The sequence below is a fragment of the Elephas maximus genome, chromosome X (assembly GCF_024166365.1).
Source record: "Elephas maximus indicus isolate mEleMax1 chromosome X, mEleMax1 primary haplotype, whole genome shotgun sequence".
Classification (NCBI taxonomy): Eukaryota; Metazoa; Chordata; class Mammalia; order Proboscidea; family Elephantidae; genus Elephas; species Elephas maximus.
In genome coordinates, this window is record NC_064846.1 from 19,706,301 (window position 1) to 19,849,537 (window position 143,237).

The 143,237-nt window shown below is 44.3% G+C and overlaps 3 protein-coding genes across 12 annotated transcripts in view; 2 read left to right on the forward strand and 1 right to left on the reverse strand.

Annotated features, from left to right (window-relative positions):
* Positions 1-1,202: 1,202 nt before the first annotated feature.
* LOC126069489 (MAP7 domain-containing protein 3-like) lies at positions 1,203-35,828 on the forward strand. The gene is made up of 12 exons (XM_049872934.1): positions 1,203-1,552; positions 5,816-5,920; positions 7,806-7,907; positions 15,721-16,058; positions 16,674-16,768; positions 17,034-17,245; positions 18,513-18,648; positions 19,902-20,049; positions 24,146-24,251; positions 25,432-25,621; positions 34,859-35,139; positions 35,748-35,828. The coding sequence occupies exons 1-12, from the start codon at positions 1,222-1,224 to the stop codon at positions 35,753-35,755; spliced, it is 2,052 nt and encodes a 683-aa protein (XP_049728891.1). The 5' UTR covers positions 1,203-1,221; the 3' UTR covers positions 35,756-35,828.
* Positions 35,793-85,652, forward strand: LOC126069484 (MAP7 domain-containing protein 3-like). 7 transcript variants are annotated; one of them, XM_049872920.1, is made up of 17 exons: positions 35,793-35,876; positions 35,961-36,000; positions 37,095-37,158; positions 57,885-57,983; positions 58,083-58,160; positions 59,204-59,367; positions 62,641-62,746; positions 63,344-63,448; positions 63,803-63,904; positions 72,431-72,768; positions 73,385-73,479; positions 73,745-73,956; positions 75,226-75,364; positions 76,616-76,763; positions 80,881-80,986; positions 82,167-82,356; positions 83,398-83,800. In XM_049872920.1, the coding sequence occupies exons 4-17, from the start codon at positions 57,920-57,922 to the stop codon at positions 83,708-83,710; spliced, it is 2,160 nt and encodes a 719-aa protein (XP_049728877.1). In that variant the 5' UTR covers positions 35,793-35,876; positions 35,961-36,000; positions 37,095-37,158; positions 57,885-57,919; the 3' UTR covers positions 83,711-83,800. The 7 variants fall into 7 exon arrangements, 6 of the variants coding, with proteins under 6 accessions (XP_049728877.1, XP_049728876.1, XP_049728875.1 ...); XR_007515928.1 differs by lacking the exons at positions 35,793-35,876; positions 35,961-36,000; positions 37,095-37,158 and adding exons at positions 50,310-50,659; positions 84,287-84,539; positions 85,616-85,652 and having other exon boundaries at positions 83,398-83,678; XM_049872919.1 differs by lacking the exon at positions 35,793-35,876 and having other exon boundaries at positions 35,939-36,000; positions 37,088-37,158.
* An 11,971-nt stretch (positions 85,653-97,623) lies between these two features.
* The window catches only part of FHL1 (four and a half LIM domains 1), an 83,560-nt gene continuing 37,946 nt past the window's right edge, over positions 97,624-143,237 (reverse strand). The window contains exons 3-9 of one of the 4 annotated variants that reach the window (XM_049872943.1): positions 111,307-111,421; positions 102,296-102,477; positions 101,879-102,053; positions 101,045-101,214; positions 100,345-100,531; positions 99,588-99,787; positions 99,007-99,181 (exon numbers count right to left, since the gene is read on the reverse strand). In XM_049872943.1, the coding sequence (XP_049728900.1) occupies positions 99,098-99,181; positions 99,588-99,787; positions 100,345-100,531; positions 101,045-101,214; positions 101,879-102,053; positions 102,296-102,477; positions 111,307-111,340 (1,032 nt within the window). In that variant the 5' untranslated portion in view covers positions 111,341-111,421 and the 3' untranslated portion in view covers positions 99,007-99,097. Of the gene's footprint in view, positions 99,182-99,587; positions 99,788-100,344; positions 100,532-101,044; positions 101,215-101,878; positions 102,054-102,295; positions 102,478-109,859; positions 109,963-111,306; positions 111,422-143,237 lie in introns of those variants that run through there. The other 3 variants (XM_049872944.1, XM_049872946.1, XM_049872945.1) reach the window with 3 other exon arrangements.

Genomic DNA, 143,237 nt, shown 5'->3' on the forward strand with positions numbered 1-143,237 from the left:
AATGCCAAACTGGTTTTCCCCACCAGAACTGATCTCCATCCTCACCAACACTTATTGGCCACTCTTTAAGTTTTGTCAAATCGGCAGGTGCAATATAATATCTTGTTGTGGTTTTTGTTTGAATTATCTTGACTACTTAAGAGTTTGAGCATTTTTGTTATGTTTATTGGGCATTTGTCTTTCCTCTTCTGTGAAAGGCCTGTTTGTGCTTTTCGCCCACTTCTTGGGAGGTTGTCTTTTTCTCAGGTATGATAAATTATATATTTTTCAGCATTATCATGAAACAGTATCCCATATGACCCTGTGCATGCATAGTGGGGTCAGACATTTTGGGTTCAAATTCCAGGTTTGTCAATTATTGTGTGAGACTCTGGACAAATTGTTTAACCTCTCTCTGCCTTAGTTTTCTTATCAGTAAAATGGGGATGACAATGGTATATACCTCATAGGATGGTAGGGGGTAAAATTAGTTAGTGTGTGTAATGTGTTAGAACTATACCTGACTTGGAGAAAATAAGTGCTATTATTAGCTTCTTCCATGATAGCTCCCATGTAATTTAGAGACACAGTGGGGTTATCAAAGTGCCATAGTGGTGTCCTGCATGCACCTACCACCCCCCCCATAAACTGTGCCCCTACAACCGTGTGTCACTCCACACTAATAACGTGGCAACTACACTTTGTGCAGGCAACAGGTCCATTAAGGTTTTCCTTGGGAATGGGGAAAAACAGTTTGCAACCTCGAGGGGCCTCACCCAAAATCTGAATAGATTAATGCCAGTAAGTCCTCTCCTTCACTTTAAAGACCCACAAGCCCCTATAGATATTTCCTTCAACCTTGAGACCTAACAGTGTCATGATTTAGATTTATTCGGCAACAATTTAAGGAATTCTTGATGGGTTGGCCCCTACACCCCTCACTGGGCCTCTTTCCCTCACTTGGGCCTTTCTTTCCGTCGTGTTTCAAAGACTAGGAAACTCATGGCACAAGTGCACAGGAGAGGCAGTCAGCGCCCCTGAACTGAGCGAACAATGGAAGGCTGGAATGTTACTGCGTTGCAGGTAGAGGTGATGAGCAGAATAAAGGAACAGAAGGCCAAGTCAGTGATGATTGGCTGGTCCTGAGGCTAGGCGAAGGGAGAGCTTGCCACTCAGGCTAGAGTCTCTCAGGAGGTGGTAGAGGCTGCTCCGCACCTGAGGAAGTGGTGCGTGGCAGGCACCATGGAGAGCCCACAAGAACCTAAGTGGGCGCGGCGGCGGCGACGGCGGGGAAGGCCACCGCTTCCGCAGCCAGAGCCAGAGCCTGAGCCTGAGTCGGAGTCCGAGTGGGAGTCGGAGACACCGCCCAGGCCCTCCCCGCCCCCGGCCCCCGTGCGGCCCCGGGCCGGGATTCACCCCCGGGCGCCTGGCGTGTGGCCTGACCGGGAGAAGCCCCGGTGCGCGAACCCTATAGTCTGGGAGCCGCCGGAGATCATCCGCTGGGATTTGAAGAAGTGGGAGGAGACCGACGCCTACTACCGCACATCCCTGAAGGGGCTAAGGCAACAGACGGGTGAGCGGGTCGGCGGCTCCGGGGAGCTCAGGCCTGCGCGGTGGTGGGCTGCCCGCGGCCGGGGGTCTTTGCAGCGGTGTAGCGGGCTCCAGCAAACTTCCCTCGGAGTTGCCCCGCGCCATCTGGTCCCCCTCACCCCTCCTGTCCTTCAGGGTTCCCGGGGCGGGACGCGGGCGGTGGGCGGGTGGTTGGTGGAACGCTTGGCCAGGGTCACCAAGGGCAGAACTCAGGCGCCAAGGGCTGCAGTCCGGCGGGTGGGCGGGGAGGGGGGTGGCGTCGAGGCTAACAGGCGTCGCTGGCCCGGGGGGGGGCGACCCCAGACCCGCAACGGCAGGAGCCTGGCTAGTGGTTGGGCGGCGACCGCCCGCGCGACCTAAGGCAACTGCCCCTCAACCGGCCGGGAGTGCGGGGACCACGCGGACCCGCGCGTGGAACTGCCGTGCGCCCGGGGAAGCCCTTCCAGGCGGGGGAGACTTGGAGTCCCCTGAGTCTGGGCTCGTCCCCTTTTGCTTTTGAAATCGTTGCCTCTTCCAGAGCTCCTCTGCACCCTCTTGCTCAAGGGCCGGTCAGGAAGGAGCTGTCGGGCTGTTTGTTTCTCCCAAAGTTGGGATGAAACTTGGCTCTCTGCTCTTCCTGATTTGCATGCTAACACGTGACTTCGACAAGATGTCACCTTCCGTGGGACATCTTGCAGTCCCTAGGCTGAACTGAAGGAGAATGAGCACTTCAAAGTGCTGTCTTCTAAACTGGTTCCATCACCCAAAAGTTTTTTCCTCCGCGAAAACCGTGAATTTTCTGAGACTTGGCACCATGTGTCCAGGAGATAGCGCCACTCGCTACCTGAGCGCGATCGAGTTTCTTGCTTTGCAGAGGGTCCTTTTTCGCCTGCTTTCAGACTACTTACCTCGAGTATGAGTCTGAGTACAACAATTTTGTTGACTTTACTGAAATCCTTAGGAATTTTTCATTGCAGTTAAAAAATTGAGATCTGACAAAAAAGATTAGAAGGCAATGGGGTAGTAAACGCCTTGAACCAAATCCCCGAAGAACGTGCCAGTAACAAATACACTTTCATCGTTCAGTAAGAATTTTCCATTCTCTAGTTCATGGGTCTGGTCCATCTAGAGAGTTTGCAATAAATTAAGATGATTTTATTGCTTTCTGACACCTAAGGCTCGCTGACATTGCTTTACATTAATGATTTCTATTAACTAGTACTAATTCCAGTGTGCTAAAGGAACTGTGAGGAGCCCTGGTCGGCAGTGTGAACCCCCCAGCTAGCTGCTCCACCTCGGGGCTGGTGGGGTTTGTGGCAGTCTGCTTCCTTAAGGATTAACAGCCTTGAAAACCCTACGGGCAGTTCTACTCTGTCCTATAAGGTCGCTGTGAGTCAGAATCCACTCCACGGTTCACAACACCAACAACCAAGGACCTGTGGTCTGTATATCCCCTAAAAAACCAAAAAGCCCTTTGCCATCGAGTTGATTCCGACTCATAGCAACACTATAGGACAGAGTAGAACTGCCCCACGGGGTTTCTGGTGGATTCGAACTGCCGACCCCTTGGCAAACAGCCATAGCTCTTAAGGACTATGCCACCAGGTTTGCCATCCCCTAAAAACATTTGGATATTGAATTTTGGAAAGTGTTTTAATATTATGTATGGGACAGTTGCTGGAATTCACAATACTTCAAACCAAAAAATTAAAGCAATGCAAAAAAAAAAAAGCCTTAACCCAGAACCCTAGTTTACATCCTTGCTTCCCACTTCATGCCAGGAATTGAAACATGACATGTTAGACTTTCACAGAGCACCAGCTTGACTAGAACTGCCCCTTGGGCTCAGCGTTTTCTTGAAGGGAACAAGGACAATGAAATGTCTTTGCTCACAAGCCCGTTTCTTCTCCTGTTGGACTCCTGGCTCCAAGAGTTAAAACACTGTCCTGAGCAGATAACTTACTTGGCACAGTAGAGAAGAGCATCTATAAAAACTGTCGACATACGTACATTATACACAGTACACATACATGTTTATCGAGTTATGTTTACAAAACACACATGTACGTTTTTTTACAGAAGTGTTTTAAAATAATATTTTTAAATAATATTTCAACCAAGTAAGCATAGGAAACATTGCCACGGACTCATCACCTTTCTCTTCTGATTTTCTGAATTGACAAATGACTTCTCAGTTTAGAATAAATTATTCCAAAGAATATTTTCTGCAGATGCGGAAGCATCTACTGAGACTGAGAGCCAGATTGCAGATTTTTAGGGCCACAGAAACCTGAAGGTCATCTAGCCCAAGTGTCTCATCTATAAATCCCATGCAGCTTCACCAACTCGAATGCACACTCTAATGGGGAGCTTAATATTTTTCCAAGTAGCCATTCCATTGTATTCTGCTTTAAATGGTAGAAAGTTATCTCTAATTTTCACTATCTTCCAGACATGCTGTCTTGTGGATTGCACTTGATGTCTTCTGGAAGTCAGCCCTGTGACTTTGACTGTTGTTTTAGGCAACAGTTTGCAAGTCGGCCTTATTTTTGTGGTTCCCTGGCTGCAGAATTCTTACTTTGGTTTCTTACGAACTTTTTCCTAATAGTTTCCCACCCTCTTCCTGGCCTAAGGATGTGTAACCTGTCATAATGTTATGAAGAGAGGCCCTTGGCATCAGTGGAATGGATCCCAACTGCTTTGAATTTGGGTGGATCAAGGGGCAGGGCCAGCAGCTGTGGGGAGAGTCAGCTCTTCCTGCTCCTAGCTGCTGCTTGACTCCCCAGCGGGAGCTCAAGATATGGGAGTTTGTGGCAATTGCTCATTTTTATTGTTATCCAAATAGCAGTGAGTAGGAACCCACTCAGCAGCTCCTCCAAAGAAAGGCCTGGAGACCTGCTTCAAAAAGATTACAGCCAAGAAAATCCTGTGGAGCAGTTCTACTCTGTAACACGTGAGGTTGCCATGAGTCAGGGGCAAACTCAATGGCAGTGAGCAGCAACAAGTACTCAATCTATTCATCTGCGAAAATGAGTTTCATGGTATGGTATTCTCTGCCAAAACCGTAGTCCTTTTTGTGGTAAGAAAACTTGTGATGTACTTTTGTGATCTATACCCTTTGCTGCCTAATAAAAATACTAGCTTATGTGATCTAATATTTCTAGTTAGCGCACCAGGAAGCATCTTGGGGGAAAAGGTCCTGGAGAGATGGGGCTAGAAATTTTATGTTGAGCTCTGAGAGGGATTTCAAGAGCAACAGCTGTAGCAGACAATTTAGAATTGCTGAATTAGTATTACATGAGTGTTTGTCATTGTCATCATGTGGTATTAAGCACTTTGAGGTAACTGTCCTTGAGCACAGCCTTAGGAAGATTATTGCCATGCTGAACAAGTTGTCTTGAAGAAGTATCCTCCTTCCTTCCTTCACTTCTGCCCTTCCTTCCTCCCTTTCTTCTCTTCCTTCCTTCCTTCCAGCTTGCCCTACTAGAGCCAGATGGTGTGTGTCTTTTGGGGTGGGGGCTGGAGAGAAGCAGAAACTTTCCACTACACTGAAGTCAGTAATGAGCTTTCTATTCAATAGAGAACCTCAACATTTGAATGACATCTTTTTTAAAATCTATTACATGCATTTCTTTTTCTCCAGTGTCTAAAAGGTATTCTTTAATTTTGGCTCCTAGCTTCATCCTAGTGGTTCTTAACTGATTTGGGTTTGTTTCATTCTGACACTTACTAGGTAGATAGGATGATTGGATAGGTAAGAATCTCCACCCTAAAGGGTTTGTCCACGTTTCCCCTGAGAGGAGAATGGTTTTCTTTTGAATGTCTTTTACAAATTTTCTCTAAACTTGGACTGTTCTTAGCCACAGCACAATAGTACTCTCTTTAAGAAGAAGAAGAAGAAATTAGGTGGTTATAAATGATGAATGTTGTATTTTTAAAATCTTTCCATTGCTGTATTTCAAAGTAAATTTTAAACCCAAATGTACATTTTTCATTTATTTATAGTTGAATCAACACTATACCTTTGGATCTTACTTCTTTCTGCCTGATTTTTTAAACAGAAATATGCATGGAAGTGGTGGTGGGAATAACGAACTAATTCATAGAAAAGTTAATGTGATTTTTATACAATCTAGCCCTTGAGAAGTAGGTTATATTTTATAATAAAGTTCCTTTTTACAATTAAACCAAGTTCTGATTTCCCCACTTACTACCTGTGTGACCTGGGAAAGTTATGATTACAGTAAATTTTATATCTTCTTCTCAGTCAATAGACATCCTATTTCTCCTGAAAAACCTGAACAAGAAAATGCTCGCTTCGACAAATATGGGTTTACATCATCTGCAGGTTTTCCAAATCCCTTTAGTAACGGTAAGTAGTTATTTCGTGTATTCTACTAAGTTACCATCACATGAAAACAATTCCTTATATGTATTTATACACTACCACTTCTTCTTTAGACTGCAGAACATTTAGATTTATTTCAGAAGAGCACCACACGATTCTCCAGTCAACAGAGAGAGGGATGGCATGACTATTTTATATTTTCACTTTCTTTCATAATTTATACTGTTAAGACTCACACACTTTCCAAGGATGAGTCTGAGAGGTCTTTTGTTTTATCATTTGTCAGTCTAGGTGGATCACATTTTCTCTTGTAATGGTCTAAGAACAGTCGATTTCATTAACCGACCCCCCCCCCCGAATAAGCTTTCCCAAAGCACTTTTATGTATAGCCGGGGTTCATTCACAGATTAATATGGGAAGATTATTCTCTAGCATCTTGCTTGTCATATGATAAAATTAGTTTTCCACCAACTAGATCTTCTAGAAAAATTTTTAAAAAATTAGATAACATAAATTGCAACGGCATGTTTAGATGGAAAGCCTGGTGGTGTAGTGGTTAAGTGCTACGGCTGCTAACTAGAGGGTCAGCAGTTCGAATCTGCCAGGCACTCCTTGCAAACTCTATGGGGCAGTTTTACTCTGTCTTATACGGTCGCTATGAGTCGGAATCAACTCGACGGCACTGGGATTGGTTTTTGGTTTTATGTTTAGATACTTTCAATTCAAGATATTGTAATTCTTTCATAAGCATTGACTACGTTTTACTATCTAGTTGCTTTAAGGAAATAGCAAAGATTTATCCCACAGACATTCATTACATTTTAATTTGATTAGCAACCACTCATATGCTTTGATTAATATGTCTCCTTGCTTCAGTAATGAGACATGGAAAGAGAAGAGGCAGAGGGTGAATTTCAAGGTAATGTGTGGTTAGATTGCACTGTGGGAGCAATTCCAAGTAACTTTTTAAATGATTTCTTTACTAGTTTATAATACGAGAAGATACATGCGGAAGATATTTTGTGAAATAACTTGCTTAAAGGTATACTATGTTGCACACTGTGAAATAATGAATGCTGTAAATACTCATTCCAGAGACAATAAAATAAAGCCTCTTCAATCCAGGGAGATCAACATTTCAAACTCAAATGAAGTGCAAAATCTAAAGAAACCTGTTTTAAATCTTGGTTGATTCAAATTGTCTATTTTCCGTTCACTCAGAGCTGACTCATGATAACTCATCATTTCTTACAGTATGCTAATGAAGGATTTGTTATTTAATCACGATTGAGTTGATCAGTCTTTTGTGGTTCATGAGACTAAATCACATTGTTAATTCAAGGAATTTTTAAATGACACTATATTGTCAATATGTACCTTAATTTACACGTCCCCAAAAGAGAAATTATTCTATAAGCCAGCATTCCCCAGTATTCTGAGCCAAAACCTTTCAAATGAAATGGAACAGTATCTACACAGAACAACTTACCCTAATGAATGACTTGGGTTGCTTAAACTGTGACATCTGTAACAAATGGTCATGCTCACTTGTGTTTCTAAGAAACACCGGTTATGACTAAATTATTACTGTTGTAGTAGACGTCTTGGATTGGGTCCCAAAATAGTCCTAATTTGGGAACTTTGACGTTGTTCTTCAGTATCTGACATCTTCCCTCTTAATTTTTACCATGTTCTAACTAATTTTATATCATTTCAGATAACTTACTAAAAGAGTAAGCTACTGTGCAGTTTGGGGATGTAGAATCTCTGCATAATATCTGAAATTAAATAAATTCTCATAAGCAAGGGTAAGAAGATAAAGGTTTGAAGAAAGGAGTGGTTCACTCCTGAAATAATATATTTAATTCTTTTGTGAAAAATATAATGTTCCTTTGTGCTTCATCTCTAGTACCAGACGAAAGAAGCAGAATCTCCTCTTTAGCTACAAAAGATATGAAGCCGCACGCATGTCCTGAACCGGAAAAACCACCAAGGGAAGAAAAACCACATGGTTAGTCATTTCTAAGAAACATCTAAAGTTTTTTTTTTATCTAAAGTAGTGCTTTAAAGGAGGTCAATGTATGTCAAGACTGACATGCTTGTGAAGTCAGGCCTAAAATTGGCAGCCAAAACACTCTTTTTTTTCTCTCTAAAAAAAAGTACCTTCCGTGCCATGCTTATTTGGCTGAGGCCAGATGAGTCTGTCTCTAAATGAAATATATAAATCCTACCATCATCTGAGCAAGGAGTCTCTACTGAAGCTGAGGAAATAAACCATAGGAAGTCGCAATAGATAAGAGAAATTTGTGCTGGAGGATTTGATTCACTTCCGACATTTCTTGTTTCTCTGTCAGCAGTTTGCGTTTAGAGGTCCTGAATTACTGGCCACATTTGGAACCCTGTTGCTTCACAGCATTCCTCACATATTCTTTGTGCACGTTTTCACGGCTGATGGTTGTGCCCAAGATGTCATAATTATTACTAAAAAAAAAAAAATTATTACTAAAGGACTTCTTTATTTAGAGTCATTTCCCTTTTAACATTTCCCTTTCTGACAGGCTTGTTGCTTTTGTGTTTTACCCGACCATCCACTGACAGAAAACTCTCTACTAAGTTTACTCTGATCAAATCCTGTTGGTGCAGGTCAAATGCCACTGTCACAGGAATCTTTATGAACATCAAGATTTAATGGGGCAAAATTTTTATGACAAAAGCCACTCTTAACAAAAGAACTCAGTCAATCCCTTAGAGCTTTAGGCAATGGCTTTGACCCCTGTGGTTGTCAGTGACATATATCTGTAGGAATTCATGTGAAATCATACAGAACTTTAGAAATTCAAAATAATTATTAACATTCTTATGTCGTATACAACTTTTTCTTTATATGTGGGTTCTTCCATAGAGACTCCATACAGTGGGGTATAGTTCTGCTAAATAGATTACTGAGATGCCTTCATTGGGGTTATTGCGGTGTGGTGTGGTGTGGCCTTTTCCCCTTTATTGCAGGAAAAAATCACTTACATAAAGGATAGGGCAGTCCAGTCAGATGGCAGTGTCCGGTCCCGTTGTGTTAAGCGTTGCTCTCACCGCCTCTACTTTGAGGCTGGGGAAGTTATCACTTGCAGCAGTTCACGTTGCTGTCTTGGCTTTGTGTGTATTTGTGAGACCCCACATTGAATCCACTTTGATTTGTTCTCATTTAGTTCGTTACTTGTATGGCAGCCCTCAGGAGAATGCTTTTGTCAGTCGTCTGCTTGTCCCAACAGAAGTGCCATTGTTGTCGTTGTTGTTAGGTGCCGTCGAGTTGGTTCCAACTCATAGCGAGCCTATGCACAACAGAACGAAACACTGCCTAGTCCCGAGCCATCCTTACAGTTGTTGTTATGCTTGAGTTCATCATTGCAGCCACTATGTCAATCCACCTTGTTGAGGGTCATCCTCTTTTCTGCTGACCCTATACTCTGCCAAGCATGATGTCCTTCTCCAGGGACTGATCCCTCCTGACAACATGTCCAAAGTATGTAAGACGCAGTCTCTCCATCCTTGCTTCTAAGGAGCATTCTGGTTGTACTTCTTCTAAGACAGATTAGTTCATTCTTTTGGCAGTCTGTGTTCTAGTCAATATTCTTTGCCAACACCACAACTCAGAGGCGTCAATTCTTCTTCAGTCTTCCTTATTCATTGTCCAGCTTTCACATGCATATGACGCGATTGAAAATACCGTGGCTTGGGTCAGGGGCACCTTAGTCTTCAAGGTGACATCTTTGCTCTTCAACACTTTAAAGAGGTCCTTTGCAGCAGATTTACCCAATGCAATTCGTCTTTTGATTTCTTGACTGCTGCTTCCATGGATGTTGATTGTGGATCCAAGTAAAATGAAATCTGTGACAACTTCAATCTTTTCTCCGTTTATCATGATGTTGCTCACTAGTCCAGTTGTGAGGATTTTTGTTTTCTTTATGTTGAGGTGCAATCCATACTGAAGGCTGTGGTCTTTGATCTTCATTAGTAAGTGCTTCAAGTCCTCTTCACTTTCAGCATGCAAAGTTGTGTCATCTGCATAACGCAGGTTGTTGGTGAGTCTTCCTCCAATCCCGATGCCCCATTCTTCATATAGTCCAGCTTCTCGGGTTATTTGCTCAGCATACAGATTGAACAGGTATGGTGAAAGAATACAACGCTGACGCACACCTTTCCTGACTTTAAAAAATCAATATCCCCTTCTTCAGTACGAAAAACTGCCTCTTGATGTATGTAAACGTTCCTCATGAGCACAATTAAGTGTTCTGGAGTTCCCACTCTTTGCAATGTTATCCATAATTTGTTATGATCAGCACAGTCAAATGCCTTTGCATAGTCAATAAAACACAGGTAAACATCCTTCTGGTATTCTCTGCTTTCAGCCAGGATCCATCTGACATCAGCAATGATATCCCTGGTCCCACGTCCTCTTCTAAATCCAGCTTGAATTTCTGCCAGTTCCCTGTCGATATACTGCTGCAGCCGTTTTTGAATGATCTTCAGCAAAATTTTGGCTTGCGTGTGACATTAATGATATTGTTCTATAATTTCCACATTTGGTTGGATCACCTGTCTTGGGTATAGGCATAAATATGGATCTCTCCCAGTCAGTTGGCCAGGAAGCTGTCTTCCATATTTTTTGGCATAGACGAGTGAGCACCTCCAGTGCTGCATCTAGTTGTTGAAATATCTCAATTGATATTCCATCAATTCCTGGAGCCTTGTTTTTTGCCAATGCCTTCAGAGCAGCTTGGAATTCTTCCTTTGGTACCATCAGTTCCTGATCATAGGCCACCTCTTGAAATGGTTGAACATCGACTAATTCTTTTTGGTATAATGACTCTGTGTATTCCTTCCATCTTCCTTTGATGCTTCCTGCGTCGTTTAATATTTTCACCATAGAATCCTTCACTATTGCAACTCGAGGCTTGAATTTTTTCTTCAGTTCTTTCAGCTTGAGAAATGCCGAGCATATTCTTCCCTTTTGGTTTTCCATCTTCAGCTCTTTGCACATGTCATTATAATACTTTACTTTGTCTTCTGGAGCCGCCCTTTGGAATCTTCCGTTCAGTTCTTTTACTTCACCAATTCTTCCTTTTGCTTTAGCTGCTCGACGTTCGAAAGCAAATTTCAGAGTCTCCTCTGACATCCGTCTTGGTCTTTTCTTTCTTTCCTGTCTTTTCAATGACCTCTTGCTTTCTTCGTGTACCATGTCCTTGATGTCATTCCACAACTTGTCTGGTCTTCTGTCACTAGTGTTCAATGTGTCAAATCTATTCTTCAGATGGTCTCTAAATTCAGGTGGGATATTCTCAAGGTCACATTTTGGCTCTCGTGGACTTGCTTTGATTTTCTTCAGTTTCAGCTTGAAGTTGCATATGAGCAATTGATGGTCTGTTCCACAGTCAGCCCCTGGCCTTCTTCTGACTGATGATATTGAGCTTTTCCATTGTCTCTTTCCACAGATGTAGCCAATTTGATTTCTGTATATTCCATCTGGTGAGGTCCATGTGTATAGTCGCCATTTATGTTGGTGAAAGAAGATATTTGCAATGCAGAAGTCATTGGTCTTGCAAAATTGTATCATATGATCTCAGGCATTGTTTCTATCACTAAGGCCATATTTTCCAACTACTGATCCTTCTTCTTTGTTTCCAACTTTCACGTTCCAATCGCCAGTAATTATCAATGCATCTTGATTGCATGCTCGATCAATTTCAGACTGCAGCAGCTGATAAAGATCTTCTATTTCTTCATCGTTGGCCCTAATGGTTGGTGCGTAAATTTGAATAATAGTTGCATTAACTGGTCTTCCTTGTAGGCGTATGAATATTATCCTATCACTGACAGCGTTGTACTTCAGGATAATCTTGAAACGTTCTTTTTGATGGTGAATGCAACACCATTCCTCTTCAAGTTGTCATTTCCAGCATAGTAGACTATATGATTGTCCAGTTCAAAATGGCCAATACCAGTCCATTTCAGCTCACTAATTCCTAAGATATCGATGTTTATGCGTTCGATTTCATTTTTGATGATTTCCAATTTTCCTAGATTCATGCTTCATACATTCCAGGTTCCAATTATTAATGGATCTTTGCATCTGTTTCTTCTCATTTTGAGTCATGCCACATCAGCAAATGAAGGTCCTGAAAGCTTAACTCCATCCATGTCATTAAGGTCTACTGTACTTTGAGGAGGCAGCTCTTCCCCAGTCATCTCTTGAGTGCCTTCCAACCTAGGGGGCTCATCTTCCAGCACTATATCAGACAGCGTTCTGCTGCTTTTCATAAGGTTTTCACTGGCTAATGCTTTGCAGAAATAGACTGCCGGGTCCTTCTTCCTAGTCTGTCTTAGTCTGGAAGCTCAGCTGAAACCTGTCCTCCATGGTTATCCTCCTGGTATCTGAATACCGGTGGTGTAGCTTCCAGCATCACAGCAACACACAAGCCCCCACAATATGACAGTCTGACAGACACGTGGGGGAGAAGTGCCGTTAGCTAGAAGCAAAACTGTTGCTTCTTTTTATCCACCCCTGGAAAAGATCTTTCAGGTAATAGCCATTTGGGAGAAAGCTTAGGTGTTAGACTTTGCACTGAAAAATAGGCTGCACCACTTAATTTGTTACATTTAGGGAGAAAACTAATTTAAATCAATAGTTAGCAAATCAGTAATTTTACTTAATGCTTTATGTTGCATATTTCTTTTTTGACTTCTAGCATGATAGTTACTTGGTTATAGGTCATCTGTAGGATGAGAAAGCTAACTTTGGTGGTGGTTTCAAAGCTCTGTGGGTTGCTTGACGTGCACTTAAGTGAGGTCACTGCCTTCCAAAAAATACTGGATTTAAAAAGGATGGAAAAACTTAGTATCAAAGGAGAATGTTTCCAACTCCACCCTCTTTTTTTTTTCCCTAAATTATGGAAGAATAGCAATGAGCTCCTTTTCCACTTTTAAATAGGGAAATAAAGATTGTTGAAGTAAAAGAAAACAAATCTTCAGGATTATGTGGACTTTCTGATTTATAGGCCACTCAAACATGCCTGTGGGACCCAAAAAAAAAAAAAAACCCAACCCCGTTGTTGCTGAGTCAATTCTGACTCACAACAACCCTGTAGGACAGAGTAGAGCTGCCCCATAGTGTTTCGAGGACCGGCTGGTGGATTCCAACTGCCAACCTTTTGGTTAGCAGCCAAACTCTTTAACCACTGTGCCACCAGGGTTTCCACCTGTGGGTAGCAAGACCCAAAAAACCGACTGTGTTCCATAAGGTTTTCAATGGCTGATTTCTTGGAAGTGCCCTCTGGGTAGACTCAAACCTCCAACCTTTCTGTTAGTGGCCAAGCTTGTGAAATGTTTGCCCCAGCAGGGATTGCCAAAAGAAGCCATTAATAATGGAAAACTTGAATGCATTGTTCTTTCATTTTTTTTTCCTCTTTCTCATCCAGTCCACTTTTTCCTTTCTAGAATATATCCCACCTCCTTTGCTTTTTTCTGTCAATATTCTTTACGATTACTAAATGAATCAAAAATGGTACCACAGACTTTCTTGTAGTGCAGCCTTGCTTCCTTAAGTTCTAATTCCTGCCTTTGTTTCTGCCCTGTTGTATTTATGACAGATTATTTTCTGCCAGTCTGCCCCAGTCTACTGTAGGATATTTCTAATTACCTTCATTTTAATTTATCACACCCCCATCAAAAACTCACTATTTTGTCTTCAATTTGTATCAAAACGCACTGCCGTTGAGTCGATTCCGACTCATAGCCACCTTATAGGACGGAGTGGAACTGCCCCATATGGTTTCCAAGGAGCAGCTGGTGGATTCGCTCCAGCTGCCGACCTTTTGCTTAGCAGCCATAGCTCTTAACCACTATGCCACCAGGGTTTCCTAAGCTAATGAAAACTAGTTATCCTACTTAGGGTTCTGTAAGTTTTTCTGTAGCACAGAAACTATTGGTGTTCAATAGTGTGACTGTTTAGGGACATGCTGATAGGTAAATAAAATACTTTCTCCACCAAAAACGAGAAACTAATAATAGCATTTAATTTTGTCAAAACTTTTATTTGTAAGTAGCCAGTCTTTGGTAATTTGTTCTATTTGATGAACTCATGTTGCCAAGCCTTAGGAAAGCCACCACCAAATAAGTGTTTGAAAATGTTTGCTTTCATTATTTACACAAGCAATAAATATTTAGTATAGAAAAAAAATTTTTGATGTAATCAGCTATTATCCCAACCCACATCGATAACTTAAAATTTTTCTTTGCATTTATCTATATTTTTCACAAAATGGGATCATAACCCACTTGTACTTAAACTCAATATCTACCATTTTCCCTGTCCAAAAATTACATTTTATTACTCGTAGTGATTGTTTTAGTATAGTCCATATCTCCTGTTGACTATTGGGACTATATTTTCAGTTGTTTTAATATTATAAACAATGGTATAGTAAGCAACCTTGTACGTACACTTTTAGGTACTTATCCGATTTTCTCCTGAGGATAAATATCTAGAAGTGGTATTGTTAGGCCCCCCAGGGAGGCTGTACATAAATCTGTACTTCCACCAGCAGTGTGTGAGGTGGCATGGTTCCCAACATTGCTATTATTGTTTCCCCCATCTTAGCTGACAACTGATTATTTTGCCTTTTTTTTTTTTTCGGTCTTTGTCCATTTCAGGAAACCCTGGTGGTGTAGTGGTTAAGTGCTACAGCTGCTAACCAAAGGGTTGGCAGTTCAAATCTGCCGGGCGCTCCTTGGAAACTGTATGGGGCAGTTCTACTCAGTCCTATAGGGTCGCTATGAGTCGGAATCGACTCAATGGCACTGGGTTTGGTTTTGGTTTTTTGTCCATTTCGTACATAAAAAATATTTAGCTTTTCAAAGCTGGAAGAAACCTTGGAGATCCAACCCACTGCGGTGACTGTTCTAGTACATGCTTCAGTATTGGTGAGAAAATGCTCACCCTTACATTATATCCTAAAACAATCAAATATGGAAACCCTCGTGGTGTAGTGGTTAAACGCTACAGCTGCTAACCAAAGGGTCGGCAATTCGAATCCACCAGGCGCTCCTTGGAAACTCTATGGGGCGGTTCTACTCTGTCCTATATGTTCGCTATGAGTCAGAATCGACTCGGCAATGGGCTTTTTGGGTTTTATAACGGTGTACTCTCTGACCCTAATGAAGATATTTAGGTTACTTTTAAGGGGTGTTCAAGATCTTGTAATTTTCTGTGAAAATGATTCTGGAATACAGTGTGATTTAAACAGAAATGGCTTCTTGCGAACACTGACTTAGGAGAAGCATCTTATTTTCATCTGTAATAGAGTACTACTTTCACAACTGTTGATTTTCCTTCTGAATTATTAACCTCATGACGGTCCCATCCTGAGTCTGTGATCCATTTCACTAAAGATTCCTGTGTTGTGTGTAATCTCTGTGGTTTCCTAATAAACACAGTCTCTCTGTTCTGTGTTCCTACTCTTACACTGTAAGAGCTGTGGTGGTGCAATAGCTAAGCGCTCAGCTGCTAGCCGAGACGTCAGCAGTTTGAACCCACCAGCTGCTCCACAGGAGAAATGCCTGACGATCTGCTCCCGTAATGATTACAGCCTAGAAAACCCTATAGGGCAGCTCCTTTCTGCCTAGTTCCTTTCTGCCCTATAGGGTTGCTATGAGTTGGAATCGACTCGATGGCACACAACAACAACATTCTTATAATGTGTACTTTTTGCATTTTTGTCTTGTCAATTTTCTAACTTCTTGGAATTTCACCCTCTGTCCTCATTCACCTATAGGCATCGATATACTGCAACATATAAGGACGTCCTTACGTAACCAGAGTAATAACGAATTGAAGCCTACTGTCATGGCTCCTCAATTTAGAGTAATAATGCCTCACCAGGCAAAAATAGAAATCTCTCCCAAGGTAAAAGTAGAAGTGTCCCCCAAGGTCATGGTGGAAGTGTCACCTGAGGTCGTTGTGGAAACTACTCCTAAGGCCAAGGTAGAAGCCTTCCGGAACACCGGTGCGAAAGCCTGCAACAAAGCCAACATAGAAACTTCCCCTGTGGAAACGCTTCCCAAGGCTGGAGTCGCAGCATGTCCCAAGGCAAAAGTGAAAGGCTCAATAAAGGTTTGTTATTAATCACCATTTATCAACTCGACTGCATCAGGTTTTTTTTATTGACAATTTTTCTATTAAAATGTGTATACTTAGTTGTACAGATCATGATAGGTCAGATTTCACAATATACCTGACTTCTTATTTATAGTATTCTGCAATAAAATTTCTCCAGCAGGATAACTTGTTTAAACTAATCCCTTAAAATTCTCTGATATTCATTGTACCAGAGGTTTCCCCACAAAAACTGGAATATTAGCTAACTTTTAGTGCAAGAGAGAAAATGTAACAGCTTATATGAACTATGTTTCTAAACTCTGAAGAAAACTTTTTGAGAAGGGTTCCAAACCCTTAAATAGGATTTGGAAATGAAATTAGGTTTTGAAGAAAAAAAAAAACTTTAAAGTTTGTTGTTTCTGTAACCTGCTTGAATTGTATAATATGATTCGCTAGTCTGGAAGACTGTATCTCTATACCTAATGCTAAGAGGCACTAAGGGAAATTGTCAAGCATTAAGGAAAGCTGGAACTGTAATTGTATTTTATTCAGAATATTTTTCCCTTGAAAAGCCAGCTGCAGTAAAATAAATGTTAGTAATTTCTTATCTTACCGTACTGATCTGTTCAGAAATCAGAAATTGTCAAGAAGCCAGCATCTTCGAACATATCACGTTACAGACGGCCATCTTCTGCAAGCAGGCAGCATCCGCCCTCTCCCGGCAGGTAAGTAGCTTGCTCATCTGCAGCTGCGCTGGATAAGTGTTTACCAGGACAGATTTCACCAAAATGAAATAGTGAGGTATGCCTGGTAATGTAAATGTAAAGAAAAACTTTTTTTTAACCTTTAGATTTACTTTTGTCTGTTATAAAAATTTCCAGATTATGATATTGTTATCTCATGATACCAAGACATTATATTTTATGAAATTAGCACTCCTTCATTACAAAACCACATCATACTTGCTCATTAACTATTACTTTTTCCCAGCAGGCAAATCCAACAGAATAACCCTCCGTCGCCTTTACCTATCATATCGAGACAGTCAGCTACATCTTCTAATGCTTATAAAGTAACACCTGTTCGAGACACCCTGTGTGCACCAGACACATTAATAAGTATTACCAAAAAGAGAAAAGATGCCGTTTCTAAAGCCATTAACAAACGTCAGGCTCCGAGCCACAAAAATAGGATCAAGGAAGGTAAGTTCTTTCACCAAGAACTTTACTTTGACCACACCGAAACTCTTAAGGTAACTAGCATGGTTTGGGAATGGCCAACTTCATTTTATTCCCCAGTTTAGAGAAGTTTACAGCGTGATCTTTCTTTTAGATCAAGAGAATTTCACAAAATACTGGGACACTGGAATGCATCTTCTCTGCCTGTTTGTTCTTTATAAAACTTCTTACTCCCACCCCCTTGTTGTTTTGGAAAATTCATTTTTGGAACCAATGTTAGAAGTTCTGGTTGGACAAGAGGGTTGGCCTAGGTGATCCCTACTGTCCCTTCCAGCTCTGATTCTGGATGGTTCTTTGAATGGCCCTAAAGTATTTTCATCATCAGAGAGAACACATCTAGCCATTTGCACATGGGCAGGTTTCCATCCAGAGATGTAGGTAAGTTGCCACAGACAGACCATAGCATGTGACACATCTTGGTTTGCACAGTATGTGTGTTCCTCGAAGTGCTGTGTTGGTATTTTGCCTGTCACATATATTCTTAATACCTGAGGACATTACTTAATTTTAAACACATGAAGGCATTTTACTTTTGGAAGGAATTCCACAGTGAATCCTTTTGTGATAGAAGTCATCTTTCCAAGTGTTCATTCCTGATATCTAAAAAAATTTTCCTTTTCCTATGTGGTTTGTTTAAAATGAGGGAATTAGGCATGTAGACTAAGTTACTAGGCTAACAGGCCTCCAGGTGGTCACCTATTTTCCTAATAGCTGTGGTTTCTTTAGTTTCTATAGTTAACCACTTTATAATCAACCAAATACAGTAATATACTGCTCTCAGCGTTTAGCTGAACAGTAATTATTTAGTAAAAACCATGTACAAATCTCAAAACGTGTGCCGGTTGTATTTTTGTTTAGTCAAGCATTTAAGATTTTTTTTCTGATCCTTTGACTCTAGCATAAACGTGTCTTCCTCTATACTCAATATGTTTCATCTTTTCACATAGGGTCAATTTATTCAACTGTCCTAAAACAGCTAAAACCAAAGTAGGAGTACGTTATTCCATTTTAGAACAAGTAGTTGATAAAAAGGAACAAAATGCTACTGATGTTTTGAGGGGGGAAGTTGGGTTTTGAGCACAATCTGTAGATGACTTCTTGTTTATAGAGTTTAGAGCTATGCACATACTGCTTGGCTTTTGAATGTTTATGGTTGTGTTGCACCTCTTTGTTGAACTGAGGAGGCAGCAAGTTTCCCAAACTAATTGTTTCCTATGTTTGTTTAAACTAGAGGCCAGCGTTAAAAGCATATCTGAGACTATGAGTGTCGAGGAGATAGCAAAACTCCTGGAAGAAAAACGACGTCTTGCTCAGGAATGGCGAGCCAGAGAAGAAGAAGACAGAGCAAGAAAAGAAATACAAGAGAGGTCAGCCCAAACTCATCCTTTCCATACTGTACGTTGTGGCTGGCTTTGACTTTTGAACAAAGGTCCAAATTTTGAAAGTCGTAAATTTATTTTCAAGTGAGGTGTCTTATAAATTCTAAAAGACTAATTGACTTTTTCTTCCGTATGAATCAGAAATGACTTATGGCCTTCTAAACAAGTACAAAAAACTTCCCAAGCCTTTGTCAGTGGCTTAGCAGAGAGGCCACTGGTCTTCGGGTGAATGCTTAGCCCTTTTTAGGCTCCATGAATCATGTGCCAGTAAGATGTGAGATACAAATGCCGAAAGGGAACCGAGCTCTAGGCCAGGCTCTGGTCTCTCAGCAAGAGCAATGGAGTGATCACACAAGAGTGTTTTCATTTGCATTCACTGGTCTCAGCCCCTTATTTTTAAAGACTTTTGTAACTTTATAATTTGCAAAACTGCAAATTATACTTAATCCTGTTTTGCTTTGCGTGCTGTCCCATGACCTTTGTGACACCTGAGTCTCATCAGCCAGGCAAATTATTGCTGGAATGCTGTCCTGTGGGCAGCAGGGCACATGGACAGGTACAGACATTCAAACTCAGTCTGAGGTTTTCTGGATCCTTGGTCTTGAGGCCCGTTTTATGTTTGGTCCTGTGATGGAAACCTCTGTCCACTGCCTGCAAGGAATAACTGCACAACTCTACTGCCTCTGTTCTTAGGTATTAAGTGTTCTTTGAAACACAATCAACTACTTTCCATGTACTTTCTGCATTAAAGGAGGAGAAGGGGATATTGTGAATGGCAAAAGACTATAAATTATATTATTCATCTCACATAAATGACCTAATTAATTTCGCATTTTGAAAGCCCTGAATACCAGTCACTGGACGTTCCTCATCCAGGCACCACCAGACACTTCTCTGAATCGCCCTTCCATTCCCATGTGAGCTGGTGTGTGGCCTTTTGGAGGATCCCGTGTCTTTAAAACAGTTAAGAAGGAAGGAGACTTTGTCTCTGTCATATGTGCATGTAAGATACAAAGCAGTCTAGTACTTGATAGAATTCTTTTCCTACTCTCAAGGGTTAGTTTCCCGCCTTTAAAAAGGGTGAAATTGTGCAAATCCTGCATGGTAACAACAGAGAAAATATGAATCTGGTGTAAAATGTATTCTACACAAGCAATTTAACTCTAAAAATGCACATACTACTGCAAGCTGTATATGGTGGAGACCAAGATAAATACTAACTGTTACTTAAATATTCCCAGTGTCATCTGGAAAATGAAAGTGCTGGCAAAGAAAGCAACTACAGGACTAGGCGGAGATTTCTCCGTGTTTGAAGATGACCGGCAACGAAAGGACGTGAAAACGAAGAAGGGATATCAGAACTACCAGGATCGAGGAATACCGTCTCAGGTTTGCTGGCTCTGCACTTTATCAGGGGAGAAGAACCAGTCGAGAAAGTTCAATTGAAACCCAAAGCACAAATCTCTCCCTCCAAGAAAGAAGATGAGCAGTTGCAGAGTTCCTGTCTGCATTTTGACATTAAAAACTAGTTGTTGTCGACTGGACTCAGACTCTTAGTAACCCCATGTGTGTCAGAGTAGAACTGTGCTCCATAGGGCTCTCAATGGCTGACTTTTCAGAAGCAGATCACCAGGCCTTTCTTCTGAGGCACCTCCAGGTGGGCTCAGTCCTCCGACCTTTTGGTTAGCAGCTGAGCTCACGTTAACAGTTTGCACCAGTTTTTGTTTGTTTTTACTTAATTTTTTTTTCAATATGTATTAGGTGGTGCATTGGCTTATCCAGGTCACTTTTAGAACTCCTTGAGAATAATACCTAGTACCCCTCACACAGACCTTGGCCAATTTCTTAAGTTGCTGTTAGTTGCCATCAAGTTGTCACTGACTCATGGTGACCCCGTGTGTCAGAGTAGAACTGTGCTCCACAGCGCTTTCAATGGCTGATTTTTTGGAAGCAGATCCCCAGGCCTTTGTTCCAAGGCACCTCAGGGTTTACTCGACCCTCCAACCTTTCTGTTCGCAGCCAAGCAACATTAACCATTTGTAGCACCCAGGGACTCCAGATGAAAAGTCTCAATGGCAACTGGTTTACCTTTTTAATTACACTCTAGCTGCCGTCTAATACCACTGCAGGCTACTCTCAGCCACTCTCAGCCACCCTTGGCAATATCCTAGAATGAGAGAGGGGCAACTTAAAGATCAGCAGCCCTTTGGTTTGTCTACATAAACAAAATAGCAGTCTGGTGACAGCAAATCCAAATTGCTCGCACAGGTTTAACATCCTGTGTCAGTTTTCCCAATTTTGCATTCTGCGGTGCCACACACGACACTCACAACTACACCTCCCACCCCATCCCCCAACAGAAAAGAATAACACGAATACCTCTAGGAGTTTCATCAAATCAACCAGTAAGAATGTCTCATCCATCCACATTCAAATCACTATGTAAATAGATCCCCAGACTGTATGAATTATTAGCATTGCCAATTTCTATTTCCAAGTTTAGTGTACCACTCATGAAAACTGGCGATATGTTACAGAAAGGATAGTAGACATTTGCATTCGATGAGGAAGTCCCTTTGAGAAGGAATTCTCCCAGTGCTTTTGATAAATGTAAGAGTTGTGGCTCTGGTTGCTGTGTTACTGGCTAGCTACACAGTCACTTATTTTTAAACCTTATGGTCTGATGTTCCTCATGATCACCTTGAGCTCCTGGAGGAGAACAACGTGCCTTCTAAATCTTCAAGAAAATATTTAGCCTGGTTTCATGCATTCTAACAAGTGCTTTGGAGACTAATAATTTATGAATGTCATGTATATGAGAACTCTGGAGCAAAAGATGCCATTGCTTTGTTACGCTGGGTAGTGTTTACTGCTGAATTCTTTAAACTAGCATTCTCTGGTGTTGCTGAGATAGAAGAAGATTAGGTGGTATTTTTGTACAAATTGCTTAGAACGGGGATGCCAAAATAAAAACTTAGGAGGAAGCTGAGAAAGAGAAGAAGGAACGTGAAAGACTTACGTTGCAAAATTTGTAGGAAAAGATTGGAGAGAAAAAAGGTACTCTATGTTTTTTGGGTTTGATTTTTTGTTTGAAACAGCAATGGACACACGGTATCAGAACATGTTTTTGAAAATCAGAAGTAAGTTCTGTGCAAATGCCTAGTGGTTTTCCCACTATACTCTTTCCTTATCCAAGGATCTGACCTCTCCTAAATGGAAGGCCCTCTTCTTTGATTGGCCATACCCACTGGTGGCCATTACATTGATGCCTCAGTTGACCTAATCTCTAGGAACAAAGTTCATTTGAACCAAATTACTGGAGTCGTGGTGGGGGCTGGTGGCAGTTAGAGTTTCTTCTAAACTGGACCAGAAATGGCAGCAACTGAGTGAGGAGCGGTGGCCAAAGGGCAGGCTGTTTTTAAGGCAGGGCCTCACACCTGTCACTCACATCAGGGAGCAAGGAGGTCCAGGCTGAGGTGCTGCAGGGCCTCTCTGTCGGTACATGAATCACCCTGAGGAGGCCAGGGAGCTGCAGCTCTTTCTTCCCACCTTCAGGACAAGAAGGGGCACTGGGGAGGGAGTTCTTCTCCCTCCCTAGAACACATCTCTCCTCTGTCTCCTGTGTTTCTTCTCTTTCCCGTAAAGAAATCTCTGATAGTGTCGCATCACTGGGACGCACTTTTCATTATGACCAGCTTTCGTAACAGTCTTTTGAGGCTAAAATTAAGTTAAAAGCTCAGATTGGCATGCAGTAGTGCTTAGTCTTAAATAATGAATTTCCACGACTGCTAAGTTAGGAGGGAGAAGTTGTCACTGGGATTTCTATGTTATAATAACAAGTACAACTGCCGCCATTTAAGGCACTTTATAGATGAGTGTGAAACTGGAATTAGAAGATGGAGCCTGGTGTCCAAGGGCCTTTTGTTGGTTAAGTTTATGGTTTTAGACCAATCACAAATATTGGCCGCTTTTGCAAACTGGAAATAATCAACTTCTTCAGGACCGCTGTCTGGTTTTTAATCTGTGTTTTCATGTTTGGATTTTTATTTTCCTTTAAATAGAGAATAGAGGAAATTATGCAAAGAATGAGAAAGAGCGACATAAATTCTTCCAAAGTCAGTCTCCTGACCCCTACAGGCGGTGTGTAAGAATTCCTGTTGCTTCCCATTCTTGCCGACTGCCTCGTCTTTGCCAGTCTGGTGGTACTGAAATATAGTATCGTATTTGCATTTCCCCGATTATTTTACTCTCTTGCGAGAGATGCTTGTTCAGGTCTTTTGCGCATTTTGCTTTTGGATTAATTTGCCTTTTTCTGACTTGTAGTTCTTTAAATGCTCTAGATATGTTATATGTGTTGCGGATGCCTTCTCCCAGCTGATGCCTTGTCTTTCTTTTAACGTTGCCTCCTGCGGAACAGACGTTCTTAACTTTAACGTCATCGGACCTATCAATAGTTTTTGATGGCTGCTGAGGTTGAGAACTCTTCATATGTTTATTGGCCATTTGGATATCTGCTTTGGCAAAGTGCCTTTTCTCAAGTCATCTGCACATTTCTTCTTTGGTTATCTGCCTTTTTCTGATTGATTTGTAGGAGTTTTTACCTACCCTTATGAATCTTTTGGAAATGTGTATTGCAGGTATCTTCTGCCACACTGTCATTTGCCTTATAGTCTCTTACTGTCTTTTGCTGAACAGAAATTCATAATTTTAATGCACTCAAATTTATCCTTTGTTTTTCCCTGATGGTTAGTGCTCTTTGGTTCTGTTTTATATACATTTGCTTCCTCTAACTTCTTGTCTTTTAATGGATTGTATGCATTCAAGGCTTTTTTCCTCCATCTTTAGAGTCTATGCCACAAAACTGGTATGTTGCCTGTTCACCATTCCCTGGCTGTGGGCGTTCATATATTTAGGTAGCGCAAGAATCTAGAATAGAAGTGTCATTTCTGAAAGGTACTGGGAGTTACCATCTCAAAGATCGTTCAGCTCGTTGGACTGAGAAATTTTATCACAAGCAACAGCCAGGAACTTTTTAGCTATTCAGCATTTGGCCCCACCTTGTAGGAGCCCTGGTGGCACGGTGGTTAAGCATTTGTCTTCTAACCTAAATGTCTGCAGTTTGAATCCAAGGTGCACCTTGGGAACCCTATGGGGCAGTTCTACTCTGTCCTGTAGGATCAGTATGACTCAGAATCGACTCAAGGGCAACAGGTTTGGGTTTGGGTTCTTGGGTTAGCTAAGGTAGGATCCCTTGTGGGCAAAGAACGAAGGCCAACCCAAAGTAGCTGGAAGACACAGCTCGGACCATCTCTTCCTGCCTCTTGTAGATTCTTGGGGCCATTTAAAGAGCTTAGGTTTTGCCTTTGAATTGCAATGCTGACAGTTAACAACCAGTCCAGCCCTTTGAAACCTCTCTTCTTTGAAATAACTCAGCCGGGATGATTGACCGTTAGGCATGATCGTGGTTTCCTGTTTTTAACTGCAGGCCTCAGGGACACCTGGATACAACAGGGTGGAGGCGGATGAGACAAATGATGATGACGGAAGGACAGGATCTGATGATGAGTCATTAGATGAAATGGCCTCTTCAGGTTTGCTTGCCTTTTGAGTTCTGTTAGTCACCGTTTAGGAGCTAGCCTGCCTAGGTTCATAGCCAGGCTCCTCCACATCTAAGCTGTGTGCCTTTGGCCAAGTTACTCAACCTTTCTGTCCTCAGTTTTTCCCACCTGTAAAAGAGGAAACTAATGTTTTCCTCCTCATAGGGCAGGCATGAAATTTCAACAAGATAATCCATGCCATGCTAAAAATAGTGTCTGGCATATAGTAAACTCTCAATAAACATTAGCTGCTGCTGTTAACTATTTTCATGTTGTGCTAATAGATGCGATTAGCTAATAGATCCTAACTAAGGAGAGCTAGTACATCCACTCAGAGCCTAGTAAGGCATGTGTGCTTGACCACAGGTAGAATTTCACTTCCACCTCATTAAGAAAAACTGAAGTGTGTCTGGGATACCCGAGTGCCTCTAAAATTTATTGTTGATTTCCTTCTGAGCAAAACCTACTGTATAGTAGCAGGAATTGGCATGTGAGAACATCATCCATCCATCTCCCTCCTGCAAGTGGGTCTGGGACTCAGAAGTCAGGCACTCAGCACAGGGTGGTGGGGATACAAAGATGAAAAGACAAGGCCCTCAGCTTCTAGGAACCATAGCCAGTGGAAAGCCAGACATAAGCAAACAACTACCACAGATAATTGCATTCAAAGACATTTGGGCAAAATGCAATGAGAACATAGCAGCGGTAGGAGCACCTGGGTCTGCCTCAGGGCAGTGAGGAAAGGAAAGCTTAAGGGAGGAGGTCATGTCTGAGGTGAGACTAAAATAAGAGGCGGATTTGCCAGGTGGCTAATTCAGGAGAGGGATGAGAATCATGGTGCACTCCTGTCCTGACCCAAAGGGAAGAAGACAAGTTCCTTAAAGGTAGCCCCTTGGTGCTTTGAGGGTAGGGCAAGCAGCTATGCCACATGGTGGCCCTGTGCTTTCCTGGCCAAGGCCATGGCTGCAGAAAATGAAGCCACTCGGGGCCAGTGGGCCTGCCTCACCCTGTCTCTTACTGCCTTTAGGAAACCTCCCCCACCAGCCCCAGCCCCACCCCACACACAGACTCACTTGCTTTGGATTTGGATCCTAAGAGCAGTCAGGAGCATAGCCATCACCTGTGCATTTGTTGTTTAAACTCTGGTTTTAATCTTGTTCTTCTTTTTTTCTAGCAATTTTCAATGATATCAATATGCCCCATAAACTCAAAAACAAAATGAAAACTGGCAAAATTCCAATGAAACTGACCTACCTTCACGCTAGTGGAGAACACATAACGAAAGAAACCAAGTCATATAAGAGTAATGCAAAAATTCCTAAGAAAAATGCAAAAGACCCATTAACTCAGGCCAAAGGGTCAAGGTGAGTCACCCTGTGGGCTTATTACAATCAACTTCGTGGAACTGGGATTGACTATCCTAGAATTAAACAATATTTATTGAGCTCTTAGTTTGTACCAAGCACTGTCGAGCACTTGACTTACAGAAACAAACTCTGATCCTGACAACACCTGGCTAGGGAAGGATTATCATCTCCATTTTTACATGTAGGGGAACTGAGGTGCAGAGAGACAAAGGCCTCATCTAGTGCTGCTATAGCACAAATAACCAGAAGTGGGCGGCCTTAAAGAACAGACATTTATCCTCTCACAGTTCAGGAGGGTACAAGTCTGAATTCAGGGTGTAGCTGTAGGGGGACGTCCTTTGTCTATTTTATCTTCTAGTAGCCAACAGTCCTTGGAGGTCCTGGGCTTCTAGATTTAACTGCCTCCGTCATCAAAAAGCATCTGTCTTGCCTCTGGTCCACTCTGTTCTTTTTATAACTCAGGAGTGATTAGATTTAGAACCCACCCTACTTGGGTATGGCCTAATTAACACAACAAAGACGACCCTATTTCCAAAAGAGATTGCATCTGTAGGTACAGGGATTAGGATTTCAGTACACATTTTGGGGGAACATAATTCAATCCAAACACTCTTTACTGCTGTCTGATAAAAAAAGAGAAGGGGGCAACATTTATTGAGTGATGGCCATATCTCAGGCATTTCACATTACTTTCATTCTCATTGCAACTCTTGGAGTTGAATATTTAATATCCTTGTTTTACATATGGGAAACTGAGGATCAAATGTTAACTACACCTTACTGGCTGTGTTCTTAATCAACTTGAAGTGGGGACAGAGTCCTGGAGCCCTATGTACTTCCCTAGCCTCTAAAGCTTCATAGGACCTAACTTGTATTCTGTAATCTCCAGGGTCCCTTCCAACCTTCCCAGTCTATGATTCTGAAAGTTTATTTAGTTCCAGGGTGTTTCTTAGAAATTAATTAAAGGATAAAGCTGCTTTCGGGACAAAGCTGTTACAGCAATTTCACGAGTTAGAGCCGCCTGCCACAAATAGCCAATTCTTGAGACAGGGGTGAGGTGGGTAGCAAGAGCTTTATTAGATATACCAGTATATGGAGACAGAGGGGAATGATCTCCTCCTAAAGTCCTCTGTCTCACCAGACTACCGATGGGTTCGGGTTTTTAAGGGAAAAGGGGACATAAGTTTTAGAGTCTTGCGAATGTGCACTCTCTTTCTTCTGTTTGGTTTTGGTGGTCCTATCTCAAACATGTTGATTTTGTCCTGCCATTATCCCATCAGCTCAGGGGGTAGCTAGCACCATCTTTTGTCTTATTTGACAGGCTTAGATCAATATCACTTGTTTTCCACAGTCTTAGAGGAAACATTGGTTAACAACCATTTGGGGAGCTAACATCAGGATCTTGCTTGGAGGCAGGGATGGGCTATGGGAGGGAGGGGAGAGAAAGAAGAAAGAAGGAAAAAAATTGGCTCAGGTACTGTTTAAGACATGGCTGAGCAGCCTGTTTCAATCCCCCCTTTTTGTTGTAGGTTTCTCAATTTTGGGAAACAGGGCACCGTGTCTCTCTCTAGCTACTTCCTGCTGGATGGGGACGTCGGATGGGGAGAGAAACCTGACATCTACTGGGGTCATATACAGGTTGCGGTTTGGAATGATGAAATTTGGCAATGTCTTGTTGAATTAAGTGATGCACATCCCTGGAGTCTGGGAAAGGAGTAGTTTGGTCTACCAGGGCAAAGACCTCTCCAGCCTTGAGGGTGTTGGTGGCGCCCCTGGTAACCACTTTTATTAGACAGGGGGCACAAATGCAGACCAAAGTGACTGTTACTCCCAAAGTTATTAAAGGGGTCAACCAGGACCCCAAGATGGGGAAAAGTTTAGTGAACCAATCCCACATGCTCTCTTGCCTAGGTGTTGGGGCAGTCCATTCGGTGATAAAAAAAAAAAAAAATTTTTTTTTTTTTTTTTTTATCTAGTCCTACCTCTACTTTTCCGGTGGCATTTATCCAGGTTTTGTTAATCGCAGCACACACTCCTCCCTATTTGGCTAATAAGAAGTCTAAGGCGATTGTATTATTTAGGACCACTTCTCTTAAGGAGTTTAAAGAGGTTTGTTGTGCTCTAAGCACCTTTTCAGTTCCTAGGGCTAGCAGGTGGATAGTATCTGACAAGTCTCTAATGGCCGCTTCCATGTGGTACATTCCTAAGCCTGGAATAATTGTTCTTAAGAACCACCACCCAAACCTGTTTTTCTCTAGAACAAGGTTACTTTCCATCCCTGTCATTTCTAGGGATGTAGGATCTACTGAAAACACATCCCTTTTCTTTCGGGGGATCTTCATGGTGTGTTGGGCAGATGGTGGATGAACTTGGGTTGGGAAAGTCAGGAACCCCAGAGTACACTGTCCCACAAAGTGAACTCCTATTAAGCATTGAATGGCCCAGGTGTAAGGTGATGGCCTAGGGACAGGAACCTCACTGGTGCGGTAGGGTCTCCCTCCACATAGGAAGGTGTATCTTGGTGGAGCACACAAGGATAGATTCTTATTGGGGCTATTGGGAATACTAGAATTGATGTGAATCAACTGGGGTATGGTCAAAGATTCGTTGTAGGATGAAAGAAGCTGAAAGTCTTGAAAAACCTGCTGTGTGACTTTAGCTCGGGGACTTTGTGACTTTGTTTCCCATTTGGTTCCTGAGGTATGATTATAAAGATTAGCGAGGAGAAAACAAGGTATGGGAAATGGGTACTGTATGAGCCGAGTTCAGATTGGGGCCTTAGTGGCATGGTGAGTTAAGGTACAGTTAGGGACATCCTTGTGATAGTCAAAAATTGGGGCTGCCATGGGGCTTAAAGGTGCTCCTGACCAAGGAAGATGATGGCATATTCAGCAGTTGCTGAGATTTCCCGCCCCCCGGCCACTGCTTGGGACATGGTGACTAGGCCATTGGATGACCAGCCTCACCCATCTGGGAGGTGGGCAGGCTCTTGATATCCTACAACAACTTCCTGGATTCCTTCCCCTCTCCACTGATTTCAATATCTTTTGGCGACCCTTTTTAAGCTTCACACAGTAATAAAACTCTACGTCAGACAAGGTTATATCTGAAATAATGATTGAAAAGTCTCGATTGTGTGACCGAGTGGTGTTAGTCATGGGGGTCACTCGGGAGGAGGCAGCAGTTTTGAAGGCCCAGACAACCATCTGTTCTTTCTCCTGGGTTACCAGTATCCATTTAATGGGGCTGACTGGAGTCAGAGACGATACGACACATGGAAGAGTCAGGGTATCTCTTACTTGTAAGGTCAGAGTCCCTCTGGTTTGCAGAATCAAATGGGCCTGATTTGTTGCCACGGTGTAGTGTGCACCTTGGAAGAAAAGGAAAACAAAGGTTAAAACTATCATTTTGTAATTTTTTTAAACCTGTACTTTAAATTTTGAACCGGTGTGCAGGAATAAGGTGACTCTTCAGTTCCTTCCTTTTCAAGCGGAGTTGTTTTTACTCTGGAATGATGCACCCATGCAGTCACTCCCGCCAACTTTAAAGATGAGTGAGTAGTCAGGAGGACTTAAAAAGGCCCCTCCCATTTGGGAGCCAGCTGGTCTTCAGGGTGCTGGTGTCTCCAAGTCCTTAGTAATACCCGATCTCCTGGCCGGACTCTGTGAAGAGGGGTATCAGAGGGAAAAGACAGATGGAGAGAGGCATATTGGTTAATAATGTTTACAACAGCTCCCAGAGAGTGGATCCAGTCTCTCTTTTCCACCTCTGTCATTACCGAGGTGCGGAAGGTGGACTTTCTCAGGAATGGTCTCCCATATACTAATTCATAAGGGCTTAACTTAAGCCCACTTTGAGGGGCCACTCGGATTCTAAGCAGTGCAATAGGCAGGATGTGTAACCATGTTAAGTTAGTCTCCTGACATATTTTTGCCAGAGCCTTTTTTACGGTATGATTCATCTTCTCAGTCTTTCCTGTCGACTGTGGCCTCCAGGCAGAATGTAGCTTCCCATTTATATCCAGGGCTTTGCTGACTTCTTGGGTTATTTGTGCCATGAAAGCTCCTTCATTGTCCCTTTGAATTGAAATTGGCAATTCGAACCGAGGGATAATCTCTTTGAGTAGTACCTTAGTTACTTCTCGAGTTTGTTCGGTTTGACAAGGGAAAGCCTCTACCCACCCCGAGTAGGTATTCACAAAGACCAACAGATACCTGAAGTTTCCAGGTACCTGGGGCATAGCTGTAAAATCTATTTGCCAATCTTCTCCCATGTTAGTTCCTCGATGTTAGACTCCCAGCTCTGTTGGATGTGGCACAGTCTTTGGGTTGTTCTTTGCACAAAGGTGGCATCTTCTTGTGACTTCTTGAATGGCCTTGAGGAGACTTGGTCCTGCGACCACCTGTTGCATCCACTTAAGACTGGCATCTCTCCCATAATGAGTTCCTTCATGTAAAGTCAATACTATACTATATACTTGGGCTTCTGGTAACAGTACTTTTCCTTTGGAGCTCACTAACCAGCTGGAATGGGGAACCGGGTGAAAACCCCATTCTTCAGCCCTTTTAAAGTCTTGAGTGGTGTAGGTAGGTGCAGGAAGGTCAGCAGGGTGCAGGAAGGTCAGCAGGGTCCAGGTGAGGGATCAGGGCCATTTCTTTCTCCATCTCATTTTTGCCATCAGTCCAAACCCTGGTATCCAGATTCGACAAAAACCTGCCATCCCAAGAAAACCTCTAAGTTGTCGCTTAGAGGTAGGGGGCGCTACCCACATAATAGCTTTTCGCCGGTCCTGGAGAAGCTCTGCTGCCCCATGATATTTGGAACCCCAGATATCTTACTTGTTGTTGTGATATTTGGGCCTTCCTTTTGGAAACTCGGTACCCACACCTAGCCAGATGGTTTAAGACCAGGATGGTATTTCGATCTGAGTCTTCTTGACTTTCACTTGCCGCTAAAATATCGTCCACATACTGTAAGACCATCCCCTTTTCTAGTTGCAAGGCCCTCATGTCTTTAGCCAATGTCTCTCCGAAAATTGTGGGGGAGTTCTTGAACCCTTGGACCAGCACCTGCCATGTGAGGTGCCTTTTTGTCCCTGTTTCTAAATCAGTCCATTCAAATGCAAACAAAAGTTGAGACTCAGGATGCAAGGGAATGCAAAAGAAAGCATCTTTCAGATCTAATACTGAAAACCAAGCATATATGCTGGGTATGGTTACTAGGAGAGTATATGGGTTGGGCACAACCAGGTGAATATCTTCTACTATTTGATTAATCTTTCTTAAGTCTTGCACAAACCGATATTCTCCTGTCCCGGGCTTTAACACTGGCAGAATGGGGGTGTTATATGGTGACCGGCATGGTCTTAAAAGTCCAATTTCTATATATCTTTGGACCAGTGGAGCAATCCCTTCCAGAGCTTCTCTACAGAGCGGGTATTGTTTCTGATTTATAACAGGCGCTCCAGGCTTTAGGGGAATTTTGACTGGCTCAGTGAACCTGGCCCTTCCCATCCTCCCTGATGCCCAAACTCCCGGGTTCACTTCTTGTTGTATGTGGACAGGGATGTTGCTGGGGCCGCTGGTTCCTCTAGCAACAAGGCTGTTTGCAAAGCTCATGCCTGTTCGGGCAGAATTTGCACCAAAATTCGAGACGGTCCAAAGGTGACTTGTGCCCCAAGTTTTGACAATATATCCCTCCCGAGGAGGGGAGCGGGGCATTCTGGCATATAAAGGAACTCCTGGTATAACAAGTCTTTTCCAATTTCACAATTCACCAGTTGGAGGAAAGGCCAGGTTGAAAGTTTTCCTAAGACCCCTACCACTGGGGCAGTACGTGGACTAAGGGGAGATTCCGCGGTGTTCAAAACTGAAAAGGTGGCACCCGTGTCCAGAATAAAGTCAATAGGGCGTCCTCCCACCTTTAGAGTTACCCGGGGCTCGTGGTGGGAGATAGCCAACGAGGTTTGAGCCCCTGGGCCCCGTCATTCGGAATCATCTAATCGTGCCAGCCTTTCCTGATAAGTCTTCCCCTTTTCTCTGGGCACTCCCGCTTCCAGTGGCCTGTCGTTTACAGAAGGCATACTGGTCAGGTTGTAAAGGTCTCCCCCCTCGCCCCGGGGTGGTCCTTCTTATGGTTCTTATCTCCCTTCCCCCTTCTTCATTCGGGGGGGGGCTAAGGCTGCTGCTAGTAAGGCTGCCTTTTGTTTCATCTTTTGTTTTTTTGTTGTTGTTGTTCTGTTACCTGGTCCCGGTTATTGATCACCTTAAAAACTACTTCAAGCAGCTGCCCTATTGGCATCCCAAATCCTCCTTCTAATCTTTGTAATTTTTTTTTTGAATATCAGGGGTACTCTGTGAAATAAAAGTCAAGTTTATCAGCCGGGCGTTGTTGGGATCTTCAGGGTTGATATCAGTGTACTGACGAAACGTGTCTGTCACTCTTTCTAAGAAAGTAGATGAGTCTTCCTTTTCTCCCTGGATAATTTCTCTAACCTTTTGTAAGCTCTTGGGTTTGGGGGCCCTGTTTCTCAACCCAACGATTAGGCAGTCTCGATAGAACTGAAGCCTACTCGCCCCTTCTTCACGATTGTGATTCCAACCAGGATCTCTAGTAGGAATGGCTTCTGTCCCAGGGGGTCGGGCTCCATTACTAGAGTCTAAGTTATGGAGCCTATCAGCCTCTTTCTGAGCCTTTTCTAACACCATACGGCGTTCTTCTGAAGTTAACAGAGTGGTGAGGAGCGCCTGTATATCTGCCCAGGTAGGGCGTTGAGTAAAGAAAATAGAAAGAAACAGTTTAGTCATTTTGTTTGGGTCCCTCCGGTAGGGGGGGGGCTATGGCTCTTCCAGTTATATAGATCAGAGGTGGAAAATGGAGTATGTACCAGCATTGTGCCCCGTGGCTGCCCTTTATCATCCACTCCGGCAGGAACTTCTCTCAGTGGGTACTGCCCTGCCTGGACTCCTGAGGCAACCTCACCGAAAACGGTACCCTGACAGGTATGAGAAGGGGAGACCATACCTGAAGTAGCTGGACCTTCACTGTCTGATCCTCCTCCTCCATCAGCCTTTGGTGTGCTGGCCAACCTAGAATCGGGCTCGACCATTCCATTTGGAGACCTTGTCATTTCACGGTCCGACCCCTCGGCTTCTACCGCACCTCCCCTATACGGGGAAGGGAAGCCGAAATGGTGGCCATAGCACATCCCTCTAGGAGGGGCTCCTCTGATGAGGATTCAGGGAGTACTTTGGCCTTTGATTTTCCCTGGAAGAAAACCTGACTAGGGGGGTGCAAGGTCTGGTAGAGAGACATGAAGGCTTGTATATAAGGGACTTCTTCCCACTTTTTAGTTCTTCTGCAGAACAAATCCAATCGAAGTATTGTATTATAATGTAAAGACCCCTCTGGGGGCCACTGTTCTTGATCCCCCAACTGGTATTGGAGCCATATGCTGTTACACAGGCGAATCATCCACGTTTTGGTCATGGGCTCATAGCTATACCTTTTCCAATTGGCCAAAACGCAGCCCAGCGGGGATTCAGCTGGAATAGATGGACCTCCTCCCATGCTAATATCTCGTTTGTTTAAACTCGCCTTTTCCTGCCCCAGGCAGGATCAACTTGGCTTGACAAAGGGGAGAGTTTGAGCCTCTCGAGTACAATGCTTAATCTATCTCTTCTCTGATTAGGTTTAATTTTTTCAGGATTTCTTTTGTTCCTATCTTAGGACCCTAACTTCTTTGGGGACAGTCTTCTAAAATAGTCTGTACACAGACCAATGAAACCAACTGTCAGTCTCAAGAATTTAGGTTAAAACTGTTCTTGAACCTGGTGAGGGGTTTTGTATGAATAGGGATTTACAAGATGACGACACCAAGAAAAAAGAAAACCTCATGAGGACAAGTAATGGTACATAAGACAAACAGACAGACCGACAAAAGTAACAGAGATAACCTCACAGTCTCAACCTCCCAGACAGCAAGACGGGTTGTACATAAGACAAACCTGACAAACAGAGAAAAACACTCAGACCACAAATGCCAGAAAGGAAAGGGGGAACGAGGATAATCTTAGTGAGGTCTAACACATTACTAGGAATGTCTCAGTCTCCACTTCAATCCTCCAAATACCTCTTATCCTCAATGCCAGACGGAGGGGCTTCAATCTCCCAATCTAAACCGACAGAGATGTCTATACCCACTCCCCAAAAGCAGGGTGCACCAACCAGAGACAGACAACAATCCAAATACAAAAACGCACGGCCGATACACACTGATACACCTGCCCAGCTCTAGAGTCACCAAGAGTCCCTCCTTGCGATCCTACTCACGGGGATGGTCATCAAAGGCGCCACTCGCCTTAGAAACCAAGGGCCCAGTTCCAGTTCCGGAAGCCACGCTGGCCGGCCCTATCCACCCCGGCCCTGAGTGCAACAGGGAGAGGGTCGCGGACTCACCTCAGGATCTTGTTTAAGTCTTGCCTTCACCCACCTCTTTGGCGCAGTTGGGGACCGGTGAGGCCGCAGGGAAGCCTGGGTCTGGGGACAAACAGAGTCCCCAGGGGCTGCTTGGTAGGAGAACTGTCAATCAGGCCCAGGACCCGCCGCAGGGCCACCAAGTCTCAAAGGGCTGGAATCCCCGTACGGGCCACCAAATTGTTACCGCAATTTCGCGAGTTAGAGCTGCCTGCTGCAAATAGCCAATTCTTGAGACAGGGATGAGGTGAGTAGCAAGAGCTTTATTAGATATACCGGTATATGGAGACAGACGGGAATGATCTCCTCCTAAAGTCCTCTGTCTCACCAGACTACCGATGGGTTCGGGTTTTTAAGGGAAAAGGGAACATAAGTTTTAGGGACTTGTGGAATCTGCGCTCTCTTTCTTCTGTTTGGTTTTGGTGGTCCTATCTCAAACATGTTGATTTTGTCCTGCCATTATCCCATCAGCTCAGGGGGTAGCTAGTGCCATCTTTCCTCTTATTTGACATGCTTGGATCAATATCACTTGCTTTCCACAGTCTTAGAGGAAACATTGGTTAACACTTAACCATTTGGGGAGCTAACATCAGGGTCTTGCTTGGAGGCAGGGATGGGCTAGGGGAGGGAGGGGAGAGAAAGAAGAAAGAAGAAGGAAAAAAATTGGCTCAGGTACTGTTTAAGACATGGCTGAGCAGCCTGTTTCAAAGCCTCGGTAGAGGAATAATCAATGATTCTAACCGGAACACCTCTTTCCAGACCATCTTTGAAGAAAATGGTTGGCAACACTACTAAAACCATAAACTCATGTGGAGCACAGCACACTCTGGGAGCGTTCAATAGCCTGAGTGGTGAGGCACACGGCTGGATGTGCAACAACACCATCCATGTAGTTGGCCAGATGGGGCCACCCCTCTCAAGTTCAGATGCCCCTCTTGACAACCAAAAGGGACATGTAAAAGATACCATAAAATTTCTGCAAAATCCTCAGATGTGTTTTGACGGGAGGAAGAAGAATAAACCTGTGTCACCTCACCCTGGTAAGGCCTCATTTCATCTTCATGGTGCCTGAAAGGTGTAACTGACCTTAAATTCTCCTTAGTTTCCTTCTGTCACAGAGCAGTCTGCAGAGTGTAACTTTGGAGGGCAGGAAGAAAACAGCGTGGGCTCCAAAGTAAAGATGTAGAAGGGTTTTCTACTAAGTCAGTTTTGAGCATGTAGATGACTTGATTCTAATTTTCTGCCCCACACTTCCTGCCACATATTAAAAGAATAGGCTCTTTCCCCCAGATGCCGGAGCTTCCACCGAGTTCCTGTCCACCGGCTGTTTGACAAGCACGCAGATCATCACTTAGGGTGGGGGGTTAGTGATGTCTTCAGAATTAGTCTCTCGCCCCATGTTTCCGAAACCAAAAGGTCTTTGTTTCTCTCTCCTTGAGAAGCTCTCTTGGAAACCGATAGGGGCAGCTTGGGTCAGTTTGGGGACTGGGCATGCGTGTGACACTTAGAACAGTGCCACCATGTCAGCAGCTCCTGGAGGGGGGCTGCCAGTGTCCCCCAGGCCACCCTGAAGGGAGGCTGGGGCAGCAGGTGGCACCATCAGCATTTTCTTGCCTAACCTTCCTCTTGTCTCTCTTCCTTGGTTCAGAATTGTGAATGAACATCCGTGCCGCCTGGGAGATTATATCAGCTCCTTCCTAGTTCACCACCTTGACTCGCAGGGCTCGTCTTCTTTTACTTCATACAGCTACAGTGACCTGAACCTGGACAACAAAATGTCTGTATAAAACAAAATACACAAAGTCACGTTTACTTATCTCAGATGGTCTTGTTTCTGTCATCTAATTGTCTTGTCTTACAGGCAGAGAGGTGCTAAGTAAAAGAGCGGGTTTGTTTTCCTTGTAAGTATCTCCATTGTCTCTCATTTCTGGGTTTTCCTACCAATGTGGGGACTACAGCGAGTGTATATCCACGTTGTTTTTACAAACGATAACTCTCCAAGTTTCTAAAAGAATCCGCATTGAAGGAATAAGTTGCGTTTAGTACATATTTTCAAATCTTAAAATAACGTTTATTCCATTTAACAATTAACAATTAATGACTCACATTTGAGCTCATAGAGAATATAATGGAGCCTGCGAGGGACTCCAGATTGCTCATGAGAGCTTTGTCAGAGTGTTGCTAGTGAAAAAATACTGCAGGTTGCAAAATACAGTAAATTGGGTTTTATCATCTTATATAGGAAACGCTGGTGGCATAGTGGTTAAGTGCTATGGCTGCTAACCAAAGGGTCAGCAGTTCAAATCTACCAGGCGCTCCTTGGAAACTCTGTGGGGCAGTTCTACTCTGTCCTATAGGGTCGCTAAGAGTCGGAATCGACTCAACAGCACTGGGTTTTTTTTTTTTTTTGTGGTATATGTATATATATATATGTATATATATATATATATATACATCTTTCTTTTTGACTCTGACATCGTCTTCTGTGTCGGTGAGTCAAGAACGAATACCTGGATGCCAGAAATCCCAGCTAGCGTAACCTTGGAACAGTTAGCACTTTTCATGCTCTCGTGAGTGTTTCCTTTTGAAGAACCTGTGTTCTTTCGAAGAACATTTCTCTACGAAAACTGTATTATTTTTATTATGTACTTAAAGCAGTAGCAGCTCTTGTCTTGTGGAGTGTGCTTGATTACTCTGTTTGTAATCATTTTTCTGCTTACCCTCCCCAGGCCTGTCTGTCAGTACATGCTCAGGCTTAAGATATATAACCAAAATCTGCTTGCCTTTCTCTAGCCCATGGCTGCAAGTGAGTGACCACAGCAGCGTTCGGCTTCAGTTCCTGTGGTAGACACACAGATATACACACACGTGTACACACACATGCACACACCCACAATGGGTATATGTTTCCTGAAATCACTTCATCAAATCTTGCTTAAACCATTGGCTAAAACATGATTGCAAATTAATTGTCCTAATGTTAATGAGTTTTCAGGGTTGCAAATAGTTGGAAGCAGACCAGTGGTCCTTTCTGGCCAGCAGCCTTGGCTTAGAAAAAGGTAAGTGTTCTTTCTCATTTCCTAGATCTTTGCTGTTCAGAATACTGTACCACTGTTTTAGATTTGAGCAGTGCCTTAGGTTTAGAAACGACTTTTATATCCCAGCCCTTTCCTCTGGAAGGCAGAGACAGGCATCGTAACAACTGAGTTTCTGCTGTTTGCCTGAGTACGTCACATGTTGAAACACTGTTACACCTCCGTATAAATGTGTGGTATGTGAAGTGAACTCTGCAGGTAAAACAGGTTTTCTTCAAATTACAGAGCAAAAAGCGTACTGGTGATGGTGGAAAGGTGGCACCGAGTGTTACTTTCAAGCCATAAACACATGCAGCCAGCAAGCTCGATAAATACTCATCAGTCCCTCTGATTGCCTTCTTCCTCTAGTTGGTGACTTGACAGAGGTCCACTTCTGGGACATCAGGTGCACATTTCCAAATGCTCTATTCTTCTGACAGCGATTTCTGTGCTTGTTACTCTTCCTCATCTATGCTTCTCACTTGGAGTTGAGGCCTATTATTAACGTAACTGTTTTATTATTGTGGTAAAATTCACGCAACATCAAATTCACCATCTTAGCCATGTTAAAGTATACAGTTCAGTGACATTTAGTACATACACAGTGTCATGCAGCCATTACCACCATGTAGGTTCCGAACTTTTTCCTCCCCTTAAAAGAAAACCCTGTGCCCTTTAAGCAGTCACTTCCCAGTCCCTCCCCCAGCCCCCGAAGCCTCACATTTGGTACTTGCCATGGCTGAGGACAACGTGTTTCCTTTTCAAAGCCTGAGTGTGCCTTCTAGGCAGTTACTGTACTCTTTTATATATACATGTCTCTTCATGACATCACCGTTACGTGAGCTGCATAGCAGATGTTCTGATCTGCCCGTAAATGTTTAGTTTCCAATCTTGAAACGTGCTTTACTCCACTAGGTTTTGTTTTTCGTAAGGCGAGGTCTTGGTTTCTCCCCAGTCTTTGGAACCTGGTGCTCATGAGGATGGTGGCAGCCGCTCCCACCTTGGGCCTTCTGTATTCGGTACATTTGAACCCGCGCAAACTAGACACATCCCATTCCTCTTCAAGGTACCACCTTCCTCACCTTCATCCCAGCTAGAAACTCCCCTGCCAAGCCTGGCACCAAGTCTCATTACTTCATCTGTTGTAATTCTTGAACCAGAATATTCCTTGGTGATAGAACCTGAAACTCGGTCAAAGCACCCTGTTTACAACTCCAAGGTGATGGACACTGCTGACCTAGCCTTCCTTCTTCCCCACGCTGGTGTCCTTTAACCTATTATGGGAACACATTTCTCACATTTCTCTTCCTGACTGTCTGGATAGCCTTTTGGTGTTCTGTCCCCTGAGGGCCAGGTCCCTGGCCTCTCGCACTCCGAGGCTCAGAATGGAATCTGCAGATCTTGGGCACCGTGTGTAGGATAAAGCCTTTTAAAACCCCTCATCCCTAAAAGCCACAAAAATACAGTATGGAATACTGTAAAGAATACTAGAATCTGAGGACCTGCAGCCTAGCCCTAACTGCCACTAACTTGCCCAGTGACTTAAGCACGTTAGATCCCTACTCTGAGCCCTGTTCCTTATCTTTCAAAGGACATTTCTAAGGGCCCTTTCAGTTCCAACATGCCACAATTCAGCACCACCATTAACACATCATAGCAAAAGCCAGAAGACCTGGAGGCATAAAACAGAGCCCACCAACCCAGTGCCGTCGAGTCGATTCCGACTCATAGCGACCCTACAGGACAGAGTAGAACTGCCCCACAGAGTTTCCAAGGAGCGCCTGGTGAATTCGAACTACTGGCCCTTTGGTTAGCAGCCGTAGCACTTAACCACTACGCCACCAGGGTTTCCTAAAACAGAGCAGCTAGTGCCAAAGAAGCAAAAGCCTGCAGACAAATGGCCATCCCATTTTACCTTATGGAGCTCCACTCCCTGCGTCGCTTTCAGTGCCCCCGCCCCCTGCTGGCCTGCTTTGGTGAAGCAGGCCTCAGAAAGGCCTCCTTGCCTTTGGGCTCCCTTCCCACTAATCCAATTACCACTTGTCTGATTATAATTCCACTAACTCTGGTGTGATAATTGTAGTTACATTTACATGTACTATATTCCAGCTGCTTTATAGGCTCATTTTAAATCCTCACAACAACCCTGTGAAGGCTGGGGGCTCATTTTCACCTGTGAGGGCATTGAGATTTGTGGAGATGGGTACTTGTTCAAGGCTATACAACTCGAAAGGCAGAGCAAAGATTCGAATCCAAGTCTGTCAGATTCTCAAGCCAACAGCCCATACTGCTTTAGCGTTGGAAATAGTATCTCGTGGCTTACAGGGTGGATAATACACACCAGTGCTAGACATGAAATTGCTAACATTCACTGAATGCTTTTACTGGGTGTCAGTCGCCCTGCTAAACACTCACATTAACCTGTAATCTGCGTGTGATGCTGCAAGGTGGGAATTATAATTCTCATTTCACAACTGAGGAATCAAGCTCAGAGAGGTTAAGTAACTTGCCCAAGTTCTCATAACTAGAAAGTGGCAGAGCCAGGATTTGAACCCCAGCAGTGTGGCTCCAGAACCCACCCTGTAACCACAGGTAGACGTGTTCCTGATAATCTAATCCACTTAATTTTGATGAAGAAAATGTTTCTCTGCTTAAAATTTGACAACTAAAAATTTACCCTCATGATCCTTCTGAGCCTTGTGGTTATCACTCTTACTTACACTTCCAGATTTAACAAACACAAGTGGTAGTTTCCTCATTGTGATACGTCACTGTCGTTACCCTAAAGGGGCTCACCATTGAATTGTGAGGAAACACTGATATGTTTTTGACATGATATACTAGAGGTGTGTCCAGGGTATTGTTTGTCACTTATTAGCTGTGTGACCTTAGGCAAGCTTCTTAACCTCTCTGAACTTCAGTTTTCTCATCTGGAAAGTGGGGACGATGGTGTCAGCATTGGTTGTGAGGATTAGATACAATGTCTGTAAGGTGCTTGCTTCTCAAGATGCTTACTGTTAAGAGAAAGCATCAGGAGGCAAGGCAAGCTAGAGGCAGATTCTTGAGGCGGTGGAAAGGTGGTAGGAAGCAGGCTGTTGGGAAAATAAAGGGGAAGTGGCGAAGTGGTGAGACACTGATTTTTAGGAGTGTCGAAGGCCTCACGGGAGTTCATGCAATGCAGTGATGCAGTGTGAACTTCATTGTGTGTGTGTGTTTTTTTTTCCCAGCAGAGCTCTTTAGCCCTGGTGTGGGCCAGAATTTTGCAGCCATGTGGGATAGAAGGGCAAAGGAGTAACAGGACTGACGGGGGAAAGAATAAAGAGATAGACCGTAGGCTCCAGCGCAGGTAAGGAGGGAAATAAGGGTAGAAAGTGGTTGAGAGGAGCAATTAGAGCAGTGTCTTAGTCATCTGGTGCTGCTGTAACAGAAATACCACAAGTGGTTGGCTTTAACAAACAGAAATTTATTTTCTCACACTCAGGTAGGCTAAAAGTCCAAATTCAGGGCATAAGCTCCAGAAGACTTTCTCTCTCTGTCACCCTTCTCATCAATCTTCCCCTGGACTAGGAGCTTCTCCAAGCAAGGACTCCAGGTCCAAAGGACATGCTTCTGCTTTCTTGGTGGTATGAGGTGCCCCCCAACTCTGCTTGCTTCCCTTTCCTCTTATCTGTTGAGAGATAAAAGGTGGTGCAGGCCACACCCCAGGGAAACTCCCTTTACATTGGATCAAGGATGTGACCTGGGTAAGGGTGTTACAATCCCACCCTAGTCCTCTTGAACATAAAATTCTAATCACAAAATGGGGGACAAGCCCACAATACTGGGAATCGTGGCCTAACCAAGTTGATACACACATTTTTGGGGGTACATAACCCAATCCATGACAAGCGGTCAGTGTGCTGGAGGCTGAAGAACTAGTGCAGCCAGAAATAATGAGAAGGTGCACAGGAAGGAAAGGGTGTGTGGTTGGTGGAGGGATAAATCTGGCCGCTGAAACGGTCCAGGGCTCCGCCAAAGTGGAGCAAGCAGAGATGTGGCCAAGGAATCAGCCACTGGATGTGTCCTCCACGTGAACTTGGGAAGAAGAGCAAAAGCCAGGTGGCAAAGTCCTCAGCGAAGAGGGGTGGCCCCCTCTCCATCCCAGGCTTGTTTCTCCGGGGCTCCTTTCCTTCCTTGCAGTCTCGATTATGAGGGGGAAGAGACGTCAGCATATCACCAGTGTTAGAGGCTTGGCCGCTTCCTTGATTCAAGGGACAGAGCAGTACCCTTGGGCCCAGACGGGAGGGTTGCTGCCTCCTAGGTTCAAGGGGCAGGCCATCTCCTAGGCTTCAGCGGACAGGGCCACTGCCTACTCTTTCCAGAGGGTGGGGACGTTTCCTAGGTTCCAAGGTGGGGACACCGTCTCCTCAGCTCAAGAAGACGGACTATCTCCTCGGCACCAGAGGGCAGAGCTACCACCGAGTCCACTCAAAAGGAACAGTAGCCTTCTAGATAGAAGGGGCGGGGCCATCTCCTGGGTCCCAGGGGGTGGGGCCACTGCCTAGGCCAATCAAGAGTCGCAGCAACCTCCTTGGCTCAAGGTGCCGCACCTTCTGGAGTCCAGAGGGAGGGCCACCCTCTCCTCAGTTCAAAGGGCGTAGCTGTTTCTGGGTTTCAGGGGGCAAGGCCACCACCTACTCCACTCAAAGGGAACAGCAGTCTCCTAGGTTAAAAGAGTAGGGCCACAGCCACCAGGGTTCTAGGGTGTGGAGCCACCATCCCCTAGATCAAGAGGAGGGCTATTCCCTGGGTTCCAGGGAACAGAGCCAATGTCTCAATTCAAGAGGTAGGGCTATTCCTCGGGTTCAAGTGACAGGGCTACTGCCTACTTCACTCAAAGGGAACAGCAGTCACGTAGGTTCAAGAGGCAGGGCCACCACCACCATAGTACTAGGGGGCGAGGACACCATCTCCTGAGTTCAAGGGGCAGGGCTATTCCTTTCCGGAGGCATGGCCACAGTCACCTGTGTTCCGGGGGGGGGGCGTAACCACCATCTCTTCAGTTCAAGGGGAGGGTCTAGTCCTTGGGTTTCATGGGCGGAGGCACAGCCACTTGAGTTCCAGGGGGGTGATGCCACCATCTCCTCAATTCAAGGGGCAGGGCTATTCCTTTCAGGGGTCATGGCCATAGCCACCTGTGTTCCAGGGGGGCGTAGCCACCGTCTCTTCAGGTCAAGGGGAGGGGCTATCCCTCAATTTCAGGGACGGAGTCACAGCAACTTGAGTTTCAGGATGTGAGGCCACCATCTCCTCAGTTCAAGGGTCGGGGCTATTCCTTTTTCAGGGGGCATGCCACAGCCACCCGGGTTTCAGGTGGCGGAGCCACTGTCTCCTTGGTTCAAGTGGAGGGGCTAGTCCCTCAGTTTCAGGGTCGTGGCCACAGCCACCAGTGTTCAAGGGGGTGGAGCCACTATCTCCTGAGTTCAAGGGGAGGGGCTATTCCTCTTTTGGGGGCATGGCCACGGCCACCTGGGTCCCAGGTGGCAGAGCCACCAACTCCTCTGTTCAAGGGGTGGGGCTAGTCCCTTGGTTTCAGGGGCGGGGCCACAGCTGCCTGGATTCCAGTAGGTGGAGCCGCCATCTCCTCAGTTGAATGGGTGGGGCTATTCTTTCAGGAAGCATGGCCACAGTCACCTGGGTTCCAAGTGGCTGAGCCACCAACTCCTGGGTTCAAGGGGAGGGGCTATTCCCTCAGTTTTAGGGGCAGGGCCACAGCCAATTGAGTTCCTTGGAATGAGGCCACCATCTCCTCATTTGAATGGGCGGGGCTATTCTTTCAGGAGGCGTGACGACAGCCACCTGGTTTCCGGGTAGCGGAGCCACCATCTCCTCAGTGCAAGGGGAGGGGCTAGTCCCTTGGTTTCAGGGGCGGGGCCACAACACGAGTTCCAGGTGGTGAGGCCACCATCTCCTCAGCTCAAGGGGCGGGGCGATTCCTGTCAGGGGGCGTGGCCACAGCATCTTGGCTCCCAGGGGATGGAGCCACCATCTCTCCAGCTCAAGAGGAGGGGCTAATCCCTCGATTTCAAGAGCGTGGCCACAGCCACTTGAGTTCCAGGGAGGCCACCACCTCCTCAGTTCTAGGGGTGGGGCTATTCTTCCAGGGGGCGTGGCCACAGCGACCTCGGTTTCTGGGGGCGGACCCACCATCTCCAGTTCAAGGGCAGGGGCATGGCCGCAGCCACCCAGGTTCCAGGGGCCAGAGCCATCATCTCAGTTCAAGGGGAGAGGCTAGTACCTCGGTTGTAGGGGCGGAGCCACAGCCAGTTGAGTTCGAGGGGGTGATACCACCATCTCCTCAGTTCAAGCGGCAGGGCTACTCCTTTCAGGGGTCATGGCTACAGCCGCCTGTGTTCCGGGGGGTGTAGCCACCGTTTCTTCAGTTCAAGGGGAGGCGCTAGTCCCTTGATTTCAGGGGCCGAGCCACAGGCACTTGAGTTCCAAGGGGCAAGGCCACTGTCTCCTCACTTCAAGGGTAGGGCTATTCCTCTTCCAGAGAGCATGGCCACAGCCATTTGGGTTCCAGGGGACGGAGCCGCCATCTCTCCAACTCAAGGGGAGGGGCTAGTCCCTCGGTTTCAGGGCAGGACCACAACAGTTGAGTTCCAGGTGGTGAGGCCACCATCTCAGCTCAAGGGACAGGGCTATTCCTCTTCCAGGGGGAATGGCCACCTGGGCTCCAGGGGGCAGAGCCACCATCTCAGTTAGAGGTGAGGGACTAGTCCTTTGATTTCAGGGGCGGGGTCACAGCCACTTGAGTTCCATGGGATGAGGCCACCATTTCCTCAGCTGAAGGAGTGGTGCTATTCTTTCAGGGTGCGTGGCCACAGCCACCAGGGTTCCAGGGGGTGGAGCCACCATCTCCTCAGTTCAAGGGGCGGTGCTATACTCTTTCTGGGAGCATGGCCACAGCCGCCTGGGTTCCAGGGGGCGGAACTCTGGGATGGGGCCTAGCAATCTGTCTTAACAAACCGTCCCAAATCCTCTTTTCTTCTCGTTTTCTCCCATCTGGTTTTCACCAATTTTTAGCTCTATTCGAAATTCTGACGTGTTTTTAAAGGACATTCCTTGACATTTGGTGCTTTTTGGCATCCTATGAAGCTTCCTTCATATTACAGGCCTGTATTTAGAATGAGAAGGCACGACCCATGTTTGCTCTACTTTATTTAGAGTAAAGAAAAAAAAAAAGATGAGGACATTTTCTTGCCCTTTAATAATTTTAAGTCTAGATCTTTCTAAATATTTTCATTTCTTCCTCCTTCAGTCCCATGGAGGCTATTAAGAAATCTCATTCAGCAAATATTTGTTGCAGGATAGTGCGATAAATGTGGCACGTTTTCCTTCACACTTACATGTTGAAATAGACCCAGGTACTCTGCATTTATTGAATCGGCTGAGCTTTCTAGAAAGAAGGCTGCTTCAGGGGAGTCATATTTCTCTCCATTGAAAGACCTATATTAAACACCCACTTTCAATGGTTTCTTTCTTTTTTAATAATTTTTATTGAGCTTTAAGTGAACATTTACAAATCAAGTCAGTCTGTCACATATAAGCTTATATACACCTTACTCCATACTCCCACTTACTCTCCCCGTAATGAGTCTGCCCTTCCAGTCTCTCCTTTCGTGACAATTTTTCCAGATTCTAACCCCCTCTACCCTCCCATCTCCCCTCCAGACAGGAGATGCCAACACAGTCTCAAGTGTCCACCTGATACAAGTAGCTCACTCTTCATCAGCATCTCTCTCCTACCCATTGTCTAGTCTCTTCCATGTCTGATGAGTTGTCTTCGGGAATGGTTCCTGTCCTGTGCCAACAGAAGGTTTGGGGACCATGACCACCGGGATTCCTCTAGTCTCAGTCAGACCATTAAGTCTGGTCTTTTTATGAGAATTTGGGGTCTGCATCCCACTGATCTCCTGCTCCCTCAGGGGTTCTCTGTTGTGCTCCTTGTCAGGGCAGTCATCGGTTGTGGCCAGGCACCATCTAGTTCTTCTGGTCTCAGGATGATGTAAGTCTCTGGTTCCTGTGGCCCTTTCTGTCTCTTGGGCTCATAGTTATCATGTGACCTTGGTGTTCTTCATTCTCCTTTGATCCAGGTGGGTTGAGACCAATTGATGCATCCTAGATGGCCGCTTGTTAGCATTTAAGACCCCAGACGCCACATTTCAAAGTGGGATGCAGAATGTTTTCACACTAGAATTATTTTGCCGGTTAACTTAGAAGTCCCCTTAAGCCATGGTCCCCAAACCCCCGCCCTTGCTCCGCTGACCTTTGAAGCATTCAGTTTATCCCGGAAACTTCTTTGCTTTTGGTCCAGTCCAGTTGAGCTGACCTTCCATGTATTTTAATGGTTTCTTATTCAGTAGTTTGAGTCAACTCTGTTAAAGGCTTAAAAGCCAGCTATGCTGATAGGTTACTCAGAAGCAGTAGTTGTGGGAGACCTTACCAATTAGAAAGTGCACCTTTGGAAAAGACTCAGTAGCCAGAGTGTGAAGAAGTGGATGACCCCATAGGAATTAAGAGTAGGCTAGGGCTCATCAGAGAGCCCCGTGGCATAGTGGTTAAGGGCTACGGCTCCTAACCAAAAGGTCAGTGATTCGAATCCACCAGCCGCTCCTTAGAAACCATGTGGGGCAGTTCTACTCTGTCCTATAGGGTCGCTATCAGTCGAAATCGGCTCGATGGCTATCTTAATTTATTGAAAACTCTCTAGGTGGACCAGACCCACGAACTAGACAGTGGAAGATTCTTACTGATGGCAGCAGGTGAGGGCTGATCAACTGGTAAATTGGAAGGCACAGTAGAAGGAGTACAAGCTCTGCAGTCAGATATACATGGACTTGAATCCTGGCTCAGCCACTTCCTTGAGCAGGTTAGTTAACCGCCACGTGCCTGTTCCCTCATCTGTAAGATGGGGATAATAATAGAAACTACCTCCTAAGGTTGTGGTGAGGATGACATGAAGAATCCATGTAAAGCCTTTAGCACTTGTCTGCCATTGAATAGGCATTCAACAAATGACAGCCCTTACTATCTACCAGTAAGTATCTAAGATCCACCTACTACTCCAAACAGACAGCCGCCGCAGCTATACCTTTCCTCTCTGAGGTTTGTCTGAATTTCTAGTTTGGAGGAGAATGCCCTCGGTGGTGGTGGTGGTGGTGGTGGTGGTGGTGGCCTCTTCTTACTCTCCTCAGAAATTCACTGCCCCGACCCTGGTGAGCTCAGGCCATGAAAGTCAGTCCCCACACCCACCCCAGGAAAGGTCTTGGACGTCCTAAAACGAGATGGCACAGAGCAGCCTGCTGCAATTCAAGAGTGAGGTCACCCTGGTCCTGGGTGCAAAGGGAAGAGGGGAGCTGAAGAGTTGGAGGGAGGGGGCGGTGGTGCTGCAGTTGGAATTCTGGACCTGTGAAGGCTGCCAATTAACCACGCAAGAAACCAGCAGAGCCTGAGGTATGTCTGCAACTTAGGAGAGAAGGAAGTGCAGATTTGGGGCAAGGAAGGAAAATGTGAGAAGATTTGGCAAGAGATGAGTCCAAAATGAAACCTCCATCTCCCCCTTGCATCAGCCAAGCTGCAACAGATGCAGGGCAAGAGTCAGAAACAGGACCCTGTCTCGACTGCATGTGTGAGGATGATTGGACAGGTAGTTCAAGATGGAGTGACAGAACGAGCACAAGGTATTAGGCTGAAAACTCAGAGGACACTGCTGTGGTGGCAGCACTCTGTGTGCAAATGTATAAAAAAAGACTTGCTAAATTCCCTCAATGGTCATTATATGTGAATTTAATTTTTAAACACATCATCTTTTAATAGAAAAGTGGCAACTCCCTGACCTCTTGCAACTGTGGCTTCTGAATACTTTTCCTGCTGTTGTAAAGTTTTAGAAAGAAATAGCTGACTAAAAAAAAAAAAAAAAAGAACTGGAGTAGGATTCCAGTTCTCTTCTGCTCTCTGGGAACTCATGCTTTCCAAACACAGGGGAGAGAGGAGAGAAGCCCCTTGGGTTCTTTCCAAACTCTCAGACTGTTTTGGTCCCAGATTAGATACTCCTCCCAAGCTGGCACCCCTCCATTCCAGCATTTTTCTCAGAAATGTACAGTCTCTTGGGGGCTCCTCAGGGAGCTGCTTTGGCCCCAAGAAAACACCTAAGGGGGCCTTAATGGGCATCATGAACTTAGTGAGATTTTAAGCCCTTGGAGAGCGGGGCCGTCTTTCCCATTTAAGTCTCCACACTGCCCTACAAAACATAGGGACTCAGTGAATGAATGGGTACTAAATGGCACAGTAATCTATCAAAGACGTTAGAAGGAAGGAGAAATCTATAGGGTTCAAAGACAAACCAATCAACTACACTGTATGAAGCTTGTTTGGATTTTTATTCAAACAGAACAATATGAGACAACTGGGAAATGTGAACATACGCCATGCTTTTCAAATTTGTAAACGTCATCATCTTAAAAAGAGGAGATTTTACATTAAAATCCATATTTCTGGCTTATTTTGAAAAACAAATGGGAAGATCTGGCCGTAGATGGGCATATTTTCCTACTCCTCAAGCTGGAATGGAGGAGCAGTTGTTGACTTTTGGAGGTGTGGCAAGTGCTGCTCTCTGCTTCCTGCAGTTCCCACCTCCTGTCCAGAAAAACTGCCATCTCTTCTTCCATGAAGGCTTCCCTGATCACCCAAACAGGAATGATTTCTCTTCCCACCGAACTCCTGGAAGGAGCCCTAGTGGTGTGGTGGTTAAGCCCACAGGCAGCTCTGCAGGAGAAAGATGTGGCGGTCTGCTTCTGTAGAGACTTACAGCCTTGGGAACCCTATGGGGGCAGTCCTACTCTGTCCCGTAGGGTCACTATGAGTCAGAATCAATTCAACGGCACACCACGGCTGGGCTCCTGGTACACAGTTTAATTACTCCCTCAGCTACTAGCACCTGCTGCCTGTATTTGGTGATTTATGGACATCTTATCTCCCTCCTGGGGCTGAATTAAGGCCTTTAGAGGTGCTGAGCATGGCAAAGATTATGTAAGGTGCCTCCCCGTATGGAATTCCAAATCAAATTTTATTTCTCAAAAGGGACACAATGCTTACACACAAACCGTCTAGATTTTTAAAAACTCTTCCAAGTCCTTATTTTGGAAGGATTTCAAACCTGCAGAAGAGCTGAAATAGTTCAATGAACATACATGAAACTCTAGATCCACCAAGTTTTAACACTTGGTGATATTTGCTTCATCTTTCTGCTTTTCCCCCTAAACTACTTGATAATAAGTTTGAGACATTATGACACTTCACCCCTCAGTTCTTCAGCATTTGTTTCTTAAGGAAAAGGACATTTTCCTATAACCATAAGACCATGATCATGAAATCTGACCTTGATACAATGATATTATCGAGTATACAGTTCGTATTCAAATTTAACCTATGGTCCCAATAATGAATGCCCTTTTAAAGCTGGGTTTGTTTTTGGTTTTTTCCAATCCAAGTTCCAATCAAGGATCCTGCATTGCGTTTGCTCTCTAGCCTCCCTCGATCTGGAATACTTCCCTGATTGTTTTTTTCTTTTAATCTGTCACGACATTAACATTTTGGAAGCATACAGACCAGTTGTTTACCTGATTGTTTCTTCATTATTGGACTTGGGTTCAGCATTTGTGCAACAAACTACAAAGTTGTTACTGCATTTTTCCAACTTTTCTGTTTGTGAAGTTCGCAAGTAGTTCATCAACACTGAACTTGTGTTTGTGTATGTGTGTGCTTGGCTGGTGCCCTAATGACATATGTGTCACATAAATATCATGGATACGGTCATGTGACAATGTTGCAAAGCATCTGTCGTTCTCTGTCTATGCTTAGGAGTAGGACTTTAGGCGCAGGATTGGCCATAATGCCAAACTGGTTTTCCCCACCAGAACTGATCTCCATCCTCACCAACACTTATTGGCCACTCTTTAAGTTTTGTCAAATCGGCAGGTGCAATATAATATCTTGTTGTGGTTTTTGTTTGAATTATCTTGACTACTTAAGAGTTTGAGCATTTTTGTTATGTTTATTGGGCATTTGTCTTTCCTCTTCTGTGAAAGGCCTGTTTGTGCTTTTCGCCCACTTCTTGGGAGGTTGTCTTTTTCTCAGGTATGATAAATTATATATTTTTCAGCATTATCATGAAACAGTATCCCATATGACCCTGTGCATGCATAGTGGGGTCAGACATTTTGGGTTCAAATTCCAGGTTTGTCAATTATTGTGTGAGACTCTGGACAAATTGTTTAACCTCTCTCTGCCTTAGTTTTCTTATCAGTAAAATGGGGATGACAATGGTATATACCTCATAGGATGGTAGGGGGTAAAATTAGTTAGTGTGTGTAATGTGTTAGAACTATACCTGACTTGGAGAAAATAAGTGCTATTATTAGCTTCTTCCATGATAGCTCCCATGTAATTTAGAGACACAGTGGGGTTATCAAAGTGCCATAGTGGTGTCCTGCATGCACCTACCACCCCCCCCATAAACTGTGCCCCTACAACCGTGTGTCACTCCACACTAATAACGTGGCAACTACACTTTGTGCAGGCAACAGGTCCATTAAGGTTTTCCTTGGGAATGGGGAAAAACAGTTTGCAACCTCGAGGGGCCTCACCCAAAATCTGAATAGATTAATGCCAGTAAGTCCTCTCCTTCACTTTAAAGACCCACAAGCCCCTATAGATATTTCCTTCAACCTTGAGACCTAACAGTGTCATGATTTAGATTTATTCGGCAACAATTTAAGGAATTCTTGATGGGTTGGCCCCTACACCCCTCACTGGGCCTCTTTCCCTCACTTGGGCCTTTCTTTCCGTCGTGTTTCAAAGACTAGGAAACTCATGGCACAAGTGCACAGGAGAGGCAGTCAGCGCCCCTGAACTGAGCGAACAATGGAAGGCTGGAATGTTACTGCGTTGCAGGTAGAGGTGATGAGCAGAATAAAGGAACAGAAGGCCAAGTCAGTGATGATTGGCTGGTCCTGAGGCTAGGCGAAGGGAGAGCTTGCCACTCAGGCTAGAGTCTCTCAGGAGGTGGTAGAGGCTGCTCCGCACCTGAGGAAGTGGTGCGTGGCAGGCACCATGGAGAGCCCACAAGAACCTAAGTGGGCGCGGCGGCGGCGACGGCGGGGAAGGCCACCGCTTCCGCAGCCAGAGCCAGAGCCTGAGCCTGAGTCGGAGTCCGAGTGGGAGTCGGAGACACCGCCCAGGCCCTCCCCGCCCCCGGCCCCCGTGCGGCCCCGGGCCGGGATTCACCCCCGGGCGCCTGGCGTGTGGCCTGACCGGGAGAAGCCCCGGTGCGCGAACCCTATAGTCTGGGAGCCGCCGGAGATCATCCGCTGGGATTTGAAGAAGTGGGAGGAGACCGACGCCTACTACCGCACATCCCTGAAGGGGCTAAGGCAACAGACGGGTGAGCGGGTCGGCGGCTCCGGGGAGCTCAGGCCTGCGCGGTGGTGGGCTGCCCGCGGCCGGGGGCCTTTGCAGCGGTGTAGCGGGCTCCAGCAAACTTCCCTCGGAGTTGCCCCGCGGCATCTGGTCCCCCTCACCCCTCCTGTCCTTCAGGGTTCCCGGGGCGGGACGCGGGCGGTGGGCGGGTGGTTGGTGGAACGCTTGGCCATGGTCACCAAGGGCAGAACTCAGGCGCCAAGGGCTGCAGTCCGGCGGGTGGGCGGGGAGGGGCGTGGCGACGAGGCTAACAGGCGTCGCTGGCCCGGGGGGGGGGGGGCGACCCCAGACCCGCAACGGCAGGAGCCTGGCTAGTGGTTGGACGGCGACCGCCCGCGCGACCTAAGGCAACTGCCCCTCAACCGGCCGGGAGTGCGGGGACCACGCGGACCCGCGCGTGGAACTGCCGTGCGCCTGGGGAAGCCCTTCCAGGCGGGGGAGACTTGGAGTCCCCTGAGTCTGGGCTCGTCCCCTTTTGCTTTTGAAACCGTTGCCTCTTCCAGAGCTCCTCTGCACCCTCTTGCTCAAGGGCCGGTCAGGAAGGAGCTGTCGGGCTGTTTGTTTCTCCCAAAGTTGGGATGAAACTTGGCTCTCTGCTCTTCCTGATTTGCATGCTAACACGTGACTTCGACAAGATGTCACCTTCCGTGGGACATCTTGCAGTCCCTAGGCTGAACTGAAGGAGAATGAGCACTTCAAAGTGCTGTCTTCTAAACTGGTTCCATCACCCAAAAGTTTTTTCCTCCGCGAAAACCGTGAATTTTCTGAGACTTGGCACCATGTGTCCAGGAGATAGCGCCACTCGCTACCTGAGCGCGATCGAGTTTCTTGCTTTGCAGAGGGTCCTTTTTCGCCTGCTTTCAGACTACTTACCTCGAGTATGAGTCTGAGTACAACAATTTTGTTGACTTTACTGAAATCCTTAGGAATTTTTCATTGCAGTTAAAAAATTGAGATCTGACAAAAAAGATTAGAAGGCAATGGGGTAGTAAACGCCTTGAACCAAATCCCCGAAGAACGTGCCAGTAACAAATACACTTTCATCGTTCAGTAAGAATTTTCCATTCTCTAGTTCATGGGTCTGGTCCATCTAGAGAGTTTGCAATAAATTAAGATGATTTTATTGCTTTCTGACACCTAAGGCTCGCTGACATTGCTTTACATTAATGATTTCTATTAACTAGTACTAATTCCAGTGTGCTAAAGGAACTGTGAGGAGCCCTGGTCGGCAGTGTGAACCCCCCAGCTAGCTGCTCCACCTCGGGGCTGGTGGGGTTTGTGGCAGTCTGCTTCCTTAAGGATTAACAGCCTTGAAAACCCTACGGGCAGTTCTACTCTGTCCTATAAGGTCGCTGTGAGTCAGAATCCACTCCACGGTTCACAACACCAACAACCAAGGACCTGTGGTCTGTATATCCCCTAAAAAACCAAAAAGCCCTTTGCCATCGAGTTGATTCCGACTCATAGCAACACTATAGGACAGAGTAGAACTGCCCCACGGGGTTTCCAAGGCCCGCCTGGTGGATTCGAACTGCTGACCCCTTGGCAAACAGCCATAGCTCTTAAGGACTATGCCACCAGGAATGCCATCCCCTAAAAACATTTGGATACTGAATTTTGGAAAGTGTTTTAATATTGTGTATGGGACAGTTGCTGGACTTCACAATACTTCAAACCAAAAAATTAAAGCAATGCAACAACAACAAAAAAAAGCCTTAACCCAGAACCCTAGTTTACATCCTTGCTTCCCACTTCATGCCAGGAATTGAAACATGACATGTTAGACTTTCACAGAGCACCAGCTTGACTAGAACTGCCCCCTTGGGCTCAGCGTTTTCCTGAAGGGGACAAGGACAATGAAAAGTCTTTGCTCGCAAGCCCGTTTCTTCTCCTGTTGGACACCTGGCTCCAAGAGTTAAAACACTGTCCTGAGCAGGTAACTTACTTGGCACAGTAGAGAAGAGCATCTATAAAAACTGTCGACATATGTACATTATACACAGCACACATACATGTTTATTGAGTTATGTTTACAAAACACACATGTTGTACCTTTTTATACAGAAGTGTTTTAAAATAATATTTTTAAATAATATTTCAACCAGGTAAGCATAGAAAACATTGCCACGGACTCATCACCTTTCTCTTCTGATTTTCTGAATTCACAAATGACTTCTCAGTTTAGAATAAATTATTCCAAAGAATATTTTCTGCAGATGCGGAAGCATCTACTGAGACTGAGAGCCAGATTACAGATTTTTAGGGCCACAGAAACCTGAAGGTCATCTAGCCCAAGTGTCTCATCTATAAATCCCATGCAGCTTCACCAACTCGAATGCACACTCTAATGGGGAGCTTAATATTTTTCCAAGTAGCCATTCCATTGTATTCTGCTTTAAATGGTAGAAAGTTATCTCTAATTTTCACTATCTTCCAGACATGCTGTCTTGTGGATTGCACTTGATGTCTTCTGGAAGTCAGCCCTGTGACTTTGACTGTTGTTTTAGGCAACAGTTTGCAAGTCGGCCTTATTTTTGTGGTTCCCTGGCTGCAGAATTCTTACTTTGGTTTCTTACGAACTTTTTCCTAATAGTTTCCCACCCTCTTCCTGGCCTAAGGATGTGTAACCTGTCATAATGTTATGAAGAGAGGCCCTTGGCATCAGTGGAATGGATCCCAACTGCTTTGAATTTGGGTGGATCAAGGGGCAGGGCCAGCAGCTGTGGGGAGAGTCAGCTCTTCCTGCTCCTAGCTGCTGCTTGACTCCACAGCGGGAGCTCAAGATATGGGAGTTTGTGGCAATTGCTCGTTTTTATTGTTATCCAAATAGCAGTGAGTAAGAACCCACTCAGCAGCTCCTCCAAAGAAAGGCCTGGAGACCTGCTTCAAAAAGATTACAGCCAAGAAAATCCTGTGGAGCAGTTCTACTCTGTAACACGTGAGGTTGCCATGAGTCAGGGGCAAACTCAATGGCAGTGAACAGCAACAAGTACTCAATCTATTCATCTGCGAAAATGAGTTTCATGGTATGGTATTCTCTGCCAAAACCGTAGTCCTTTTTGTGGTAAGAAAACTTGTGATGTACTTTTGTGATCTATACCCTTTGCTGCCTAATAAAAATACTAGCTTATGTGATCTAATATTTCTAGTTAGCGCACCAGGAAGCATCTTGGGGGAAAAGGTCCTGGAGAGATGGGGCTAGAAATTTTATGTTGAGCTCTGAGAGGGATTTCAAGAGCAACAGCTGTAGCAGACAATTTAGAATTGCTGAATTAGTATTACATGAGTGTTTGTCATCGTCATCATGTGGTATTAAGCACTTTGAGGTAACTGTCCTTGAGCACAGCCTTAGGAAGATTATTGCCATGCTGAACAAGTTGTCTTGAAGAAGTATCCTCCTTCCTTCCTTCACTTCTGCCCTTCCTTCCTCCCTTCCTTCTCTTCCTTCCTTCCTTCCAGCTTGCCCTACTAGAGCCAGACGGTGTGTGTCTTTTGGGGTGGGGGCTGGAGAGAAGCAGAAACTTTCCACTACACTGAAGTCACTAATGAGCTTTCTATTCAATAGAGAACCTTAACATTTGAATGACATCTTTTTTTAAATCTGTTACATGTATTTCCTTTTTTCTAGTGTCTAAAAGGTATTCTTTAATTTTGGCTCCTAGCTTCATCCTAGTGGTTCTTAACTGATTTGGGTTTGTTTCATTCTGACACTTACTGGGTAGATAGGATGATTGGATAGGTAAGAATCTCCACCTTAAAGGGTTTGTCCATTTTTCCCCTGAGAGGAGAATGGTTTTCTTTTCAATATGTCTTTTACAAATTTTCTCTAAACTTGGACTGTTCTTAGCCACAGCACAATAGTACTCTCTTTACGAAGAAGAGAGACTGACTTGATTTGTAAACTTTCACTTAAAGCACAATAAAAATTATTTTAAAAAAAAGAAATTAGATGGTTACAAATGATTAATGTTGTATTTTTAAAATCTTTCCATTGCTATATTTCAAAATAAATTTTAAACCCAAATGTACGTTTTTCATTTATTTATAGTTGAATCAACACTGTACATTTAGATCTTACTTCCTTCTGCCTGATTTTTTAAACAGAAATAACCGTAGATGTAGCTGTGGTGGGAATAACGAACTAAATCATAGAAAAGTTAATGTGATTTTTATACAATCTAGCCCTTGATAAGTAGATTATATTTTACAATAAAGTTCCTTTTTACAATTAAACCAAGTTCTGATTTCCCCACTTACTACCTGTGTGACCTGGGAAAGTTATGATTAACGTCGGTTGTCTCATTGGTTAAAAACATGGAGAAAATAACGACGTCCATTTTACAGGGTTGTTATGAGAATTAAATGAGGTAATACAAATTAAAAAAAAAAAAACTTTGTAAATGGTGAAGTGATATACCATATTTGTTATGGCCGTTTTTAAGGAAGGTACCATGTATCTCGATGAAGAGTCATAATTCAATTTTAGTAATAAATGCTATACATTTTGTTAATTTAGTCTCCAAGCAAAAGTCAACCCTAACTTGGGGTTTAGAATTAGTATAAGAGCTACAGAAAGATATGGGCATATTCTAAATACTGTGGTATACTTACTGTACCTTGCTGTTATTTTTAAATGAGTGTTAAGTAAATTCCCTCCAAATGAAGTTAAATAAAATGGTCACCGACTCTGGTAAGCCTAGACATAAAGGCTTTCTCCCTTTTCTTGGGCATTTTAAATAATTTTTAAAGCCTGTCCTCTTTGCAAATGTGTTTCCTACCAGTAGGAATTTGGGCATAAACGTCTAAAAAGTCTAATTTGTCTTTATTACCATATTAATGTTTATATGATCTAGTCCATTATTCTCAACACAACTCCTTCTAAGGTTATTTCTGTTTAAAAAAAGTTTTCAGCTGGTGAGATTGTGCGTTTGGGGGGAATTTGTCCTTAAAGTCAGCTAAATTGTGTCAAAATATGAACTTCTTAAGACTTCTAAGCAGGAGAGCTGAATGTGCAAAAATGTAACTACAAGGTACTTTATTGTTTTCTCTGCTCACATAGAAATGTTGCTAATGGAGGCTGTGTGGGAGGGTTTAATTAATTTATAGTCTAGATTTCAGAATTTTTCTTAATGCACCAGTGCTCAAATCCAGAAGACAAATATAGTCCACAAAATTGTTAGTAGTTGAATGATTTAGGAAGCTGAGAAGAGTTTCATCTTCTAATTTTTACTGAAATCATGGATTATTTGAGCTGTTAGGTCTCTGGGATAAAAAAAAAAAGGGCTTTTTTCTCTTTTGAAATGAGGTTTGCTGTGGTAGCAATTATGATGTCACATTGAAGGTTACACTGTAAAATGGCTCCAAGATCATTTTGGCAACTGACGTCTCAGAGTGGCAACTGACATCTCAGAGTCCATCCACTATAGAAATACAAAGACAGCCCCTCCATTCTCTTCACTGCCCCTCTTCATTCTTCTCGAAGAAACCAGAATTGTATGCATTACGCCACGGATGTATTTCCTGTGATTTTATATAGGAGTAGAATAGAGTTTTTGGTATTATTCTCCATCCCATCCCTATTGCCAGCCAGTCAATTCCGACTCATTGTGACCCTGTAGGACAGAGTAGAACTGCTCCTTAGGGTTTCCAAGGCCATAAATCTTTATAGAAGCAGACTCCCACATCTTTGTCCCACAGAGCAGCTGGTGGGTTCCAACTGACGACCTTTTGGTTAGCAGCCAAGCACGTTAACCGCTGCTCCACTAGGGCTTCTGTGTTTGTTCTCCATACTCTTCCTGAAAGTGCCCGTTATTTGGGGGCATTTGAGACACAGCCATACAGGGAACTAAAAGGTTCAGCGAACCTCCTATAATAAGTCTTACATGTATCACCCTATAATTTCAATTTTTATCACTTTCCCTCAGATTGTACTCCCCTGGTCTTATAGTTGGAGCCCTGGTGGCATAGTGGTTAAGAGTTCGGCTACTAACCAAAAAGTTGGTAGTTCAAATCCACCAGCCGCTCCTTGGAAACCCTATGGGATAGTTCTACTCTGTCCTTTAGGGTCATTATGAGTCGAAATCGACTCGATGGCAACGGGTTTGGTTTTTTGGTACTCTTCTAATTAACTCTAATGAAGTTTATTTACCACTTCTATGCCTGTTTACACAAGCAATATTAGCACGCCATACAATTTATATTTGTTTGTTTGACATTTTTCTACCTGGAATGATATCATCTCATAGGATATTCCTTCCAGATGGGCAGTTCTCCACCTTCTCTGTGCACCAGAGTAGAGCTTTTCAAAACTGGAGATGCCTGGGCCCCACCTCCAGAGATTGGGGGTGGAGAAGAGGCATTGCTAGTTTTTTTTTTTTAAGTGAGTTAGGTGACAGTAGTATGCAACCAGGGTTGAAAGCCCCTGGTCTAGGTGATTGATTAATAAGTGTACTTCTTAATATCGGGCCTCAATCTCTGAGGATCTCACTGATGACACTTTTACATCCGGGTCCCAATCCATAAATTCTTAACCTTTTATTTTCTAAATTCCCAATTTATGCTGCAACAGATTTTTTTCCAATTTCTTGCTGGCTCTGTTTTTCTCATATGTAGTATTATGTCTGAGGCATTTTTGAAAGCAAATGATCATTTGCCCCAACTCATCTACAAAAGCATGCTGCTACCACCACTAACATACCCGGACATATCCACGGTATTATCTTTGTTCCTGACCCAGACTGATCAGCCTTGACCTCACCTAACAGAGGAGTCTGTAACTTTCACTGATTTGATAGGATCAGTGATAACCTTCAGTGATCCTGTTCTTTATCATCGAAGCCAGATGACCGTGGGTCACCGACTCCTGTACTAGCTCTTTGTGTTTTTGAGGGCTTCAAACCTGTTCACTCTGGTTCACGCCCCTGCTGAGAATTTGCATTTCCACCCCAGGTAGACTGGATCAGAATCTACAGTTTAACAAGATCCCCAGGTGATTCTTATGTACAATAAATGTTGAGAACCGCCACTCTACTAGAGGTCCTCAGAACTGGTCCCTAACCAGCAGTATTAGCTTCCACTGGGAACTTGTTAGAAATGCAAATTCTCAGCATGAGTTCGAACCAGAATCAACCAGTTCGAAGCCCTGGTATTTTTAATATCTAATCCCTTTCCTTTCTCACCCTGTATTTTAGCTGCCATAGCTCAAGAAATAGCTGAAGAGAAACGGATGAAAAAGTCATTTGGATTTGTTCCACCTCTACCTTCCAGTGAAAGATCTGCGTTTAAGCCTGGTATGATTTCTATAATGCTTTGATAGATGTCAGAGTGTTATATCTTTAAAATTGGATATCCTATTAATGTCTAACTGTATTCTTTTTTTTTCCTGATAGAACGATCTGTGCTTGACAATGATACGAGGCAAAGGCTAGTGAAAGAACGCAGAGAAGGACGTGAGAGGTTACAACATGGTATATTTGAGACTTTTTAAATCAAAATGAATGAATTTTATGTTAAGGTTATGTATTTCCAAAGTAGTTTTACTTTACCTAATCATTTTACATGATAGATTACAATTTTTATATGACATATGATGTTCCATTAAATACTTAGAGTAAATCAGGTAAAATAGGCCCATGAAGAATATTTGACTAACGTAATTTTTGAAAAAGTCCTTTCTGTTACCTTTAATTTTCTGAAAACTAAAGTTTCAAAATTTCTTCGCCATTTAGAGAAACAAGGAGAATGGAGTTTCAGTAAAAAGTATTCCAAAAACTGCAAAGGAAGCTGCTCACACCCTTAACCTGTAGATATGGTGTCTTTTTACGGATTGCTATGCTTCTAAGGTGCCACTTTGTATAAGTTAGGCTCTCAAGGAAGACCCATTCTACAGCTTGAAAGAATGCTTTTCCAACTGTCTTTCTTTTTAGTCTTCTAAATCCACTGACAAAATGAGTGCTCAGCTTCATCCACATGGAATAGAAATTACCTCAGCTTTGGTGGAGCAGCTATTTCTTCCTGTAGCAGATACTCTGCAGGCTTTGGTGAGGGAAAAAAAATTGAATACAGAACAACTTTCCCTATTCTATCGTGTGGTATGTGACTAAGTCCATTAACAGAAAACCAGCATGGTTTTTATAAATGAGGCCTTTGAAAGAAGTTTCCTAGTAGAAGGACAAATTCTTATTTTAATGCCGAGCATGGTAGTCTGGTGGGGTTTGACTTGAGCTCAAACCAGCAGACATCTCACATGAAAGAAAATACTGTTTCTTAATTTGGAATTTTAATTTGGACAGGATGAGAGTCATCAAAGCCAATCTAACTCTCCGAAGTTAAGTGCACACCCAGTAAAAATGGTCTTTAATGCTCATCTCTGTTATTAGTTGTTAGCACAAGTTATGTTAAAAAGAAAATGAGATATATTAACTTTTTCCTTCTATATGTATTATATGGAAAAATTACTTAAGTACTCTCTTGGCTTTTATACCTTGAAAATGTATCTGGAATATTTCAGTCGACAAGGAAAGGCACATAGCTGAAAAAGACATCGACTCCAGGATCCTTTATGAGAAACACATTCAAGAACAACAGCGCAAACTCGCAGCACAGAGAGAAAAAGCTGGACAGCGGTGGGAATCTGCACAACTCAGAAGAAGACTAAAATTTGAAGAAGAAAGGGTACATACTTTTATAGCCTGTTACTCAGATGATATGCTGTGTTTCCTGGGTCTAGTGTAAGATATTTTTTTCTTAGCCCATCTCTGCCTTTACTGGTCCAACCTGTGAAAACAGAACCCCTCCATTCTTCCTCTCAACGTAGAGGCTCTTGCTCCTGTCCTGATAAGATCCCAGGAGTTTAGATGACTGCAACGGGTTTGGTTTGGCTATCCTAGGCCCTGTCCCACTTCAGGACGCAACACGTGCAGTACCTGTGGCCTGCATTTCGCTTGACTACTAAAAAGAGTTCAGCATTGTCCCGCTGCCTAGTGAATAAGGGCTAGACCCCACCTTCGGGCCCTCCCCAATATGCTCCCATCTAACCGTTCCAGCTCCTCCGTGCCTCACCCCCAGGCAAAAGGACCCCTAGTGGTGCAGTGGTTAAATGCTTGGCTGCTAACCGAAAGGTTGGTGGTTCAAACCCACCCAGCAGCTCTGCAGGAGAAGGAGCTGGCGATCTGCTCCTGTTATGAGTCAAAATCAACTCGACAGCACCTGACAACAACCCCAGGCAAAAGAGAACACCTCTGCACCCTTCCGTATCCCCCCCGCCCAGCTCACACGTGTGTGTTCGCGCTCTCCCTCTCACTGTCCCTTGTGCTCTTCGCTTTCCCTTCCCTGACCCCTGGGCCCTCTGGGCCTGTGTTGCAGCCAGCATTCTCTCTCCTGCCCTCTCCCTCTCATTCTGTTGTGTTGTGGCACTGCTGCTGTCTTTTCCTTTCTATACTCTTTCTTGGTGTCCTTGGCACTCTGTTAGTATGGGTCAGTGGCTTTGTCATGTCCCCTCTTTTTCCCTCTGTCCCCCTTCAGTCGGTTTGTCTTTTGTTCTTTATACTGGACATCTGGCTACCTGTCTCATTCTGTATAATTCGCTCTCTTTGTCACTACTTTACTCTGAGTCTGCTCCACTCTTTCTTCTGAATCTGGCATGTTCGCTCTGAGGCAGTTCTCTTTCTTGTCGGCATGCTCTCTTTTCCTTTATTCCAGTGACTTTTAGCTGTCCCTAATAAGTCTTCGTCAGCCTGTCTCTGGTTCTCTGTCTGACTCTGGTATTCATGTGTTAACCGCTAATTATCATAAGGTAATTGTCTCTGCATTATTGTCAGGTACTATGGAGTCGGTTCCGACTCATAGCGACCCTGAGCACAACAGAAAGAAACACTGCCCGGTCCTGCACCATCCTCACAGTCGTTGTTATGCTTGAGCCCATTGTTGCAGCCACTGAGTCAATCCACCTCATTGAGGGTCTTCCTCTTTTGCACTGACCCTGTACTTTGTCAAGCATGATGTTCTTCTCTAGGGACTGATCCCTCCTGACAGCATGTCCAAAGTATGTAAGACACAGTCTCGCCATCCTTGCCTCTAAGGAGCATTCTGGTTGTACTTCTTCTAAGACAGATTCGTTTGTTCTTTTGGCAGTCCATGGCCTATTCCATATTCTTTGCCAACACCACAATTCAAAGGTGTCGACTCTTCTTCGGTCTTCCTTATTCATTGTCCACCTTTCACATGCATATGATGCGATTGAAAATACCATGGCTTGGGTCAGGCACACCTTAGTCTTCAGGGTGACATCTTTGCTCTTCAGCACTTTAAAGAGGCCCTTTGTAGCAGATTTACCCAATGCAATGCGTCTTTTGATTTCTTCACTGCTGCTTCCATGGGCGTTGACTGTGGACCCAAGTAAAATGAAATCCTTGACAACTTCGATGTTCTCTCTGTTTATCGTGATGGTGCTCATTGATCCAGTTGTGAGGATTTTTGTTTTCTTTATGTTGAGGCATAATCCATACTGAAGGCTGTAGTCTTTGATCTTCATTGGTAAGTCCTTCAAGTCCTCTCACTGTAGAGCAGCGACAAACCAAACTCAGTGTTGCTGAGAAAGGGCGAGTGCAGGCAGGATAGAGCCATGGGAGCCTGTGAGGCAAGAAGGAACCTGAAAGAGCACAGAGGAACAGTGACTTTAGAAGCAGTGGGAGAGAATTGTTAGGAATCAGAAAAGTTTGAATAATACAAGCTTAATCTCTTCTTCAAATATTATTTCTAAGTGATTTAGAACAGTTGATTTACTGTTAGAAAATATCATTGGAAAATGCTGCCATTCGGTCAATATTAAGAATTGCAGTTTTTCCTGGTATGTTTAGCTTTGCCCTCAGAGAAACAGTGGGGACTTGGTATGGATGATATTGCTATGAAACAGTTGTTGTCAGGGAAGAATAGAAAACCTTCTGGCCCTGAAGTTGATTTGCTTAGCTGAGTATAGCACATCATATGGTATACCACAGGGATAGGAAAAGAAAACTGTAACCCATTTCTGGAAATGTGGTGTTTACATTTGTATAGTTGTTGTCCAGACCAGTTTAAATTGAAGTTGAGGTCAAGAGAAACACATAGGTTATCTTTTCTGAAACTTTATTTTTGTCAGTTAGCCCCAGAATTGAAGATGTTCCAAATATGGATATCATAGATGGCTGACATAGATTTCATTTTGCTTATGTGTATGTTTAGTTGATTTTTTTCCTGGCCTATTCTACAAATAATTTTTTTTAATCGTACTTTAGATGAAAGTTAACAGGACAAACTAGCTTCTCATTAAACAGTTAGTACACATATTGTTTTATGACATTGGTTAACAACCCCACAACATGTCAACACTTCCTTCTCAACCTTGGGTTCCCTATTACCAGCTTTCCTGTCCCCTCCTGCCTTCTAGTCCTTGGCTGAAGTGTGAACCTAATCTTTGACTGAAGGGTGAACCTCAGGAGTGACTTCGTGACTGAGCTAAAAGAGCATCCGGGGCCATGCTCTCAGGGTTTCTCTAGCATATACGTACCACACCAGGTGATAAAATAAATGATTGAGGAATCAAGGAGAGGGGAAAATTAAAGTAGGAAAATAATAAAGTGTAGGGTGTGATAAGCAAACACAAATGTGTACCACTCAGTTTTTGTACAGTTGGCTAGAAATAGGCTACCAAATGTCCTGATGTTATAAGCAAAGAGGGAAGTATGATCAGTTCCTGGATGCAGGGCCCATAAGATTAAAAACTGGCTGTTCTGGAGAAGTACTGCTTATTAAGTGATACCTGAAACATGCCTCAAATTATTTATAAACTTTTGCCTGATACAAAAACAGAAAAGTTTGTGGTGGGGTTGTTTTATAAACCACAGATCAGAATCGTATTAAGCAATATAATGAATATGTAAAAAATTTGTTGGCATTTATTTTGAACAGGACAAATTCAGAGGTATACTTCTCCAGACCTTGATACGAACCAACCGTATTGATCTAAAAAGATTGTCATGGGAATTCCCTGCCACAAAGTCAAGGAGAAGATCTGGTAATTAATATAATGGTTATGCTTGAAGTCCATTAATGTTCGTATTTAAATATTGGCTATCAGTATGTTTTTTTTTTTTATCAGTATGAGGTTGCATTTACCGTATGGTTTTAAACTTTGTATGCTAAAGGAAGATGCTCATATGTAGTCTTTGGAGTCCAGAGTAAACTTATATTTAAAAAATTTTATCATGTGAGATTGCATAAGACACAGATGAAATTAATTTTAATAATCTATTTTACTGAACCAGCATATCCCAAATATTACCGTTTAAATGTATAATCAGCATAAAAATTATTAATGCTTCAGCTTTACATAGCTTGGCCAAGAAGTGTTTTAAGCATAAACTAAGTCTGCCTTGCTTACTATTGATCCACTATAATCTTTCCTGTATGTGGACATAATTCTACACAATTTCTTTAAAAAAAAAAGTTGAACGTATGTAATTTGGAAGGAATGACTGACAGTAAACATTGTGTACCTCATTAATACATGTCTGTCCTCCAGAGAACTACACCATGAAAACTCATTTTGTTTCAGCTCATGAAACTTTCTTCTTTAAATATGATTACACTAAATTTTATATCTTCTTCTCAGTCAATAGACATCCTATTTCTCCTGAAAAACCTGAACAAGAAAATGCTCGCTTCGACAAATATAGGTTTACATCATCTGCAGGTTTTCCAAATCCTTTTAGTAACGGTAAGTAGTTATTTCGTGTATTCTACTAAGTTACCATCGAATGAAAACAATTCCTTATATGTATTTATACACTACCACTTCTTCTTTAGACTGCAGAACATTTAGATTTATTTCAGAAGAGCACCACACGATTCTCCAGTCGACAGAGAGAGGGATGGCATGACTATTTTATATTTTCACTTTCTAGTGTGAAGTTTGGGGATGTAGAATCTCTGCATAATATCTGAAATTAAGTAAATTCTTATAAGCAAGGGTGAGAAGATAAAGGTTTGAAGAAAGGAGTGGTTCACTCCTGAAATAATATATTTAATTCTTTTGTGAAAAATATAATGTTCCTTTGTGCTTCATCTCTAGTACCAGACGAAAGAAGCAGAATCTCCTCTTTAGCTACAAAAGATATGAAGCCGCACGCATGTCCTGAACCGGAAAAACCACCAAGGGAAGAAAAACCACATGGTTAGTCATTTCTAAGAAACATCTAAAGTAGTGCTTTAAAAGAGGTCAATGTATGTCAAGACTGACATGCTTGTGAAGTCAGGCCTAAAATTGGCAGCCAAAACACTCTTTTTTTTCTCTCTAAAAAAAAGTACCTTCCGTGCCATGCTTATTTGGCTGAGGCCAGATGAGTCTGTCTCTAAATGAAATATATAAATCCTACCATCATCTGAGCAAGGAGTCTCTACTGAAGCTGAGGAAATAAACCATAGGAAGTCGCAATAGATAAGAGAAATTTGTGCTGGAGGATTTGATTCACTTCCGACATTTCTTGTTTCTCTGTCAGCAGTTTGCGTTTAGAGGTCCTGAATTACTGGCCACATTTGGAACCCTGTTGCTTCACAGCATTCCTCACATATTCTTTGTGCACGTTTTCACGGCTGATGGTTGTGCCCAAGATGTCATAATTATTACTAAAAAAAAAAAAAAATTATTACTAAAGGACTTCTTTATTTAGAGTCGTTTCCCTTTTAACATTTCCCTTTCTGACAGGCTTGTTGCTTTTGTGTTTTACCCGACCATCCACTGACAGAAAACTCTCTACTAAGTTTACTCTGATCAAATCCTGTTGGTGCAGGTCAAATGCCACTGTCACAGGAATCTTTATGAACATCAAGATTTAATGGGGCAAAATTTTTATGACAAAAGCCACTCTTAACAAAAGAACTCAGTCAATCCCTTAGAGCTTTAGGCAATGGCTTTGACCCCTGTGGTTGTCAGTGACATATATCTGTAGGAATTCATGTGAAATCATACAGAACTTTAGAAATTCAAAATAATTATTAACATTCTTATGTCGTATACAACTTTTTCTTTATATGTGGGTTCTTCCATAGAGACTCCATACAGTGGGGTATGGTTCTGCTAAATAGATTACTGAGATGCCTTCATTGGGGTTATTGTGGTGTGGTGTGGTGTGGCCTTTTCCCCCTTATTGCAGGAAAAAATCACTTACATAAAGGATAGGGCAGTCCAGTCAGATGGCAGTGTCCGGTCCCGTTGTGTTAAGCGTTGCTCTCACCGCCTCTACTTTGAGGCTGGGGAAGTTATCACTTGCAGCAGTTCATGTTGCTGTCTTGGCTTTGTGTGTATTTGTGAGACCCCACATTGAATCCACTATGATTTGTTCTCATTTAGTGCGTTACTTGTATGGCAGCCCTCAGGAGAATGCTTTTGTCAGTCGTCTGCTTGTCCCAACAGAAGTGCCATTGTTGTCGTTGTTGTTAGGTGCCGTCCAGTTGGTTCCAACTCATAGCGAGCCTATGCACAACAGAACGAAACACTGCCTAGTCCCGAGCCATCCTTACAATTGTTGTTATGCTTGAGCTCATCATTGCAGCCACTATGTCAATCCACCTCGTTGAGGGTCATCCTCTTTTCTGCTGACCCTATACTCTGCCAAGCATGATGTCCTTCTCCAGGGACTGATCCCTCCTGACAACATGTCCAAAGTATGTAAGACGCAGTCTCTCCATCCTTGCTTCTAAGGAGCATTCTGGTTGTACTTCTTCTAAGACAGATTAGTTCATTCTTTTGGCAGTCTGTGTTCTAGTCAATATTCTTCACCAACACCACAATTCCAAGGTGTCAAGTCTTCCGTCTTCCTTGTTCATTGTCCAGCTTTCACATGCATATGACGCGATGGCTTGGGTCAGGGGCACCTTAGTCTTCAAGGTGACATCTTTGCTTTTCAACACTTTAAAGAGGTCCTTTGCAGCAGATTTACCCAATGCAATGCATCTTTTGATTTCTTGACTGCTGCTTTCGTGGATGTTGATAGTGGATCCAAGTAAAACAAAATCCTTGACAACTTCAATCTTTTGTCCATTTATCATGATGTTGCTCACTGGTCCAGTTGTGAGGATTTTGTTTTCTTTACATTAAGGTGCAATCCATACTGAAGGCTGTGGTCTTTGATCTTCGTTAGTAAGTGCTTCAAGTCCTCTTCACTTTCAGCAAGCAAGGTTGTGTCATCTGCATAACACAGGTTGTTAATGAGTGTTCCTCCAATCCTGATGTCCCGTTCTTCTTCATATAGTCCACCTTCTCGTAGTACCTGCTCAGCATGCAGACTGAACAGGTATAGTGAAAGAATACAACCGTGACGCACACCTTTCCTGACTTTAAACCAATCAATATCCCCTTGTTCTGTCCGAACAACTGCCTCTTGATCTATGTAAAAGTTTCTCATGAGCACAATTAAGTGTTCTAGAATTCCCATTCTTCGCAATGTCATCCATAATTTGTTATGATCCACCCAGTCAAATGCCTTTGCATAGTCAATAAAACACAGGTAAACATCCTCTGGTATTCTCTGCTTTTAGCCAGGATCCATCTGACATCAGCAATGATATCCCTGGTTCCATGTCCTCTTCTGAAACCAGCCTGAATTTCTGGCAGTTCCCTGTCAATATACTGCTGCAGCCGTTTTTGAATGATCTTCAGCAAAATTTTGCTTGCGTGTGATATTAGTCATATTGTTCTATAATTTCCACATTTGGTTGGATCACCTGTCTTGGGTATAGGCATAAATATGGATGTCTTCCAGTCAGTTGGCCAGGAAGCTGTCTTCCACATTTCTTGGCATAGACGAGTGAGCACCTCCAGCGCTGCATCTGTTTGTTGAAACATCTCAATTGATATTCCATCAATTCCTGGAGCCTTGTTTTTTGCCAATGCCTTCAGAGCAGCTTGGAATTCTTCCTTCGGTACCATCGGTTCCTGATCATAGGCCACCTCTTGAAATGGTTGAACATCGACTAATTCTTTTTGGTATAATGACTCTGTGTATTCCTTCCATCTTCTTTTGATGCTTCCTGCGTCGTTTAATATTTTCACCATAGAATCCTTCACTATTGCAACTCGAGGCTTGAATTTTTTCTTCAGTTCTTTCAGCTTGAGAAATGCCGAGCATATTCTTCCCTTTTGGTTTTCCATCTCCAGCTCTTTGCACATGTCATTATAATACTTTACTTTGTCTTCTCGAGCTGCCCTTTGGAATCTTCCGTTCAGTTCTTTTACTTCACCAATTCTTCCTTTTGCTTTAGCTGCTCGACGTTCGAAAGCAAATTTCAGAGTCTCCTCTGACATCCGTCTTGGTCTTTTCTTTCTTTCCTGTCTTTTCAATGACCTCTTGCTTTCTTCGTGTACCATGTCCTTGATGTCATTCCACAACTTGTCTGGTCTTCTGTCACTAGTATTCAATGTGTCAAATCTATTCTTCAGATGGTCTCTAAATTCAGGTGGGATATTCTCAAGGTCACATTTTGGCTCTCGTGGACTTGCTTTGATTTTCTTCAGTTTCAGCTTGAAGTTGCATATGAGCAATTGATGGTCTGTTCCACAGTCAGCCCCTGGCCTTGTTCTGACTGATGATATTGAGCTTTTCCACCGTCTCTTTTCACAGATGTATTCAATTTGAGTTCTGTGTGTTCCATCTGGCGAGGTCCATGTGTATAGTTGCCGTTTATGTTGGTGAAAGAAGGTATTTGCAATGCAGAAGTCGTTGGTCTTGCAAAATTCTATCATTCAATCTCCGGCATTGTTTCTATCACTAAGGCCATATTTTCCAACTACTGATCCTTGCTGTTTGTTTCCAACTTTCACGTTCTAATCGCCAGTAATTATGAATGCATCTTGATTGCATGTTTGATCAATTTCAGACTGCAGCAGCTGATAAAAATCTTCTATTTCTTCATCTTTGGCCCCAGTGGTTGGTGCATAAATTTGAATAATAGTAGTATTAACTGGTCTTCCTTGTAGGCGTATGGATAGTATCACTGACAGCGTTGTACTTCGGAATAGATATTGAAACGTTCTTTTTGATGATGAAAGCAACACCATTCCTCTTCGAGTTGTCATTCCCAGAATAATACTTCCGGATAGATCTTTTTTTTTTAAGTAATTTTTATTGTGCTTTAAGTGAAAGTTTACAAATCAAGCCAGTCTCTCACAAAAACCCATATACACCTTGCTACACACTCCCAATTACTCTCCCCCTAATGAGACAGCCTGCACTCTCCCTTTGCTCACTCTTTTCGTGTCCTTTTTGCCAGCTTCTAACCCCCTCCACCCTCTCATCTCCCCTCCAGGCAGGAGATGCCAACATAGTCTCAAGTGTCCACCTGATCCAAGAAGCTCCCTCCTCACCAGCATCCCTCTCCAACCCATTGTCCAGTCCAATCCATGTCTGAAGAGTTGGCTTTGGGAAAGGTTCCTGTCCTGGGCCAACAGAAGGTCTGGGGGCCATGACCACGGGGGTCCTTCCAGTCTCAGTCAGACCATTAAGTCTGGTCTTATGAGAATTTGGGGTCTGTATCCCACTACTCTCCTGCTCCCTCAGGGGTTCTCTGTTGTGTTCCCTGTCAGGGCAGTCATTGGTTGTAGCCAGGCACCATCTAGTTCCTCTCCTCTCAGGATAATGTAGTCGCTGGTCCATGTGGCCCTTTCTGTCTCTTGGGTTCTAAATCACCTTGTGTCCTTGGTGTTCTTCATTCTACAGGATAGATCTTGAAATGTTCTTTTTGACGGTGAATGCAACACCATTCCTCTTCAAGGTGTCATTCCCAGCACAGTAGACTATATGATTGTCCGATTCAAAATGGCCAATACCAGTTCATTTCAGCTCACTGATGCCTAGGATATCGATGTTTAGGCGTTCCATTTCATTTTTGATGATTTCCATTTTTCCTAGATTCATACTTCGTACATTCCAGGTTCTGATTATTAATGGATGTTTGCAGCTGTTTTTTCTCATTTTGAGTTGTGCCACATCAGCAAATGAAGGTCCCAAAACCTCTACTCCATCCACTTCATTAAGGTCGACTCTACTTTGAGGAGGCAGCTCTTCCCCAGTCATCTCTTGAGTGCCTTCTAACCTGGGGAGCTCATCATCCAGCACTATATCAGACAGCGTTCTGCTGCTTTTCATAAGGTTTTCACTGGCTAATGCTTTTCAGAAGTACAGTCCCGGGTCCTTCTTCCTAGTCTGTCTTAGCCTGGAAGCTCAGCTGAAACCTGTCCTCCATGGGTGACCCTGCTGGTATCTGAATACCGGTGGCATACCTTCCAGCATCACAGCAACACACAAGCCCCCACAGTATGACAAATGGACAGACACATGGGCGAGAAGTGCCGTTAGCTTGAAGCAAAACTGTTGCTTCTTTTTATCCACCCCTGGAAAAGATCTTTCAGGTAATAGCCATTTGGGAGAAAGCTTAGGTGTTAGTCTTTGCACTGAAAAATAGGCTGCACCACTTAATTTGTTGCATTTAGGCAGACAAATCATTTAAATCAATAGTTACCAAATCCGTGATTTTCCTTAATGCTTTATGTTACATATTTCTTTTTTGACTTCTAGCATGATAGTTACTTGGTTATAGGTCATCTGTAGGATGAGAAAGCTAACTTTGGTGGTGGTTTCAAAGCTCTGTGGGTTTCTTGACGTGCACTTAAGTGATGTCACTGCCTTGTAAAAAATACTGGATTTAAAAAGGATGGAAAAACTTAATATCAAAGGAGAATGTTTCCAACTCCACCCTCTTTTTTTCTGTTTCCTAAATTGTTGAAGAATAGCAATGAGCTCCTTTTCCACTTTTAATTAGGGAAATAGATTGTTGAAGTAAAAGGAAACAAATCTTCAGGATTATGTGGACTTTCTGATTTACAGGTTACTTATTTTTTTTTTTATAGTGGGAAACATGCCTGTGGGACCCAAAAAAAAAAAAAACCCAACCCCGTTGTTGTCGAGTCAATTCTGACTCATAGCAACCCTATAGGACAGAGTAGAACTGCCCCATAGGGTTTCAAGGAGTCGTTGGTGGATTCCAACTGCCAACCTTTTGGTTAGCAGACAAACTCTTAACCACTGTGCCACCAGGGTTTTTACCTGCGGGTAGCAAGACCAAGAAAACTGACTGTGTTCCATAAGGTTTTCAATGGCTGATTTCTTGGAAGTAGGTCACTAGGCCTTTCTTTCGAAGTGCCCTCTGGTTAGACTCAAACCTCCAACCTTTCTGTTAGTGGCCAAGCTTGTGAAATGTTTGCCCCAGCAGGGATTGCCAAAAGAAGCCATTAATAATGGAAAACTTGAATGCATTGTTCTTTCATTTTTTTTTCCTCTTTCTCATCCAGTCCACTTTTTCCTTTCTAGAATATATCCCACCTCCTTTGCTTTTTTCTGTCAATATTCTTTACGATTACTAAATGAATCAAAAATGGTACCACAGACTTTCTTGTAGTGCAGCCTTGCTTCCTTAAGTTCTAATTCCTGCCTTTGTTTCTGCCCTGTTGTATTTATGACAGATTATTTTCTGCCAGTCTGCCCCAGTCTACTGTAGGATATTTCTAATTACCTTCATTTTAATTTATCACACCCCCATCAAAAACTCACTATTTTGTCTTCAATTTGTATCAAAACGCACTGCCGTTGAGTCGATTCCGACTCATAGCCACCTTATAGGACGGAGTAGAACTGCCCCATATGGTTTCCAAGGAGCAGCTGGTGGATTCGCTCCAGCTGCCGACCTTTTGCTTAGCAGCCGTAGGTCTTAACCACTATGCCACCAGGGTTTCCTAAGCTAATGAAAACTAGTTATCCTACTTAGGGTTCTGTAAGTTTTTCTGTAGCACAGAAACTATTGGTGTTCAATAGTGTGACTGTTTAGGGACATGCTGATAGGTAAATAAAATACTTTCTCCACCAAAAACGAGAAACTAATAATAGCATTTAATTTTGTCAAAACTTTTATTTGTAAGTAGCCAGTCTTTGGTAATTTGTTCTATTTGATGAACTCATGTTGCCAAGCCTTAGGAAAGCCACCACCAAATAAGTGTTTGAAAATGTTTGCTTTCATTATTTACACAAGCAATAAATATTTAGTATAGAAAAAAAATTTTTGATGTAATCAGCTATTATCCCAACCCACATCGATAACTTAAAATTTTTCTTTGCATTTATTTATATTTTTCACAAAATGGGATCATAACCCACTTTTACTTAAACTCAATATCTACCATTTTCCCTGTCCAAAAATTACATTTTATTACTCATAGTGATTGTTTTAGTATAGTCCATATCTCCTGTTGACTATTGGGACTATATTTTCAGTTGTTTTAATATTATAAACAATGGTATAGTAAGCAACCTTGTACGTACACTTTTAGGTACTTATCCGATTTTCTCCTGAGGATAAATATCTAGAAGTGGTATTGTTAGGCCCCCCAGGGAGGCTGTACATAAATCTGTACTTCCACCAGCAGTGTGTGAGGTGGCATGGTTCCCAACATTGCTATTATTGTTTCCCCCATCTTAGCTGACAACTGATTATTTTGCCTTTTTTTTTTTTTCGGTCTTTGTCCATTTCAGGAAACCCTGGTGGTGTAGTGGTTAAGTGCTACAGCTGCTAACCAAAGGGTTGGCAGTTCAAATCTGCCGGGCGCTCCTTGGAAACTGTATGGGGCAGTTCTACTCAGTCCTATAGGGTCGCTATGAGTCGGAATCGACTCAATGGCACTGGGTTTGGTTTTGGTTTTTTGTCCATTTCGTACATAAAAAATATTTAGCTTTTCAAAGCTGGAAGAAACCTTGGAGATCCAACCCACTGCGGTGACTGTTCTAGTACATGCTTCAGTATTGGTGAGAAAATGCTCACCCTTACATTATATCCTAAAACAATCAAATATGGAAACCCTCGTGGTGTAGTGGTTAAACGCTACAGCTGCTAACCAAAGGGTCGGCAATTCGAATCCACCAGGCGCTCCTTGGAAACTCTATGGGGCGGTTCTACTCTGTCCTATATGTTCGCTATGAGTCAGAATCGACTCGGCAATGGGCTTTTTGGGTTTTATAACGGTGTACTCTCTGACCCTAATGAAGATATTTAGGTTACTTTTAAGGGGTGTTCAAGATCTTGTAATTTTCTGTGAAAATGATTCTGGAATACAGTGTGATTTAAACAGAAATGGCTTCTTGCGAACACTGACTTAGGAGAAGCATCTTATTTTCATCTGTAATAGAGTACTACTTTCACAACTGTTGATTTTCCTTCTGAATTATTAACCTCATGACGGTCCCATCCTGAGTCTGTGATCCATTTCACTAAAGATTCCTGTGTTGTGTGTAATCTCTGTGGTTTCCTAATAAACACAGTCTCTCTGTTCTGTGTTCCTACTCTTACACTGTAAGAGCTGTGGTGGTGCAATAGCTAAGCGCTCAGCTGCTAGCCGAGACGTCAGCAGTTTGAACCCACCAGCTGCTCCACAGGAGAAATGCCTGACGATCTGCTCCCGTAATGATTACAGCCTAGAAAACCCTATAGGGCAGCTCCTTTCTGCCTAGTTCCTTTCTGCCCTATAGGGTTGCTATGAGTTGGAATCGACTCGATGGCACACAACAACAACATTCTTATAATGTGTACTTTTTGCATTTTTGTCTTGTCAATTTTCTAACTTCTTGGAATTTCACCCTCTGTCCTCATTCACCTATAGGCATTGATATACTGCAACATATAAGGACGTCCTTACGTAACCAGAGTAATAACGAATTGAAGCCCACTGTCATGGCTCCTCAATTTAGAGTAATAATGCCTCACCAGGCAAAAATAGAAATCTCTCCCAAGGTAAAAGTAGAAGTGTCCCCCAAGGTCATGGTGGAAGTGTCACCTGAGGTCGTTGTGGAAACTACTCCTAAGGCCAAGGTAGAAGCCTTCCGGAACACCGGTGCGAAAGCCTGCAACAAAGCCAACATAGAAACTTCCCCTGTGGAAATGCTTCCCAAGGCTGGAGTCGCAGCATGTCCCAAGGCAAAAGTGAAAGGCTCAATAAAGGTTTGTTATTAATCACCATTTATCAACTCGACTGCAGCAGGTTTTTTTTATTGACAATTTTTCTATTAAAATGTGTATACTTAGTTGTACAGATCATGATAGGTCAGATTTCACAATATACCTGACTTCTTATTTATAGTATTCTGCAATAAAATTTCTCCAACAGGATAACTTGTTTAAACTAATCCCTTAAAATTCTCTGATATTCATTGTACCAGAGTTTTCCCCACAAAAACTGGAAGATTAACTAATTTTTAGTGCAAGAGAGAAAATGTAACAGCTTATATGAACTATGTTTCTAAACTCTGAAGAAAACTTTTTGAGAAGGGTTCCAAACCCTTATTTAGGATTTGGAAATGAAATTAGGTTTTGAAGAAAAAAAAAAGACTTTATAATTTGTTGTTTCTGTTACCTGCTTGAATTGTATAATATGAATCACTAGTCTGGAAGACTGTATCTCTATACCTAATGCTAAGAGGCACTAAGGGAAATTGTCAAGCATTAAGGAAAACTGGAACTGTAATTGTATTTTATTCAGAATATTTTTCCCTTGAAAAGCCAGCTGCAGTAAAATAAATGTTAGTAATTTCTTATCTTACCGTATTGATCTGTTCAGAAATCAGAAATTGTCAAGAAGCCAGCATCTTCGAACATATCACGTTACAGACGGCCATCTTCTGCAAGCAGGCAGCATCCGCCCTCTCCCGGCAGGTAAGTAGCTTGCTCATCTGCAGCTGCGCTGGATAAGTGTTTACCAGGACAGATTTCACCAAAATGAAATGGTGAGGTATGCCTGGTAATGTAAATGTAAAGAAAAACTTTTTTTTAACCTTTAGATTTACTTTTGTCTGTTATAAAAATTTCCAGATTATGATATCATTATCTCATGATACCAAGACATTATATTTTATGAAATTAGCACTCCTTCATTACAAAACCACATCATACTTGCTCATTAACTATTACTTTTTCCCAGCAGGCAAATCCAACAGAATGACCCTCTGTCACCTTTACCTATCATATCGAGACAGTCAGCTACATCTTCTAATGCTTATAAAGTAACACCTGTTCGAGACACCCTGTGTGCACCAGACACATTAATAAGTATTACCAAAAAGAGAAAAGATGCCGTTTCTAAAGCCATTAACAAACGTCAGGCTCCGAGCCACAAAAATAGGATCAAGGAAGGTAAGTTCTTTCACCAAGAACTTTACTTTGACCACACCGAAACTCTTAAGGTAACTAGCATGGTTTGGGAATGGCCAACTTCATTTTATTCCCCAGTTTAGAGAAGTTTACAGCGTGATCTTTCTTTTAGATCAAGAGAATTTCACAAAATACTGGGACACTGGAATGCCTCTTCTCTGCCTGTTTGTTCTTTATAAAACTTCTTACTCCCACCCCCTTGTTGTTTTGGAAAATTCATTTTTGGAACCAATGTTAGAAGAAGTTCTGGTTGGACAAGAGGGTTGGCCTAGGTGATCCCTACTGTCCCTTCCAGCTCTGATTCTGGATGGTTCTTTGAATGGCCCTAAAGTATTTCCATCATCAGAGAGAACACATCTAGCCATTTGCACATGGGCAGGTTTCCATCCAGAGATGTAGGTAAGTTGCCACAGACAGACCATAGCATGTAGCATATCATGGTTTGCACAGTATGTGGGTTCCTCGAAGTGCTGTGTTGGTATTTTGCCTGTCACATATATTCTTAATACCTGAGGACATTACTTAATTTTAAACACATGAAGGCATTTTACTTTTGGAAGGAATTCCACAGTGAATCCTTTTATGATAGAAGTCATCTTTCCAAGTGTTCATTCCTGATATCTAAAAAATTTTTCCTTTTCCTACGTGGTTTGTTCAAATGAGGGAATTAGGCATGTAGACTAAGTTACTAGGCTAACAGGCCTCCAGGTGGTCACCTATTTTCCTGATAGCCGTGGTTTCTTTAGTTTCTATAGTTAACCACTTTATAATCAACCAAATACAGTAATATACTGCTCTCAGTGTTTAGCTGAACAGTAATTATTTAGTAAAAACCATGTACAAATCTCAAAACGTGTGCCGGTTGTATTTTTGTTTAGTCTAGCATTTAAGATTTTTTTTCTGATCCTTTGACTCTAGCATAAACATGTCTTCCTTTATATGCAATACGTTTCATCTTTTCACATAGGGTCAATTTATTCAACTGTCCTAAAACAGCTAAAACCAAAGTACAAGCACGTTATTCCATTTTGGAACAAGTAGTTGATAAAAAGGAACAAAATGCTACTGATGTTTTGAGGGCGGAAGTTGGGTTTTGAGCACAATCTGTAGATGACTTCTTGTTTATAGAGTTTAGAGCTATGCACATACTGTTTCGCTTTTGAATGTTTATGGTTGTGTTGCACCTCTTTGTTGAACTGAGGAGGCAGCAAGTTTCCCAAACTAATTGTTTCCTATGTTTGTTTAAACTAGAGGCCAGCGTTAAAAGCATATCCAGGACTATGAGTGTCGAGGACATAGCAAAACTCCTGTCAGAAAAACGAAGTCTTGCTCAGGAATGGCAAGCCAGAGAAGGAGAAGAGGATAGAGCAAGAAAAGAAATGCAAGAGAGGTCAGCCCAAACTCATCCTTTCCATACTGTACATTGTGGCTGGCTTTGACTTTTGAACAAAGGCCCAAATTTTGAAAGTCGTAAATTTATTTTCAAGTGAAGTGTCTTATAAATTCTAAAAGACTAATTGACTTTTTCTTCCGTATGAATCAGAAATGACTTATGGCCTTCTAAACAAGTACAAAAAACTTCCCAAGCCTTTGTCAGTGGCTTAGCAGAGAGGCCACTGGTTTTCAGGTGAACGCTTAGCCCTTTTTAGGCTCCATGAATCATGTGCCAGTAAGATGTGAGATACAAATGCTGAAAGAGAACCTAGCTCTAGGCCAGGCTCTCGTCTCAGCAAGAGCAATGGAGTGATCACACAAGAGTGTTTTCATTTGCATTCACTGGTCTCAGCCCCTTGTTTTTAAAGACTTTTGTAACTTTATAATTTGCAAAACTGCAAATTATACTTAATCCTGTTTTGCTTTGCGTGCTGTCCCATGACCTTTGTGACACCTGAGTCTCATCAGCCAGGCAAATTATTGCTGGAATGCTGTCCTGTGGGCAGCAGGGCACATGGACAGGTACGGACATTCAAACTCAGTCTGAGGTTTTCTGGATCCTTGGTCTTGAGGCCCGTTTTATGTTTGGTCCTGTGATGGAAACCTCTGTCCACTGCCTGCAAGGAATAACTGCACAACTCTACTGCCTCTGTTCTTAGGTATTAAATGTTCTTTGAAATACAATCAACTACTTTCCATGTACTTTCTGCATTAAAGGAGGAGAAGGGGATATTGTGAATGGCAAAAGACTATAAATTATATTATTCATCTCACATAAATGACCTAATTAATTTCGCATTTTGAAAGCCCTGAATACCAGTCACTGGACGTTCCTCATCCAGGCACCACCAGACACTTCTCTGAATCGCCCTTCCATTCCCATGTGAGCTGGGGTGTGGCCTTTTGGAGGATCCCGTGTCTTTAAAACAGTTAAGAAGGAAGGAGACTTTGTCTCTGTCATATGTGCGTGTAAGATACAAAGCAGTCTACTACTTGATAGAATTCTTTTCCTACTCTCAAGGGTTAGTTTCCCGCCTTTAAAAAGGGTGAAATTGTGCAAATCCTGCATGGTAACAACAGAGAAAATATGAATCTGGTGTAAAATGTATTCTACACAAGCAATTTAACTCTAAAAATGCACATACTACTGCAAGCTGTATATGGTGGAGACCAAGATAAATACTAACTGTTACTTAAATATTCCCAGTGTCATTTGGAAAATGAAAGTGCTGGCAAAGAAAGCAACTACAGGACTAGGCGGAGATTTCTCCGTGTTTGAAGATGACCAGCGACGAAAGGACATGAAAACGAAGAAGGGATATCAGAACTACCAGGATCGAGGAATACCATCTCAGGTTTGCTGGCTCTGCACTTTATCAGGGGAGAAGAACCAGTCGAGAAAGTTCAATTGAAACCCAAAGCACAAATCTCTCCCTCCAAGAAAGAAGATGAGCAGTTGCAGAGTTCCTGTCTGCATTTTGACATTAAAAACTAGTTGTTGTCGACTGAACTCAGACTCTTAGTGACCCCATGTGTGTCAGAGTAGAACTGTGCTCCATAGGGCTCTCAATGGCTGACTTTTCAGAAGCAGATCACCAGGCCTTTCTTCTGAGGCACCTCCAGGTGGACTCAGTCCTCCGACCTTTTGGTTAGCAGCTGAGCTCACGTTAACAGTTTGCACCAGTTTTTGTTTGTTTTTACTTAATTTTTTTTTTAATTCTGTATCAGGTGGTACATTGGCTTGCCCAAGTCACTTTTAGAACTCCTTCAGAATAATACCTAGTACCCCTCACACAGACCTTGGCCAATTTCTTAAGTTGCTGTTAGTTGCCGTCAAGTTGTCACTGACTCATGGTGACCCCGTGTGTCAGAGTAGAACTGTGCTCCACAGCGCTTTCAATGGCTGATTTTTTGGAAGCAGATCCCCAGGCCTTTGTTCCAAGGCACCTCAGGGTTTACTCGACCCTCCAACCTTTCTGTTCGCAGCCAAGCAACATTAACCATTTGTAGCACCCAGGGACTCCAGATGAAAAGACTCAATGGCATCTGGTTTACCTTTTTAATTACACTCTAGCTGCCGTCTAATACCACTGCAGGCTACTCTCAGCCACTCTCAGCCACCCTTGGCAATATCCTAGAATGCTTTCTAAGTGAAACAAGCAGAGAGGGGCAACTTAAAGATCAGCAGCCCTTTAGTTTGTCTACATAAACAAAATAGCAGTCTGGTGACAGCAAATCCAAATTGCTCGCACAGGTTTAACATCCTGTGTCAGTTTTCCCAATTTTGCATTCTGCGGTGCCACACACGACACTCACAACTACACCTCCCACCCCATCCCCCAACAGAAAAGAATAACACGAATACCTCTAGGAGTTTCATCAAATCAACCAGTAAGAATGTCTCATCCATCCACATTCAAATCACTACGTAAATAGATCCCCAGACTGTATGAATTATTAGCATTGCCAATTTCTATTTCCAAGTTTAGTGTACCACTCATGAAAACTGGCGATATGTTACAGAAAGGATAGTAGACATTTGCATTCGATGAGGAAGTCCCTTTGAGAAGGAATTCTCCCAGTGCTTTTGATAAATGTAAGAGTTGTGGCTCTGGTTGCTGTGTTACTGGCTAGCTACACAGTCACTTATTTTTAAACCTTATGGTCTGATGTTCCTCATGATCACCTTGAGCTCCTGGAGGAGAACAACGTGCCTTCTAAATCTTCAAGAAAATATTTAGCCTGGTTTCGTGCATTCTAACAAGTGCTTTGGAGACTAATAATTTATGAATGTCATGTATATGAGAACTCTGGAGCAAAAGATGCCATTGCTTTGTTACGCTGGGTAGTGTTTACTGCTGAATTCTTTAAACTAGCATTCTCTGGTGTTGCTGAGATAGAACTAGATTAGGTGGTATTTTTGTACAAATTGCTTAGAACGGGGATGCCAAAATAAAAACTTAGGAGGAAGCTGAGAAAGAGAAGAAGGAACGTGAAAGACTTACGTTGCAAAATTTGTAGGAAAGATTGGAGAGAAAAAAGGTACTCTATGTTTTTGGGATTTGATTTTTTGTTTGAAACAGCAATGGACACACGGTATCAGAACATGTTTTTGAAAATCAGAAATAAGTTCTGTGCAAATGCCTAGTGGTTTTCCCACTATACTCTTTCCTTATCCAAGGATCTGACCTCTCCTAAATGGAAGGCCCTCTTCTTTGATTGGCCATACCCACTGGTGGCCATTACATTGATGCCTCAGTTGACCTAATCTCTAGGAACAAAGTTCATTTGAACCAAATTACTGGAGTCGTGGTGGGGGCTGGTGGCAGTTAGAGTTTCTTCTAAACTGGACCAGAAATGGCAGCAACTGAGTGAGGAGCGGTGGCCAAAGGGCAGGCTGTTTTTAAGGCAGGGCCTCACACCTGTCACTCACATCAGGGAGCAAGGAGGTCCAGGCTGAGGTGCTGCAGGGCCTCTCTGTCGGTACATGAATCACCCTGAGGAGGCCAGGGAGCTGCAGCTCTTTCTTCCCACCTTCAGGACAAGAAGGGGCACTGGGGAGGGAGTTCTTCTCCCTCCCTAGAACACATCTCTCCTCTGTCTCCTGTGTTTCTTCTCTTTCCCGTAAAGAAATCTCTGATAGTGTCGCATCACTGGGACGCACTTTTCATTATGACCAGCTTTCATTACAGTCTTTTGAGGCTAAAATTAAGTTAAAAGCTCAGATTGGCATGCAGTAATATGTGCTTAGTCTTAAATAATGAATTTCCACGACTGCTAAGTTAGGAGGGAGAAGTTGTCACTGGGATTTCTATGTTATAATAACAAGTACAACTGCCGCCATTTAAGGCACTTTATAGATGAGTGTGAAACTGGAATTAGAAGATGGAGCCTGGTGTCCAAGGGCCTTTTGTTGGTTAAGTTTATGGTTTTAGACCAATCACAAATATTGGCCGCTTTTGCAAACTGGAAATAATCAACTTCTTCAGGACCGCTGTCTGGTTTTTAATCTGTGTTTTCATGTTTGGATTTTTATTTTCCTTTAAATAGAGAATAGAGGAAATTATGCAAAGAATGAGAAAGAGCGACATAAATTCTTCCAAAGTCAGTCTCCTGACCCCTACAGGCGGTGTGTAAGAATTCCTGTTGCTTCCCATTCTTGCCGACTGCCTCGTCTTTGCCAGTCTGGTGGTACTGAAATATAGTATCGTATTTGCATTTCCCCGATTATTTTACTCTCTTGCGAGAGATGCTTGTTCAGGTCTTTTGCGCATTTTGCTTTTGGATTAATTTGCCTTTTTCTGACTTGTAGTTCTTTAAATGCTCTAGATGCGTTATATATGTTGCGGATGCCTTCTTCCAGCTGATGCCTTGTCTTTCTTTTAACGTTGCCTCCTGCGGAACAGACGTTCTTAACTTTAACGTCATCGGACCTATCAATAGTTTTTGATGGCTGCTGAGGTTGAGAACTCTTCATATGTTTATTGGCCATTTGGATATCTGCTTTGGCAAAGTGCCTTTTCTCAAGTCATCTGCACATTTCTTCTTTGGTTATCTGCCTTTTTCTGATTGATTTGTAGGAGTTTTTACCTACCCTTATGAATCTTTTGGAAATGTGTATTGCAGGTATCTTCTGCCACACTGTCATTTGCCTTATAGTCTCTTACTGTCTTTTGCTGAACAGAAATTCATAATTTTAATGCACTCAAATTTATCCTTTGTTTTTCCCTGATGGTTAGTGCTCTTTGGTTCTGTTTTATATACATTTGCTTCCTCTAACTTCTTGTCTTTTAATGGATTGTATGCATTCAAGGCTTTTTTCCTCCATCTTTAGAGTCTATGCCGCAAAACTGGTATGTTGCCTGTTCACCATTCCCTGGCTGTGGGCGTTCATATATTTAGGTAGCGCAAGAATCTAGAATAGAAGTGTCATTTCTGAAAGGTACTGGGAGTTACCATCTCAAAGATTGTTCAGCTCGTTGGACTGAGAAATTTTATCACAAGCAACAGCCAGGAACTTTTTAGCTATTCAGCATTTGGCCCCACCTTGGCTAAGGTAGGAGCCCTGGTGGCGCGGTGGTTAAGCATTCGTCTTCTAATCTAAAAGTCTGTAGTTTGAATCCAAGGTGCACCTTGGGAACCCTATGGGGCAGTTCTACTCTGTCCTGTAGGATCAGTACGACTCAGAATCGACTCAAGGGCAACAGCTTTGGGTTTGGGTTTTTGGGTTGGTTTTTTAAGGTGATAGGATCCCTTGTGGGCAGAGAACAAAGGCCAACCCAAAGTAGCTGGAAGACACAGCTCGGACCATCTCTTCCTGCCTCTTGTAGATTCTTGGGGCCATTTAAAGAGCTTAGGTTTTGCCTTTGAATTGCACCCAGTCCAGCCCTTTGAATCCTCTCTTCTTTGAAATAACTCAGCCAGGATGATTGACCGTTAGGCATGATCACGGTTTTCTGTTTTTAACTGCAGGCCTCAGGAACACCTGGATACAACAGGGTGGAGGCGGATGAGACAAATGATGATGACGGAAGGACAGGATCTGATGATGAGTCATTAGATGAAATGGCCTCTTCAGGTTTGCTTGCCTTTTCAGTTCTGTTAGTCACCATTTAGGAGCTAGCCTGCCTAGGTTCATAGCCAGGCTCCTCCACATCTAAGCTGTGTGGCTTTGGCCAAGTTACTCAACCTTTCTGTCCTCAGTTTTTCCCACCTGTAAAAGAGGAAACTAATGTTTTCCTCCTCATAGGGCAGGCATGAAATTTCAACAAGATAATCCATGCCATGCTAAAAATAGTGTCTGGCATATAGTAAACTCTCAATAAACATTAGCTGCTGCTGTTAACTATTTTCATGTTGTGCTAATAGATGTGATTAGCTAGTAGATCCTAACTAAGGAGAGCTAGTACATCCACTCAGAGCCTAGTAAGGCATGTGTGCTTGACCACAGGTAGAATTTCACTTCCACCTCATTAAGAAAAACTGAAGTGTGTCTGGGATACCCGAGTGCCTCTAAAATTTATTGTTGATTTCCTTCTGAGCAAAACCTACTGTATAGTAGCAGGAATTGGCATGTGAGAACATCATCCATCCATCTCCCTCCTGCAAGTGGGTCTGGGACTCAGAAGTCAGGCACTCAGCACAGGGTGGTGGGGATACAAAGATGAAAAGACAAGGCCCTCAGCTTCTAGGAACCATAGCCAGTGGAAAGCCAGACATAAGCAAACAACTACCACAGATAATTGCATTCAAAGACATTTGGGCAAAATGCAATGAGAACATAGCAGCGGTAGGAGCACCTGGGTCTGCCTCAGGGCAGTGAGGAAAGGAAAGCTTAAGGGAGGAGGTCATGTCTGAGGTGAGACTAAAATAAGAGGCGGATTTGCCAGGTGGCTAATTCAGGAGAGGGATGAGAATCATGGTGCACTCCTGTCCTGACCCAAAGGGAAGAAGACAAGTTCCTTAAAGGTAGCCCCTTGGTGCTTTGAGGGTAGGGCAAGCAGCTATGCCACATGGTGGCCCTGTGCTTTCCTGGCCAAGGCCATGGCTGCAGAAAATGAAGCCACTCGGGGCCAGTGGGCCTGCCTCACCCTGTCTCTTACTGCCTTTAGGAAACCTCCCCCACCAGCCCCAGCCCCACCCCACACACAGACTCACTTGCTTTGGATTTGGATCCTAAGAGCAGTCAGGAGCATAGCCATCACCTGTGCATTTGTTGTTTAAACTCTGGTTTTAATCTTGTTCTTCTTTTTTTCTAGCAATTTTCAATGATATCAATATGCCCCATAAACTCAAAAACAAAATGAATACTGGCAAAATTCCAATGAAACTGACCTACCTTCACGCTAGTGGAGACCATATAATGAATGAAACCAAGTCATTTAACAGTAATGCGAAAATTCCTTTGGAAAATGCAAAAGACCCATTAACTCAGGCTAAAGGGTCAAGGTGAGTCACCCTGTGGGCTTATTACAATCAACTTCGTGGAACTGGGATTGACTGTCCTAGAATTAGACAATATTTATTGAGCTCTTAGTTTGTACCAAGCACTGTCGAGCACTTGACTTACAGAAACAAACTCTGATCCTGACAACACCTGGCTAGGGAAGGATTATTATCTCCATTTTTACATGTAGGGAAACTGAGGTGCAGAGAGACAAAGGCCTCATCTAGTGCTGCTATAGCACAAATACCAGAAGTGGGCGGCCTTAAAGAACAGACATTTATCCTCTCACAGTTCAGGAGGGTACAAGTCTGAATTCAGGGTGTAGCTGTAGGGGGACATCCTTTGTCTATTTTATCTTCTAGTAGCCAACAGTCCTTGGAGGTCCTGGGCTTCTAAATTCAACTGCCTCCGTCATCAAAAAGCATCTGTCTTTCCTCTGGTCCACTCTGTTCTTTTTATAACTCAGGAGTGAATAGATTTAGAACCCACCCTACTTGGTTATGGCCTAATTAACATAACAAAGATGACCCTATTTCCAAAGGAGATTGCATCTGTAGGTACAGGGATTAGGATTTCAGTACATATTTTGGGGGAACATAATTCAATCCAAACACTCTTTACTGCCCTCTGATAAAAAAAGAGAAGGGGGCAACATTTATTGAGTGATGGCCATATGTCAGGCATTTCACATTACTTTCATTCTCATTGCAACTCTTGGAGTTGAATATTTAATATCCTTGTTTTACATGTGGGAAATTGAGGGCCAAAGGTTAACTACGCCTTACTGGCCATGTCCTTGATCAACCTGAAGTGGGGACAGAGTTCTGGAGCCCTAAGTACTTCCCAAGACTCTAGAGCTTCATAGGACCTAAGTTGTATTCTGTAATCTCTAGAGTCCCTTCCAACCTTCCCAGTCTATGATTCTGAAAGTTTATTTAGTTCCAGGGTGTTTCTTAGAAATTAACTAAAGAATAAAGCTGCTTTCAGTACAAATCCTCAGTAGAGGAATAATCAATGATTCTAACCGGAACACCTCTTTCCAGACCATCTTTGAAGAAAATGGTTGGCCACACTACTAAAACCATAAACTCATATGGAGCACAGCACACACTGGGAGGGTTCAATAACCTGAGCGGCGAGCCACAGGGCTGGATGTGCGACAACACCATCGATGTAGTTGGCCAGACGGAGCCACCTCTCTCAAGTTCAGATGCCCCTCTTGACAACCAAAAGGGACATGTAAAAGATACCATAAAATTTCTGCAAAATCCTCAAATGTGTTTTGACGGGCGGAAGAAGAATAAACCTGTGTCACCTCACCCTGGTAAGGCCTCATTTCATCTTCATGGTGCCTGAAAGGTGTAACTGACCTTAAATTCTCCTTAGTTTCCTTCTGTCACAGAGCAGTCTGCAGAGTGTAACTTTGGAGGGCAGGAAGAAAACAGCGTGGGCTCCAAAGTAAAGATGTAGAAGGGTTTTCTACTAAGTCAGTTTTGAGCATGTAGATGACTTGATTCTAATTTTCTGCCCCACACTTCCTGCCACACATTAAAAGAATAGGCTCTTTCCCCCAGATGCCGGAGGTTCCACCGAGTTCCTGTCCACCAGCTGTTTGACAAGCACGCAGATCATCACTTAGGGTGGGGGGTTAGTGATGTCTTCAGAATTAGTCTCTCGCCCCATGTTTCCGAAACCAAAAGGTCTTTGTTTCTCTCTCCTTGAGAAGCTCTCTTGGAAACCGAGAGGGGCAGCTTGGGTCAGTTTGGGGACTGGGCATGCGTGTGACACTTAGAACAGTGCCACCATGTCAGCAGCTCCTGGAGGGGGCCTGCCAGTGTCCCCCAGGCCACCCTGAAGGGAGGCTGGGGCAGCAGGTGGCACCATCAGCATTTTCTTGCCTAACCTTCCTCTTGTCTCTCTTCCTTGGTTCAGAATTGTGAATGAACATCCGTGCCGCCTGGGAGATTATATCAGCTCCTTCCTAGTTCACCACCTTGACTCGCAGGGCTCGTCTTCTTTTACTTCATACAGCTACAGTGACCTGAACCTGGACAACAAAATGTCTGTATAAAACAAAATACACAAAGTCACGTTTACTTATCTCAGATGGTCTTGTTTCTGTCATCTAATTGTCTTGTCTTACAGGCAGAGAGGTGCTAAGTAAAAGAGCGGGTTTGTTTTCCTTGTAAGTATCTCCATTGTCTCTCATTTCTGGGTTTTCCTACCAATGTGGGGACTACAGCGAGTGCATATCCACGTTGTTTTTACAAACGATAACTCTCCAAGTTTCTAAAAGAATCCACATTGAAGGAATAAGTTGCATTTAGTACATATTTTCAAATCTTAAAATAACGTTTATTCCATTTAACAATTAACAATTAATGATTCACATTTGAGCTCATAGAGAATATAATGGAGCCTGCGAGGGACTCCAGATTGCCCATGAGAGCTTTGTCAGAGTGTTGCTAGTGAAAAAATACTGCAGGTTGCAAAATGCAGTAAATTGGGTTTTACCATCTTATATAGGAAACCCTGGTGGCATAGTAGTTAAGTGCTATGGCTGCTAACCAAAGGGTCGGCAGTTCAAATCCACCAGGCGCTCCTTGGAAACTCTGTGGGGCAGTTCTACTCTGTCCTATAGGGTCGCTATGAGTCGGAATCGACTCAACGGCACTCGGTTTGGTTTCTTTTTTTTTTTTTGGTATATGTGTATATATATATATATACATCTTTCTTTTTGACTCTGACATCGTCTTCTGTGTCAGTGAGTCAAGAACGAATACCTGGGTGCCAGAAATCCCAGCTAGCGTAACCTTGGAACAGTTAGCACTTTTCATGCTCTCGTGAGTGTTTCCTTTTGAAGAACCTGTGTTCTTTCGAAGAACATTTCTCTACGAAAACTGTATTATTTTTATTATGTACTTAAAGCAGTAGCAGCTCTTGTCTTGTGGAGTGTGCTTGATTACTCTGTTTGTAATCATTTTTCTGCTTACCCTCCCCAGGCCTGTCTGTCAGTACATGCTCAGGCTTAAGATATATAACCAAAATCTGCTTGCCTTTCTCTAGCCCATGGCTGCAAGTGAGTGACCACAGCAGCGTTCGGCTTCAGTTCCTGTGGTAGACACACAGATATACACACACGTGTACACACACATGCACACACCCACAATGGGTATATGTTTCCTGAAATCACTTCAACAAATCTTGCTTAAACCATTGGCTAAAACATGATTGCAAATTAATTGTCCTAATGTTAATGAGTTTTCAGGGTTGCAAATAGTTGGAAGCAGACCAGTGGTCCTTTCTGGCCAGCAGCCTTGGCTTAGAAAAAGGTAAGTGTTCTTTCTCGTTTCCTAGATCTTTGCTGTTCAGAATACTGTACCACTGTTTTAGATTTGAGCAGTGCCTTAGGTTTAGAAACGACTTTTATATCCCAGCCCTTTCCTCTGGAAGGCAGAGACAGGCATCGTAACAACTGAGTTTCTGCTGTTTGCCTGAGCACGTCACATGTTGAAACACTGTTACACCTCCGTATAAATGTGTGCTATGTGAAGTGAACTCTGCAGGTAAAACAGGTTTTCTTTAAATTACAGAGCAAAAAGCGTACTGGTGATGGTGGAAAGGTGGCACCGAGTGTTACTTTCAAACCATGAACACATGCAGCCAGCAAGCTCGATAAATACTCATCAGTCCCTCTGATTGCCTTCTTCCTCTAGTTGGTGACTTGACAGAGGTCCACTTCTGGGACATCAGGTGCACATTTCCAAATGCTCTATTCTTCTGACAGCGATTTCCATGCTTGTTACTCTTCCCCATCTATGCTTCTCACTTGGAGTTGAGGCCTATTATTAACGTAACTGTTTTATTATTGTGGTAAAATTCACACAACATCGAATTCACCATCTTAGCCATGTTAAAGTATACAGTTCAGTGACATTTAGTACACACACAGTGTCATGCAGCCATTACCACCATGTAGGTTCCAAACTTTTTCCTCCCCTTAAAAGAAAACTCTGTGCCCTTTAAGCAGTCACTTCCCAGTCCCTTCCCCAGCCCCGGAAGCTCAAATTTGGTACTTGCCATGGCTGAGGACAACATGTTTCCTTTTCAAAGCCTGAGTGTGCGTTCTAGGCAGTTATCGTGCTCTTTTATATATACATGTCTCTTCATGACATCACTGTTACGTGAGCTGCATAGCAGATGTTCTGATCTGCCTGTAAATGTTTAGTTTCCAATCTTGAAACGTGCTTTACTCCACTAGGTTTTGTTTTTCGTAAGGCGAGGTCTTGGTTTCTCCCCAGTCTTTGGAACCTGGTGCTCATGAGGATGGTGGCAGCCGCTCCCACCTTGGGCCTTCTGTATTCGGTACATTTGAACCCGCGCAAACTAGACACATCCCATTCCTCTTCAAGGTACCACCTTCCTCACCTTCATCCCAGCTAGAAACTCCCCTGCCAAGCCTGGCACCAAGTCTCATTACTTCATCTGTTGTAATTCTTGAACCAGAATATTCCTTGGTGATAGAACCTGAAACTCGGTCAAAGCACCCTGTTTACAACTCCAAGGTGATGGACACTGCTGACCTAGCCTTCCCTCTTCCCCACGCTGGTGTCCTTTAACCTATTATGGGAACACATTTCTCACGTTTCTCTTCCTGACTGTCTGGATAGCCTTTTGGTGTTCTGTCCCCTGAGGGCCAGGTCCCTGGCCTCTCCCACTCCGAGGCTCAGAATGGAATCTGCAGATCTTGGGCACCGTGTGTAGGATAAAGCCTTTTAAAACCCCTCATCCCTAAAAGCCACAAAAATACAGTATGGAATACTGTAAAGAATACTAGAATCTGAGGACCTGCAGCCTAGCCCTAACTGCCACTAACTTGCCCAGTGACTTAAGCACGTTAGATCCCTACTCTGAGCCCTGTTCCTTATCTTTCAAAGGACATTTCTAAGGGCCCTTTCAGTTCCAACATGCCACAATTCAGCACCACCATTAACACATCATAGCAAAAGCCAGAAGACCTGGAGGCATAAAACAGAGCCCACCAACCCAGTGCCGTCGAGTCGATTCCGACTCATAGCGACCCTACAGGACAGAGTAGAACTGCCCCACAGAGTTTCCAAGGAGCGCCTGGTGAATTCGAACTACTGGCCCTTTGGTTAGCAGCCGTAGCACTTAACCACTACGCCACCAGGGTTTCCTAAAACAGAGCAGCTAGTGCCAAAGAAGCAAAAGCCTGCAGACAAATGGCCATCCCATTTTACCTTATGGAGCTCCACTCCCTGTGTCGCTTTCAGTGCCCCCGCCCCCTGCTGGCCTGCTTTGGTGAAGCAGGCCTCAGAAAGGCCTCCTTGCCTTTGGGCTCCCTTCCCACTAATCTAATTACCACTTGTCTGATTATAATTCCACTAACTCTGGTGTGATAATTGTAGTTACATTTACATGTACTATATTCCAGCTGCTTTATAGGCTCATTTTAAATCCTCACAACAACCCTGTGAAGGCTGGGGGCTCATTTTCACCTGTGAGGGCATTGAGATTTGTGGAGATGGATACTTGTTCAAGGCTATACAACTCAAAAGGCAGAGCAAAGATTCGAATCCAAGTCTGTCAGATTCTCAAGCCAACAGCCCATACTGCTTTAGCGTTGGAAATAGTATCTCGTGGCTTACAGGGTGGATAATACACACCAGTGCTAGACATGAAATTGCTAACATTCACTGAATGCTTTTACTGGGTGGCAGTCACCCTGCTAAACACTCACATTAACCTGTAATCTGCGTGTGATGCTGCAAGGTGGGAATTATAATTCTCATTTCACAACTGAGGAATCAAGCTCAGAGAGGTTAAGTAACTTGCCCAAGTTCTCATAACTAGAAAGTGGCAGAGCCAGGATTTGAACCCCAGCAGTGTGGCTCCAGAACCCACCCTGTAACCACAGGTAGACGTGTTCCTGATAATCTAATCCACTTAATTTTGATGAAGAAAATGTTTCTCTGCTTAAAATTTGACAACTAAAAATTTACCCTCATGATCCTTCTGAGCCTTGTGGTTATCACTCTTACTTACACTTCCAGATTTAACAAACACAAGTGGTAGTTTCCTCATTGTGATACGTCACTGTCGTTACCCTAAAGGGGCTCACCATTGAATTGTGAGGAAACACTGATATGTTTTTGACATGATATACTAGAGGTGTGTCCAGGGTACTGTTTGTCACTTATTAGCTGTGTGACCTTAGGCAAGCTTCTTAACCTCTCTGAACTTCAGTTTTCTCATCTGGAAAGTGGGGACGATGGTGTCAGCATTGGTTGTGAGGATTAGATACAATGTCTGTAAGGTGCTTGCTTCTCAAGATGCTTACTGTTAAGAGAAAGCATCAGGAGGCAAGGCAAGCTAGAGGCAGATTCTTGAGGCGGTGGAAAGGTGGTAGGAAGCAGGCTGTTGGGAAAATAAAGGGGAAGTGGCGAAGTGGTGAGACACTGATTTTTAGGAGTGTCGAAGGCCTCACGGGAGTTCATGCAATGCAGTGATGCAGTGTGAACTTCATTGTGTGTGTGTGTTTTTTTTTCCCAGCAGAGCTCTTTAGCCCTGGTGTGGGCCAGAATTTTGCAGCCATGTGGGATAGAAGGGCAAAGGAGTAACAGGACTGACGGGGGAAAGAATAAAGAGATAGACCGTAGGCTCCAGCGCAGGTAAGGAGGGAAATAAGGGTAGAAAGTGGTTGAGAGGAGCAATTAGAGCAGTGTCTTAGTCATCTGGTGCTGCTGTAACAGAAATACCACAAGTGGTTGGCTTTAACAAACAGAAATTTATTTTCTCACACTCAGGTAGGCTAAAAGTCCAAATTCAGGGCATAAGCTCCAGAAGACTTTCTCTCTCTGTCACCCTTCTCATCAATCTTCCCCTGGACTAGGAGCTTCTCCAAGCAAGGACTCCAGGTCCAAAGGACATGCTTCTGCTTTCTTGGTGGTATGAGGTGCCCCCCAACTCTGCTTGCTTCCCTTTCCTCTTATCTGTTGAGAGATAAAAGGTGGTGCAGGCCACACCCCAGGGAAACTCCCTTTACATTGGATCAAGGATGTGACCTGGGTAAGGGTGTTACAATCCCACCCTAGTCCTCTTGAACATAAAATTCTAATCACAAAGTGGGGGACAAGCCCACATTACTGGGAATCGTGGCCTAACCAAGTTGATACACACATTTTTGGGGGTACATAACCCAATCCATGACAAGCGGTCAGTGTGCTGGAGGCTGAAGAACTAGTGCAGCCAGAAATAATGAGAGGGAGCACAGGAAGGAAAGGGTGTGTGGTTGGTGGAGGGATAAATCTGGCCGCTGAAACGGTCCAGGGCTCCGCCAAAGTGGAGCAAGCAGAGATGTGGCCAAGGAATCAGCCCCTGGATGTGTCCTCCACGTGAACTTGGGAAGAAGAGCAAAAGCCAGGTGGCAAAGTCCTCAGCGAAGAGGGGTGCCCCCCTCTCCATCCCAGGCTTGTTTCTCCGGGGCTCCTTTCCTTCCTTGCAGTCTCGATTATGAGGGGGAAGAGACGTCAGCATATCACCAGTGTTAGAGGCTTGGCCGCTTCCTTGATTCAAGGGACAGAGCAGTACCCTTGGGCCCAGACGGGAGGGTTGCTGCCTCCTAGGTTCAAGGGGCAGGCCATCTCCTAGGCTTCAGCGGACAGGGCCACTGCCTACTCTTTCCAGAGGGTGGGGACGTTTCCTAGGTTCCAAGGTGGGGACACCGTCTCCTCAGCTCAAGAAGACGGACTATCTCCTCGGCACCAGAGGGCAGAGCTACCACCGAGTCCACTCAAAAGGAACAGTAGCCTTCTAGATAGAAGGGGCGGGGCCATCTCCTGGGTCCCAGGGGGTGGGGCCACTGCCTAGGCCAATCAAGAGTCGCAGCAACCTCCTTGGCTCAAGGTGCCGCACCTTCTGGAGTCCAGAGGGAGAGGCCACCCTCTCCTCAGTTCAAAGGGCATAGCTATTTCTGGGTTTCAGGGGGCAAGGCCACCACCTACTCCACTCAAAGGGAACAGCAGTCTCCTAGGTTAAAAGAGTAGGGCCACAGCCACCAGGGTTCTAGGGTGTGGAGCCACCATCCCCTAGATCAAGAGGAGGGCTATTCCCTGGGTTCCAGGGAACAGAGCCAATGTCTCAATTCAAGAGGTAGGGCTATTCCTCGGGTTCAAGTGACAGGGCTACTGCCTACTTCACTCAAAGGGAACAGCAGTCACGTAGGTTCAAGAGGCAGGGCCACCACCACCATAGTACTAGGGGGCGAGGACACCATCTCCTGAGTTCAAGGGTCAGGGCTATTCCTTTCCAGAGGCATGGCCACAGCCACCTGGGTTCCAGGGGGTGGAGCCACCATCTCCAGTTCAAGGGGAGAGGTTAGTCCCTCAGTTACAGGGGCAGGGCCACAGCCACTTGAGTTCCAGGAGGTGAGGCCACCATCTTCTCAGTTCAAGGGGCGGGAGTATTCCTCTTCCAGGGGGCATGGCCACAGCCACCTGGGCTCCAGGGGGCGGAGCCACCGTCTCAGTTCCAGGGGAGAGGCTAGTCCCTGGGTTTCAGGGGCAGGGCCACAGCCTTCTGTGTTGGAGAGGGTGAGGCCACCATCTCCTCAGTTCAAGGGGCAGGGCTATTCCTTTCAGGGGTCATGGCCACAGCCACCTGTGTTCCAGGAGGGCGTAGCCCCCGTCTCTTCAGTTCAAGGGGAGGTAGACGTTCCTGGGTTTCAGGGGTGGAGACACAGCCACTTGAGTTCCAGGGGGTGAGGCCACCATCTCCTCAGTTCAAGGTGCAGGGCTATTCCTTTCAGGGGTCATGGCTACAGCCACCTGTGTTCCAGGGGGGTAGCTCCCGTCTCTTCAGTTCAAGGGGAGGGTCTAGTTCCTGGGTTTCAGGGGTGGAGACACAGCCACTTGAGTTCCAGAGTGTGAGGCCACCATCTTCTCAGTTCCAGGGGCGGGGCTACTCCTGTCAGGGGGCGTGGCCACAACCGCCTGAGTTCCAGGGGACTGAGCCACCATCCCCTCAGTTCAAGGGGAGGGGCTAGTCTCTGGGTTTCAGGGACGGGGCCACAGCCTCTTGAGTATCAGGGGGTGGGGCCACCATCTCCTCAGCTCAAGGGCCCGGGCTAGTCCCCTTTCAGGGGGCGTGGCCACAGCCACCCGTGTTCCAGGGGGTGCAACCAGCATCTGCTCAGTTCAAGGGGAGGGGCTAGTCCCTTGGTTTCAGGGGCGTGGCCACAGCTACTTGAGTTCCATGGATGAGGCCACCATCTCTCCAGTTGAATGGGAGGGGCTATTCTTTCAGGAGGCGTGATGACAGCTACCTGGTTTCCAGGGGGCATAGGCACAGTCTCAGCTCAAGGGGAGGGGCTAGTCCCTTGGTTTCAAGGGCGGGGCCACAACACTTTAGTTCCAGGTGTTGAGGCCACCATCGCCTCAGCTCAAGGGGCGGGGCTATTCCTCTTTAGGGGGTGGCCACAGTCACTTGGGTTCCAGGGGATGGAGCCACCATCTCTAGTTCAAGGGCAGGGGCGTGGCCGCAGCTACCCATGTTCCAGGGGGTGGAGCCACCATCTCCTCAATTCAAGGGGAGGGGCTAATCCTTAGGTTTCAGGGGTAGGGCCACAGCCACTTGGGTCCAAGGGGATGAGGCACCATCGCCTCAGTTCAAGGGGCGCGGCTATTTTAAGGGGGCGTGGCCAAAGCCACCTGGGCTCCAGGGGGTGGAGCCACCATCTCAGTTCAAGGGGAGAGGCTAGTCCCTCGGTTTTAGGGGTGGGCCCACAGCCACTTGAGTTCGAGGGGGTGACGCCACCATATCCTCAGTTCAAGGGGCAGGTCTATTCCTTTCAGGGGTCATGGCCACAGCCACCTGGGTTCCAGGGGACGCAGCCACTGTCACTTCATTTCAAGGGGAGGGGCTAGTCCCTTGATTTCAGGGGCAGAGCCACAGCCCAAGTTCCAAGGGGTGATGCCACCCTCTCCTCAGTTCAAAGGGCGTAGCTATTTCTGAGTTTCAGGGGGCAAGGCCACCACCTACTCCACTCAAAGGGGACAGCAGTCTCCTAGGTTAAAAGAGTAGGGCCACAGCCACCAGGGTTCTAAGGGGTGGAGCCACCATCCCCTAGATCAAGAGGAGGGCTATTCCCTGGGTTCCAGGGAACAGAGCCAATGTCTCAATTCAAGAGGTAGGGCTATTCCTCGGGTTCAAGTGACAGGGCTACTGCCTACTTCACTCAAAGGGAACAGCAGTCACGTGGGTTCAAGAGGCAGGGCCACCACTACCATAGTACTAGGGGGCAAGGACACCATCTCCTGAGTTCAAGGGTCAGGGCTATTCCTTTCCGGAGGCATGGCCACAGCCACCTGAGTTCCAGGGGGGCGTAACCACCGTCTCTTCAGTTCAAGGAGAGGGTCTAGTCCTTGGGTTTCATGGGTGGAGGCACAGCCACTTGAGTTCCAGGTGGTGAGGCCACCATCTCCTCAGTTCAAGGGGCGGGGCTATTCCAGGGGGCGTGGCCACAACCGCCTGAGTTCCAGGGGCTGGAGCCACCGTCGCCTGGGTCCAAGGGGAGGGGCTAGTCTCTCTGTTTCAGGGGAAGGGCCACAGCCATTTGAGTTCCAGGGGGTAAGGCCACCATCTCTTCAGTTCAAGAGTCAGAGCTATTCCTTTCCGGGAGCATGGGCACAGCCACCTGAGTTCCAGGGGCTGGAGCCACCGTCGCCTTGGTTCAAGGGGAGGAGCTAGTCCCTCAGTTTCTGGGGTGGGGCCACAACAGCAGGCGTTCCAGGGGGTGAGGCTACCATCACCTCAGCTCAAGGGGTGGGGCCGTTCCTCTTCCAGGGGGCATGGCCACAGTCACCAGGGTTCCAGGGGATGGAGCCACCATCTCCTCAGTTCGAGGTGAGGGACTAGTCCTTTGGTTTCATGGGCGGGGCCACAGCCACTTGAGTTCCCTGGGATGAGGCCACCGTTTCCTCAGTTGAAGGGAAAGGGCTATTCTTTCAGGGGGCGTGGACACAGCCACCTGCTTTCCAGGGAGTGGAGCCACCATCTCCTCAGTTCAAGGGGAGGGGCTAGTCCCTCGGTTTTAGGGGCGGGGCCACAGACGCTTTAGTATAAGGAGGTAAGGACACCATCTCCTCAGCTCAGGGGCGGGGCTATTCCTCTTCAAGGGGCGTGGCCACAGCCCCCTAGGTTCCAGGGGACAGCGCCACTGTCTCTTCGGTTCAAGGGAAGAGGCTACTTCCTCAGTTTCAGGGGCGGGTCCACAACATGAGTTCCAGGGGGTGAGGCCAGCATCTCCTCAGCTCAAGGCGCGGGGCTATTCCTCCTCCAGGGAGCGTATCCACAGCCACCTGGGTTCCTGGGGGCGGAGCTCCTGTCTCCTCAGTTCAAGGGGAGGGGCTAGTCCCTTTGTTTTAGGGGCGGGGACACAGCCGCTTGAGTCCCAGTGGGCGGAGCAATTGTGTCAGTTATTACCTAGTTTCAGGGGGCAGGACTACTGTCTACTCCACCCAAAGGGAAGAGCAGTCTCCTAAATTCTAGGAGAGGGGGCCGCCATCACCTCAGTTCAAGGGGCGGGGCTGTTCCTCTTTCAGGGGGCGGGGCCATAGCCTCCTGGGTTCCAGGGGTCAGAGCCACTGTCTCCTAATTTCAAGGGGAGGGGCTATCTCCTCAGTTTCAGGGGCGGTGCCACCACCTACTTCACTTAAAGGGAACAGCAGTCTACTAGGATGAAGGGGTGGGGCAACCCCTGCCATGGTTCTAGGGGTTGGGGCCACGACCTTCGTTCAAGTGTAGGGGCTATTCCATCAGTTCCAATGGGCGGAGCCACTGTCTCCTCAGTTCAAAGGGTGGGGCTATTTCTCCGTTTCAGGGGATAGGACCATTGCCTACTTCACTCAAAGGGAACAGCAGTCATGCAGGCACAAGTGGTGGAGCCACCACCACCATGGTTCTAGGGGGCAAGGCCACCATCTCCTTCTTCAAGCAGTGGGGCTATTAGTTTCAGGGGTCGGGGCCACTGTCTACTCCACTCAAAAGGAGCAGGCTTCAAAATTCTAGGAGGTGAGGCCACCTTTGCCTCAGTTCAAGGGGTGGGCCTGTTCCTCGGTTTCAGGGGGCAGGGCCACAGCCACCTGGGTTTCAAGGAGCAGAGCCACTGTCTCCTCAGTTCAAGGGGAGGGGCTATGCCTTGTTTTCATGGGCAGGGCCACAGCCACCTTGGTTCCAGAGGACAAGGCTATGTATGGCCTTCCTGGTTTGAGGGGTGGTGGGGAGTGCCTTCTCGATTCCAGGGGGAGGAGTCGTCATCTCCTCAGTTCAAGGGACAGGGCTACCTCCTCGGTTCAAGGAGCAGGGGCACCACTTCCTCAGTTCAAGGAGTGGGGAGTCCACCTCTTCAGTTTCAGGGTTTGGGGCCACCATCTCCTCCATTTCAGGGAGCAGGGCCACTGCTTCCTCTGTTCCACAGGGAGGGGCCATCACCTACTCTTTTGGTTCAAGTGGCAGGACTACCAGCTCCTCAATTCCAGGGAATGAGGCTGTCGAAGCTCTGGGCTGCTAACCTAAAGGTCAGAGGTTCGAACCCACCAGTGATTCCACAGGAGAAAAGACCTGGCAATCTGCTCCATAAAGATTACAGCCTAGAAAACCCTATGGGGCAGTGCTCCTCTGTCACGTGGTGGTCACTATGAGTCCAAATCTACTCAGCAGCATACAACAGCTACCACCACCTCAGGTTTCTCTTCAGGTTCCAGGGGTGGGGCCACCATTTCCTCATTTCACAGAGTCAGACCACTCTCCTGGGGTCTATGGGCAGGACCACCTCCTGGCTCAAGGGGTGAGGCCATCTCTTCAGCACGGGAAGGCAGAGGGAGCAAGGCTGCAACCTTCCAGGTTCAAGGGGTGGGGCCACTGCCTTCTGGTTTTAGCTGGAGGGGGCGGACCACAGGGCTCCTTAAATCAAGGGGCCAGGCTGTCTCAGGTTCAGGCTTGAACCACCTAAGCGGTTCAAGTGGCACAGCTGACTCTTAGGTTAAAGGGAGGAAGACATTGCTTCCTAGGTTCAAGGGGTGGGGACACTGCATCTTCGGGTTGTGGGGGGCCTACCCGTTCAATTCCAGAGGGTGGGGCCACTGCCTTCTCTGTTTTAGAGAGGCGCAGGCAAGGCCTCCTTGGGACTAGGGGGTGGGCCACTGTCTCTTCAGCTCAAAGGGTGGGCCCACAGCCTCCTGGCTTCCAGAGGGCGGGGCCCCCAACTACTCAATTCGAAGGGCGGGGCCACCACCTCCTCAGTTCCACAGGACAGGGTGACAGTTTTCTGAATTCAAGGGTCAGGACTGCTGCCCAGGACAGAGGGCGTGGGGCCACAGGGCTCCTTAAATCAAGGGGTCAGGCTTGATTTTTCCAGTGGCCTGGGAGGATGGGTCCCCTGCTCAGGGTCCAGAGGATGGGAGGGCAGAGGGTTATTTTCAAGCTTTAAAATCTAATGAAATTTGCTCTGCCGTGTTTCGGATGTGCTTGGGGTCCGTGACACTTTTTTCCCTCCCATATTTCTCTGTTTGAATGGGAATGTCCATCCTATACACCTTCCATCACTGTATTTTGGAAGCAGGTAACTTGTATTCTAGGTTTCACAGGTTTACAGATGGAGAGGAATTTTGTCCCAGTATGGACCATATTCAGAGTCTTATCCATACCTGGTTTAGATGATTTAGATGAGATTTTGAACTTAGAGTTGATGCTGGAATGGGTTAAGCCTTTTGAGGGTGCTGGGATGGGGTGAATTATTTTGCACACGGGAAGACCATGGATTTTGGGAGGACAGAGGGCAGATTGTTACGGATTAAATTGTCCCTCCAGAAAGATATGCTGAAGCCTTAGTCCCTGTACCTGAACATGACCTTATTTGGAAATGAGTCTTTACAGATGTGGTCAAGATGACCTCATACTGGTATAGGGTGGGTCCTAATGCTACGTTGCTATTATTGTTAGTTGCCCTTGGATCAACTCCAACTCGTGGCAACCCCATGTGTGCAGAATGGAACCGCTCATAGGTTTTCAAGGCTGTGACCTTTCGGAAGCAGATCAGCAGGCCTGTCTTCTGAGGTGCCTCTGGGCGGGTTCAAACCACCAACCTTACCGCTAGTAGTTGAGTGCTTAACTGTTTGCAACCACCCCCAAAAAAAGACTGTTGCTGTCAATTCTCACAGCAACCTTATAAACCCTATAAAAAGAGAAGATGCACAGCAGCTGCAAGCCGAAGAATGCCTGGCGCTACCAAAAGCTAGAAGAGAGGCATGGACCAGATTCTTCCTCAGCGCCTCAGAAGGAATCACCAGTGCCCACACCCTATCTCGGGTTCCCAGCCTCTAGAACCAAAATAATGAATTTCTGCTCTTAAAAGCGGCCTAGTTTATGGTGTTTTGTTATGGCAGCCCTAAGATGGTAGATGTTAGTCCCAAAGGACTGCCCTTTGCTTTTATCATCTTTGACATGAGGTTCATCAAAGACTAACACCTTAGGGGCCCTATGGCTTGTAGACCCTTCCATCACGGGGACGAGAGTGCAATCAGACATGCTTCACTGGGCCTCTTATGCCATCCTGAAATGACGTGTGTGGGTAGGTCATATGTCCGAGAGCATGAACCTCAGAGGTGAATTACACTGGCGTTTTTTTTTTAGTAGTGAGGCTCTAAAAGCAGCAACTGGGGAGCTGGAATGAGGGCAACCTCTTCCTCCTCTGCCCTAGCTGAAGTACATGGGCCAAAATGTGCAGCCTCTCAAATAAGCAACAGCCACAAGCAAGGGCAAGGTTGTCATGAACACCGAACAGTAGAGGGCGCAGTAGCTGAGGACACAGTGGTGCTTAGCAGGGCTCCGGAGGGCACAAGAAAAACGCTGCTGGAGAGGAGCAGTGAGGAAGCCCTGAACAAAACCGGCTGTTATTTTCAATTTTCAAATGACATCCTTTATCTGGGATTCCCTTCCCAAACCCCATAATCCCGGCTACATAAAATTAATCATTTTTAAGGGATGTGAAAACCTGGGAGTGCGATTTACGATCAAAAGTGGTTTTTTACTGGCTGGAAGTGGTGTTGGACGTTGGTTTGATTTGGTTTCTAATTCCTTTGTTCCACGCAACTGCACTGAACTGAGTATATCCTTGGAGTAAAGAAAGGCATCATTCGGGTTTCTGGATCAGGCGTGTCGCTGTAGAGTGATTCCACTGGGCAGAATGAAATAAAAGGCAGGAGGCAAGCTATTGTTATGCTGCTTTATTTCTGTAAGGATACACTGAAACGTTAGATGAGAACAGCTAATGACAAAATGTAGAAATGAGGCATCAGCTTCTATAACCACTCCTACAAGAATGTTAATACATATTGTCATTACATGTTTACGTCTGATATTGTCTCATTAGACTATGTAATAATGTAGAATACAGTAAGGAGGAGATCCTGCATTTCTTATAAGCAATAGGTAGAAATCCCGTTCTGCCCGTGAGGATGATGGCCTCCCACTCCCCCACAGATCCAGCTAAGCTCTTGAGGAAAAGTCCTAGGAATCACAAGAGAAGGGACTTGGTGGCCCTCCCTAACACATGGACAAAGAGCTGACAACTACTATGTCACAAGGGATTCAACTCGTCACCGCTTTGAAATGCCACATCCATGTCGATGACGGCTCTGGCACTTGCTCAGCTACCCCTGTAGAGTTGTACTTCTGTGGGATGAATTTCAAAACTGCAGGAAGGTTCGAGGGGGCTAAAATAGTGTCATGCAAGTTTCAAAACTCAAACTATGTCGCTACTAATTAAAACAAAGAAAAATATTCATTAAAAAAATAAAAAGGACAGCGGGGTTAGTTTTGTTAAGCTTCCAAAAGTATCCGCTGTGACGATGTTCATCCATAACAGGCTCGTTTTTTTTTTTTTTTTTTCTCGAATCTGCCTACACTTTCCCAATCACCTGCATGTTCCAGACTTTAAGGTAGGAACACTCAGAAAACACACCGCACAGGGAACTCAAACGTTAGTATGGAGAAAGGTCAGTTCTCGATAGAAGTACAGCTACGTTAGATGTTAATTTTCTGGAAAGTCGAGTTAGTCATTCGAAAGCACAAAGAACAGAAGGAAGCTAAGAGTTTGGATGAGGACGTTAAACCATGCATTGTGGGGAGTTCTTTGCTCACAGAGCTGGGTGAGCAGCCTGAGTTAAAGCAGCCGCTGCAACTCCTGCATGTGACTATGCGTGTGACTACACAGTGGGTCCCAGCTGAGCCATGAAAGCTGCCTCAGTGGGGGGTTTATCGCTTATGCTTCTTGCTTACATCACTAAGTGGCTAAATGGATAGCACTGTTCTGCTCTATGATAAACATGCAGAAGAGTCAATCTAAGTTTGAATTTTTTCAGATCCCAGCTACAGAGAAGTGAAGTTTGCCGCAGCGTTGCTGTTTGCTAAATCCTAAGTATGATCACTGTGTGCCCTTCATTTGAGTAATACTGTAAAATGGGGGAAAAAAAGACAGAGAAACAACTTTGAGGAGGTGAAACACCACTCTTTCCCTATTGATGGTATAGGGCAGGAAGAGGACACAAAGCACAAGCTGCAGATTCCATTTTACAGGACAGGAGCCCCTGTCCGTTTACAGCTTTTTGGCACAGTCGGGGCAATACACCTGCTCCTCATGGAAAACAAAGCGCTTGTTGGCCAGATTCACGGAGCATTTTTTGCAGTGGAAGCAGTAGTCGTGCCAGGATTGTCCTTCATAGGCCACCACACTGGAGCCTTTACCAAACCCTGTTTGAAAACAAAAGAGAAGAAAAAAGACAGCTGAGTGAATACAGGTGAGGCAACTGTGATGCAGAGAGATACAATGATGACTTGTCCCGGTCGCAGAGCCAACAAGCACACAGAGCCAATGTCGCCCGGCTCCCGGCCACCCCTTTCCACCACCGCGCACTCTGCCCGACACCAGTGCTCCCCTGCTATGGCGCTCAACGTCCAGTACCGCCCCAGCCCTGCAGAGATGCCAGGGCTCAGCCAAGGGCATCCCTGACTTCAGTCCCCACATTCCCAGGCCACTGCTAACACCCTGTGACGCGCACCGACCTCCCAGCATAACCAGTTTCTTAAAGGTCAGGGCCAAGGCATCAAAGTGGCCACCAGGAGGCAAACTTGGGCTGTTTGTGGGGTGTGCACTTACCGGGCCTCGAGGAGCTGCTAAGCTTCGATTTTTTCTATAAAGAACAACCACCCACGAGGGACAAGTTCTCTCTCCACCCGGATGCCTGCCCCGGATGTTGGCGCTGGGAAACAGGGTGAGAGGCAAGCGTTTCCCGTGGCACACTGGGGGCTTCCTAGCTTTAGAGACTGGGTGGCTCACTCTTGACACAGTCCTTTTCCCTGAGGATGGCAAAAGTCTTCTCAAATGTACATTTCAAGGCTCCCCGGGGAGATGGGAACATTGGAGGCAGGGGAAGGGCCCAGGGCACTTGGATCGCGGCCACGAGATGAGGAATGAAGTGATTAGCTGTGCTTCTGATCGCAAACCACTGCCAACAGGCAACTCTGAACTAACCTTCATCTACGGGGTTTTAGCATCCCAGGTTCACTCTCACCAGCCTCCCCGACCCCGGCCCCTCCCCACGACCTCCGCCCCCCCCCCGCCCCCCCTCCCAGAGCCCCACGTAGTGCGTGCCTGTGGCCCGGTGGGTCTCAGGCATGTGAATTCCCGGCAGCATTCATCAGCAGTGGTCAGGAAGTGTTCTGTATTGCAAAGGCTAACCTGGCCTGGGGGAGAATCCAAACTATGCGGGGGGGGCCTTTAGGACCACAGTGGCAGGGGAAGAAGGGCATTCTTAGGGGCCTTTGTGGATGAAACCGACGACATAGGAAAATGAGAGATGGTTACCAAGCGCAAAACCTAGTCTGGCAGACTTAGCAAGGACTCTTTAGCCTACCAGTGATGGGGTTCTTGCATCCAGCACACTTCTTGGCCACAAAGTTCTTGTAGCAATCCACGCAGTAATACTGGTCCTCCACAGCGGTGAAACGCTGCCCAGCAAGCTTCTTAGAACAGGTAACACACACAAAGCAATCGGCATGCCAGGGTTGATCCTGGTAAGTGATTCCTCCAGATGTGATGGCCTAGACCAGGGAGTGTAGCACCGGATTCAGATTCAACAACCCTTTGGCTGAATGCCTACTATGTGCCAGGCACTGTGCTGGGCGCTTGGGTATACAATATCTCATTTAATCTCCACAGCAACCATGGGAGGTAGGTGCTATTATTATCCCCAATTTACAGATGAAGACACTGAAGCTCAGAGGAGGTGAGCCCGTTTCCAAGGTTACATGGCAACTCTTAAGTGGTGGAGCCAGGCCACCAAAGCCAGAGCTGCCCAACCCAGACTGCAGTGTGAGCACCCCACACCATGGCGGCTACAGGGGCCACCGGAGTGGGCACACACATGACAGCTTGATGTGGCCACAGCACTGCTTTCTCTACCGGAGTTTCCTCATCTGTCAAGTGAGCATAATAATTCCTACGTCACAGGGCTGTCATGAGGATGGAATGGGATAGTGTGTGTGCAAGTGCTCTGCAGACTGTCAAACACTTGTAGAAACAAGAGTGAACGCAGAGCTCCCACGGCAACATACCTTATTGCACTTCACGCAATGCTTGGCAAATTTGGCCTCGTGGCAAGTCACGCAGTAGAAGTTCTCCCCTTTCGGGAAGAAGCTTCCAGTCCCGATGACCTGGTTGCAGTGACTGCAGGTGAAGCAATCTTTGTGCCAGACGGTCCCCTTGTACTCCACGTTTTGATCTCCTGCAGGGGAAGCAATCAGATAGCCCCACTGACAGTGCTCTGCAGGGGGCTGCATCCACTCAGCTCCCCACCCCGGCCCCTCCCGAGTTGAGGGAATGCAGTCCCTGCAGTGATTGGCCTCAAGCTTCTAATTCTCATGCCCATGGGGCCTCGTCTCTAATGTTTGGCTCCTGCTGGTGCCAACCCAGGATCCTGTCATGGGAGGGGGCCCCAGCTTCATGATTTCAGGGCAGACGCCTGAATCCCCACTCCCCCCTCAGACCCCTCGTGGCCTTCCAAATTCAAAAGGGGAAATGACCTGACCCAGAATTCTAGAGGCGCTGGGAAAAAGCATGCTTTGGTCACTTACTATACCCAAATGAGAAAGCGCTACATACTTTTCACTTCATTCTCTTGCCACAGACAGTTCTCTCCAGTGTTCTTTAGTTTCCGAGTGTGTGCGTGTGTGCGAGCATATATGTGTACGCATACATACGTGTATATATGTGTACATATATATGCTAAAATCTAAAAGCAGCTAACAGCAACATTAGCCCCATCATCATAAGCAAACCCACATCATCGCTGCCCTCGGAGCCTCATCCCTGGTAGCCAGCTACAGGGTGGCAGCCACAGGCCCTGTGACCTAGCTCCGGGGGCGGGGGGGTGTGAGCGTGTGCAGTACCTGCCACAATCGGCTTGAAGCACCCTTTGCACTTGGGGGAATCCTCACGAGTGGTGCACTTGTTGCACAGGATCTTGTTGTCCTTGGCCACAAAGGTCTCATTGGCCAAAGGGCGATGGCACTTGTAACAGTGGAAGCAAGTTTCGTGCCAGTAGCGGTTCTTATAATGCAGCTCCTAAGAATGAAGCAAAATCACACAAGCCGCTGTGGGCCCCACCTCAGACAGCTAGGGAAATGAAGGCCCAGGCAGTGGCAAGGGCTTCCTCGAGGGCAGCCAGTCCAGGGCAGAACGAGGACCTGCTCCTGGGCCTCCTCCACTCCCTCGCCTACACGTCACTGCCTGTCCTGCCTTCCCCTCAGGTGGCTACAGTGATGAGGACAAACTACACTCAAATGCCACGTGGGGATGACTGTTACCTTGGAATCCGCACCGATGGGCTTGCGGCACTCTGCACAGGTGTTGGCGCAGAACTTGTCAAAGCACCTCAGGCAGCAGTAGTGGCCGTCCTTCTGCACGTACTTCTTTCCCTGCAGGGGATCCCGACAGTAGTGACAGTCGAATTTCTCAGCCATGGTGCCCACCTTGTAGCTGGAGGGACCTGTGAAGGGAAGCAGGCAGAGTAAAATGACCAACTGAAACCCCAAGAGTGCTCTGCTGGGGAGGCTCCAGGAGACCCCTGGGCGATTCTGCACCAGTCTGAGAAAACCAGTCTGAATCCACGGGGTCTAGGAGACCAGGGCACAGCTTCCCTTCGAGTCCAGCTGGCCCCCAGGCACCAAGGTGACAGATATTTCACCCCAACTCCTGGTGAGATGGAAGCCTGAGTCTAGTTCCCCACTGGCCAGAAGGCCATGAGTCTTTGGGGTGGGAAAAGCCCCTGCTTGGACAGACCTCCGTGCTGGCTCACCAGGAATACAAAGGCAGACAAGAGGACCAGACAGGACTTCTGGGGTGCTTTGAGCAGTGATATGAAGGAGTGCAAGGTGGCATAGAGCAGGCAAGAAAGAAGAAACTTAGACAAAAGGCACAGCCTTGGGCAGTGGCCGCAAGCTGAGGAGGGCAGGCAGACACGCAGTCTGTGAGGGCATCACAGCTCCGCAGAGAAGAGCTGTGCTGCCTCCGCAGGCTGCCGAGAACTCTGCTTAGGGGCTAGGCAGTAGCTCGGGAGCCAGGAGCCCTTCCGCCAGATTTCGCTCCTCCTCGGTCACTTTTTAGGGAGGACAGTAGCCTCTGGAGCCTCAAAAAGTTTACTGCTGACTCTCTATGCTACCTAGGCACAGAAGCAAGCCTTATGGATGCATTTCAAATGGTTTACATTTACTTTGAATCTGGCAGGAAAGATTTAAATCCCTTTATTCCAATTTCATTTACTGACTTTCGAGGCTTGATGAAGACAGGAACAAAAGATCAATAAAACTGGCTTCCTCAACTGGTGCTGGCAATCTATGGGACTGTGAATTCTAAACAGTGAGGGGCAGCTGTGTGACACACCAAAATTGGGGTCCCTTTGTTCAAGCGAATGCAGATCAATATATTCACAGAAGTGTCACTATTTGGGACACTTACAGGTTTAAAAATGGCCATTTTAAAGTATGATCTGAAAAATGGCTTTTAAAAAACACGAAGAAAATTTTGTTTTAAAGTGTTAAGCTGATGATGATTCCACAAGTTCCTGCCCTTTGCGTGGCCCACCCTCCTTCCAACCCCGCCGACAACATAACACGCATGGCTAAGGCACTCCACCGCAACCCCTGTCAACTCATTTCCTACGAATCGAATCCTGTTGCGTTTCTGTTAAACAGCTCTCAACGGCTTTAAACTTCTGCAAATTTGTTCCTCTCCCTACCACCCCCGGAAAAAGAAACTTACATGGGTTAACAGATAGCGATTATTTAATTTGCCCAGGAAACCTGAGAATGGAGACTGTTTTCTCGGACTATCCGTAAACATGGTTATTGTGCTAGCACGCATTCAGAGTGTAATTTAGAGACAAAGAAGGAAGGGAAAAAAACGAGCAGTTGCCCGGTACTCACCGCAGCTCTTCCACGAACTGAAAGGCCCCAAACTCCCACTTTGGGTCCCATTCCCAGTTTGTTTTATACAAACACATGTCCAAGCTGTTTGGTTCCTGTTGCCACAGGCAACCAAATAGCAGAGAGTGAGCTAAGGAAACCACACCCTGTGTCTCAGAACCCGCCTTAGCAAAGGCTGCTTGAACTCTCACTCAGAACCACGTTGATTCTGAAGTGAGCCTCCAAACAAAGAGAACCAGGCTGCTGACGAGCACAGCATCTGGACACGCTGACATGCAGACAGCCCCCCTCCCCATCTCCAGAGAACTGACAAATGAAGCAAACTCGGGACACACTTGTGCAAGGACAGTTGTGCCACAGTTAAAAGCTTTCCTAAGACTAGAGGATAGTTAGTTATTTCTACTTTTCCCTAAAAAGAAAACTGGGCTGTTCCCTCATATAACTGGGTTCGACACACAAAGTAGGGACACAATGAAACTAGAGTCTATCTCCTTGAACCGTGTCCTGTTTACACAAGGCAGCTTTTTACCTGCTTTTAGCCTCTGTGTTCACATCAAAAAAGAACCGGTTACAGAGATAACATGCTGAAAATCACTTTCCTTATTTCATTCTTGCTGTTCTTCCCCGTCACATAAAATCCTTGTCTTAGCTTTTCCATTTTGAAATTGTGCACTAAACAAAGATTTACTTTCTTGTTAAGAGCTGAGTGGAGAAACTAAATACATCTCCCGTAACAGTAAATGCCGACGAAATGAAATTATCAGTGGCTCCTAAATGCCATTTGGCAGGAAAACAGACTTTGGAAGATTAGACAGCACTGGCTTCCTTCATGGCTAGTAATCATAGCTGGTTTAGCACTTCAGAGGCTATCTGCTTGGACCATATTTGAAAATTCCTCATTCTCCCTTACTGAGGTCTCTATTTAGGATAACACTATGAGCCTACTCATTTTATCATCACTCTCTTTTGATGTCTTTCAAAAATGAAATGGATTCCACATAGTTTTGTATTAGAGTACCACATAGAGTCCCACAAGAAGAGTCCCACCTCTTGGAATTTTTGAGACCTAGCTTTCTGGTAAAAATACAGATATTAGTGTAATGCAAAAGGAAAAACACTAGAAAACAGTAAATTCTACTTCAGGGTGTTGAGAGGTTCTGAAGAGAAGGCAAACTGTACTACGGTTCACGGCACCAGAGCGCTCTTACCTGCCAAGTCTTCCCCACTTTAAAACCACACACTTTCCGAGCTGTTATATTACTAGTGCCAAGTTCTTCACTGGTTACTTTCATAGTTCTAGAAGACAAATCACTCAGCATTTCTAGGCACCCAGACGATGAAACAATCCATGGCCCACCAATGAACATGGAAGTACCAAGGTGTACTTTAGTCAATGGGAAGTTGCTTGCCATATGGTAATGGGTCTTAAACCCAGGAAAAGGAAAATTAAAAGAATCAACCCCAAGTTAATAGTACCACTGAGAAGAGTCCCACCTCTTGGGATTTTTGAGTCCTAGCTTTCGGCAAGATTATTTTCTTCTGTAGTACGAAAAATCCAGGGTCATCTGATTTTCCCCATTGCCATATACTTAAACCCAAAGAGTCTGTATCCAGATGGAAGAACAGATTTCAAAAGGGCATATTCTTTTATAGCTGATTTCGACAGTTGACTGAAGCCTGTTTTGTGTGTGGGGAAACACTTATTTGTCAAGATAAAGAGGCACTTCTAGGAATGCTGGCTTTATTGCCTAATAAGTAAAGAGGCTGGAAATACTCAAAGTATGCTAACAATGTCTATGTCAAGTTTATGAACTTTAGTACTTTTTCTGCAATAAATCTAACGGAGTGGAACTCTGAGCAACCCGAATTAGCTTGCCATGTATTTTTCTAACGTTATGATTATTTAGTACAAAACTATTTCAAGCCTTTACACAGCATGTTTGGGATGGGGTTGGAATAATACTTTCCTACTGAAAAGATAGTTACCATGTCAAAAAAGTTAGCGACTCTAGGAAAAAGGCTTATAAATGAGAATGCTGAGATAGACAAGGGTTAAGAGGTTCCTAAAAGTCAGAAAATACCCAGATTTGTAGGCTTTGTCTGATACAGAGTCTAAAGCCACAGTTAGGCTTTGACTTCACGAGGAGAGAGGAGCTTTGCACTTTCCTTTGTTTAGAAACGGTAACAGCATAGAAAAAAATGGAAGATGGCCCTTTACCTCTTCTTTTGGGCTCCCTCTAATTTTACTGACCGACATGTACTTAGGCATTCACCTTTTAGGGAGTCATTTTTTTTTTAATTCCCTTAGCAATATCTAAGTCCCTGATATATGAAGCCTTTTAACCTTCCAAAACTTCCAGATATGTTTGCCTTGACCTAATGCTGTTATCTGGAAAAGGGCATGTCATCAATCATTAAACGAAACGTTTGATATTTGACATGTGTAATTCCCATGCTACTTCCTTTCCTGCCTATCTTTCTTTGTCAAGGGCATGACATCTGCCCTAAGGCAGCTCTTTGACTATTGTAATGCCCTCGTCTGTACTCAGTAGCCAGATTTCTCTATCACAGGAAATTTTGCAAATACACTGGGAGCCCGGGATATGTAACCCAGAACAGGGGGACAGATCACATGACCCTAAGGTGCAGAAGTCTAGCCTCCAGTCCTTTACAGACTTAGTGGGTTAGGATACAGTTAGAAATGTGACTGGGTGATCACATTTTGGATCTTTATTCCAAGATGGTTGCCTGACTTCACTTAACCGCCAAACTTCCTCTTTCAGAAAATTCCTGAACTACATCCAAAATGCTAAGAGGTACCTAAATAAACCTTGGAATCTCGATAAACAGTTTTGGCTTTCAATTTAATCACATACATATACAAGCAATACAACATTGTCACATTTGTTGTTTTATGTTTTTTCTTAACTATAAGCTACTCGTTCCAAAACCAAAAAAACCAAACCCATTGCCGTCGAGTCGATATAGGACAGAGTAGTACTGCCCCATACAGTTTCCAAGGAGCACCTGGTGGATTCGAACTGCCAACCTTTTGGTTAGCAACTGTAGCTCTTAACCACTACGCCACCAGGGTTTCCAGTCACTCGTTAGAGAAGATTCAAGTTGCATTTAATGAGTCTTTTTTGTGTTTTTATACGTATTTTCTCATGTATTGCTTGCTAACGTTCATTTTTTTCCCCTGGTGCCCAAGGGGCTCAAAATAACAATGCTTAAGGAAAAGTGAATCTTATGACTAGGTAGCATTTTTTGTAACTATGTGCTTTCCCTGGGTGGTATAACATACAGTGTAAACAATGAACAGCCACCCAAATGGAAAAAAAAATTCAGGTTATTTTTGGTCTGTTAATTGCTAAGTCCAACATACCCGTACATTAGTCACTCCACATATAAATATTGGCCTCTGAAGAAAGGGTATATTGCTTTCTTGAGAACATTCAACAAATGGAATGAAGGCTTAGCTGATGAATAGGACACTTGTGTGGAAACATGCTAACACGCCTAGAGGTGTCGTCAGTCGTTTGGGAATAAATACCTAAATAGCTGCAATGAGACAGAGTTCATGAGTCATGGCTGAGAAGTAGTATTTCATAGAGTTTCATAGAAAATCAGAAAGTATTTTTCCCCTCAAAAACTGCACATGTACAGAATGAGTCAATATTATTAGCAAGTTCACTTGTACACTGGTCTTAAAAAAAAAAAAAACCAAAAACATAAATCTCTTTTGGGTCACTGATATACAAGTAACAGTAACTTAGATTATATGTGGCATCAGGAAGGTTAGATATAGACTATTAAACGAAAAATTAGGTGCCACTGGAATTCCAGCGGGCCGCATTCTGGTCTAGTACTATTTTGTCCATTAGTGAAGCTTTTTTTTAACGTTGCACGTTCTGTCTTTCCTATAGGAAAAAGCCAGGGTTTCCAAGCTTCTGACCCAGCAGCTATTAAACATGTGTTTTTAGTTTCTCTAGTTGTGGTGAGGTAGTAGGCGGTGATCTGGTGGTCATTAAAAGTACAAAACGTTCAGTTTCACTCTGACCAAATCTTCTGACTACCATTTTTCAGCTGTTTTAAGAATCCCATCCCATTTTATCACTCCTCTCTCGCCGCCCCTTGCATTTTCTCTTCTCGCCCTGACAACAGATTGACAGGTGTGTGTAGCCCACGGGGCAGTGGCTGGGAAAGGGAATTAACAGCTGGGTGAATATGGCAAATGATCTTCCTGCCCTCCTCACCCCCACCCCATTCCTCAACTTGAAAGGCCAAAGGATGAAAGAACTGAATCTGTATAATTTTGCAGGTGGAAAGTGTTCAGTAACAAAAGCATAAATTCTGGTCCTCGAAATTTCCTCTCGGTATATGGAGGGATGCTAAAAATGGATTTTGATTCAGTTACCGGAGGCTGTATTCTGTCTGTACAAAACCTATTTCAGGGAAACACTGACTTTCTTTCTGTGAGGCTTTGATGGACCTATGACTCTAATGCAGTACAAAACGGTATTTACTAATTTTAAAAATCATCTAAAGGGTGTCAATAATTTCTCAAATTTTAACCACAGTCATAGCCTCTAGATTTACATAAGCAAGAATGACATAAGGATTTGACTCGAGGTTGAGTATGCTATAAATATGTCACCTTTCAAATACATTTCCCTATTCTGACACTAAATGAGTAAATAAAATGAGGCATTATTCTACCAGTTAACATGCATTCAAGGTACATTAGAACAACTGGTACTGACTAGTTTGCCTACACCCAGAGAATGTGTATGTTGGCTGATAACCGCAATCTCAGGCATGTGGTACCATGTTTGTAAAATGGCTCCAGAGGGTGGGGTGGGCGGGGGGAACCCAGACAGCTTTTGAACACTTGGGAACAAGGAAGACAATGGATATTAATTCACTAAAGTAGGGAATTCAATTGCAGCGTATTTGCTTCAAAACACCAAAAGAGAAATTTCCAAAAGTATTTCAACTGTTGAAAAGGGACAGGCAATTACACATTTTCAGGAACAAATTTTCCAAAAACCTGTCACCAATGCTGACTTTGTCCCTTTCACTGAAAGCTGGGAGTCAGGATAAAGTGCTTGGTTTCTTATTTACCAGCTCAAAGAAAGGGAACCGTCACTTAGGCAGAGGGTGAGAGATCAAAAGTGCCGTTCCCGGCTTCAGGGGAGAGCCAGGCAGCAGGCTGACTTCCGAGAGCTGGGCTTTCTCGGAAACCTCCCTGTCCTTCAGCCCCTATTCCACAGGTGTCTTGTCGATGGGCGAAATAAATAAATAAATAAAAGGGCTTTCTTAATGTCAGTTTACAAAACAAAAGGAAGACTCTCATGGTAATGATGGTCTCGAGCGTCTGAATCTTTGCCTCTTTTTCTGACAGGAACAATTAATAGCATACTATCAAAAGGATGGTAGCTGTTTCTTCAGGAAGATTAAAACCACTGTTCAGAAAAGGGGAAGCTAGGTAAGTCATTACGGATTTTCTTAGTCATCAACATTTCCCCTTCTACCTCGACAGTCAATTTATGTCTTTCTAAAACACTTTAAATTAGATTTAAAGCAATGTCCAGATGAAGGATTATATTTTATAAATAACCAAAAATTCCTAGCCAAAACAAACCCTCTTTCCTCACACTATTTCTTATAGTTTCATAAGCTGTCCTGGAAAATGCAAAAATATATTAATATTTTATTTGTTACTTTCTAAAAAATGTCGAACCATTCAAACTGCTAACTTGACCTGAATAAGAATAATCTTTTCTTTGAACTAGTACTAGAAGGCAAGAACAAAGCAGACAAACTATGACTGACTGACTTAGATGCAACTAAATTCATTAATCACAAATTACCTTTTTGTCAAAGGATGGATTCACTGTCTTAATAAAACTGCTCAATTTAAGATCAAGAACAGTTAAGTTTTTACCTGAGTGTCTATGAGAAGCCATTGCTCAGAGGCCAAGTTCAGGAGCAGCACCTAGACCAGTCTTCCCTCAACCTCAGCTGATAAAGCTGTGGCCCATTTGTGAACATACATTTAAGGGGAAGCAGCTAACACAAAAATAACCGAGAGCAGATGTCCCACCCCTCCCCAGAGATCACAACCTTAATCCCACTAGAAAATTCTTAACCATTTTAGGTGATCCAAGGGAGAAGAATAGGATCCAGTAAAAATACCAAACACTACATATAAATACCTGCGGGGCTACTCAGCATCCAAATTTGCTCCAGAGCCAGAGAGGCCACACAGAAAGTCATCCCTGTACCGGAATAAAATTTGGACTCTGCTCTGGCATAGCTTAATGCTGAGCCAACCTTATTAATCTATTTTCTAGGCCTAAGGAGCTTGCATTTGGCCCTATAAATAATTCATTTTTGTGCTGTTAACAATAAAAGTAATTATAATAGATAGATTTGTGTTACCAGGATAATTAAAGGGAATTAGGCACTATGAATAAACAGATTAAGGGCATTATAGATGTTTAACTCTATGTCCTCCTTGGTACGCACTACAGATCAGCAGAATACTGAAAAGGGGAGCAATTTTTTCCACAAGCAATCATATCTCCTTAAAAAAAAAAATCTCCTTAGCATCAGACAAAATAGAACAGGGTGGGTATATACGTGCATATACCCACTATATACCCAATGAACATATCTTGTCCCACAGGCAAATTAAATCTCCTGCCTTTCACACAGTGAAAGTAATTATATGAGTGCAGATGAAGACAACACTTAACAGGCCATCAAATGGCTGAAGACTGGTTACCTGGAACCAGTTTCAGGAAAAGTTAAAGTCCTTGGGATGCCTTATAAGTCCTTCCATGACCCCTCCCCCTCCCATCACTACTGTTGTCTCATCCCTTGTCCCCCTTGCCCTGTCTCCCTTTGTTCCAGCCTCACTGGCCTCCTTGGACACACCCTCACGTCAAGGTCCCAACAATGATTCCCTAGGCACAGATCTCACTGTTGCTCCTCTACTTCCTTCAAGTCTTTGTGCCAAGTCATCTATTCAGTGGAGTCTTCTTTGATCACAGTATTTAAAATTGCAACCATGCTCCCCCCCACACTCTCCCTATCCCCCTTCCCCAATGTGTTGTTCTCTACAGTACTTAGGACCTTCTAGTATGTAAGAAGCCCTGGTGGTACAATGGTTATGTGCTTGGCTGCTAACCAAAAGGTTGGCAGTTTGAACCCACCTAGTGGCTCCACGGGAGAAAGACCTGCCAATCTGCTCCCATTAAGATCACAGCCAAGAACACCCTTATGGGGCAGTTCTAATCTGTCACATGAGGTTGCTATGAGTCTGAATCGACTCAGTGGCACCTAACAACAACGATGACGACTACCTACTATGTATTACACCTATTTACCTTCATTGCCGTCCGATTCTCCCTTCTGTTCCATGAGGGCAGGAATTTGATGATATTTGCTGCTGTTGGCCCCAGCACCTAGAATTCTGCCCAGCTCACAGGAGGCTCTCAGAAACTATTTGTTGAAAAATGAATGAAAAAGTAGCAAAAAAAAAAGAAAGTTAATCAAGCCTCATTTAAAACCAAGCCATGGTCCCACCAGGAACCCTAAAAGTAGCTTTAGTCATTGAACTTCAAGGCAAGCAGTTGGCCTTCACTCAGGGACTGTCCCAGGCTCCACACTGTCTTGTTTACTAGTGTCTGCCATTGGTTTGGGCCCTGTTCACACTTTGCCCCTACCAGACCATGCCCCTACCAGACCAAGGGCCGAAGTGGTGTTTGCTTGTCTTCATTGTCCTACAGCATACAGTAGGGAATCCTAACTGCTTCACGAATAAATGAATGAATTTTACAATTTTTACGCTCTTCAAATGTTTAATGAAAAGTTAACTCTAAAAAAGAGCTGAAATTGTCGGTAACTCCTGATTAGCAGGAAAACGACATAACAATAAAAACCAGGATGTTACAGGCAAGTTTATTACATGTTAAGGTCAAAAACTAAGCCTGGGAAAAGGGAAGTCACATTGTGCTCGACCCCGCCCCTCCCCCCCAAATGCTTTTCTAGCTTTCTTATCCAGGCTAGTAAATTATGGCAGGGAGACTGGCCAGTTTTGACAGTGCCACACCCCTAAAATAAACTTAAGCCTTGACCTAGGGGAAATGCTCTTATTTTATTAGATGATTAACCTTCATGGGCCCTAAGTTTTAGACTTTAGTGAGGTATATTTTTAGGTAGGGCGAAGGTATTTTTAAATGCCCCTCTTGTTGGACTGTGAACAATCAGCTTCCTGTGCCAAATCCTTTCCTTTAGCGAGTGAATTCTAGTTGCCAGCCATGCATCGGGGGGTATATTCTTTCAGCAAGTATAGGTGCTCGTTTAGGTCCTAATCATTTTGAAAAGTCACAACAGAATACAGACAGACGTATAGCCTTATGAAGTTAGGAAATATACTTAAGTCTGTTTTGACTGAGATACTGCTACAAAAGCTTACTTTCTGACCACTACTTAAGTAGTCAACTAGGGCACGCCAGTGTGAGCTGGGAGCCTGACCCTGCGAGAACAGCATTGAGTCCACCTGCAACCGACATCCACCAGGTAACTCTGCCATCCTAAAAACTTCAGGAAGCAGGGCCACTGCCTGCTCTAACATTTGGCCCCACTGCCCGTGTCAAGTCACAAAGCCACACCTGTCGCAAAACCAAACAAGAAAAGGCCCCTTGCAACATGAAAAAACAATTTCTCTGTAAGAAGTGTTGGTAACTCTGACCTGTTTTGGATCAGTGGTTCAGAAATCTCGGCAGTTACTTTAGTAGATAGTAAAACCCTGAACCGCCACTGGTTTCATTGGTACCTGCTCCAACTCTGTTACCCATTAACAGTATGGTGTTCATAATAGTCTTACTAACCACTGTACTGTTTGCAAAGCCCTTTTATATGCAGCTGGTGGAGCTGGCTGGTGTTTGGGGAACAATTCTCTTTAGTGTTTGAAGGCCACGTTTCAGGCCTTTTAGTCTCTCATGCTCTAGCATACACCATAATTTTTAGGGAGTGCTAGGCATCAAAAAAGGAGGCAGTGGTGGCTCAGTGGTAGACTCTTCACCTTCCATGTGGGAGACCGGGGTTCGATTTCTGACCAATGCACCTTATATGCAGCCAACGTTCATCTATAAGTGGAAATTTACGTGTTGCTGTGATGCTGAATAAGTTTCAAAGGAGCTTCCAGACTTGTGTTGCTGTGATGCTGAACAAGTTTCAAAAGAGCTTCCACAATAAGGTGGACTAAGAAGAAAGGTCTGGAGATCTACTTCTGAAAGTCAGTCAATGAAAACCCTACAGATAACAACATCCATTGTGCATGGAGTCGCCATGAGTTGGGGGCTGACTTCACGGCAGCTAACAACATCAACAAGGCATCCAAAACCCTAAGCTCCTTCCTTAAATGGGATCTTTTGAGAACCATTTTCCTTCAGAGTTTATCTACACATTCTTGTCTTCTAAACACTCTGCAGGAGCACTATAACATTACCTTTGCAGTCCACCCGTAGATGACACCACCCCATCCACTGATTCACATTATAGGACAAAGATTTACTGAACAGATGTTCTCCTATGTGCGAGATATTTTGGTGGTCACAAAGAATAAGATACAGCCCTTACTTTCAAGTTTACCAAGATAATTATACAAATGACTATCATGCAAGGCAGAACATGGCAAGCATTACTAAAGAGATCCAAAGTGTTACTAAATTTATCAGAGGGATAGGGATGGAAAGAAAATAAAAGAGTTATCAGAGGGAGAGGTTATATGAGCTTTGGGGAGGATCAGAAAAGACTTCATGGATGTGATGGCATTTGACCTGGTCCCTGGAGAATGGTGAAGACTTTAATATACAGACCAGTGGGAGTGGACAGTCCAAAAAAAGGAATGGTGTGAGCAAATGTAGGAGAACACAGGGCCTGCTCAAGAAGCACTACGCAGCCAAGTGGGGGTAGAAGCATAGGATAAGGAAGTGGTATGACATGGAGCTAGAAAGGAAGGGACAGCCGGAGCATGGAGGGCCTTTCAGCAATGGTGCGAGGGAAGGGTGAGGTCAGAGCAAGGCCAACAGTGATAGGAAGGGTGTATCACAGAGGAGGAGTCTGGAAGCAGGGACAAACGCAGAAGGGCACTGCATCCGCCCAGATGAGAAAGGCAGTGGTGCTGGGGATGGAAGGGAAAGAACAGATGCAAGGGACACTGCGGACAGGACTAAAAGGCCTGATGAGATGTTCAGAAGAAGAAGGAGCTGAAGAGCCCTCGGAGGTTTTGCTTCTGGGTGCCCAGGAAATTATTGGGGAGCTGAGGAGGCAGAGCTGGTGTGGAGAAGAGTGAAACTTTATTTGGGACTTTATAATGAGGTTCTTCTGATATGTCAAGAACTAGCCCCAGTGCCCCACCTTTAATGGGATCCAAGTTGTTGAGAGAAAAATAGGGCTAATGGTAAGATTACTGTGGAATCACGTTCGTGGGGACTCTCACAATGCAATCTAATCCTAGACTGTCTACCTCAGAAACACCACTGGGAGGATCAAACCTCAAAAGTGCAAAGCGGTGCAACCTAAGAGTCAAACAGCAAATTCAGTGACCCACTTGGCCCCCGTCTCAAGAGTTCCTAGTTCACAACTTGGCTTATGGTCATCCAAATCTCCCTTTCCTACATTTTTCTTTTACTGAAGAAATTTTCAAATGGCTGGAACGTATTCAGATGATTACTGGCCATTAGTCATGGCCACAGGCAAGAAGGTGACAACACCCTGGAGTCTGTGGATTTATCAGTAGTTTCATCTTAATTTTTTTTATGTTCTTATTCTTCTCCTAATGCCTACTACGAATAAATTGATACCCTCCAAGTTTGTTTTCAATATAATTTTGTCGGGCTCCCAGTCCCTCGGGCAACAAAATTTCTACTGAGTGACTCCAACTGCAAGGTTAAGGCATCTAGTCATGCACTATGATATGATGTGATTCAGTGTTGAGCTCTCTGGAGTATTTCTTGTCCTGTGTGCTCCTGCCAGAAAAAGCCCGGTACAGCTCCTGTCATCTCATGTTCCTGTCAATCTTTAGGGTGGGAAGAGTACTTTTTCCTACTGACAAGTCAAATTTTGCAAAGTCACTGCTTAAATGTCACAATTCATGACATTACCTGCCAAAGAGTAAAATGAAGGAGCACCCCCAAAGCCACATGAGAGGTGAATTCATATGCCAAACCCAAATGAAAGCAAACCTGGAATTCCTCCTCCCTCAAGGGTCTCTAAGGAACTCTGGTGGCACAGTGGTTAAAGCATTTGGTAGCGCTTGGCTGCGAACCAAAATGTTGGCAGTTTGAACCTACCAGCTGCTCCCCAGGAGAAAGATGTGGCAGTCTGCTTCTGTAAAGATTTACAGCTTGGAAACCCTGTGGGACAGTTCTACTCTGTCCTCCAGGGTCACTATGAGTTGGAATCGACTCAACAGCAGTGGGTTTTTTGGGTAAAGGGCCTCTAGGAGCCTTGGTGGTGCAGTGTTTAAAGCACTCGGCTGCTAACCAAAAGGTTGGCGGTTCGAACCCACCAGAAAAATGTGGCAGTCTGCTTCCGTAAGAATTTACAACCTTGGGAACCCTATGGGGCAGTTCTACTCTGTCCTCACAGGGTAGCTATGAGTCAGAATTGACTTGATGGCAATGGGTTTGGTTTGGTGGAAAAGATCTCTGAATTTCAGAGCAAAGCAAAGGATGGCTATGAAAAGGGGGAGGCTTGTTACAAATGAGGTAAAACACATGAAGTTAAAAAAAAAAGAGACCCTGGAAATAGCAAAGCACCTTGAAAATGTTACTTAACTCCACTGAAAACCTATTTCACAATCAACCAGGGCTTAGAAAGTTTCATTATAATATTCACTGAGATTAAGAATTTAAACACGTGCCATGGCCTCTAACATCTGGTTTTTGGAAATGTCATTCCATGATTAGTAACAGTTTTAAACGTCTCCCCTCTCCAAAGCCTGCCCTTTCCTGTACCACTACTAGGCTCATAGCAAGATATAGGAAATATCCCAACCACATCCTATGATATTTTATGGACCTCCAACTAGACAACACTATCAAGACAACACTAAAAAAACAATGACCTTTAAAGCAAGTCACTATGATAATCTCAGATTTAAAAAAATAATAATAAGAGTGGTACTTAAAAGAGAGAAAAAAAAGGAAAAAGTGACAGAAGACATGGAAACCAGGAAGACTCTTAGAAAGAAATATATAATACAAAGACAGAATCTCAGATCAAGAGGAGATGAATGCTTCATGAAACCGAGAAGCTAGTAGGGATAAATCCTTGCCATAGTTCAGGTGTTAAAATTCTCTTCCAGTCTATTTCTACCACTCACTTGTGATATATCTGTTTTATTTCCATGTTGCCATGTGCCATGACTCAAAAAACCTTTTCAATCATGCTAAGTCCTGGCATTCACCAAGCCCACCTGTTATGGACATTTGAAACTTCTGATAGATGCTTAAGGACTGAACATTCCATGACCCTATTCTATAACTGACATGGCTGATTAATATCCATAACAGGAAAGAAAAAAATGAGCTTTCATCTATACCTTTATTCTTAATGCTGGTAACTAAGGTCAACTGCCTTGACCAGAGGTGTTGTCACAATAATTCATGAGTCCTGCTTCCTGGCGTGGAACATCAAGACTAGTAACATATAATCTGTCCTCATTTACCAAGGGACTATAATTAATCCATTACTGTATCATGCATTGGTGTTTTCAAACCTCACACAGAGGATAGCCTCGGAACTCAGGGTGAAGGTAAAAGAAACCATGAGTGGCTCTGCGGGGTCTGGTCAGTAGAACATTTGAACTTGATATGGTGCACGGCAGTGGGAGTGTGAACCTGGGACAAGGAAAGAGATCAAGCAGTGATTTGGGTGTCACTCCAGAGCTCTGTATTTTGTTAGGCCACAGGGTTGACTATTTTGATAGCAGGGGCAATCTGGATTTCTGAAAGACTGAAAGTACATAAGGTGTCTCCCTGAGGGCCACTGATGTTTAACCTGAGTAGTGCCTCAATCTGGATTTGACATAGGAATACTTACAGGTGGACCGAAAAGCATGGTGCCCACAGTAATCCATGTCTGAGCAAGCAACTTTCTGTGGAAAGTGCTATTCTGTTGCACAAGGACAGATATTATTATCTGAAAACTCAGCAGCAGGACCACAGTGAAGGCTAGTGTGACCTTGCTGGTGTGTGGTCCGCCATTGGATTACTGCCCAAAGGGTAGCTTGTTCTCCTTGTTCGTCAGTTGGTACATGATGATGATACAGTATAGGTTCCTTCAAGAGTCAGAGACACTTGGAGGACTTTAAGATACAGTGGGCTGGGTCTGTGGATACTTCCACCTTCATAAAGATTACAGAATGATGTTTTTGTTGTTAGGTGCCATCGAGTCAATTTTCGACTCATGAGTACCCCATGTGTCAGAGTAGAACTGCCCATAGGGTTTTATTGGCTGTAATCTTTACGGGAGCAGATCACCAGGTCTTTCTCCCACAGAGTTGCTGGGTGTGTTCGAACCACCAACCTTTTGGTTAGCAGCCAAGCGCTTAACCATTGTACCCTCAGGGTTCCTTTCACAGAATGATAGAGTTGGAAATAATCTTAGATATCATCTAGTCCAACCACCCATTTTACAGATGGGAAAACTGAGGCCCAGAGATGAGAAAATGATTTACTTCACTGAGATAACAGGAGCCTAGGTCTAAAACTTGGGCATCTGGACTCCCAAGGCAGCAAGGAATCTTTACTCACGATGATGTAAAACTTGGCAGGGTGGTTTAGAGTAAACACAGTTCATGGTCCCTTGATTTTTGATAGTCCTCAGCAGAGTCTAGGTGTCTGGGTCACAGGCCTTGAGACTTAGTGACAACCGTGTGATTTGTAGATGAAACACTGTAGATTCTCTCAAGAGTATAGTCAAAGGGACCATAAACTTCAGCTGAGGATAACCAGGAAGTGGTAGTTGAATAGGGAGTCAAGAAAGAGAAAGTCTAGGTTGAATGGAGGAGCAGAGAGTCTAGCTACAATAGCTCACACTCAAGAAGCAATAATGACTTCAAAGCTCTTGAAGTCAAGCAACATATTTACCGTGCCAGGCAGCGAGTATGTGAAATAGAATGACAGGAACATGAAGTCCAGAAAATGGAATGTGAGGACAGCCTGCAACTAGAGTAGCAGAAGCCAACAAAGGTCACTAACTCAGCAGGAGTACATCACATTTACCTCAACTCCCAACCCTTCTTGTTCATTTTCAAGCAGTATAATTTAAGAGAACAAATACGTAAAGTACATACCTAGTGTACACAAGACTGGATTGGCTAAGGTATAGAAAACTAAATAGTGGTGGTGATTATTCTACTGCATTCAAAGATATTCAGATAAAATGGTTTAGACCAGCACCATACCTATCTTTGAAAGTTTCCATGAAAGAAATCCATGGATTAATTTTATATAAGATTGGTTGAACAATTAACATTGTTAGTTTAAAGACAAATAATATGGAATTTGCCCCAAGTTTAATATAAACTACCCCCCACAAAAAAAAAAAAAACCACCTTTGCCATCGAGTTGATTCCGACTCATAGTGACCCTATAGGACAGAGTAGAACTGCCCCATAGGGTTTCCAAGGATCCATTTTATAAAGTTTCAAGGGAATATGGTGTAGTAGTTAAGAGTATGGACTCTTAATGTCTACATTAAAATCTGGCTGTGTGACACTGGACAAGTTTCACTTAACTTTTTAATAGGGCTGTTGTGAGAAATAAAGAAAAAAATATTGGTAACATTTAGAACAGTGGCTGGCACATAGTAAGCACTATACATTATTTATTCAACTACATTGTAAAGACGTGGATGTCCCAAGCAGCAGATTCTTGCAAAAGAGCAATTTAGCAAGTTTATCAGTTCACAGGGGGATACAAGTGCACGTGCAAAAGAGATAAGAACTCTGGATCTTTGGTGAAGAGCACAGCCGTAAGAACCACGGGTCTGAGAATGACTCGGACACCAGAGAGCAAATTGAAAAGTCCTAGGGACTTAAAAGATCAGCCTCTGGCAGCAGTGGTGAAAGTTTTCTGTTCAGCATGGATAAAGGAGGGTTTATGGACAGATGAGGGAGCCCTGGTGGCACAGTGATTAAGCACTCAGCTGCTAACCAAAAGGTCGGCAGTTCAAACCCACCAGCTGCCCCACAGGAGAAAAGATGTGGCAGTCTGCTTCTGTAAAGATTATACCCTTGGAAACACTATGGGGGCAAGTTCTACTCTGTCCTATAGGGTCGCTATCAGTCAGAACCAACCCAACAGCAACGGAAGGAATGGACAGATGATGGAGATCTAGGGAAAACAAAACTCTGCTCTCTCGACTTTCTAGCTTCGTGAAAAGCCCCAATAGGTTGCGGTCACCTGATCAGTCAGAGTGGGAAAGGGGCTTTCCAGCATCCTTCCTACTGAATAAAGACCCAGTTAGGCCAAAGGACAATTCAATCTTTTCTGACTAGAGTTAATAGACTTTCCGGCACAATCAATATGGGTTTGTTTTTATGATCACTTATCTCTGAACTTCAGTTGGCCTATGAAGACCAACAACTAAAAGGGGTTACTTACCATCAGGAATGGTAGCTCCAGAGAAAATGCTGATTAGTTTTACATTATGTGAGTTAATTCTGAATGAATGCCCAGGACATGGACCCAAAAGACCCTTGTTGGATCACTTAAAGGAAGGACTCAGCTGCTCAAGTGAGATGAGGTTGGCTGTGTTGAGACTTAGCTTGAGTGAGTATGCCAGTGCCGAAGGTCTTAGGGGTGGCAGAATTGGAATATTCACCATCTACCCCACTCTTGACCACTACGCCACCACTGAGATATAATTCACATACCATTAAATTCACCCTTTTAAAGTATACAATTCAGTGGCTTTTAGTACACGCATAAGGTTGTACAACCATCCAAACCAAACCCAAACCTGCTGCCCTCAAGTTGATTCTGACTCACAGTGGCCTTATAAGACAGAGTAGAACCGCTCCACAGAGTTTTCAAGAAGGGCCTGGTGGACGAATGGGTACAACCATCAGCACTATCTAATTCCAGAACATTTCCATCATCCCAAAAAGAATCCTCCTGTTCCCATTAATACTCACATTCTATTGCCCCCTCCCTCCAGGCTCCGGCAACCACAAATCTACTTCTGTCTCTATGGATTTGCGTATTATGGACATTTCATATAAATGGAATCCCATAATACATGGCCTTTTGTGGCTGGCATAACGTTTTCCATGTCATAGCATGTATCAGGTCCTTATTCTTTTTTCTGGGTGCATAATATTCGACTGTATGGCTATACCACATTTTGTTTATCTACTCATCAGTTGATGGGTATTTGGGATATTTCCACTTTTTTGCTACTATGGGTAACATTGCTATCCACATTCATGTACAAGTTTTTGTGTGGATTTATTTTATTTTTAAATATGTATTTCTAAAAAAAATACAAATATTTTTATTTTTTTAAGAAACACATGTTTCTTTGAACCAGCAACTACATCATCCTGAGACTAGAAGAGCCAGATGGTGCCCGGCTACAACTGATGACTGCCCTGACAGGGAACACAACAGAGAACCCCTGAGGGAGCAGGAGAGCAGTGGGATGCAGACCCCAAATTCTCATAAGACCAGACTTATTAGTCTGAGACTGGAAGGACCCTGGTGGTCACGGCCCCCAGACCTTCTGTTGGCCCAGGAAAGGAATCATTCCCAAAGCCAACTCTTTGGACATGGATTGGACTGGACAATGGGTTGGAGAGGGATGCTGGTGAGAAGTGAGCTTCTTGGATCAGGTGGACACTTGAAACTAGGTTGGCATCTCCTGCCTGGAGGGGAGATGAGAGGGTGGAGGGGGTTAGAAGTTGGCGAAATGGACACGAAAAGAGAGTGGAGGGAGACAGCAGGCTGTCTCATTAGGGGGAGAGAAATTGGGAGTGTGTAGCAAGGTGTATGTGGGTTTTTGTGTGAGAGACTGACTTGATTTATAAACTTTCACTTAAAGCACAATAAAAATTATTTTAAAAAAAGAAATACATGTTTCTAAAAAGGGTTGGCCATTCAAACCCACCAGGTGCTCCTTGAAAACCTAGTGGGGCAGTTCTACTCTGTCCTATAGGGTTGCTATGAGTCGGAATTGACTTGATGGCAATGGGATTTCTAAAAAGGTACAAAGAGTATATAACAAAATGCCTTCCTCTTCCTGCCTGTCTCCAGCCACACACTTTTCCATCTCCATCGGTAACCAATGATACCAGTGTCTTCTTTATGCTTCCAGAGATACTGGGCATACAAAAACACATAGGTACCTAAGGTACCTATGTACGTATTTTTCTTGTCTTTTTCCTTTTTTTTTTAAACCTAAATGGTGGCATACCATAATACTCTTTTGCACATTGCTTTTTCTATTTAATATATTTTTGAGAACTCCATGTCAGTATATAAAGAACATCTTTTTTAACACCTACATAGTATTCAACTGTGTAGGTATACCACAATTTACTTAAGCAGTCCCTTACTGACATTTAGTTGTTTCCAATCTTTTTTATTATTATTATTAAAAACAATGCTGGCAAGAAATACACAAATTTGTAAAAGATGGAGTGACCCATCCAAAGAAAAGTAATAAATTAGTGTAGTCAGACTGCCTTTCTCTAACACCCAAGTTAGCTGCACTACAAGAATAGGAGTTTTGAATTACAAGGAAAGGGAGAAAGAAAAAGGAAAAGGATGAAAGGATCTCAACAGGATCAGGGTGCACCCACTAAAGCTTACTGAAATGGCAGATCACTTTTGTTCAGGCAGAGAAGATGCCATCTGAAAATCCCATGCCAACTACGATAAGGTTACTCTCAGCTAATAAGCCGCCCAGAGAGGAAGTGGCTTTTGATTTCAAGTCTAGTGCTCTTTGTGCCAAACCACAATGCCTTGCCAATAAATTAGAAAACAATAAACTTAGTAAAGAGGGCATTGGTGGTTCAGTGGTAGAGTTCTCACCTTCCATGCAAGAGTTCCCAGTTGGATTCCCGGCTAATGCACCTCATGGGCAGCCCCCACATCTGTCCCTGTGTTGCTATGATGCTAAACACGTTTCATGTGAACTTCCAGACTAAGACTAGAAAGTAGGCCTGGCGATCTACTTCCCCAAAATCAGCCAAGGAAAACCCTATGGATCTGCAACTGATCATGGGGATGCCATAGGACCAGGCAGCATTTACTTCCTTTGTGCATGGGGTTGCCATAATGTGGGGGCCGATTCCACGGCAGCTAATAACAACAACAAACTTCAGTAAAACATTTACCATGAAAGTGTCCACATACGCTCATGCAGTGCCACACCATGCTCTATCAGTGGTAATGAAAGGTCTACTTCCCACAATTAAGGAGGCACCTTAAAGTTCATCAAATCTTTAGGCTGAAAAGCTATAAAGTACATAAAGTACTTGACTCTCAAATGTACATGCTGTCTTCTGTATCTATTTTAAAAAAAATAAAAGATGGCATCTCAGCTGGGGATTATAATGGAGCAACCTGAGCTGGGCACAAGTCCTTCTGGGCAACTAGACTGGCAACATGTCCCTGGTGTCTACCACCATGGCAGTGCATAGCTCTGAGTCACAGGTCTGACCTTAAAAAACCACACACTGCGAAAACAAAACACCGTGCTTCTTATATAATTCTGTCAGGGATTTTTCAACTATATTGGTATCAGAATTTTCAATTAACTGTGTAAAATTGTGTTTTCTTTGACACCAAAGAATAGCACAATGTCTGTTGCCTCAACTGTCATTCTTTTCTGAAACGGGCATTTGTTTTTTAAAGGCCCCATAACTAAATGAAGCCAGGTGACCCATGTTCTGTGGCTGTCACTGATTTACTTAGATTGTACCTCTCTGTTTCTGTCAATAAACAAAAGAAATGCTCACCAGCACCCCCACTCCAATCTCACAGTGGACGTGTAAGAAAATGGAACCCTTTTGAATTCAGAAACGGGGCTGGTGTTTACAAATCCACCACTAGGCCACCAAGGTTTTCATAATATGAACAGTGGCATCACTGAGGGGGTGAGGACCGCAGCCCTGACACTGTCAGAGGGGGTGACACCAAAATGACCCCAGAGTTTGCGGAAGCCACCACCACCAAGGGAGGGGACACCAAGGCAGTGGCATCACTAGGGTTGTTGAAACTCATAACCCTTCCCCAACGTCACCCGCCAGTTAGGGTGCGCTCCACTGGGCCCCAACCCTGCCATTGGGCAGAAAGGAGGGTCTTCGCCTTGGCCAATGGGAGAGGGAGGAGCTGCGGGGAGAAGAAGGGGCGGGGCAGGGACCAGGCCATTCCGCTCACGAGGCAGAGGAGGGGGCGGTAAGGGTGTAACGGGTGGCCGGCCCCATCCACTCTGGGCAGTGGGGGTGACACCATGAGTTACCACACTGGGTGACAACAGCCATAGTGACGCCACTAACTATATAAATCAAATTATATATAAATCAAATTATAATACATGCAAATAATTTTTAATTTTTTTTTAATGCTAAAACTGGGTTCCCATTCATGGTGTCGTGGCAATTCAGTATGGCAAACCAGGAGTACTATAAAAACTGCAAAACAGCATTCATTTTTAATTTATTTCAAATTGTTCACTCATTTAATGTCACAAAGAAATGCTAAAGCCTATACAAACTATCACATTGGTCCAGTAACAGAGATGAGTTTGACTGAGGAGTTGTGAAACAGGACACTTCATTTTCAAACATTTTTAGCAAGATTCAAAGCCAATTAAAAGTTAACTTGGTAAAAATAAATTTCTAGATAACTATAAATGTTCAATTAATTAAACAACAAAAAAAAAACTCAATTAATTTAAAACTTTCATTTAATGAAAGGAACCAGGAATGTTTTGTTGACTTTGTTGTTTTGTAACTCAAGAAAAGAACACTAGACTTGGACTTAAAAAAAAAAAAAAAAACCCGGATATAATCCCTGACTCGACTGCACTGCTTCCTGGTCATGCTAATTTTTTCTTCCTCATCGATAAAATGGGAATAGTAATACCTGTCCTGCGTTCCCTATAAAATTGTTTTAGGAACAATATTAAATAATATGTGTCTAAGTAAACCCTGGTGGCGTAGTGGTTAACTGCTTTGGCTGCTAACGAAGCGTTAGGCAGTTCGAATCCGACAGGCGCCCCTTGGAAACTCTATCGGGCAGTTTTACTCTGTCCTATAGGGTCGCTATGAGTAGGAATTGACTTGACGTCAGTGGGTTAAGTACTACATAAATTGAAAAGTAATAAAAATAATATATTTGTAACAAAAAAATGTATATGTAATATTTTGTACCGAAGCAGGTAGGTACACAGTCGTCTAATTTCTCAAGTGGACTTAATTTTTCCCGTGACACTAACAAACACACGCATTAATCACATGCCATAACATATAGTGGCAGATCGTTGTGAAAAGACTGGCAACCTTTGTGAGAGGGATTCTCTGTCATTTTAGCCCCAACTGTCAAGGATATAAAACCAAAAAAACCAAACCCGTTGTCGTGGAGTCAATTCCGACTCATAGCAACCCTATGGGACAGAGTAGAACTCCCCCATAGAGTTTCCAAGAAGCATCTGGTGGGTTCCAACAGCCGACCTTTTGGTTAACAGCCGTAGCACTTAACCACTACCCCACCAGGGTCTCCGTAAAGGACAGAGAATTTAGAAAATAGTAATAGGGGTATTTTAGTTTTACTTAGAGCCTAGCTGTTTAATCCTTTTGCTATTTAGGTAATATTTAATTCTTTGAAAAGGCTGTGAACAAATGTATAAATAAGCAAGCTCCACATAATCTTGGCTCTCTTTGATCTAAAACTCCAAAGCATATTCCTCTGCATATTTGTAGAGGGTATTTCTAGTTGCTTTAAGTAACTGACATGGTTTACCTTTCATTCGCTACAAAGAAAATAACTTGGAAAGCCCTCGACAATAGAAAAAAATTAAACCAAGGTTAGTTAGAATTTTATTCTGGAAAAATGAAATAAAATAAGGAACGCTTTTCCACTCTGTTGTGAAAGGGCTGGAGGGGATTTAGTAACAACTTGAAGAAGTGAGTTAATCCCTTTGTAACCCAGCCAGCAGAAGGTTTATTTTCCTACTGTTATGATGGTAACTTAGAACACACAGGACAACAATATCAAATATCAATTCCCTCCAGGGTTGTAACTTTCTAAATGTAGTAATTAGTAATTTGTCAAGATTATCATTCAACATAAAATAATATTTACGCAGTAACTTGAACCTCCACGCTACCTTTTAGATCAAGCCTCGAATGCTATCAAATATAAACCAGGTACCGTTTTCGTGAAATAAGAATACAGGTGTTATAGATGGATAAACTGAGACATTAAAAAGATTAAGTGTCTTGCCTTAAGAGAGGGGGGCGAGGTCAAACTAAGAATAGAAGCTCAAGTACCGTCACCTGTCCTGGTCATAAATCTAGAAAACTTTCCTCCTTCCTCTTAGCAATAAGGACATACTGTAATCAATTTTTATGGATTTTAAACATGTGCTTTACAGAAAGAAAATGAATCTTTTAAACTGTCTTGTGGAAATACAATTTAATTAAGTGTGGCACTGTACAAACCAACTAGAGAATATAAAGGATTCATACACAAAACAGCCATTTTCAGGTAATATTACATCAGATTTGAAAGCTTAATGCTAATATGTAAATGTTAATAAAATAATTCTTGAACTTAGACTATGACAGAAACTAGCTATAGTTTTAAACTCATATATTTTACTATATACAGTAAATCAGTTTTATTACCTGTGATTATCAAACAATTGGAGCCCTGGGGGCGCAGTGGTTAAGAGTTTGGCTGCTTATTGAAATGTCGGCAGTTCAAACTCACCAGCGGTCCCTTGGGAACCCTATGGTGCAGATCTACTCTGTCCTATAGGGTCTCTATGAGTCAGAATCGACTCGAGGGCAATGGGTTTTTTTTTTTTTTTGCATCAAACAATCACAGAACAAGTCAGTCACATTCTGAGGTCAAAGAGCAAGTCAGTGGTAAACCAATTCATTGCCATTGAGTTGATTCTCACTCACAGTGACCCTAACCACTACGCTAGCAGGGTTAGTGGTAGAAAAAAAAACTTTGCAGCCTAATAGTCTCTTCCAAGGCCAAACTACATGCTATTCTATCTTGCCAAAGTGTTTTTATGGGCTTTAAGCGGTAACGTGTCTGAGGGGGGCGGTAAATTTTTTACAATCCCCTGTATATGTTTTTTTTTTTACAAAAATCATGTTCTACTGACACATTTAAAATATATTTAATTACCAAGTTCTCCACATAGGCCCCACCTCAAAGATTTTCTGTCATAATTTTCTGTTTTTATACATTAAATTTTCTTAGACGGTCCGGATCGGGAACATAGCAGAGATCTGTGTCTACCCAAACAGCAGCAGCTGGAACTGAAGTGGAGACTACAGGATTAGCCCCTATAGGGAGTGGGGAAAACTGCTTGGAAATGCTTTTAAGAGATTTCCTGCCAGCTAGCTCAAGAGTGCTAGTGAAGACTTCCAGAAGGATATACACCCAGTCAACCCCCTGGGCCAAAGGAGAGAGAGTGTTTGGACATAATTGTGGGGACTGAGAATAAAGGGAGCAACAACGCAGCTTTTCAAGAACGTAGGGAGTGCTTGCCACATAAATAGGGGCAAAAGCCATACACTAAAATCATCTCCATCCCTCTCTCACTGTTTGAATTATAACAAGAGCATTTTTTAATAATTTGCACTTAACACCTTGACACCAGGGTTTGGGATGGGATCCAGCACAGACTGATTTAGTCCTCTGTTAACTGCTCCTCTGCCCTCTAAATCCGATAGGTTTTGTCAGAGTGACCCACACTTAATGTTTATAACACTTTGAAAGGTGACGCTGCCTCTCTATAAGAACAGAAAGTTATTTGGATCCTACCTCTTTGATGAAAATAAAATTTACAAGTGTATCCCTCTTTGTTAGGGGTCAACAATGTCTGAGTCAGAAAAAAGTTCAGATTTAAAAATAAGCCAGTATTTTGTTTTCCAACTGTATGCCAGGATGCCAGAAAATCTGTTACTTGTAAAAATAAGGCTCCTAAATTTTATCCCAGTCACTGGAGCATTGATTTTACATCTTCTTTCACCTCACTGTATGCCAATTTGGCACACTGGGGTAATGCTCAAAAAGCCAAATTCCAAGTATATAAAACACATGAAATTTACCAGTGAACTCTACATTTACTTTGAAATGCATCCAAAAATAAGGTGAACCAGTGGATGGATAGATGGAGGGGTAAAAACCAAACCCCATGGGTGTCAGAGTAGAACTGTGCTCCATGCGGTTTTTCAGTGGCTGATTTTTCAGAAGTAGATCACCAAGCCTTTCTTCCAAAGCACCTCTGGGTAGACTTGAACCTCAAACTTTTCAGTTAGCAGCCAAGTGTGTTAACTATTTGCACCAATATGTGATAAAATGTTGCTAATGGTGGACTCTAGATGATGGTTATACGGTTATTCCCCAAAAAACTGTTCCAACTTTGAAGTTTTTTATTAAAAATGTTAGGGGAAAAACAAAATATAGATAAGCAAAAATTTAAAAATCAACTGCAGCTAAACACAAGCAGGGACCGACTTCCAAAAGGCACTTTAGACTGTAAGCACAGAATGTGGTACAATCCAGAAGGGAGTCAAAGTGAGCACCTACAGTCTCCAAACGAAAGAAACCTGCCACACCCAATTTACACGTTTTCAGGCATAGTCGAAGCAGCCCTGAAAATCTCGTCAGGAACTGCAATACTGCACACATCTATTTTCACACTTGTGTTGAGCAGTTTGTACTGTGGAGTAGTAGACAGACCTTTCTGACAGTTCCCCTAATCCACTGACACAAGCCCAGCTGAGGAATGACACTGGAGCCTTGCTGTCACAGGGCCAGCCTCTAGCCTTTTAATCACCTCTCCCATTTTATGGTGGCTTCAGGTTTAAAGCATAGACTCATCTGTTTCCAGATTCTTAAAGGTACCAAAAAAAAAATCTAAATATAACAGATGGATAAGTGTTCATGGTAACTGGAGACCAAAATGTAACTTCAGCTTTCACAGGTCAATGTCTTAACACCCATGGCTTTAGTGTAATGGCCTCATGGTAGACCTTTTGTCTTTATTCCCACAACTGAAATGTCACTCCAGCTTTGATGGATGACAGATAAATGTTATTCAAGTTTTTATTATTAAATAGATATCAATAACCTTTACATTTAAAAAGTCAATCAATAAGTGTTCTCCAGCATGTTAAAATTTACTACAAAGCATAGTTGAGTGTGTCTGTTGTTTTTTTGTTAATTTTTAAAATAATTAAATACACTTTTAAAAATGTAATTCAAATGTTAGTGGAATCTCTGAAATATTTCCAAGAAATACAATGTGGAAACCACTAGACTAGAGGGACTCTGTTTGTATTAAACAAAAAATTAAATCTATGGCCTTGAGGTAATAGAAGCAGCCCACTAAACCTTCTCTAGACTTCATATACGAAAGTGGTACCCAGCTGGTGACTTCCCAGATTCTGAATTTCTTTCCCCATTCCCATCCTTATGGTACATAACTCTAACCTTCTGCCCCACTATCCTCAATTCCAATTCTCCAATTTCATTCAGTAAACAAGATTCCCAACTGTGCTTCCTAGGCTGGGAGGCAAAGTTTCAAAAATACAAATAAATATAGCTAAATGTTCATTGTAGAATCTAGGTGGTGGGAATATGACTGTTCACTGGACAATCTTTGAACTTCTCTGTTTGAGAAATTTCCTAATAAAATGTTGGAAAAAAATGATACCATGGTATAATGAGGTAGGAGAGAATTGTTCCATTTGGGAATGTCCTCCAGTGATGGCAGAATACCACTGAGTCAAAAAAAGAGCCTGAGATGGTCCCGTGTAACCCCATGGTAATGCTATAAAGTTAATGTATTTCTATTAATTGCCTACTAAGTCCCCGGCACTACATAGTCAATGATATGGAGGACATAAGAGCAAACAGATCAGGGTTCTTGCTCCTAACAAGCTTTCCGTTTCCTGGGGAAAGCACAGGACAATTCAAGACCGTAACTCTGACCAGATCCTTTACCCTTTGTGCTTTAGACTGTCCCATTCAGAAATAAAAATGGAAAATGCCCATGTGAGGACCAAATGAGTCAGGCCAAGATCCTGTGTAGAATCTACCAGAACTGAGAATATAGAGAGCATAGTAGGAAACAAAACAGATGGACTAAAAATACTGGAGCGTGTTGTACTGTTTCCAGGTTCCAACCTGCCATCTGACCCCAGTGCAAAGCATGGAGCTCACTCTCTCCAATTATTCGGCATTTGAACCACTTTAGTGAGCAAATATGTTACCTTGGAGGACGAAGGTGCACCTAACCCAAGCCATGGTATTTTCTATCACCTCACATGCATGCAAAAGCTGGACAATGAATAGGGAAGACCAAAGGAGAATTGACACCTTTGAATTATGGTGTTGCTGAAGAGTATGGAATATAGCATGGACTGCCAGAAGAATGAACCAATCTGTCTTGGGAGACGTACAGCCAGAAGTAAGGATGGCAAGACTTCATCTCACGAACTTTAGACATGTTATCAGGAGGGACCAGTCCCTGGAGAAGAACATCGTGCTTCGTAAAGTGGTCAGCAAAAAAGAGGAAGACCCTCGAAACAAGATGGATTGACACAGTGGCTTCAACAACAGGCTAAAGTATAACAGCAATTGTGAAGATGGCCCAGGACCGGGCAGTGTTTTCTCCTGTTGTACATAGGGTCACTATGAGTCAGAACTGACTCGACAGCACCTAACAACAGTGAGCAAAAGACACTTGTTGTTGTTGTTGTTGTTAGGTGTTGATTTGACCCCTAGAGCTGTTTAAATAAAACTGAATATTAAAAAGTAAAGAAATAATTAAATTATAACTGTTACTAGCACAGTCCTCCATACTGGGCTTTCAACATGTGATACAAGGTTGATGTGATTAATAATGGTGATGACAAAAAGTGCTATTCTTTCTCAAGTATGATTAAGAGCTTCAAGCCATAATTTTTGATTTCTGTAAAATCTGTAACTTCAGCTATGCTTATTGTATTGATCATAATAAAATTTATATGAGTTACTTATGACTTTAAGAATTTTTCAGAAATGTGAGCCAAGGTTTCAAACCTTGAAACTAACGGGCATCCAACATTCATGTCACAAGTATGGATCACTTTTACAACTTAGCATCTGTTGTTGGCTTCTCAAGTCTTTGTCCTATTAATAGAAGAGTTGATGATGGAGAAAATCTTAAAACAACTTCCATAACCACTGAGCTTTTATGATGTTAAAGATCTTAATAAAAGCATTAAGTATTCACAAGTTCCTACTGCAGTTAAACTGAACTATAATATTTTATACCTGGGGAGTGAGGATATAACAGCACGTAGGACGCTTCCTTGCCTCAGACTTTATGCAATCCTTATTAATCATTTATTGACTCTTTTGGTTTGAAATAAAATTCACATATGTGAGTTTGTTCTTCGATAAATTAACCGTGAGTTGAAACAATCAGCCTTAAATAAAGTAAAACACTCTGACTAGATTTGGGATAAATTATTAAATATCCTAAAACTGCAATATCTCTGTAAGTCTCAAAGCACAATATGAGAGAGGATAAAAAATTCCAGAGAGTAATTTGAACCAATGGAAGTCCAAGATAGTTTGGCTCTAGCTACCTTATAGATCAGATATCTGTGCCTTCATTCACATCAATTGGGTATAAATGGGACATGAGATTTGAAGTTCAATGTCCAAAATCTTACTTCTTCCACGAGAATCCTAATAAAAACCAACCCTTATTATGGACTTCCACGGCACAGTTCAATACACTTGAACTCTGAAATATGGTTTGAACATTGATATGTAAGCAAATTGATAATCCTGTAAGGACAAAGGGGCTACTTTTTTAAAAATACAAAGTCAAATCAATGTTCCCATCAACTTAGTACTCTAATAAAAGGTTCTCTTACAAGAAGTTCTCACAGACAGTTCATTCGCACTGACTACACAATACTTTATTTCACTGAAAAGAAAATTATTTCCTTAGGACATTGGTAACGTGTGTGTGTGTCCAAAATTACGTAAAAGGCTTCCTAGCTTTCTTTACAACTGCTCTATGCACTCTGATTGAAGACTGCGTAAGAGCCAAGGACAGCAGATTCAGGGTGCCATCTCCCAAATCACAGATTCCACTTTTCAAGAGTCCAGTTAGGACCCTTTTACTCGGTAAGGCAGTTTCTCTCCTCAAGTGAAAATGAATTCCTTCTCCATCAGAGGCTGGGAAAAGTCAGGAGATGTACAAGAGGTCAAAATTAAGTCCATTAAATCCCAGCCCCGGATTTAGTCACCATAGCGACAGGAGAGATAAATAAACCAGCAACCTTAACAAATGTGCTGCACCGTTGCCAGGCATATCTCTGACTTACCATTATTTTTACTTAAGCATCTTTTCGTCCAAACATAACTGACTACGAAGACTACAAAACCAAACAAAACTAGGCCCAAAAGAAATATGAAAGCTCATTCAGGCAAAGAGCAGGCAAAAGGTTCAAGAGCTACCCGCCGCCCCCCGCCTTAGTAATGTGCTCCCTGTTCCTCTTGAAAAACGATTGCAACATGAAGCTCCAGAGGCAATGACATGTGAGGAAAATATGTGGTGTTAAGCCAGAGGAAACCATGTCAAAAAAGAAAAACAGACTTGAAGCAACTGACCTAATTAAAAGAGAAAAGTATACTTACAGCAGGGAAACAAGTACATATGAAACAAGAACTACAACTGGGGGGATACCATAAGAAGGTTCAGAACATTAAAGTGAGTTTTTGTCACTTGTCTAAAGAAAATGGAAATAGACACTCCCCTTGAATTACAGTTCCATTAAGAGTCTTAAGTGCACGCTGGACCTTTAGACATGAAGATCCATTCCCTGGCATGGCTACACATTCATTAAAAGCTCTTAAACAAATATTTCTGCTTTTTCGTGTGGGACACCAAGATGTCTGTCTACCAACCACAGAAAACAGCAGAAGAAAGAGACATTGGGGCTTGGGATGATGGAACAAAACAAGCAAGAAGGAACTAGGTCATCGGAACTCATGTTTGGGCTCTGGGCAGAAGTTACCACCATGCCACATGGTTATTTACTAAACCTAGCTTGAATTTGTGCTCAAGCTAAATGGGACTATCACTGCTTGCTTTATGGAATTCATTTAATTAGGTACAAGCTGGAGGTTTTCAACCTGTAAGCTAACATATATTTATGGTAAAAACCAAAAAAAAAAAAAAAAACAAACCCGTTGCCGTCGAGTCGAGTCTGACCCATAGCGACCCTACAGGACAGAGTAGAAACTGCCCCATAGAGTTTCCAAGGTGTGCCTGGTGGATTCGACATGCCAACCTTTTGGTTAGCAGCCGTAGCTCTTAACCACTACGCCACCACGGTTTCCCATATTTATGGTACAATGTACAAATAAAATCACAACAACATGAATAAAACCCCAAATACTGTGTTACTTACATTTTTCCATGTACCTTCTAGTGCTTGTCCATATGTACAAATCACTTTACATGGTTATAATCACAGCGTATATACAATTTTGCATTTTTTAGTGAGGCTATATTATACAAACACTTTCATATAGTTATACAAGTGTCAAAATTACAATTTTTAACAGATTCATGGAATTACACTGCATTTTTGTTGTTGTGTGTCATCAAATGGATTTCCACTCACAAGGACCTTAAAGGACAGAGTAGAACCGCCCCCATAGGGTTTCCAAGGCTGTAATCTTTAGGGGAGCAGACTCTCAGGTCTTTTCTCCCGAAGGGCAGCTGGTGGGTTCCAACCACCAACCTTGCGGTTAGCAGCCCAGCACTTAACCTTTGCGCACCAAGGCTTCTTTTACACTGCATAGATGTTACCATAATTTACTTAACGAAAAATAAATATTTGTTGAGTTAACAAATGGACCATTTTTCTAATGTTGGACATTTAAATTCTATTCTTTTGTCCTTACAAGTAATACTGTGATGAATACTTGTAACACATAGCTTATCCCTTCTTAGAATAATTTGTTTCTTGAGCAGTGGCATCACCAGGGGTTAGGGGGAAGTATGGACCACACCCCCTGGCACTTTCAGAGGGGGTGACATCCAAATGACCCCACAGTCCAAAGCAGCAGTGGGCAGGACAGCACTGCTGCGGGAGGGGCCACCAAGGCAGTGGCGTCACTAGAGTTGGTGTCACCCCTCACCCAGTACAGTAACTGGTCACCAACCCCCCTCCTCACCCTCCAGTCAGGGTGCTGACAGCTGAGGGTCTGCCTTGGCCAATGGGAGAGGGAGAGGGAAGAGCTGTGAGGAGCTGCAGGGGGTGGGTTCAGGAGGGGTGGGGCTGCTGCATTTCACTCTGCCCTGTGCTGTGTGGGGGCGGGGCAGGGGGCAGCGGGGGGAGGTTCCCCGCTGGCTGTGTGTGTGTGTGTGTTTCTGTGCGTGTGTTTCTGTGTATCTCTCTGTGTGCGTGTGAGAGAAAGGGAGAGTGAATGAGTAACACCTTAGTATGTGCCTGGTGTGTGTGTGAGAGAGAGACCCTAGTGATGCCACTGTTCATAGGTGTGTGTGTGTGTGCGCGTGTGTGTGGTATGTTGAGAGAGAGACCCTAGTGATGCCACTATTCTTAGCTCTGTGTGTTTGTGTGTATGTGTGTGTGTTTGTGTGTGGTGTGTTTGAGAGAGAGACCCTACTGATGCCACTCTTCTTAAGTGTGTGTGTATGAGAGAGACCCTAGCGATAAGGCTGTTCTTAGGGGTGTGTGTATGTGTGTGTGTGTGTGGTGTGTGAGAGAGAGACCTAGGGATACCAGTGTTCTTAGGTGTGAGTGTGTGTGTGTGGTGTGTGTTAGAAAGAGACCCTGGTGATGCCACTGTTCTTAGGGGTGTGTGTGTGTGCGGTGTGTGTGAGAGAGACCCTAGTAATGCCACTTTTCTTAGGTGTGTGTGTGGGTGTGTTTGATAGACCCTACTGATGCCACTCTTCTTAGGTGTGTGTATGTGCTGTGAGAGAGACCCTAGCGATGTCGCTGTTGATAGGGGTGTATGTGTGTGTGTGATGTGTCAGAGAGACCTGGTGATACCAGTGTTCTTAGGTGTGAGTGTATGTGTGGTGTGTGTGAGACAGAGACCCTGGTGATGTCACTGTTCTTAGGAGTGTATGTGTGTGGTGTGTTGAGAGAGACATTACTGAGGCCACTGTTCTTAGGTGTCTGTGCACGTGTGTCTGTGTGTGAGACCCTAATGATGCCAATGTTCTTACGTGTGTCTGTGTGTGTGCGTTTGGTGTGTGAGAGAGGGAGACCCTGGTGATACCGCTGTTCTTGAACGTGTGTATGTGTGTGTGTGCTGTGTGTGAGAGACAGACCGTAGTGATGCCACTGTTCTTAGGTGTCTGTGTGTGTCCATGTGTGGTGTGTGTGAGACCCTAGTGATACCAGTGTTCTTGGGTGTGTGTGTGTGTGTGTGTGTGTGTTTGCTGTGTGAGAGAGGGAGACACTAGTGACCCCTCTGTTCTTAGGTGTGTGTGTGTGGTGTGTGTGAGAGTCAGATCCTAGTGATGCCACTGTTCTTAGTGGGGTGTGTGTGTGTGTGTGTGCACGCATGAGAGACCCTACTGATGCCACTGTTCTTAAGTGTTTGTATGTGGTGTGTGTGAGAAAAACCCTAGTAATACCACTGTTTTTACATGTGTGTGGTGTGTGAGAGGGAGACACTAATAATGGCACTGTTCTTAGTTTTGTGTGTGTATGTGTGTGTGTGTGGTGTGTGTGAGAGAAAGATACCCTACTGATGCCACCGTTCTTAGCTGGGTGTGTGTGTGGTGTCTGTCAGAGAAAGACTCTAGTGAAGCCACTGTTCTTAGGTCTATGTGTGTATGTGTGTGTGAGTGTATGTGGGAGAGAGAGAGACCCTAGTAATGCCACTGTTCTTAGGTGGGTGTGTGTTTATGTGTGTGTGTAGTCTCTGAGAAACCCTACTGATGCCACTGTTCTTATGTGTGGGTGTGTGGTGTGTGTGAGACCCTAGTGATTCCACTGTTCTTAGGGGTGTCTGTGTGTGTGTGTTGTGTGTGAAAGAGACCCTAGTGAAGCCATTGTTCTTAGGTGGGTGTGTGTGTGCGGTGTGTGTGGGAGAGAGAGACCCTAGTCATGCCACTGTTCTTAGGGGCGTGTGTGTGTGTGTATGTGGTGTGTGAGAGAGACACACCCTAGTAATGCCACTGTTCTAAGGTGTGTGTGTGTGTGTGGTCTGTGCGAATGAGAGATCCTAGTGATGCCACTGTTCTTAGGTGTGTGTGTGTGTGTGTGGTGTGTTAGAGGGAGGCCCTAGTGACACCACTGTTCTTAGGTGTGTCTGTGTGTGTGGTGTGTCTGTGAGAGACAGACACTAGTGATGCCACTGTTCTTAGGTGTGTGTGTATGTGTGTGTGTGGTGTATGTGAGAGACAGACACTAGTGATGCCACTGTTCCTAGGTGTATGTGTGGTGTGTTAGAGGGAAACCCTAGTGATGTCACTGTTCTTAGGGGGGTGTGTATGTGTGGTGTCTGTCAGAGAGAGACACTAGTGAAGCCACTATTCTTAGGGGTGTGTGTATGTGTGTCTGTGGTGTATGTGAGACCCTAAGTGATGCCACTCCTCTTAGGTGGGCGTGTGTGTATGTGTTTGGTTTGTGTGACAGAGACCCTAGTGACGCCACTGTTCTTATGTGTGTGTGGTGTGGTGTGTGTGAGAGACCCTAGTGATGCCAGTGGTTTTCGGTGTCTGTGTGGTTTGTGTGAGAGAAAGAGACCCTAGTGATGCCACTGTTCTTAGGAGTGTGTGTATGTGGTATGTGTGAGAGAGGCAGACCCTAGTGATGCCAGCGTTCTCAGGAGTCTCTGTGTATATGTGTGTGGTGTGTGAGAGACCGTAAGTGATGCCACTGTTCTTAGGTGTGTGTGTATGTGTGTTTGTGCTGTGTGTGAAAGAGAACCTAGTGATGCCACTGTTCTTAGGGGCATGTGTATGCTTGTGTGTGTTTGGCGTGTGTGAGAGACACCCTAGTGATGCCACTGTTCTAAGATGTATGTGTGTGTGTGTGTGGTTTGTGAGAGCAAGAGACCCTAGTGAAGCCACTCTTCTTAGGTGTGTTTGTGTGTGTGTGTGTGTGTGTGTGGTGTGTGTGACAGACCCTAGAGATGCCACTGTTCTTAGGTGTGTATTTGTATGTGTGTGTGGTGTGTGTGTTCTGGGTTTGGGTGGTGGTGTGTGTCAGAGACAGACCCTAGTGATGCAACTGTTCTTAGAGGCGTGTGTGTGATGTGGTATGTGTGAGAGAAACACACCCTAGTGATGCCACTGTTCTAAAGTGTATGTATGTGTGTGGTTTGTGAGAGACCCTAGTGACGCCACTGTTCTTAGGTGTGTCTGTGTGTGTGGTGTGTGTGAGAGACAGACACTAGTGATGCCACTGTTCTTAGGTGTGTGTGTATGCGTGTGTGTGTCATCTGTTAGAGGGAGACCCTAGTGATGCCACTGTTCTTAGGTGTATGTGTGTGTTTTTGGTTTGTGAGAATGAGAGACCCTAGAGATGCCACTGTTCTTAGGGGTGTCTGTGTGTGTGTGGTGTGTGAGAGAGACCTAGTGATGGCACTATTCTTAGGTGGGTGTGTGATTAGGTGTGCGTGTGGTGTGAGAGAGACCCAAGTGATGCCACTATACTAATGTGTGTCTGGTCAGTGTGAAAGAGGCCCTACTGATTCCATTGTTGTAGGGGTGTGTGTGTGTGGTGTGAGAGAGATGCTAGTGATGTCACTGTTCTTGGGTGTCTGTGTGTGTGTGTGAAGACCCTCGTGATGCCAACGGTGTCCTGGTGTGTGTCTGTGTGGTGCGAGAGTGACCCTAGTGATGGCACTGTTCTTAGGTGTGTCTGTGTGTACGTGTGGTGTGTGTGAGAGACCCTAGTGATGCCACTGTTCTTACGTGTGTGTGTGGTGTGTGTGAGAGACCCTAGTGAAGCCACTGTTCTTAAATATGTATGTGTGTGTGTGTGCTGTGCGAGAGGGAGACCCTAGTGATGCCACTGTACTTAGAGGTGTCTGTGCATGTGTGTCTGGTGTGTATGAGAGACCTAGTGATGCCACTATTCTTAGGTGGGTGTGTGTTTATGTGTGTGTGTGGTGAGAGAGAGACCCAAGTGATGCCACTGTTCTAATGTGTGTTTGGTCTGTGCGAGAGAGGCCCTAGTGAACCGACTGTTTTAGGGGTGCCTTGTGTGATGTGTGTGAGAGAAAGAGACCCTAGTGATACCACTGTTCTTGGGTGTCTGTGTGTGTGTGAGAGAGACCCTCGTGATGCCAATGGTCTCCTCCTGTGTGTGTGCTGTCTGTGAAAGAGACCCTAGTCATGCCACTGTTCTTAGAGGCGTGTGTGTGAGAGAAACACACCCTAGTGATGCCACTGTTCTAAAGTGTATGTATGTGTGTGGTCTGTGAGAGACCCTAGTGACGCCATTGCTCTTAGGTGTGTCTGTGTGTGTGGTGTCTGTGAGAGACAGACACTAGTGATGCCACTGTTCTTAGGTGTGTATGTGTGTGTGTGGTGTCTTAGAGGGAGACCCTAGTGATGCCACCACTGTTCTTAGGTGTGTCCGTGTGTGTGGTGTGTGTGAGAGACAGACACTAGTGATGCCACTGTTCTTAGGTGTGTGTGTATGTGTGTGTGTGTCGTCTGTTAGAGGGAGACCCTACTGATGCCACTGTTCTTAGGTGTATGCGTGTGTTTTTGGTTTGTGAGAATGAGAGACCCTAGAGATGCCACTGTTCTTAGGGGTGTCTGTGTGTGTGTGGTGTGTGAGAGAGACCTAGTGATGTCACTATTCTTAGGTGGGTGTGTGATTAGGTGTGTGTGTGGTGCGAGAGAGACCCAAGTGATGCCACTGTACTAATGTGTGTCTGGTCAGTGTGAAAGAGGCCCTAGTGATTCCACTGTTGTAGGGGTGTGTGTGTGTGGTGTGAGAGAGATGCTAGTGATGTCACTGTTCTTGGGTGTCTGTGTGTGTGTGAGAGACCCTCGTGATGCCAATGGTGTCCTGGTGTGTGTCTGTCTGGTGCGTGTGAGAATGACCCTAGTGATGGCACTGTTCATAGGTGTGTCTGTGTGTACGTGTGTGTGGTGTCTGTGAAAGAGACCCTAGTGATGCCGCTGTTCTTAGGGGCATGTCTGTGTATGTGTGTGTGGTGTGTGTGAGAGACACACCCTAGTAATGCCACTGTTCTAAGTTGTATGCGTGTGTATGGTTTGAGAATGAGACCCTAGTGATGCCACTGTTCTTAGGAGTGTGTGTGTGTGTTTGGTGTGTCAGAGAGGGGGACCCTAGAGATCCCACTGTTCTTAGGTGTGTGTGTGTGTGTGTACGTGTGTGTGTGGTGTCTGTGAAAGAGACCCTAGTGATGCCACTGTTCTTAGGGGCGAGTGTGTGTGTGTGGTGTGTGTGAGACCCTAGTAAGGCCACTGTCCTTAGGGGGGTGTGTGTGTGTGGTGTGTTGAGAGACCCTAGTGATGCCACTGTTCTTAGGTATGTATCTCTGTGTGTGTGTGGTGTGCGAGAAGGAGACCCTAGTGATGCCACTGTTCTTAGGAGTGTGTGTGTGTGGTGTGTGAGAGCCTAGTCAAGGCACTGTTCCTAGGTATGTGTGTGGATCCCTGTGTGTGTGGTCTGTGTGAAAGAGACCCTAGTGATGCCACTGTTCTTGGGTCTCTGTGTGTGTGAGAGAGATCCTCGTGATTCCACTGGTCTCCTGGGGTGTGTGTGTGTGAGTGTGTGTGGTGCGTGTGCGAGACACACCCTAGTGATGCCACTGTTTTAAGGTGTATGTGTGTGTGTGATTTGTGAGAGTGAGAGACCGTAGTGATGCCACTGTTCTTAGGTGTGTGTGTTGTGTTTGCTGTGTCAGAGAGGGAGACTGCAGGGATCCCGCTGTTCTTAGGTGTGTGTATGCATGTGGTGTGTGTGAGAGAGGGAGACCCTAGTGATGCCACTGTTTTTAGGTGTGTGTGTGTGTGTGTGTGTGTGGTCTGTGAGAGCCTAGTCAAGGCACTGTTCCTAGGTATGTGTGTGGATCTCTGTGTGTGTGGTGTGTGTCAGAGAGACCCTAGTGATGCCACTCCTCTCAAGTGTTTGTGGGTGTATTTGCTGTATGTGAGAGACACCCTAGTTATGCCACTGTTCTTATTGGTGTGTGGTGTGTGAGAGACCCTAGTGATGCCACTGTTCTTACATGTGTGTGGTGTGTGTGTGAGACCCTAGTGATGCCACTGTTCTTAAATATGTATGTGTCTGTGTGTGTGCTGTGCGAAAGGGAGACCCTAGTGATGTCACTGTACTTAGGGGTTTCTGTGCGTGTGTGTGTGGTGTGTGTGAGAGAGAGACCTAGTGACGCAACTATTCTTAGGTGGGTGTCTCTTTATGTGTGTGTGTGGTATGAGACAGACCCAAGTGATGCCAGTGTTCTAATGTGTACGTGTTTGGTCTGTGTGAGAGAGACGCTAGTGAATCGACTGTTTTAGGGGTGCCTGTGTGTGTGTGGTCTGTGTGAGAGAGACCCTAGTGATGCCACTGTTCTTGGGTGTCTGTGTGTGTGTGAGAGAGACCCTCCTGATGCCAATGCTCTCCTGGTGTGTGTGGTGTGTGTGAAAGAGACCCTCGTGATGCCACTGTTCTTAGCGGTGTGTGTGTGTGTGTGTGTGTGGTGTCTGTGAAAGAGACCCTACTGATGCCACTGTTCTTAGGGGTGTGTGTGTGGTGTGTGTGAGAGAGACACACCCTAGTGATGCCACTGTTCTGAGGTGTATGTGTGTGTGTGGTTTGTGAGAATGAGAGACCCTAGTGATGCCACTGTTCTTCGGTGTGTGTGTATGTGTGTGTGTGGTGTGTCAGAGGGAGACCCTAGTGATGCCACTGTTCTTAGGTGTGTCTGTGTGTGTGGTGTGTGTGAGAGACAGACACTAGTGATGCCACTGTTCTTAGGTGTGTGTGTATGTGTGTGTGTGGTGTGTTAGAGGGAGGCCCTAGTGACACCACTGTTCTTAGGTGTGTGTGTGTGTGTGTGTGGTGTGTTAGAGGGAGACCCGAGTGATGTCACTGTTCTTAGGGGTGTGTGTGTGTGGTGTCTGTCAGAGAGAGACACTAATGAAGCCACTATTCTTAGGGGTGTGTGTGTGTATGTGTGTGTGTGGTGTGAGACCCTAAGTGATGCCACTCCTCTTAGGTGGGCGTGTGTGTATGTGTTTGGTTTGTGTGACAGAGACTCTAGTGATGCCACTGTTCTTATGTGTGTATGGTGTGTGTGAGAGACCCTAGTGATGCCAGTGTTTTTAGGTGTGTGTGTTTGTGTGAGAGAAAGAGACCCTACTGATGCCAGTGTTCTTAAGAGAGTGTGTGTGTGGTATGTGTGAGAGAGGCAGACCCTAGTGATGCCAGAGTTCTTAGGAGTGTGTGTATGTGTGTGTGGTATGTGAGAGACCGTAAGTGATGCGACTGTTCTTAGGTGTGTGTGTATGTGTGTTTGTGGTGTGTGTGAAAGAGAACCTAGTGATGCCACTGTTCTTAGGGGCATATGTGTGTTCGTGTGTGTTTGGCGTGTGTGAGAGACATCCTAGTGATGCCACTGTTCTAAGGTGTGTGTGTGTGTGTGGTTTGTGAGAGCAAGAGACCCTAGTGAAGCCACTGTTCTTAGGTGTGTTTGTGTGTGTGTGGTGTGTGTGTGAGAGACCCTAGAGATGCCACTGTTCTTCAGTGGGTTTGTGTCTGTGTGTGTGTGATGTGTGTGTGAGAGACCCTAGAGATGCCACTGTTCTTAGGTGTTTATTTCTATGTGTGTGTGTTGTGTGTGTTCTGGGTTTGGGTGGTGGTGTGTGTGAGAGACAGACCCTAGTGATGCCACTGTTCTTAGGGGTGTGTGTCTGAGTGTGTGGTGTCTGAGTGTGTGGTGTCTGTCAGAGAGACCCTAGTGAAACCACTGTTCTTAGGGGTGTGTGTGGTGTGTGGGAGAGAGACCATTAAGTGATGCCACTGTTTTTAAGTGTGTGTGTGAGTGTGGTATGTGTGAGAGACCCTAGCCAAGGCACTGTTCCTAGGTATATGTGTGCGTCTGTGTGTGTGGTGTGTGTCAGAGAGACCCTAGTGATGCCACTCCTCTCAGGTGTTTGTGGGTGTATGTGAGAGAAACCGTAGTGATGCCACTGTCCTTATGTGTGTGTGTGCTGTGTGTGAGACCCTAGTGATGCCACCGTTCTTAGGTGTGTACCTGTGTGTGGGTGTGTGTGTGGTGTGCGATATGGAGACCCTAGTGATGCCACTATTCTTAGGTGGGTGTATGATTAGGTGTGTGTGTGGTGTGAGAGACCCAAGTGATGCCACTGTTTTAGGGGTGTGTGTGTGTGGTGTGTGTGAGAGACACTAGTGATGCCACTGTTCTTGGGTGTCTGTGTGTGTGTGAGACCCTCGTGATGCCAATGGTGTCCTGGTGTGTGTGTGTGGTGCTTGTGAGAGTGATCCTAGTGATGGCACTGTTCTTAGGTGTGTGTGTGTGTACCTGTGTGTGGTGTCTGTGAAGGAGACCTTAGTGATGCCACTGTTCTTAGGGGCGTGTCTGTGTATATGTGTGGTGTGTGTGTGAGAGACACACCCTAGTGATGCCACTGTTCTAAGGTGTATGTGTGTGTGTGGTTTGTGAGAATGAAAGACCCTAGTGATGCCACTGTTCTTAGGGGTGTGTGTGTGTGTGTGTGTGTGTGTGTGTGGAATGTGTGAAAGAGCCCGGTGATGCCACTGTTCTTAGAAGTGTGTGTGTGTGCTGTGTGTGAGAGATCCTATTCAAGGCATTGTTCCTAGGTATAAGTGTGGATCCCTGTGCATGTGGTGTGTGTCAGAGACCCTAGTGATGCCACTGTTCTTAGGGGTGTGTGTGTGCACGTGTGTGTGGTGTCTGTAAGAGACCCTGGTGATGCCACTGTTCTTAGGGGCGTGTGTATGTGCATGTGTGGTATGTGTGTAAAAGAGACACACCCTAGTGATGCCGCTGTTCTAAGGTGTATGTGTGTGTGTGGTTTGTCAGAATGAGAGACCCTAGTGATGCCACTGTTCATAGGTGTGTTTGTGTGTGTGTGGTGTGTGAGACCTTAGTGATGCCACAGTTCTTAATGTGTGTGTGTGTTTGGTGTGTCAGAGAGGGAGACCGTACTGATCCCACTGTTCTTAGGTGTGTGTGCATGTGGTGCGTGTGACAGAGGGAGACCCTAGTGATTGCACTGTTCTTAGGGTGTGTGTGTGTGTGGTGTGTGTGAAAGACCCTAGTGATGCCACTGTTCTTAGGTGTGTGTATGGTGTGTGTGAGAGAGACCGTGAATGATGCCACTGTTCTTAGGTGGGTGTCGGTGTATGTGTGTGTGAGACCCCAGTGATGCCACTGTTCTTGTGTGTGTGTGGTGTGTAAGGGACCCTAGCGATGCCACTGTTTTTAGGTGTGTGTGTGGTGTGTCAGAGACCCTAGTGATGCCACTGCTCTTAGGTGTGTGTGTGTGTGTGAGAGAGACACTCATGATGCCACTGATCTCCTGGTGTCTGTGTGTGTGTGTGTGTGGTGCATGTGAATGACCCAAGTGATGGCATTGTTTTTAGGTGTGTGTGTGTGTGTGTATGTGTGTGGTTTGTGAGAGAAACCTTAGTGATGCCACTGTTTTTGTGTGTGTGTGTGGTGTGAGAGACCCTACTGATGCCTCTGTCATTAGGTGTGTGTGTTTGCATGTGTGTGGTGTGTTGAGAGAGACCATAGTGGTGCCACTGTTCTCAGGTGTGTGTGTATATGTGTGTGCGTGTGTGGTGTGTGTGAGACACCCTACTGATGTCACTTTTTAGGGATGTGTGTGCATGTGTGAGAGACCCTAGTGAGGCCACTGTTCTTAGGGGCGTGTGTGCATGTGTGGTGTGTGTGAGAGAGACACACCCTAGTGATGCCACTCCTCTAAGGTATATGTGTGCGTGTGTGGTTTGTGAGAATGA

Bases quoted from the DNA above. Each gene is read 5' to 3' on its own strand.
- LOC126069489 (XM_049872934.1), top strand. From the start codon at position 1,222: ATGGAGAGCCCACAAGAACCTAAGTGGGCGCGGCGGCGGCGACGGCGG. The intron at 17,246-18,512 runs GTAAGTTCTTTC...TGTTTAAACTAG, and splicing joins CAAAAATAGGATCAAGGAAG to AGGCCAGCGTTAAAAGCATA. The intron at 20,050-24,145 runs GTTTGCTGGCTC...TTTTAACTGCAG, and splicing joins ATCGAGGAATACCGTCTCAG to GCCTCAGGGACACCTGGATA.
- LOC126069484 (XM_049872916.1), top strand. From the start codon at position 50,329: ATGGAGAGCCCACAAGAACCTAAGTGGGCGCGGCGGCGGCGACGGCGG. The intron at 59,368-62,640 runs GTACATACTTTT...TATTTTGAACAG, and splicing joins TAAAATTTGAAGAAGAAAGG to GACAAATTCAGAGGTATACT. The intron at 82,357-83,397 runs GTGAGTCACCCT...ACCTCTTTCCAG, and splicing joins ACTCAGGCTAAAGGGTCAAG to ACCATCTTTGAAGAAAATGG.